Here is a 144179-nt window from a genome sequence, read left to right as displayed (position 1 = left end):
TTTCAAAATTTTTATTTTTGTTGATAAAAGACACTGTGATTTAAAGGTCTAACGCTCTCAAGCAAAAATCGAGGGGACAGGTGCATCCCCCTTTCTCCTAAAAGGAATTTGTTATCATCCTTTATATTGTATTGTGAGGGGGGGGGGTAGGCACAAATTCGTCCGTACCACAAATTACGTCACAACTCACCATTATTTCTTCCAATCACACCCATCAAAATCTATAAAAAATATAACAAAATGTTTGTTAAAAATCACAAGAAAATAAACAAACAAAAAAGATTATTCAAAATAAAAATTTGGGCTGTCAAATGGACATAAGGGAGACGAACTCAGATTATGAGATGGAAAAAAGATAATTTGCAAATATTCACTTAAAAAAAATGTTTTCAGAAAATTATTATTCCTTGAGATTGTTTCTGTGACAAAGGTTAAAAACAAACTGTTTAGATGTACGTGTATAAAGTGATGGTGGGGGTCGAACTAATTAACGAACTTTTGCGTAAATCTGGGAGGGGGAGGGGGGAGAGGGCTTGTTTAAGGAGGGGTATTTAAACCTTTTAAAGAATTGGACATAAGCAACTCTTTTTTTAAAAAAGATACTGAATTACAGTTTGCAATTAAATAAAAACTATTTTTTGTCTGTTCATTCCTCTGAGTTCAGTCATAAAATCTCTAATGTATTTAGATTCTTGTACCTCAAGTAAACTTCTTCCGAGGTCCCAAACCTTCTCTAGAACGCTAACTTTTAGATGGTAGAGTTCATGTCGAGGAAGGTTAAAATGTTCTCCTGTAGGCTGGTTTGTATGGAGATTTCTAATATAATTAATTCTCTCACTCTTTCATCTAAACATCTTGTTGTCTGTCCTATATATTGTAGTTCACACTACTCACATGTAATACATTTGAAAAATATTTGTCTGAGGTATGATTTTCTGATCGAGCAGGTTTTTTTGCATATGAAGATATGCATACATAAAATGTAGTAAATATGTTCAATTATGTAGTTCAATTATCTAAATTTTGCAGAAACTTATTGCCTCAATTTTAATATTTTGTCCAAACAGTTCAAAATTAGTGAACGTGTGTAGTAATATCAAAATTTAGCAACATTTTCTGTCTTCCAATATTGTAAATTTGAACTAAAAACTAAATTATGAAATTTTTCCATTTGCCATATCATACCAAACATTAAATTCAGGTAAAACTGATTTTCACTGTAAAATTCAGTTCAAGCTTAAATTACTAGTGTTGTTGACAAATTAGAAAATGTCATACATAAAATAAAATTCAAGCTAAAATTACTCGATTTTATACCAAATTTTTTATGCAAGGGGGCAGGCCCCCCCGCCTTATTAACTATGTTTCACTCAGTGCTCCTGGGCCCATACTATGCAATACTATATTTAAGGCAGAAGACTTCAAATTACCTTGGCATCGACTTTACAGTCTCATCCTTTGAGAGTGACCCTTAAATATAGCCGATAAAGAAAATACCTTCAAATAATCATATGTTTTACCGAATTTTTCATATTTGTAGATAACACGAATTACCTAAACCCTTATTTCACATTTCAGTTGTAAAATATTTTATTTTATCAATATCAGCTTAATTTTTTTATAATATTTTATTTCATAAATATCAACTGTGTGTAATTTTTCCGCTGAAAAATTTTGCCCATTTTCTATTCCCTACCTAAAGGGCATAAAATAAATGAGAAGAGATGAGATTTATTTTTCCCAGGGGGGCTTTCTCAAATTCAGCCATGGAGGATTCAAAGTATCTGTATAGTTGGCAGCAATATCCATAAATTCAACTATGGAGGATTCAAAGTATCTGTATAGTTGGCAGCAATATCCATAAATTCAACCATGGAGGATTCAAAGTATCTGTATAGGAGGCAGCAATATCCATAAATTCAACCATGGAGGATTCAAAGTATCTGTATAGGATCAGCAATATCCTTAAATTCAACCATAGAGGATTCAAAGTATCTGAACAGGAGGCAGCAATATCCTTACATTCAACCATAGAGGATTCAAAGTATCTGTATAGTTGGCAGCAATATCCTTAAATTCAACCATGGAGGATTCAAAGTATCTGTATAGTTGGCAGCAATATCCTTACATTCAACCATGGAGGATTCAAAGTATCTGTAGTAGGCAGCAATATCCTTAAACTCATGGTAAGGGAGGATTCAAAGTATCTGCAAATTCATCCATGGAGGATTCAAAGTATCTGTATAGTTGGCAGCAATATCCTTAAATTCATCCATAGAGGATTCAAAGTATCTGTATAGTTACCAGTATCTGTAAAGGAGGAAGCAATATCCTTAAATTCAATCATAGAGAATTTGGAGGATTAATAGAAGGCATAAATATTGTAAATTTTAACTTTGGAGAATTTGTACTCCTTTAAATGAATTGAAGTTTGAAGAAACAAAGAAGGAAAGGATTAGAATTGAACATTAAGTAAGTAAAACGGCAATTTTTCCACTTTAATAATCAGAAAATGGTTTTACGATTTTAAAGGTATCGCTGAGGATCGAAACTGACCCTTTTTAAATATAGGGTAACTTGAAATAGTTTTAGAGTTCAACAGTTTTTTCCCCCAGAATTCTTATTAATATCTGAATTGAATTTAATTTTTCATTAAATGTTGTCTCGACAGAAGTTTTAACAAGAAGATTACGGGGAATAGGTTCTTGTTAACAAAGTTAGGAAATCGGAAATATTTGAAATACAGATAGAAACTTATGAAACTATTTTGCACATTTTTTTTTTAACTAATTAATTCATTCTGAAAACTTTAAGTTACCATAAGGAAAAGTCAAATGTTTAACAAATTACTGGTTCGACTTGGTTACATTGTAGCTCCTCTGTTTTAGTTTTACGCCCAAAGGAATTGAGTCTTTGCCACAAACTCTGATTTTCTAATCACTATATCTTTGGAACCAAATGGTGTTGACCTTAGATATTTCAAACTATGAATTCTGTTAAATCAAATAATCAGAGTTTGAAATGTCAAAGGTGTACAACATCGGGTTCTAAAGATATTGGGGTTTAATTATTTGATTTTGTTAGAAAAACTCAATTCCATTGAAAAAAGCTAATTTTTTGGCCTGTAAGCCATTCAAAACTTTTTATTTTTTTTCTCGATAAATCTTCCAGGAAAAGTGATTATTTATCACATGTAAGTTTATAATCTAACATTTAAAAACTAAATGATGGTAAACAAAATGCCTAAAAACTATGTTTAGCTACTGCTTGTATAAAAGTATGTTTAGATAGTAGATACCCTCTACTGCATGTATAAAAGTATGTTTAGATAGTAGATACCCTCTACTGCTTGTATAAAAGTATGTTTAGATACCCTCTACTGCTTGTATAAGAAGTATATTTTTAGAATAATAAAAAGAAAGATAAAAGTAAACCCTGGTAGATTTACGTAGAGGATTTATACAATATGTTGGAATATAACAATAATAAATCAGACTTGGAACAGGATACATCTCAAGTTTAGAATAAAAACATGAAAACATGTGTCATGAAACGTAATGATTACACAGATGAAATAATAATTTTTATTCAATTTTGATGGAATTTATCACACCCTGCTATTAAAATTTCAAATTTCATACTTAATTTTTCTCATGTAGGGTGATAAAAATATTTAATCACCCTACAACAAGGTGATAAAGTAACTTTATCGACCTGATTTAAAATAAATTGAGTAAACTTGAATAAAATTATATATTTTATTGAAATGGGTATCGCACTTAATAATATACCCATTCAATGAGATAAATATTTTATTATTAATCTAAATGAACAGGACCATATTTAGGGATGTATAATGTATATATGTTTACTAAAGGTATGGGGGACAGGGTTTTTGTTCTGACATTAGCCTTTTTGCATGGAGGGTCACTTGAAATTACTCTTACAGTCCAATTAAGAGATAGTCCCTAGCCCCTTCTCGTTTTTTGCCAAACCTCTCAAATTTTGATGAAACGTTTAAGTAAAGCTAGGTTAAAAAATTGCACTTATGAAGTAAGAGGTCTATATGTGCAGCCCCTAAAAATAGATTGATCATAAAAAATGTAAATATCTGCATACTTTACTTCTACCATTTTTTTTTCTTTTGGAAAGTTGCCACTTGGGAAAATATCCTTCGGAAAGTACATAACATCCCCCATTCTCCCAATATTTTCTAGGTTAAATGAATAAATAACTTTTAATTCGTTTTTGTGAAATATTCAATCCCAACTCTTGTCCTTGGCCACTAGCAAAAAATCCAAGGATGTCTATTGTTTAAAAGTTATTACCGAAGGTCTCTACTTTTCTTTACTTTTCGTAAAGTTCTAAAAAGTAAGTAAACTACGACTGTACAACGTTTCGATAGCAAACAGCAATTTTTTTAATTAACAAAAATTTCCGGTAACTAACAGAAAAAGTTTGCATTTTCAAATCAATGGTTTATTTGCATGATGATGACCTACATAAACACATATTTCTGAATTTTAGCTTTTTCATTGAAAGTTTAAATCCAAATCTATTAAGTACAAGTTGACAACGCTCGTTAATGAACTAAACAACTGTTAACAGCGGTAAAAACAGTTAATGATAACGATAAGTTCATTAAAGCAAAGTTTGTAATCAACCCTCCATGCAAAAATGTTTTGTTTTTTGAAAATTCATTATTTTCATTTACTATTTCTCTGCATTTCTTGCTTTTAAGAAAAGTTGAAGAAATTATCAGAATTGGACACTTTTCGCGTCAGAAAAATTACGTCTTCTTACCTGGACGGGAAGTTTGAATGCTGCCAGCCCCAAGGTACTAATTCAAGATAAGTTTTTTCAGGGGAGTAGGCATTTTTTTTGTACTGCAGTGCACTGTCTTTTGGCGGAAAAGTAAACACAATACTGATGTCACAGCCTAACATGGAATCCATTTTCGCATAAAAATCAATGAAATATTCTGGTCATAGGAAACTATTATGTGAATTATCAAAATTGTCAAAATTAAATGCTTTTATCGTCCTCGGATACCAGACGAACACTGATGCATCTATTCTTGTTTACAAATTCCGCCCAGAGAGAACTGCTTTCAATATGTACACAGACTATACGCGACCGCAATTAACTTTCTTTGCATTAATGCCTTGGCCAGCACTACAGCGTACAGTGTACACCCATGTATTTATTTACAATTCTCATTCGCTTATAATGGGCCAACTAATTAAGAAAACATATTATGGTTAGGCGGGTTCAAACTACACAGTAAAGTGTGATTGTCGTCCTTAGTTGTTGAATACAAATATGAAAATATAAAATATGAAACAATAGAAAATATTTGTAACAGCTCAAAAATAGATTTATATTTAAAATTTTGAGTTGATTGATAAAAATAGATGGTAAAAATAGATTTACGAGATTTAACGGTTTATAAAATGGTTCCATCCAAGGGTGTAATGCAAGGAAATTAATTACAGTTGCGGACACTCTGCGTACATATCGAAACCAGTTCTCTTTGGGCGGAATTTGTAAATAATAATAGATGCATCATTGTTTGTTTAATATCCGAGGGGGTTAAATGCATAAAATTTTGATAATTTTGATAATTCACATAATATTTTCCTATGACCAGAATATTTCATTGATTTTTTTATGTGAAAGATGGATCCAATGTCAGGATTCGACATCCGTCTTGTGTTTACATTACCACCCCGAGACAGTACACTGCAGTACAAAAGATGCGTACACCTCTGAAATAACTTTCCTTGCATTGCAACCTTGGTTCCAGCAATGATTATCATCAATGTCTTTCCTATCTATATTTTTTCATTTGAAAATTGGCGATTGGTTGATGAAGGTTTTTTAAACCATTGTACCATATATAACGAGGGATATATCAACGGCAGTCACTTAAAACTACGGCTGAAGTCCGGTAAAGGAGGGAAAGATCTTATCTTTTCACTTTTATCTTAAAAAAAGAAACAATAAAAAATAATTAGTCATTGTAACTCTTTAATCATAAAAAGGCCTGCAACTTTCCAAATTACAAATATCTTACCAATTTTTTAACCCTACATAATCTTTTCGTAAATTGAAAAAAATTCCTTTTAACAATTCGGTATTACGGAAAAAATAATAGGGTTTCTGTTTTTAATTAAAAAGAGGCGAATTCAAAAAAAAGAGTAACAATGACACATCGTACACAATTATAAAACAAAATACCATTTAGTTTTTTAAAATCTTTATTTTGTAGAACATTAGATAATTATTATTTTGTAATATATATATATGTTATAAATTTTAAACTTATTTTAATTGAAAATTTAAATTTGTCTAATACGATATAAATACTATTATCTTTTTCAACTAGTAAAATTCTTTTGTTTTATTTTAGGATAAAAAATAAATTGTTGGGATTTAACTTAAATTATTCAATTTATTTCTTTTGCATTTTTCCAATCCAAAACAAAGAGAATAGAAAATATATTAGAGTGGAATTTTCTAGAAAAAAGTGTAAAACGGCCATTTTGTTTTACTGTTTCCATACTGCAGGTGTACTTCACATATTTGTGCTATATAACCTTTCTTTTGGGCCCTGGAACATCATTTTATAGAATTCTAAAATTGATATTAAAAGAAAACCAAATTATGAAATAGGCTGGTTTCATAATTGACCAATGATCATTTCACATAGAATCTTTGCCTTTCACTTTACAAACGATGATTTTCCGTTATAACTATAAATCAAATGATGTTTTTTATTCACCTAATTCATTTTATAAGGTTTATTTTACAGCTTTAAAAAATTCGAAATTGAAATGGATAGTTTAGGGATCATACTGTATTAATGTACTCTACTGCATATAATTTGTGAACATTTACATGAATTGTACACTTTGAACTCCCTTTCAGGCTATAAGGGACTGACAAAATTCATACCGAGGGATTACTAAATTCCCCTCTAATATATATTCTATTCTCTTTGTATATAAAAGTTCAAAAAGCATGGTTTTTGCTTTGATATAAGTTCTTTCGTTAAACATGAGATTAACAAATTTGAAGTTTTCCAAAATGATTTATGAGAAATACCACTCGCACATTTTAATACTGTCTGATAAAATGTTTTGCGCATTTTTAAAGTGCGCGACTGCTGACGTATTCTGAAGTGCCATCTTTATTAGAAGAGTTTCATACCCGAGTCACAATGGTACCCTTGAAACTGTAATTAACAAAGAGGACGATATCATATTTTATCAAATTCTGATTCTTGGGGCTGCATTATAATTCAACAAGTACTTTTATTAAAGGCCCCAAAACATCAATTTTCAATAAAAAGGGATATCTCCATAATGGAGTTGAGTTTTTGACACAAACTCTGATTTTCTAATCTCTATATCTTTGTAACCCAATGTCGTAAACCTTAGATATTTCAAACTATTAATACTTGAAGATAAAATAATCTAAGTTTGAAATATCAAAGGTTTGCACCATTAGGTTGCAAAGATATTGGGATCAGAAGATTTGAGTTTGTGGCAAAAACTCAATTCCTTTATCTTTGAAAATTTCAGATTACAGTTGTAAATCGGATATATAACTGTTAAATGGAGAATCACTCCAAACTACGCCGACAATCCGAGTTTATTTAACCCCTGAGACGAGATTTTAAAAGATTAAACCCGACTGAAACCCGTTCTTTGCGTCTGCTTAGACCCAAGTAAAGCTCAAGTCAAGACCCGGGTTTTAGATGGCCTTGATTTTGGTAAGAACCAACCATCTTGGTTTTTTCTCTCTTTAAGGCTCGAGTCTTCAGTAGCTGATGAAATTTCGTCAAATCTTTTATATTTGTGGAGGATGAAGAAGCCCTATGGTTTCTTTTCGTTTAATTCTTTTTAAAATTGGAAGAATTTAATTAAATCTTAATTGATTCTTGACAATTTAAAAATTCTTCGAGGTCAAATCCCTTGTGTTGAGTGTTATTAATCTTACATGGTTGATCTCGATATCCAATGTGGGGACATTTTGAAATTAAGGATCAATGGTTGATCTCAAAATCCAAGTTATCCCTGCAGGTTATGGCCACCATGAGATGTGTAAAAGATTAAGATCAATGCTTGATCCTGAGATTCACAACACAAAGTTCCGTCCTAAGATTAACAAATATTCGCCTAATACACTATTTAGATATACGTTAGATAAAATATATCCTACAACATATTTGTAACTTTAAGGTGCTTTTTCATACATGTTATATATTTGGACAAAAGATCACTTTTCTAAATTTATTTTTAAAGGGACTGACGTTGAAATTATTCGATTCACGACGGTGCCCTTAAGTCTGATATTTTGTGAAAGATGTTAAATTCTTAATCAGCTTTTAAGGGTACCCTTGTAAATCAGACATGTCGCTCACACGAGGATTTTAAAATAACGTTTACATTCCCTTTAACTGCTAATTAATTGACTAAAAGTTTGATAACACTGATAAAATCAAGGTAATAATGCAAAGGAAGTTAGTTGCGGTCGTGTATACTCTGCGTACATATTGAAACAAGTTCACTAATGGCAGAATATGTAAACAAGAATAGATGCATCAGTGTTCGTCTAGTATCCAAGGACGATAAAAGCGTTTGATTTTGCCCATTTTGATAATTTACATAATAGTTTCCTATGGCCAGAATATTTCATTGATTTTTTTATGTGAAAATGGATTCCATGTCAGACTGTGACATCCGTCTTGTGTTTACTTTTCCGCCCAAAGACAGTACACTGCAGTACAAAAAAATACGTACTCCTCTGAAAAAAACTTTCCTTGCATTAGCACCTTGGATAAAATTCAACATTTGTACATTTTAATTTTTATTTTGCCTCTGACACGGCAAACTAAAAGTTTTCATTTTGCCTCTCTGACGGCAAACTAACTGTTTTATTTTGCCTCTGACATACAAAAACGCTTAGCATTAAGTTTATGAACCATATGTTCGAAGTGGCCACCATCAACTTTGAAGCCTGCCATATTAAAAGATGATGAATGTGTCCTGATCTTGGGAAAAAGCAAAATTTGAGACTTTAGAGCTCTTGTCTCCAGATACAGTTGTGAAATAATGATTTTTATACATAATTTAAAATGTTCTTTAGTAATGGATAGGAAAATACATGTTAATCAAAGTCAACCTTTGTGGCAGTTTGATCATACTGTTGATAGATAGTAGGATAGATAGATAGATAGCTATAGATAGATAAATACATAGATAAATAGATAAATATATATATACTAGAAATTCAAGGCGCTTCGCGCCCTTCTTTCTAGCCTTAGAGGGCGCTTCGCGCCCATCTTCTAAATTAGTTGTGAACATGTTCTCTTTGTGTACATCGTAAAACAAAACAAAAATAATTCGCGGATTTTTACAAAAAAAATTCGCGGATTTTCGAAATTTTTAAAAATTTAATGACGATCGAATTTTGATAGAGACAAATATTTGAAATTTTGATTTTTCATAAACCTTCCCTGGGGTCCCTAGATGTCCCACAAAAAATTTGGGCCCGATCGGTTCAGTCGTTTTGACGTTTATTGGATACAAACAAACAAACAAACAGACAAACAGACAAACAGACAAGCCAAATTTATATATATAGATATATATATATATATAGTTACTAGATATATCTATAAAGCAATAATCAGAACAGCTTCTCAGTTTTTATATTTATTAATACAAATTGTTTCAGATCTCTTGATCCTCATCAGTCAATAAACATAGATAGATAGATAGATAGATAGATAGATAGATAGATAGATAGATAGATAGATAGATAGATAGATAGATAGATAGATAGGTAGATAGAGATAGATAGATAGATACCCATTTAGATAGAAGATAATCCCCGCTGAGATGTTTTGGCAGAGAAACTCAAAGAATCCGCACAAATATTGCAAAAAGAATTAGTAAAAAGTGTGTTTTAGGCCAGCTAGCTGTCATTCAAGCTTTGTAATAGTTCCAGGGATCCAGTACATTGTACACTGAACACTGTACACTGAACATTGTATATTGTACAATGTACACTTTATATATACACTACAATGCTTACCTTAAACTTTTTCTTGTTTTGGTGCTAGATCTTCTCTTCCTGCACTCTCCTCGCAGCAGTGTTGGGGTTGACGGTCTAGGTTAATTAATACATTAATATATTATAAATAAAAACTATTTTCAATTTATTCTAAAGTTTAAATTTGTTATTATGATAGTATAATAAAGAAGCGATTTTTCTTTAAGAGTGAGTGCATTGAATTTAGCATTTAGTGAGTGTAGAGTTTTATGATTGTAGTGTTTTATGAGTAGCGTTTTATGAGTGTAGCGTTTTATGAGTGTAGCGTTTTATGATTGTAGTGTTTTATGAGTGCAGCGTTTTATGAGTGTAGCGTTGTATGGGTGTAGCGTTTTATGAGTGTAGCGTTTTATGAGTGTAGTCTTGAGTGTAGCTTTTTATGCGTGTAGCGTTTTATGAGTGTAGCGTTTTATGATTGTAGTGTTTTATGAGTGTAGTGTTTTATGAGTGTAGCGTTTTATGAGTGCACCGTTTTATCTGGTAGTGTTTTATGAGTGTAGCGTTTATGATTGTAGTGTTTTATGATGTTAGCGTTTATGAGTGTAGTGTTTTATGAGTTAGTTTCGTTATATAAGTTGTGTTTTCTGAGTGTGGCGTTTATATGTGTGTAGCGTTTTATGAGTGTAGCGTTTTTCTAAGTACACCAAACACAAACTTAGCATATATAAAAAATAATTTGATCAATAAAGGTTTTCTGAGCCCGAAATTTAAAAAATTAAGAAAATAAGACTTCGGTCTGAGCTTTTATCTAGACTAATTTAAGACTCGAGCTTTCCGTGTTAAGTTGCATCTAGTTTTGCACAAAAGTGGTGCTTATTAAACCGGTTTAGTATCGTATTTGGTGGATTTTCATGGTTGGGATCGGAAGATTCGATAGATTTTATTAGAAAAGACTCAACACTGAGACTAATTCTCCAAGAAATCAGACCAAGTTCGGTTTATTTTAAGTCAAGTCTAAGAGATTGCAGCTTTCGATCACGTGACACAAGCTGTAGTCGCCTGATTTATAAATTTGGTCAAGATTGAGTCCTAAACCTGGGTCTAAGGAATTAAGACTCGAGCCAAAGCTTTTAAAATTCTGGATTTGGTGTCCAAAATAAGCAAAAAGCTAAATTAGTTTAAACATAAAAGATTTTATTGATCAATTTTAATCTTGTTATAAAAATGCAAAATTTTTAAGCAAGATATTAAAAAACTTTTCTAAACATATTAAAAAGCAATTGAAGCGAAATTTGTTTAATTTGTAATTTTTTTTTCATACACCTGAAGCTTCTGAATTCCTCATGAGTGCTCTATAGTAGATTAGGATCGGGATCAAGAGAACAAAATATAGAAAACTTAAAAACATTACCAGATTCTCAACCTAAAAATATAAAAATTTTATTTTTCAAATCGTATATAGGCAAAATATAGACTAGTTTTCTTAATTGTAGCAAAATTATTTACTACTGAATTGGGATTTAACTTTAAGTAAATTTTATACGATAAATACATATATATCATGAACGATACAATAAACTCGATATTTTTGTTTTAAAAATCTGTACTGATGTTTTTTTAGAATTGGGATTCAAGAAAAGAAAATACAGAATGCATAAAAATATGACTAGGTTCTCTACTTGACAAAATTCAAGGCTTGTAATATGGGCTTACAGCTAGGGTTGTTAATCGTTTTTAAAAACGATCAAAAAAATAATTGTTTTTCGTTTCGATTTCATTTTTCCTAAAAACGATCGTTTCGTTTTATGAAAAACGATAGTTTTTTAAAACGAACCACTTTTCACTTTCAAAAATCGTTTAAAAAAACGAAATAGGATCATTTTTTAAAACGATCGGCTGTTAAGAAAGATATTTTTTCTCTCAAAACGATCGTTTATTGAAATTTCAATTTTTTCAGGAAGATAAGGTTATGAATGTTGTCATGGTTATTTATCGAGACAAATAACCTGAATGTTTTCCGACCAAAAAAATGTATTTTCTCTTAAAAAGGTCGTTAACAAAGAGGCGTCGTCAAAACCATCGATTTTAAAAACAATCCTTTCTAAAAACGACCGTTTTTAAAAAAACTAAAAACTATCGTTTTTAAAAACTATCTTTTTTTTAAACGATAGTTTTTTTTTAAAACGAACAACGCTTGTTTTTGAAAAACAATCGTTTCGGTTTTCGTTTTTTCTTTGTTGCTTTCAAAACGAAACGATCGGTTTGAAAAAAGTGGAAACGATTCTTTCCCACTTACACTTGATCCATTATTCTGCCAGATCTAATTAGTCCAAGTTTGAAGTATTATAGTTTAAAGCAAACAGTTTAACAAATTCGACCCTCGAAGATCTTTTTAAAATTGATCAATTTAATAGAAAAATCTTAATTTTTTCATATTTGTGAATCGAGAATGGTACTTTTTTAATGAAGGGTTACTTGAAATTACAACCACAGACTTGTTTAAAGAACTGTAAGCGTAATTTCAATTGACCCTCCATGCAAAGTTAGTAATGCTCGATTTACAACAGTACCCTTGAAAGCTTTGTCTTAAATAGATCACACACCTCTGTCCCTTTAGTAAAAGTAAGTTCAATCTATATGAAGCATAAATTCTGACCGCGTCAACCTTGTTGCACCGACTAGTCCTGTCCATAGAGTTAGGTACGGTACAAACTGGGACCGAGGAGGTTGACCCGGCTCGAAAATTCAAATGTACTACGGCTGTTGATTTTAATTTGATGTTTCTCTGCGAAAGTGACTTGCGGATTTCTTGCATGCTGATGCAAATGAGAAATTCACAGAAATAAACACTTCTCAAGTCAGAAAAACGACAATATCTTCAACATTTTTCATCAGTTAAAGGTTTCAAGTGTAAAGTAGAAAACTGCAGGGAGAGCTAGTCCCTTGAAGCTACGGTAACAGTCCCTTTAAGTAAAGATCTAAGTCTCTGACATATGGCTAAAGAGCAGAATTGCAATGGCTCTCTTAAAAGTAAAGTTTAACAACTATAATAAGGTTCTTTTCTACTTCACAGCCTAATAAAATGATTTACAAGGAGAATGAGTAACATACAGTATTTTTAGAAAGTTTGCCGGAATTTTTTTTTCATTTCATATTTTCTTTCTTTAATTAATTATAATTAATTGGTATAATTATAACCAAAAGGTCTTTTTCGAAGCATTCCTAGACAAAAAATTTACTTTTATATATTTGTAATTTTTTCTTAAGTATGTTGTAGAGTAATAAAAGAATCGATAAGAAAATATTTTTTTACCATTTAACTAACCTAGAAATGATAATTATTTCATTGTATTTTAGGAAAATTTATATTTTCATTCTCTAAAAACTATTTAGTGTTCTCTACGTTTGGATAATATAGAATAAAAAAAGATAAATTTGAACAATTTTAATCGAAAGTTTTCACTCTGTTTATTTCCCTTCATTTAGAGTTAGGAGTAGGCATCGGTCTGTAATCCATTTTTAACAAATCTAGGTTTTTTACATAAAACCTACTTTCAGCTTTGAAATGGATAAACCACCCAGATTTTTATGGGGCCTTAGAAAAAAAGCTATGAACGTCAAAGAACGGATCACGATGTTTGAAATCTTACATGTGTTCAATAATAACTCCACTTTTTTAGGAACTGTTTGAATTTCTATTATTCAATGGAATAAATTAACTGTTCTCATACTTGCAAGCAAAGTCAAAAATAAAAGGGCTATATAGTTACAAAGGTGTACTAGTAATGTTGTTTACATTATACTTTCTTGCTAGACTGCAAATTAGACAGATGGAGATAAGGTCAAATTTATGCGATATTTGTGGTGCGGCTTTATGATCTCGTAGCTTCTCTTGTTTCGATTTTACGTTGAATTTATCTGGTTACTCACAAAACTTACAAAACTTTTTTGTTTTTCTCTTTAATAATAGAAATTATGATTTAAACGATTTCGATCTTATGCACAAGCAGCCGTAGTACATTTGAATTTCCGAGCCGGGTCAACCTTTCCGGTCCCAGTTTGTACCGTATCGCCCGGACATTGGGTGAATAAAGCAGACATTCAATAGGACTAGGCGGTGCAACTAGGTTGACGCGGTCCGACTTTAGGTTGAATTTACTTTTACTAAACTTTTACTTTTACTTTTACTAAAGGTGCGTGTATGTGCAATTTACATTATTTTGGCGTGTTCTTCTTTTTTAGTAAATGGATGCCCATCCCTACTAGAGTGGTATCCGTGTATAAAATCATTAATAAATGATCTACACTTCTCATGATAGATCCCATTACCCAGTAAATATATGAATACCTAATGATATAGAATAAATGAGGAATCATTAATAAACAATATTTAAGAATATTCCTTTAGTTTCATATCTTTTATAAACACACTTTCAGGGGGCACTTTACTGTGAACTACTTTTCCTCCGAAACATATAATATAACAGAACTTTTTTACAATAAAGTAAACTAAGTTTTTAAAACACTTCACGGCCTTTTTTCTTCACTTTTTATCTTTTTTCTTCATACAATATTAAACAATAAACACAAATTGTTCTGTTCTCTATAGTTTAAGAAATCTTTTTCTTTTTAAAGGGAGTGATCGGCAATGTCTAGTAGATAAACTGAGAATGTAGACTTGCGGAGAAATTTGTATGACTCATTTGAGACATTTAAAACGTTTTAATGATGTATAATTACTGCACTTGAGGGCAAAGTCGACTTTCAAAATCATCCATTTGAGTGGTTTAGAGAATCAATTTTTTTTAAACTCAGGAAACATTTTTACCGACTTTATGTGCCGAGGGCGAAATTGGCGAGTAAATAATTCTGGACTTTTTATGTTCACAATCGATTTGTCGTAGAAAAAATGTTTCAAGGAATTATTAAATAACGACGACAAAAAAGATCGCAAAAATTCTGCATTAAACGAATTAGTTGTTTAGAAACAGGTTGAGAAGATAAAAATTAACTCTTATCATCGAAAATAAGTATTCTTATTCAGTTTTTAGTTTCTGTAATTTCTCATTGTTCACAAACATTTTCTGAAGATTTTCTAGAATTTTCATTGAAAAGACGACATTTGAAGAATTTGTAGAAATCTTTCAACAAATTTGAAGACGAAATTCAATAAAATGATGAAAAAGAATTACTTGATTCTAAAATGGATTTATTAACAAATTTCTACTGAGAAATGTGTTCCTAAACATCAAATTAGTTTATTGTAGAATTTTGATACATTTTTTGTTGTCTTTATTTAATAATTTTTTAAAAAATTAATTCCCAAAACGTATCCACCCAAATGAATGATTTTGAACGTCGACTTTGCACTCAAACTTAGTAATTATACATCATTAAAACATTCAAAATGTCTTAAATGAATCCTACAAAATTTCTCCACATTCTCAGTTCAACTGCCATACATTGCCAGTCACTCCCTTTAAGCCAATTTTATTAAACGATTTCTTGGGCCATTTGAGGTCCTGTCCCTTATCGATCGGATGCAAACACACAAGCCATAGGTCTGCTTAAGATGGAGATCAATGCTTGATTTCAGGATTCACAATTCGCAGATTTCAGATTCCTTATAAAAATATAAAATTCTCCCAATATTTTCCACTTGTTTGAATCTACCCTCGTATCCATCCATCTTGAAAACTTGAGTTTTCCAATATAAACTTGAAGAAAGAAATCAAGATTTATGAAAGAAATGATTGTTCTGAAAACATGTTTTCAACAACTGTAAATCCGCAATTGACGATAAAAGCAAGATGGCGTCGACACGTGGTAAATATGATCAACTTTATGAAGAATATATAAAGTATACACAAGTGTAAGAGCCAACAATACAAATATAAAAGATCATAAAGTAAGAATTTGGCAAGAACATTTAACTCAGAGATTATGGGAATTATTAATAACATAAACCTATATGACTGTTGTACAGCCCTTCATGTGTTATGTGCTATTATATGGATTAAAGTTGTATACATCTAGAACAGTTGTACATTAAATTGTACACTTTTTTATTATATACTGGGTTTTCAAGTGCATAACTTACGCACATTATACTTCTTTATTATACTTCATATTATACCATTATTATAAGCTGGTTGTTCAAGTTTACATAGCTCTTGTACATAATACCTCTTCATAAAACGCTGGTTGTTCAAGTTGTACATAGCTCGTGTACATTATACCTCTTTATTGTATGCTGGTTGCTCTAGTTGTACATAACTCCTACACATCTTACCTCTTCATTATACGCTGGTTGTTCAAGCTGTACATAGCTGGTGTACGCTGACCAGCTCCAGTACAGTACAAGAACTGACATGGATCCTGTGATATAAATGACCAGCCAGGTTTTAGACTCAGCATACCCTCCATAGATTAGGCTTACAGTAGAACAGAACATTACCAGTCCCAGACTTATGTCCAAATATCTAAAATGCACAATTACAATAAAATATATAACTATAACAGCATTAATCTTAATACAAATAATTTATTTGTTTTACTGTCCTGTGTAGTGTTGATTATGGTCGATTCAAATTCGAACCCGACCGACCCCTGGTGACTGCTTTATTAACGCGCGGCAACAACCCTATCCTATGTCGGCCCAGTTTCAACTTTGATGGCGCGGCCAGATTATTTAGTGCCTGGCCGGCTTATCATAGGTCTATTTGACCTACCCCACTAGCTTGGTTTAGTGTGATATGTCTAGCTGTAATATGTATACTGTAAAACTAGCTCTATAGCTGCCTATAGGTTAACCTTGTTGACCTACCCCATTAGGTTAGTTTAGTGTGATATGTCTAGCTGTAATATTATACTGTAAAACTAGCTCTATAGCTGCCTATAGGTTAACCTTGTTGACCTACCCCACTAGGTTAGTTTAATGTGATATGTCTAGCTGTAATATTATACTGTAAAACTAGCTCTATAGCTGCCTATAGGTTAACCTTGTTGACCTACCCCACTAGCTTAGTTTAGTGTGATATGTCTAGCTGTAATTAATATTATACTGTAAAACTAGCTCTATAGCTGCCTACAGGTTGACCTTGTTGACCTACCCCACTAGCTTAGTTTAGTGTTATATGTCTAGCTGTAATATGTATACTGTAAAACTAGCTCTATAGCTGCCTACAGGTTAACCTTGTTGGCAAATGTCAAAATCTATTTTATCAATGTCGGGAACTTAAATGTTAATATTAAAGGGACTGTTAAGGTAAAATTTAAGGGGGGTATAGGCTAAACCCTAGACATTTTATGAGTTGATCGCGACCAATATTAATTCTATCTGATGTCCCTGTCTCGAGAAATTAAAATAAAAGTGTAATTAGAGATCATATTAAGTAAATACAAAATAAATCTGAAAATTACGATAACCCAGAGGTGTCTAGATATTTTAGGCACGCTCCTATTGTAATTTAAAAGTTATAATTTTTCATTTTAGGTTTCCTTTAAAATTATACTATATGTACTTTTGACGACGATTTTTTTTGGCTACTAGGAGTCACTGCTCTCGATGTTTCAGGGATTTTACTTGGCAGAGACACCTAGCGGGAAAAAATCGTGAAAGTTTAAAGGAACTAATATTGGTTGTGATTTACTTCTATATATGTATATATATACCCCCTGTCATTTTACCTTTAGTTGCTAAAATTTGAGTTTGTTTTTAATCTTCCTGACAGAACAATCTCAAGGACTGACGAGGGTCAACCCAGACCGAAATATACTTTCAATAAATGTGGAACTAACATTTACTTTTTTTCACTCTACAGAGGTTTGGTCCATCAACATCACCGAATTTTAAAGTTGCTAAAAATTGTTGCTAAAAGAACCAACATATCCTACACAAGCTGCAGTTTGATTCAACAAATATCAAAATTTGAACTTTCTGGTATATTAGGATATACATATATATATATGCATTATGTATATTAGGATATATATATAAGTTTAAAAGTCAAATAACAAAGTTTCATATTTGCAAAGCTAGAAAACGGCCAAAACCTTCTAAACTTTTTTTTAATCTCAAATTTAAACCGGGGGGGGGGGGGGGNNNGAGGTCAATACTGTCTATTTTCTACCTCTGAAGTTGGAGGTCAATACTGTCTATTTTCTACCTCTGAAGTTGGAGGTCAATACTGTCTATTTTCTATCTCTGAAGTTGGAGGTCAATACTGTCTATTTATTACGTCTGAAGTTGTAGGTCAATACTGTCTATTTTCTACCTCTGAAGTTGGAGGTCAATACTGTCTGTCTCCCCGAGGACGTAAAAGTGGAAGATGACCCAGAGGAATGAGAGGATGGAACCGAGACCACCAAACACCAGACAGTACAGCTTTAAACACCATCTAAACAGAAACAAAAACATTTAGAACAGTTTTCTTTGCAGCAAAATAAAATTTCCGAATTCCCATATCTTTGCAACCCAATTGTGTAAATCTAACTGAGAAATATAAAAGGGCTACACCATCAGGTTCCTTAGGAAAAGTGTACTTTCCTAAAATATTAGTCTATATTGCCAAAACTGATTTTTACCATTTATAAATTCCCAAATTGAAAGTTTTTATGAAAGGAGAACTTTCTAACTCTGTCAATTAAGGCTTAACTTGAAAGGATGTCTCTTGTAAAAGTAAGGATCAAATTGAATTTAAAAAAATTTCTAAATTCTTGTTACTTCATTAAAAGAAATTTTGTAGTATATATTGTTTTTTTAAATCATGATGAAAAGTAAAAAATTAAAATTGATTAAAAAAATCCAGTTTTTTCAGATCAGTGATGAAGCGATAAAGCGATAAAGGGACTGTAAGCGTAATTTCACGTGCAAAGACGACAATGCCCGATTCACAAACCAGACAAAAACTATTACCTTTCAAAAGTGTGTACGTTGATAATCAATTTATACTTGAACAGACTAAGGTTTAAAGGGTAACGTAATCTTTCCATGGAAGCTCACTTAAAATTACGCTTACAGTCCCTTTAATCCATTAAAACTGAAAAGAAAAACAGTCTAAATTTTAAGTAAAAACAATAAAATTCTAGATAAGTATATTGAATTTCTAACTAAAGAGCCGGAAACAAATCGATGTCTAAACAAATCTTACCAAATAAATGCATTAAAGAAAAAATAGGAAAATATTTTTAAACAAAAATTTAAATCTGTACAATTTTAAAAAGTTTTGACTTTTAGGGGCGTTTCGACCCCTAACTAATTTTCGCGGATATTCATAATGAAACTGATGCATATTCAAAAATAATTGTTGACATTTTTTCATGGAAAAATGTTTTGATTTTATTAAGATTCAGAGCTTTGGTTAAATTCAGTACAATAAGATTTCGATTTCAGAGAAATTCACGAGAATTTCTCGTTCTCGAAATAATGTTTCTAAAATTTGTAACTTAATTCTGAAAATCTTTGCCACAAAAGCTCTGTTTTTCCCTGTATCGTTGAACCCTGATGCTGTATCCCTTTTTTTATATCAAACTATGATTTATCTTAGATCAAATAATCTAGTTTGAAATATCTAAGGTTTACACAATCAGGTTGAAAAGAAATACAGAATAGAAAAAAAGAGTTTGTGGCAAAGACTCAATTTCTTTCCGGAGTCCTAATCACAAGAATCAAAATCAAGAGAAATTCCCAAGAAATTCTCCGAATTGAGTCATTTAAAGTTTAAGTTCTTGAAGAATTTCCCAACTTTTCTATGTTTGGTTAAATTCACTCCACCGGGTTTCATTATCAAATTGTTTCATGAATAAAATAACATTTTTTTTCTTTTAGTGGAAGTTTTTACGGGAAATTTATACATTTTTTATAAAGTTTTAAGCTGGAAAACAATTTTAAAGATTAAAGATAAATAAAAAAACAATAACTAAAATAATATTAATAACGCAGACAAACAAAATCTAAGATTAAAACTGCCTCAGGCATTTTTCCTTTCTTATTTTAAGTTCAAGCTCGAATAGAATATTCGGTCTGTTCCCATCTAATTTAAAAGGACTGTAAATGTTTTTCAAGTAATCACCCATTTATGGCATAGAGATTTGAAAATGGTAAAGAATCATTTTTTACAAATATTTAAATGCTTTTCAAGCATTTGAAAAATTAGATCGGTATATTTAAAAATCAAAAAGATGTCAGACGGAGGTATACCGAACCGTCGTAAACCATACCACTCCTTTTTTATCAGAGGGTCACTTTAAAAAAAAAGCCTACAGTCCCTTTAAGCAAGTTTATGTATTAAATTAAACTAGATAAATCTATTTTCCAGTTTAGAATCAATAAAACGGTGGACATAGGGCATACTTCATATATATGGATATAACGAGGGATGCACATTAAACTGAAGTAAATTTGACGTAACATTGAAATTTTACATGTTTTCATGTATAACTTCTCTTATTCAAGAACTTATTAAGAACTGATTAAAGGAATTGAATCTTTGCCATAAACTCTGATTTTTAAATCCCTATATCTAAACAACCCAATGTTGTAGACCTTAGATATTTCAAACTATGACTTCTGTTATATCAAACAATCAAAGTTTGAAATATCAAAGGTTTACATAATTTGGTTTTAGATATATAGGTATTAGAAAATTGGGATTTGTTGCAACGACTCAATTCCTTTCTATATCATATAACTGGATGAATAATTGTTTACATACTTGAGCAAAAAAAAATAACGTAGAGAAATGTTTATTTTAATTTTAAGCTATTTCAAAGAAATTATAGACTGTCATATCCGATATACAACTTGTAAAATTGATTATTTATGATTATGGATTCTATAGAAAGTGAATTGCTCATATCTGCCTATTGGAACAAATAAAGGAAATCTAACAATTTTCAAACCATAGAAAACACGATTTTTCAAATTATTATTCAAATAAAGAGCTAATATCGTTGTGATTGTGATTATTTCCATGCGATTTTTAGTCTATATGAAATATTTTAGATGATAAAAAACTTGTTATTCTAAAAAATGTATGATAAAGGGTCAGATTGTTAAAATAATTATGATCTTTAATATTTTCTTCTCTTCTCTTAATTAAGCTTTTAATATTTCAATTAGGCCAAATAGCAATTAAATGTAAAACATGAAATCATAAGAATTTAGATTTTTCACTAACAGCTTATAATCCTAAGAAAATAAATTTTTTTTAAATTTTTTTTTATCCCCGTTTTTGATTTTATAATTCCTTTATATGTTTCCTGCAGTAGTATTGCCGACACTGTTTTTGAAAATCCACAATTGTAAAAAAACCATTTTTACTTGATCAGACAAAACTTTTAAAGTTATCGTCGTGAATCGGCCGGGCATTGACATTTTTGCATAAAGGCTCATTTGAAATTACGCTTACAGTCCCTTTAAAATATAAACAACAAAAATCTATTTTCGGTTTTTTACTAACCATGTGTTAGATTTTAATTAGTGAAGATTAATGAAAAAAGGCTACAGTAAATCTCAGTCTGTCGATCAGGATTTTATATGTCGACACAGAACTAAATTAATTCAATCTTGTCACAGATTCATTTATAATATTATTTTCTAAAATTAAACTTTAAAATTAATAAAATTGAAGATAATAAAGACGTAATTTAGGTTGACTCTCCATGGCGGGTCGGATTCACAACGGTGCCCTTAAAGCTTTTAAGCTTTTGTCTGATCATCTAAGAAATTTTCTCAATTTATAGATTCTGAAATAGAATTGGTAAAATTAAGACTATTTTATGTTTAATAAAAATGTAAAACAGCTTGCTTGGTTGTAAACAATTACAATTGTTTCTGCAGATAGTTTACATAAGCAGTCAATTTTATCAGACAACAGTTTAAAAATCGGACATGCGACTAAACGCATAGGGTTCTGAAATTACGCCTGTAACAATACCTTTAGCCCACAAAACATTGGATGTATGTGATGACATTACTGATATGATTTTGTGACATCGTAGCGCATCTAGTTTTAGTGAGATAAGAACAGTTATCTGGGTACATATTAGAAATTTAAAACATTTTTTCTTCTCAATAGCACTTTAATAAAGGTATTGTTATGATGAAAAACATGAAAAAGCATGACGTACAAATAAATATTTTACCTGAAGGAAGAAACACTTGGACATCGTATTCTCAATTCTATTCTATCCTGCTCTGTGTCCGGGGTATAATGTTTCCTTTTAAACAAAATAATTCAGTTTATATCCCAGCTATACAGTGTCCGGGGATAATGTTTCCTTTTAACCAAAATAATTCAGTTTTTATCCCAGCTATACAGTGTCCGGGGTATAATGTTTCCTTTTTAACAAAAATAATTAAGTTTATATCCCAGCTATACAGTGTCCGGGGATAATGTTCCCTTTTTAGCCAAAATAGTTCAGTTTTTATCCCAGCTATACAGTGTCCGGGGTCTAATGTTCCCTTTTTAACCAAAATAATTCAGTTTTTATCCCAGCTATACAGTGTCCGGGGTATAATGTTTCCTTTTTAACAAAAATAATTAAGTTTGCATCCTCTACGGTAAGACCCTTAAAAATGTGGAATGGAAAACGATATTTATTCTGAAGTTATTATTGTAAATAGTACAATGAACATGACATACACCATTTTAAGAAGTTGATTTAACGCTACTGGAAAAATTATTTGATTTTTAACAACAAATACACATTAAATTGTCGTCTTCTTGTATCATAACTTAATGGGCCCCACTGTATCAACAACCAACTAAAAGCTGTTCAGAAATTGATTTATGAACCTATAACTGATTTTAAATTTGTCTGCTCTATATAGAGCATTAGTTAAAATAGTTTAAAATGATTTTTAGATCCAACTTTGATATTTTGATTTGAAAATGAGTTAAAATATATATCATTTTTTGGTGCGATCATTCTAATGCGACAGCTTTCGCATAAAGTATTAAAGTTTTTAATGAAAACTAAATTTAGAATCTTTTGTTAAAAACGACAAAAATAATAGGATACATTCAATCTTTTAATCGTGAAAAAAATGTTGTGAAAACTTTTTATTTCTATAAAAATTGTAAATTTATTTTCTTGTTTATCGAAAATTCAATCAAGAAAATTTAGTTTTCCTGTGACAAGCAATTCAATTTGCTATTCATATATTCTAGATGTAGTAGATCCATACTTATCCTTTCTCAACAAAATATTTGGGATTTGTTTACCGTGCATTGTTAGAAAGAACCTCTAACATTATGATCTAAATATCGAAGTATAAGCAAAACAATTAGACATTATTAACATTTAATTCGATACTGGCTTGAGAACCCAGCTTTAATCTGGAAACTAGCTTTGAAACACAACGTTGCATTGCCTGGAAAATAGCCATGGGAACTTAACTTTAAGCTGGAAAATAGTCTGTGAACCCAGCTTTAACCTGGAAAATAGCCCGGGAACCCAGCTTTGCCTAAAACTTTTGCCTGGAAACTTGCTTGGGAACCCGCTTTGCCTGGAAACTTGCTTGGGAACCCAGCTTTGCCTGAAGACAAGCTTGAGAACCCAGCTTTGCGTGGAAACTAGCTTGAGAATCAAGCTTTGCCTAAAAACTAGCTTGGGAACCCAGCTTTGCCTGAAGACTAGCTTGGGAACCCAATTTGCTTAAAAACTAGCTTTGGAACCCAGCTTTGTCTGAAGACTAGCTTGGTAACCCAACTTTTCCTGAAAACTAGCTTGGGAACCCAGCTTTGGCTAAAAACTTGCTTGGAAACCCAGTTTTGCCTAGAAGCTAAACTTTCCATATAAAAGTCAATCAACTGAACTAAGCTAAGAACATTCCGTTTATTGACTATGATCCCCAATTCCCAATTAAAATTTGATCGGTCGAGGGGTTCAAGAGCTATGATCGAAGACTACTAATTTATAGAAAAAGAGGATAAAGGAACACTCGCCACAATTTTCTAATTTTTATCTTTGCAACCTGATGTTGTAAATCTTTGATATTTCAAACTGTAGAATTATTTAGAACTTACAAATTTAAGTTTATAATATCACACCATCAGATTACAAAGATATTAAGATTAGAAAAATAATTTCTGTTGCGAGAGTTAAGATCCTTAACATTCTGTTAGAAATTTTAAACAAAATGCTTTTGGTACAGTTCGATGTTACGGAAAAAAATTTAGACTTTCCAAACAAATGGATTCTGCAATTTTAAATGTGATGAAGTGCATTGGCTTAGATATATTAAACCCCCCCTGGATACAAAATTCTGCAGCTACCCCCTTATCAGACTAGGTGTTAAACATCATCATAAATCTTTGCAACAGCTCAGCTCAGGCAGAAAATTCAGAATCGACAAACAATCTGAATCATTTTTTTCTTTTTTAACAATTTCTTTTCTTTATTTAAAAAGAAATATTGCAAAATTTCATACACAAGAATTTCATGAAAAAATGTTGTTCTAAAGAAGACAAGGCTAGTCACACTTTTTAACTCACCCTGTATCTTTTGCAAAATATGCTTTTAAAATATCAATGTTTACACCGTCAGAGCTAAGAAACATCTTGTATTTTGGATATCGAGATCAATCTGCAGATTAGTTTAATCTTTTTTCGATATTCCGTACCTAGTTAAAGAGAACTTTGATCAGCGAAGGATTAAGAAAAATGAAGAAACCCGAAAAATTGATTGAAATATTGTGTTTACTCCGTGTTTGAAACAAACAATGTTTATAAACAAATCGTTGAAAATAAAGAACACAGTTAATTATGAACATTAAATAAAGTACAACTCCTTACTGGGTATGATGGGCATGACCATCACAGGATATTGAAAAGGAATTAAAGTAAAGTTTCAGAAAAATCAATAAAATAAAAATTTCGCGAATTTCGTTTGCAAAAATTTCGTTTGAAACCCTAAGAGGATTAATCTGTAGATTTGCATAAGAAGACATCAATGTTCGATCTCGAGATTCACAACTTCAAGACAGTTTCAGAAAAATGATTTTTTAATTAAAATTAATAAAAATATTGTAAACAAATAGAAGCACTTCTGTCATGTTTGAGAAAATTATTAAATATTGCTGTGTATGGATGTAAATGCAAAATGTGCAGGAATAAAAAAGATTAAATTAATCTCCTAGATCCATTGTATAGCTTGCTAAATGCTAGAATAGGAAATAATAAAAATTTCCCAGTTTCTCACAGGGTTCAAATATTAATCAGAAAATATTGTAAAGACGACAATAAGTAGAAATGCACGAAATTTTATAAAAAAAATGGTTCTCAAAGGGTTCAAGCGTAAATCTGAAAAGGGTGTAAAGACGACATAAATTGGAAATGCATGCAGTGGAAACCCAAATCAAAATGTGTTTGCTTCCCATTACATGTTCAAAGTGGGACCAATGGAAATTAAATTGAATAATTTATGAGAGATATTACTGGACTCTTGCAGCATAAAATGAAAAAGATATTGATACTGACAGTTGATTCCAAATTCTATTCGAGTGTAAATCCCCCCCCCCCTTATTTTTCGCCAACACTCCCTTTAAAGAACATAACTTTTCTACAGTTGAGAAGTAGCACTCTATAGATACTTTTAAGGGAGATTAGAATGTATTTCAAGCAGAATCAATTAAATAAGATTTCAGGAAAGAATAAAAAGTCTTGAAACAAAAACAATATTGGAGTCAAATCAGGGGGGTTGGATCTTAACTACCTCTTCGTGTGGATTAGCCTGAGTGTACATTTAGTATAAATAATATGTACTATATACTTGACTAAAATCCGCAATTCACCAAAGTCCTTGGGGAGTTTTTAAAGCTTAATTTGAATTGTCATTTTTTCCCGTGAAAAAAATATAACTCAGAGTCAGATGCAGTAGAGTCTTTTAAGTATAAAATAGTCTGTAAAATCGTACAATGATTAGAATAAAAAAGGACTTGGGTTAGAAATTTAGTTTTCGTAAAAAAACCTTCGAAATAATTGTCAGTGCACAACTCTTGCACTTTTTCACAAGACTTTGCAAAGCCAAAAGTTAGGACTTTCTCACATGTAATTTTACATGAGTTGACCGGGTTTAAACATCTTCAAAATCGTTTTTTTAAGAATTAAAAATGTAATTTTAGCAGGTTTTCTACAACTCTAAAAAATGATGAATTATTTATTCCTTTGTCTGGTGAAGTCTGTGTTGTACGGTGGTGGAGGACTGTACCGTAGTTCTTCACATTCTCCCTCAGTGTACTGCAGTATGTACAATTCTAACACTAATGCTAACCCAGCGTTCTGCAAAATTTGAGCTTTTTGGCCATATACCCAAGGATGTAAGGCAAGGAAAGTCATGTCAGAAGTGTACACATCTTTAGTACTGCAGTGTACTGTCTCTGGGATCTAATGTAAACACAAGACGGATGTCGAAGCCTGACATGGGATCCATCATTCACATAAAAAATCAATGAAATATTCTGGTCATAGGAAATTATTATGTGAATTATCAAAATTATCAAAATTTAATGCTTTTAACCTCCTTGGATACTAAACGAACACTGATGCATCTATTATTGTTTACAAATTCCGCCCAGAGAGAACTGGTTTCAATATGTACACAGAGTGCACACAACCGCAATTAACTTTCCTTGCCTTACATTCTTGCATATACCTAAACATTATTTTCTTTTCTGCGTTAATATATTTTAATTGTAATATTATGGACTAGATGAGGTGCACGGTGTTGCCCAGGTTACTCATAGTTAGTTTCGACGTTTTCATGTGCTTAGTCTTAAATAATGGTTTTAGCTGAAGTGCACAGCGTTGCCCGTGGAATTTTTAAAAAATCCCAAAATGTTTAGCCTATGATACCCCGGGGGTACCCAAGGGCTTCTTTAAAAAAATTCAGCCAATTTAGTCCAGCCGTTTGGCCTGCTGTCGGCATACAGTGAACAAATAAACAAGCGAAGATCTTCATTATATAGATTAAACATTATAGAGTTTATAGAGTTTATAGTTAATATTAATCAACCTTGCTTGTTAGAGATAAATCTGATTTAAAGGGACTGCCGGCGTATATTTCAAGTGACTCTTTATATATATTACTTCTAAAACTTTTTATTTTTTTCTATTTAAAGAAATTGAGTCTTTACTGCAGACTAAAATTTTATTCATCTCATATATCTTTGCGACCTAACGGTTTTTAAAATTTCAAACTTAGATCATTTAATCTAACAGAATTCATAGTTTGAAAAAATAGAGGGATTAGAAAATCAGAGTTTGTGGCAAAGACTCAAATTCTTTATTATTTCACCGGAAAAATGTTGGCGAAGAAAATTAATAATTTATCTCATTTCAAAATAGAAAAACAACTAAATCTTTTTATATATTTCTATTGTTACCGAAACTAAGTCTTAAAGGGCAACGTTGTGATTTGGGATTAACTTTTTAAGTTACGCGTACAGTCCCTTTAAAATTAATCACCCTTGGTTGTTTGAGTTTAATCTGATTTAATCTATTAGTTTAAAATTGTATTCCTGAGCCATCATTTCTCTAGTTCTCTTCGCTTCCAAGCCTAGCTCCAGGCAGCCATCAAACTGTACAACTGGGCGTTATTCAAGTTACAAAAAAAATAACTTTTTGTAAATTTTGTAAATTGTAAGTTTTTCAAATATTTAGTTTTTATTGCCAAATTAATCTAGACAAAAGGTTTTTTTTTTCACAATAAAATTGTTAAAACTGTTGATGGAAAAGCACAATACAAAGGCTCGTCAAATAAAAAAAAAATAATTTCAAAATTGAAAAATTTTAAATGTTAATTCAGATCATATATTCTAAACTATTCTGAGAGATTACGGTGCTTAAAATTTGTTTTCATCTATTTTAGAGCACCATGAAAACTAAACAGAAATTATAATTTCTAAATGTGGACCCAATTTTGTCATCTGTAAATGCATGTAGCTAAAAAAATTTTATTTTTTTTTTCAATCACAGATTTAGATTAAAACGAAATTTTTGAAAATTTAAAAAAAAGAAATTGAGTCTTTGTAAACCTTTTATCTTGGGTTGCAAAGATAAATATATTAAAAAAGCAGAGTTGGTGGCGCGCAAACACTCAATTCTTTTGCAAAATTGAAATTAAAATCCCTGTTTAAAACTAAAATGTAAGCAAAAAAATAAATTTAAAAATAAGAATGTGTCCAGCCCTACCTACCTCCTTCTGATCTATACTCCGGGTGTACCCTGAACCTGACAGTTATCTCGGACAGATGATATGTTTCTCAGGGTACTCGGGAACACACAAGGGAGGATATTTTCTCTTTATCAAAGTTCTCCAGGTCCTCGTAACATCACCTTTGTCCTGACATCACTAGGAAAGTTGTCAGACCAGCAAAAACTTAACTTTTTCTCTAAATATTGTTTTCATTTTATCCTCTCAAGGTTGCAAGAAAATGTTGATTACCAATGTTTCTTGTTTTTACATCTTGGCTTTTCACTTGTTCAAGTCTCATGGTTTTATTTTTCTGAAAAAAGTTAATGTTTATAAAACACATTTTCTAAAGCAGTTGCCATCATATTGTGTATTTTGTCATTCAAGGATGTTAAGCTTAAAGTAATAATAAAATTTTTTGCAAAATAAGCAATACAAAAAATGTTCTTGGATATTTGGATAAAATACATATGACACAGTGATCCAAGTTTGCAATCTTAACGCGAAAATCGATGAGAATCTTGTTTATTTCTAAATTTAAAAACAAGTTCAAAATGACATTACATAATGTACATGCATTACAAGAAAGTGTAAGGGGGTTAGGAATGTACAATTATCTCAGATTTTATCAAAAATCCATCAAACTAAGCGTAGTATAAGCCTTTCATATATCAATATTCAAAACGTAAAGTCTAACGAAAATATTTTTTATTTTAGTTTGAAAATCTACTAATATAAAATCAGCAAAAGTTGGTGTGGTAACTATACTAGAAAATCTACTAATATAAAATTTGCAAATGTTGGTGTGGTGACTATACTAGAAAATCTACCAATATAAAATCTGCAAATGTTGGTGTGGTGACTATACTAGAAAATCTACCAATATAAAATCTACAAATGTTGGTGTGGTGACTATACTAGAAAATCTACCAATATAAAACCTGCAAATGTTGGTGTGGTGACTATACTAGAAAATGTAAAATCCAGTAAAAATCTGTTTTATATTATTTGACTGAAAATAAAATAAAAATGTCAGATCAGAGAAGAAACAATATTAAACCGAGATTGAAAACAAATACTTTCTAAATTCAATTGAATTCAGAAAACCAAGAAGCAAGTTTATTTACAAAAAAAGATCTGTACGCAAATAGGACTTTTTTTTGTAGATTGAAAATTCAAAATCTTTATAAGAAAATTCTCGAAATGATTTAGAAAATAATCTGAGAAACTGGTTTAAAAATAGAACATTTCTACAAAAACAGTTTGTATTTTTTTTTAAATGTTGAAAAAAGATTAGTTTATAAAAACAATTAAATGTTATTTCTTTTTCTTTATCTTCTTGTCTAACCATATCTTCTCATCAATATAGTAATTGATATCCGTATCCCGCTGTAGTACATTCCTTATATTCCCTTTACTAAAGTAAATTGATATCCGTATCCCGCTGTAGTACATTCCTTATATTCCCTTTACTAAAGTAAATTGATATCCGTATCCCGCTGTAGTACATTCCTTATATTCCCTTTACTAAAGTAAATTGATATCCGTATCCCGCTGTAGTACATTCCTTATATTCCCTTTACTAAAGTAAATTGATATCCGTATCCCGCTGTAGTACATTCCTTATATTCCCTTTACTAAAGTAAATTGATATCCGTATCCCGCTGTAGTACATTCCTTATATTCCCTTTACTAAAGTAAATTGATATCCGTATCCCGCNCCCCCCCCACCTCCACAAATACACACACATACACAGGATCTACCACGTCAAACTAACATATGTATCCATTATCAACTCCTCTTAGTATAGATCTACTGAAAAGAAAAAAACGTTTTAAATTTCTGGATTATTTGCTTTGCTAATATTTGCACTTAAAATAGAAATCAGAAGAGTTACGACGTCACAAAGTCGAATTTTTACTATATTTTGTGTAGATATGTAAATTAAAAATCTATCCAAGGAAAGACTTTGAAAGCAAAAATTCCTTTTATAAACTTATCTCAAATTTCTAGTTCTAAAGAAAAATGTAAATTCTTTTACGCGAACCTGAGAATTGTATACATTTTCTTTTACTTTCTACCGTTTCTATCATTCTATATATATATCATATAGATCGTATTTTATATTCGATAGAGTCTAAGCCTAAATCAATGCCCGATTCACAACAGTATCCTTAAAACCTTTATCTGATCAATATTGTGGCCAAGACGATGCAAGGATTTTAAGTCCTTTGGCTCCAAAAAAATGATGAATTATTTTTAAAGTTGCCTATATCTCAGCGTCGTACTAGGCTATCAGGGCGCTTTGCACCCATCTTCTAGTTCTACTTTTAATTGTTGCTTCGCGCCCATCTTCTATTTCAACTTTTTTTCTAACCTTTTTTAACAATTTATATTTTAATTTTAGATAGGATTTTTATAAATTACAAACTTGTTCAATATTATTTAAATACTTGTTCAACTTTAAATTGTTGCTGAATCTTTCAATATTTTCGTGGCTTTTTAAAATTTTATAAAAATCAAAAATTTTTGGAAAATTAACTTTCGTAATTCAGAGAATCCATAAAGTCCTTCCCAGGGGTCATTTGAGGTCCCAGACCAAATTTGGGTCGGATCCCTTCAGCCGTTTTGGGTTCTATTGGATACAAACAAACAGACAGACAAGGAAAGTATATATATAACACACTGTTCCATAACCTAGGTTAATATGTAAATGGTTAGTGAGCATGATATCATTAATTAGATGCAATCCTATAAACATATATACATATATATCCTCCCTTCTTTCTTTTTATCAATATATATATATATACATATATATATCCTTCCCCCTTTCTTTTCATCAATATATATAGACATATATATCCTCCCCTCTTTCTTTACATCAATATACATATACATATATCCCCCTCTTTCTTTACATCAATATATAGATACATATATCCTCCCCTCTTTCTTTACATCAATATACATATACATATATCCTCTCCTCTTTCTTTACATCAATATACATATACATATATCCTCCCCCCTTTCTTTACATCAATATATATATATACATATATCCTTCCCCCTTTCTTTTCTACAATCTACATATACATATACCCCCTCCCCTCTTTCTTTTCATCAATATATATACATATATCCTCCCCCCTTTCTTTTCTACAATATACATACATATATGTAGATTGTAGAAGTATATAAAATGTAAAGGGTCAGAAAAAACAGAGAGGAATTTTTTAAAGATTTTTTCAGAAATATTGGCACTTATAATTTTCTAAAAATGTTCAAGTAAAAAACTTCTATCCGCCCCTCTAGTAAAAGGACTGTATTCGCATAATTTCAAGTAACCCTATATGCAAAGATGACAATGTGCTGTTCACTTTAGTACCTTTTGTGTGTATATTATCTTATATTTATAGTCATCGTCGTGTCAATTCGATATATATATATATATATATATATATATATATACATATATATATATGTATAGTAAGATTATGAATAGTTTTTTATATTATTAAAAGCATATACTGGTCTGAAGATTAGGCTGCATGGTATCCCTTCTATTTTATTATAAATTATGTATGTACATTATATACAGGGTGTCGCTCTTAACATAATAGTTAAGATGCGACTTAAAGATCGTTTTCGATCTATATTATGAGACAATTTGTAACAATCATCCTTCATAAGTTTTTCTACCCTTTTAAAATGTATAAGTCGGTGTAGGTCAAATTAAAATATGTTTCAATTATAGATTGAAATCACAGAAGAACTATTGAGAAGAAAAACAGATTTTGATTTTCTAAGAAGCATCCAACCATAGTACATTTTCGTGCCGGGTCAACCTTTCCGGTCCGAGTTTGTACTGTACCTAGCTCTATGGACAGGACTAGCCGGTGCAACTTTATGCTTCATATAGGTTAAATTTACTTTTACTAAAGGGGCAGAGGTGCGCGATCCATATAAATTTGGTTCTCTCATCAAAAATAGTGAAGTTATTAGTTCGCAAAGTAATACCAGTAATGTCTAATAAATTTAACCTTCTCTTGCGATTATAAAAAAATACGAAATGTCGTCTCTCAACTTTCATGTTTTGTGGGACACCCTGTAATTATGTATTCGATATCATTATGTAACAGTAATTATTCTCATTGTTTTATAAAGTATTTTGTTTGATAAACTGGACGACAAAACATAAATAAATCAATCAAAAATAATGGTAGAAAGCTTTAAACTTATTTCAATCTTTTTATTTCATTGTAAAATTTAAAATTCTTCGGGTTTTTCGGATTTTTGATTTTCGGCCTTTTCACATAAAAAAATTTATAAAAAAAAATTGGCCCAGATCGGTTGTGTGCTATGGATAGAAAAATCAACAAACAAGCCGTATATATATATATTTATAAAAGAAACTATTCATATTATTATCAATAGCATACAATGGTCTCAGAAAAAGGATTATTCCCTGCTATTATTATTTTCACAAAGAGTTCTATTCGATATTATTATAGTATTTTATAATCTTTATATTGTTTTTGTTTCCTACCTTTTCTTTGTTTCTTAGAAATTAGATTTCATTAATTGGAGAACATACATATAATTAAAGGAATTTGTGAATTTGTTAACACCCATATCTTTACAACTTTGATCTAATAGAGTTTATAGATTATAGTTTATAGATGTCACTTAAAATTGTATTCAATTTTACAAGATTTAAGCCGGCGATCAATTGAACCCGGTTTTTGACCGATTTAAGCCGCGGCTCAAATTCATTAAATTCGGACACAGGTTTTTAATCAAATTAAATGAAAGATTTCAGTTTGTTTTGAAATAAAATTTATATAGTGTGCACAAAAGTTATTTTAATCAGACCATGTTAAACGATTTTTTTTTTGGGGGGGGGACGGGCATCCCCGGAACTAGCCCCGTTTACATTTATTCTGTGTAATATAAACCGTATCCCGATTAAAGGGGTGTTAGAGGGTCCCCCCCCCCATGATCTTTCCCTTCGAGTTGAGACAGGGAAGTGCCATGCATGTCCCTAGTCCAACCTCTCAAGGAAAGGTCATTAAAAAAATTCTTTAACTTAAAGGTTCAAGTGCTAGAGAAGTTTTAAAAAAAGGTTTAACAAGTTCGTTGGAATTTTGACAAATATTGATACGTGAGACAAGAGCTTTTCAAATATGTACATTTTAAACTGTAACATAGTTTTTAAAAAAGTAATTGATTATTTTTGATTTTTTAGAACACCGACAGTCAAAACACCTACAATTTCAGTATAAAAACAGCCAAACACTTAGAAACCTGGTAAATGTATGTGAAACAATCTTTTTTGTTTGTTTATTTTCTTGGGTTTTTTAAAAACATTTTTTATTATCGATTTTGATGGTTATTATATCGTTAGAAATGATGAGGGTCAACCCAGGCCGAAATATATTTTCAATAAAATGTGGAACTATCATATACTTTATTCACTCTATAGAGGCTTATTCCATCATCAACACCAAATTTTAAATGTGGTAAATGTACAAATTGTTTTTTTTTTATATTCCTTTTTAGTTTTCTATAGCATCTATTCCGACAAATCAATTTCTACTTTAAAAAGATGAAAAGATCTGTGTGAAAGAAAGAATTCTTAGATTAAATTGTTTGGGAAAGAAAGGAAAAGTTTATATAAGACCCCCTCTCTGGTCTGCCCTCCCCCTCTCTAGTTTCCATGGTTAGGAGATTCAAACTTTTTTCATCTCATAACTTCACCTTCGCACCCCATAACTTTATCCGGAATTAGAGACCAACATTTCAGTCTATCGTTATTTTCAAAATTAGAAAACAAAAATAAAAATATTCATTTCTACGGCATCAAATGCGTTGCACCAAAGGTTATCAAAATGTCAAAATTAACGAAATTTCGGAAAATCAAATTAGAACTGAAATTCCAGTCTCAATTTATTTAAAGTAAAATGGAATTTTCTTAAATCTAAAGTTTCTCCTCCAGGTTCTGAAACCATTGGTTTTATCTTTACACTTTACTGTTTTACTAACTTTCTTTAGTATTAAAGGGACTGTCAACGTAACTAACTGTTATTAGTATTAAAGGGACTGTCAACGTAACTATCTTTCTTCGATAATAAAGGGACTGTCAACGTAACTAGCTTACTTTAGTATTAAAGGGACTGTCAACGTAACTAGCTTACTTTAGTATTAAAGGGACTGTCAACGTAACTAACTGTCTTTAGTATTAAAGGGACTGTCAACGTAACTAACTGTCTTTAGTATTAAAGGGACTGTCAACGTAACTAACTGTCTTTAGTATTAAAGGGACTGTAAACATTATATCAAGTTACCTTTCATTTTAGAGTGGTGTACGTATTTACGATTTAAACTTTTATAGAAACAATGTATTAAATACCCTACTCCATGAGGGCATCTGAAACCCGTATCTATCCAGGCACAATTCTTTAGCTATCAATGTCAACACGGACACAACCTCAACTATCAATGTCAAAAAGGACACAAGCTTTTAATCAATACCAAACCAAAGGGCATGATCTCAGCTGGTATGTTTCAATGAGGACCAGCTCAACGTCAACAGAGACACAAGCTCTTAATCTAGTAATGCCAAACCAATTGACACGATCTCTTACGCTATTGATATCAATCGGAAGCTCGTAACTATCAATGCCAAATCAACTGGCACGATCCTCAACCTGTTTATCAAAACAGGGAACGATCACTCTCTCGGAGTAAACAGTACCCGGAGTCTCTATATCAACTGAGATTATTTTTAGATGTTAGATCAAAGTTAGGTCTTAACAGCGTAATTATAAGGTATGCACTGATATATATAACGTAGTTTAACAATCACAATATGGGTTTGAAGGAGTTATTTATCTGCGTATCTAGATTGGGGTTAATTGCAATACATGATTTACGTATTTACTAATGAGCACATTTAGCTATATGAACAATGTACAACGTAATTTACTATGGGGCCTTTGTATTTATTACAACAATACTGCTGATGTAGTCGTTTTTATTCCTTAAATCTCTCTGTCACTAAAATCCGCAATTCAGTTTGAAAGAGAAATCACAAAAGAAAACTATCAGTTTTCTGACATAAAAGCAAGACTATCTTCGTCTTAATCTGGTACCCAACTCTAGAAAAGTTTAAGCTTACTTGAAATCACATCTATATATTTAAAGCCGGTATTCATTGATAAAATCATATAAATCAGAAATAATGTACTTTTACTTTTCCTTTTAGAAGTTTAGAAAATGATTCAGAAACTACTGGATTCAGTTAAAAGCTAGAGCTAAATCGCTATGAGAGCTTACAATCCAATAATGGCAGAGAAGATGTTGTCATAAAAAATGATTAATCTTTGGATAAACTTATTTTTGTAGCATATTCAGCCCACGTCTACAACAAATAGATAGATAAGAAAAACCATTGAAAATGTATCTTACCTATTAATATATTTGATAAGAATAACACATATATCTTAATATAAAGGAAGATGTTTATAAAATTGTAGATACTTTGAAAAGAAACGTCATAGATAAATAAATCTATTGGAAACGTGGAGTGCTAAAACGAGACAATAACACGCACTCAGTAAAAGTAAATTCAACCTATATGAAGCATAAAGTCAGACCGCGTCAACCTTGTTGCACCGGCTAGTCCTGTTTTTAGAGCTAGGTACAGTACAAACTGGGACTGGAAAGGTTGACCCGGCTTGGAAATTCAAATGTACTACGGCTGCCTCTGAAAAGGGTAAAATAAAATGGAAAAACTATCTGAAAGTAATATTATTTTTATCAGATATTCTTTAAAAGATATTATATTTTTAAATAGCTAAAACAACGCTTGGTTTAATCCTTATAAGAAAAAACTTTATAACAATATATTAAAACCTCTGATTTGGTCTTTGTTCAAAAATTGGAAGAAAATTGGGTCAATTCATTTCTTGTCCCTACTCTTTGTATAATTACTGTAGTGTTCTCCACACAACCATCAATTGTTCCCTAACTATTGCAAACAGACCGAGTTTAAAATAAAAAACAATTTACACCTTTTTATAGCTCTGGATGTGAATATTTTAAGACAAAACGCCTTTTTAAGGAACAGATTGTCCGCAAAGTTTTATTAGCATGTTTTGAAAGGAGATACATAAATTCTGCTTCAAAACCTAAAGCAATTATTACACAGACCCATTTTAAAAAATACTAAATTTCAAGGAAAAATAACAAGGAGATCATTTTAATTGTGCTTAGATGTTTGAAGGGTTATAAATCTGACATTTAATTTTTTATATAGAGGATCACTTAGTAGTGTTGACAGTCCCTTTAAGTAGTGTTGACAGCCCCTTTAAGTAGTGTTGACAGTCCCTTTAAGTAGTGTTGATAGTCCCTTTAAATAGTGTTGATTGTCCCTTTAAGTAGTGTTGACAGTCCCTTTAAGTAGTGTTGATAGTCCCTCTAAGTAGTGTTGATAGTCCCTTTAAGTAGTGTTGATAGACCCTTTCAGTAGTGTTGATTGTCCCTTTAAGTAGTGTTGATAGTCCCTTTAAGTAGTTTTGATAGTCCCTTTAAGTAGTGTTGATAGTCCCTTTAAGTAGTGTTGATTGTCCCTTTAAGTAGTGTTGATAGTCCCTTTAAGTAGAGTTAATAGTCCCTTTAAGTAGTGTTAATAGTCCCTTTAAGTAGTGTTGATAGTCCCTTTAAGTAGTGTTGAAAGTCCCTTTAAGTAGTTGTTAATTGTCCCTTTAAGTAGTGTTGATAGTCCCTTTAAGTAGTGTTGATTTCCCTTTAAGTAGTGTTGATAGTCCCTTTAAGTAGTGTTGATAGTCCCTTTCAGGATTATTTGCAAATATGCACGATGCTACATTCTCCACACCCAGGAATAGTATGCATCAATTATTGAGACCGGGCCAACTTTAAACTGTAGCCAGGAATAGTATGCATCAATTATTGAGACCGGGCCGACTTTAAACCGCAGCCAGGAATAGTATGCATCAATTATTAAGACCGGGCCAACTTTAAACTGTAGCCAGGAATAATATGCATCAATTATTAGACTGGGCCAACTTTAAACTGTAGCCAGGAATAGTATGCATCAACTTTAACTTTAATTGATCCTTAATTTTAAAGTATCCACATTGGATATTTAGATATCAAGCGTTCCATTTATTTGTGGAAAACCATTTGTATTTTTTGAATCCCTGGCTGTGAAGATTTCAAGTTTATCTTAGTTTAGATGGTTTGATGGAGTATTTGGATAAAAAGAAGGAATCTGAAGCGTATGCGATTAAGTGCTTTCCTGAATTACTTATCATAATTATTTTTAGTAAAATGTTGGAGGATTGATAATTTGTGCATCACGGTCAATATAAGAAAGAAAAAATGACAAAATTTAATTATTGATTATGATGTGATAAAAGTCCTCTTTGGTCAATCAAACTCAAATTTTATTTAGTCCAAAATGAATTTATACATTTATATTCTCATTCCTGAAGGTTAGGGGTGAGAACCTTTCGAAAGGATAGTTTATCTTTTAATTTTCTGATTTTAAACCAACAATTTAGAAAATCAATTTTTCGCATTTTTTGTTTGATATTTTCCAAATTCCGTAAATTATCTCGAAACGTGCTGGATTTTTTACTCAGGAAATTTGTTTAAAACACGATAAAATATATTGGAATATCTCAAAACGTGCTAAATTATCAACACGGTGGAATATCTCAAAACGTGCTAGATTATCAACCAGACGGAATATATCAAAACGTGCTACATTATCAACCCGACTGAATATCTCAAAACGTGCTATATTAACTCTGCAATGAAATATCTCACAGTGAAACCCTTAATAACGAATACATCGAAAGAATTCATCAAATGTCGTATTCTTTACTTTCTGATAATGGAATGTTGCGGATATTTAGTTTTTTAATTAAATGATTTTATGGAACTCTTTAAACTGTTCCTGCATATTCATGGCTATTAATTTATTTTCACAAATACCGAAATTAACGTAATATAGTATAAAACACAATCAAAAATTGTCAAGACGACATTTGATAAATTCTTCCGATGTATTCGTTATTAAGGGTTTCACTGTACAATGTGCTAGATTATCAACCCGTTAAAATATTTTAGATTTGCTATGTTTATCAACCCACAGAAATAACTTTAAGTGTGCTATAGAATAACTATCCAGTATTTAAAATATTTCAAAACGTGCGTGAACCCAGTGGAATATCTCAAACGTTCTACAATATTAACGCAGTGAAAAATCTTAAAATGTTCTAGCTAATCAATCCAGTAAAATACACTAAAACGTCCCCAGGAAAAACGTGCTATAATGTCAACCCGATAAAATCTCTCATAACATGCTAGATTAGCAACGCACTAAAATATCTTTAAACGTACTAGAATATCTCGAGACGTTTTGGAATATTGATCAGTGAAATATCTTTAAACGTTCTAGAATATCACCTACTTGATTATCTTTAAACGTTCTAGAATATCAACCTAATAAATTATCTTAAAACGTTCTAGAATATCAACCTAGTAAATTATCTTGAAACGTTCTAGAATATCAACCCAGTAAATTATCTTGAAACGTTCTAGAATATCAACCCAGTAAATTATCTTGAAACGTGCTGAACTTATTACAAAGCCCGCTTGAATATTTTGAAACGTGCAAGACTTTAAATTAGTAACCTGCTAGAATATCTCAAAACGTGCCAAATTACTGACCATGTAAAATATCTTTAAATGTGGCAAATTGTCCACAAAGTAAAATATCTCAAAACGTAAAAGAATATCTACTAAGTAAATTCTCTCAAAACGTGCCGTGTTATCATTAAAAAATAATAAACCTGAAAAAAGTTTGCAGGGTTGTTTAACCAACCCTGTTTTACTGGAAAACTTTATGAATTCGAAACATTTTAGCAAAACTTTATCTCAAGAGTTTGTAATTTCAGCCCAAAATACAATAACTAAGTTTAAGCGCTGGAAAATAGTACAATTCTGAAATGAATACAACCTTTTTCTCGGTTTTTCTATTTCCATTTCACAGAAAAGGTAAATAACGGTAGTTTGAATCGAGGACGGATACGGTTGGATATGTGTCTGGCAGAGAAGGTTTTCTAGAACTGATCCAAACCTCCAGTATTCTTCAATCCTCCTCCTTCTCCAACCTTACACCGGCCCTTGGATCCGTCCTGGTCCTTATGCATACAGGGATACAGGGATATAGGGATACAGTGATACATTGATACAGGAATATAGGGATATAGGGATACAGGGATACAGGGATACAGGGATATAGGGATACAGGGATACAGGGAACAGGGATACAGGGATACAGGGATACAGGGATATACGGATACAGGGATACAGGGATACAGGGATACAGGGATACAGGGATTTAGGGATTTAGGGATACAGGGATACAGGAATACAGGGAGATAGGGATACAGGGATATGGGGATACAGGGATACAGGGATACAGGGATACAGAGATACAGGGATACAGAGATATAGGGATACAGGGATACAGGGATACAGGGATACAGGGATACAGGGATACAGGGATACAGGGATACAGGGATACAGGGATGCAGGGATACAGGGATATAGGGATATAGGGATACAGGGATACAGGAATACAGGGATACAGGAATACAGGTATACAGGGATACAGGGATACAGGGATATAGGGATATAGATATAGGGATATAGGGATACAGGGATACAGGAAAACAGGGATACAGGAATACAGGTTTATAGGGATACAGGGATACAAGGATACAGTGATACAGGAATACAGGGATACACGGAAGCAGAGATTCAGGGATACATGGATACAAAGAAACAAGGAAACAGGGATACAGGGAAACAGGGATACAGAGATACATGATAATGCTTTTAATGCAAAGCTGAAACAAATTTTAACCAAATCTTGCATTGGATAAATAAACTTTGTTGGCAGAAAAGGATCAAAACCAAAAGTAAGTAAGATTGCAAGTTTGAGCAGGTTAAACTTAAAATGTGTAAAATATATATAACAGTTGTAAAAAAACTTTGCAAGAAATAGATTCTAAATATTATAAAAACTCTGTTCGTCACAAAATCTTTGAGAAAAGTCTAAAAGCTGTTTAGCTGAAAAGCAAGGATATTAAATACATGTTTTTCCCAGCTCTTTATCCCTAGATCTAGGGGTGGACTTTGATGATAAAATATCTTTTGGAAAATTAATAGAAATTCTGTTAATCAACGGAAAATTCTGTTAATAACTGGAAAATTCTGTTAATAACTGGAAAATTCTGTTAATAAACGGAAAATTCTGTTAATACACGGAAAATTCTGTTAGTAAACGGAAAATTCTGTTAATAAACGGAAAATTCTGTTAATAAACGGAAAAATCTGTTAATAAACGGAAAATTCTGTTAGTAAGCGGAAAATTCTGTTAATAAACGGAAAATTCTGTTAGTAAACGGAAAATTCTGTTATTAAAAGGAAAATTCTGTTAATAAACGGAAAATTCTGTTAGTAAACGAAAAATTCTGCTAAAAAAGAAAATATTAGTAATCAGGCAAGCCCAACCTTAACGGAGGGTCACTTGAATTAACGTCTGGACGTTTTTAAAAACTAAGAGAAAATTCTGTTAAGTAAAAGAAAAGAACTGTCAAGTTATCATTTAAAAACGATACCTTGATTACCGTTAACGTGAACGAAGGAAGGTTGGTAAAGAGCTTAGTGCCGGAAAATAAATTGTATGGCGTCAAACCTTATAGAAATCCAACGTATAGAAACAGCTACGTATAGCAACATGGCGTATTTTCCGAGAGAATTTTTTTTTATATTTTTGAGAATTAAACGATTTGAAAAACATTATAGCTTATCATTATCATTATCATAATTTCTATTTTTTAACATACCCTAGACATTAAAGGAGCAAAATAGTTTAATATGTACATTTGTACTGCTCTCTATTGTGTTTAAGGTCCCCCAGATTTTATTATGTACTGACAACATAAATGAATGATTATATGGTTATACATAAATTTGCATGTTACTATTACTGTTAAAAAATATTTTACAAAAATTCTATCTACAGTTCTATTTTTAGAGAGAAAAAAATTTCTCAAAAGTAAAAAAAAAGTTCTCCAGTAATGCAAATATGATTTCATAAAATTCCGTTTTACCATTTAAATAAAAGGATTTTATGAAAATTATATCTACTTTACACTGATTATTTAATTTCTCCAAAATATAAAAAATGTTCTCCCGGAAAATACCCCATGTTTGACGCCAAATTGTATAATCCGTAGATAAACTTTTGAAGATTTAGCTCTCACATCGAGTTCTCCAATAGCACCGAGTCAGACTACGCTAAGGTTGGCCTTTAATTGGAAAGGTATCCGGCTAGAATTGTATATTTACAGGGACTGTAAGCTAAATTTCAAGTGACCCTCTAGCAAATAGGGCAATGCCTGATTTACAACGGTACCCTTGAAACGTGTGCGTTTGTTGAGTACTGAGATATTTGTGATTAAACTTATCGACACCTGCTTTTATTCAGCTGCAAATTCAAGAGTGAACTGTGTTAGTTCAGTCATTTTAAAAAGTCAACGAGAAAGGAAGCCGGCAAAACCTGGAATCAAAAGTTTTAGTTATAAACATGACCATCATGCCCACCCCTACCTGTATCATCGGCCTCACAGCCAAACCTGCCCCATAGAGAAGATTGATATTGTTGTACACAGCTTTATATTTTATCCTATTATATACTTAATATTCTTACCAAGTAGAAAGTATTCGGAAAAATAGAAAAATATTAACTCTCTCTTACCACTAGCTCTCCTACCCTATACCATTAAATTACAATGGCTGTCACTGCAATAAAAAGCCCGATTCGCAAATGAACCCTTAAAACCTTTATCTGGTTAACAGAGTGGAAAAGATACTGAAAAGAGATTAATTGTGTCACTTTCTTTATTAACCTCTTATGCAAATCCACAAGTTACTTTTTTGATAACCGCAAATGTAAAACAATCTATTTTCAATTAGAAAACAAGGATATCTCCATTAGTTTTACTCAGGCTCAGACAGTGAAGGTGGACTCAAAGTGAATAAATACTAAAGTGGACCAAACTCACAGTTGGATGACGACATTTTATGTTAGAAGTGCCAGGGAAAATCAATGAATTGATTAAGCGACTAAATAGTATTTACATATAAACTACATAGAAACGTACAAAAATTTTTGATTTTAAATCGTGAAAATTTCGAAGTTCTATCTGAAGACGACATTTACATGGGTCTTTAGTCTATTTTTTCTAGTCTTTACTTTCCAAATGAAATCTTTTCATGAAATTATTTCCAAACCAAATATGGCCCAACCTGTCGTCGTTTCCTTAGTCTGTTCCACTTTAGTATTTATTCACTTTGAGGTGGACTAGGGTACAACTGTGAATCCTTGTAATGTAATTGTGTACAGTCCAGAGATAAGGGAGTTACAGAGATCGAATAACACCTATAACATGCGATATTTTCCACAGCATGTTCTATTGTGTACAATTACCGTAAACGACCAATCAGGAGACATCTGTATTCAGGGATATTTATGGATCCTTTGAATAGGAAATGCAAAATCTTTAAAAATAGAAAATATTCATAATCGTTATGTTTTATGTTTAAAATTGGAGTATTTCTTTAAAAGTTGTAAAATTAACCCCTAAATGCAACAACTGGCCGTGAGATGTCAGTCAAAAAACCGTAGCATGGCGTGCCGTGACACTATAGGCCTGCTCAGCCTTTCCAGGTAGAGTGTATGAGCAGTCTGTGTAGTCTGTAGTACAGTCCTTACAAAGGGACTGTAAGCGTAATTTCAAGTATCCCTCATATGTATTTGCATCATGATCATGATGCAAAGATGGCAATGCCCGATTTACAACGGTACATTTCAAAGCTTTGTCTGAGTATGAATTAGATATCCATGTTTTTTTTTCTCTTTAAACTGCAGTTTATTTTTAATTTGCGGTTTCTCTTCGAAATGCGAATAGGAAGAGATGGAGAAAAGTCAGAATCAAACACTTTTTGAACCAGAAAACCGCCAAATCTTTTAAAATTCTGATTGAATTGAGGTTTCAATGGTACCTTTGTTAATCGAGCATTGCATGTAGAATCACTTTAAATGACGCAAATAGTCCGTTAAAAAACGGGGCAACGTGTTTGATTGCATAAAAATGTAATGCAACTTAACATTTATATAATTTTCTAAATAAGGATGCTTTTCTGCCCCTCGCAACCCCTGCTTTTAGAAATATCCTAGTTGCGCCCTAATATATAATAGCATGAATATTGCTTATACTAATTTTCTGAAATTAGAATAATTAAAACTTTTTAAAAACAAGCTAAACTTAATCTTGGAAGTTTTTTACCATATATTTTAACATTTCCAGTCCAAGAATGGTTTTCGGAAAATATTTAGAGAAAGGAATTAAATCTTTGCCACAAACCCTGATTTTCTAATTCCAATATCTTTGGTACCCAATGTCGTAGACCTTAGCTATTTAAAACAATTAATTCTTTTAGATTGAATAATCTAATTTTTATATTAAATACTTTTAAAGAATAATGATGATGCTATATCCCTCAATTAAAGCTATCCCTGCAAATTATGGCCATCACGGGATATCGAAAAAGAATATTAAATTAATCTTGTAGTTTGCATAATATGGAGATCAATTTTACAAAAGTTTAAAATGGAATTTTAATGCTTCTGAACAACACTGTAACATTTCAGAAAATTTTACAAAAACTGAAATCCAAGAATTAGGAAAAATGATAAATCTAGTATTCTTGAATTCATTAAGTTATTTTAGAAATGTTGCCAACTTTACTCAGATTTCTATAGATTCAATCTGTAACTTCCTAGATATCGTTCCAAAAATAAAAATTTTGGAAATTATAATTTTAAAAGTTTATTAAGCAGGTAACAGTAGATTGATAGATACACACAAAATAAAGACGATTTAGAAGAAAGATGACGGGGCAAACACGTGCAAACTGCGCTCGTACGTATTGTCTCCCTCGTCGGATAGAAATGCTCCGACTGAAAATGTTCTAAACAAAATTAATGATTATTATTTTTTTCGAGGTTTAAGATAACAAAAACTAAAATATAACATTAAAGGTAGATTTTTTTCACAACATTTTCATACCCTAGTTAAAAGAAGGGGATAGGGTTTGTTTACATTTTTCTGTGGCTCTAGAACTACAGTTATAACCAGAAAACTCTGAAATAGAATAGAAAGACTAGACTGAGTCCATGTCTTTAAATAGTCCAATGAGCATGGGACTCAGGTTTAGCTTAGGTTTAACTTAATAAGTAATTTTATAAATAAAAATGTTTGCTTTATAACAATATCAAATATACTTAAGTATTTCTATTTTGTCAACTTCCTATTCCACAGTTTCTGGTTTCACTGCAGTTGTATTGCAAACAATAACACAACCATTGTACATTTGAATATCCAGGCTGGGTCAACCTTCGCGGTCTTGTTTAGGACAGCCCCGCAGGGTCAGACGGTCTGACTTTAGGCTGCTTCTATTTGAATTTACATTCACTAAAGCAGTAAAGGATCGTGATCTTTGTTATTGTTTACAATCAATGCTGTCCTTTTGTGTCACTGTAAAATGTAAACAAACCCTACACACGTCTCCATAATAGTTCTACTCTTATTAACTCCAACCGACTGCGGTACAAAAAATAACTTGGAATTTTTTATTAGAAATTCTTGTCTCACCTTGCTCTGTCTTCTTCTATAGAAACTTCTGTTGTTGTTGATACTGTAGAAGCTGTTGATGTTGTTGTTGTTTTTGTTGTTGTTGGTTGGAAGCGTCTGAAGGTTGAAGTATTGATGTATTTCTCTTCAGCTCTTGACTCTTGTAGACGATCTTGTGTTGCTGTGGGAAACAATTCAATGGGAATCCTAAAAAATTGATAACTTGTAAAAATATCTTTAAATGTTTTTCCTAAACTCAATTTGACCCTTCAAACTACAAAAACGTATACATGTTCCCCTGCAGGTAGATAACTTTTGAAGGTAGATAACTTTTGAAGGTAGATAACTTTTAAAGGTAGATAACTTTTGAAGGTAGATAACTTTTGAAGGTAGATAACTTTTAAAGGTAGATAACTTTTGAAGGCTTGGCTAAATCAAATCATGAATCCATAATTGTAGGTGAGTAAGTAAGTAACTTAAACCCAAAATCCAAATCATTTCCAATTACTGATAGCGCTGATTGAAGGATTCATAACTTTAATTGGATAATGAGATAGATAGAAAGATAGATGTTACCGCCATACTATTTTTAATGGTTCAGAATAGACAACAAACACATGACTAAACCCTCATTGGATCAGGCGCTAATGGACTCGGCATACAGAAGTGATCCTTGAAACCTTTATCTGATCAATGATGTGAAAGATATTATCGTTTAGTGTATACAAAATTATGGATATTAATATCTAATTCATGCTTCATCTGACAAAGCTTTGACGGGTAATATTGTGAATCGGGCAATGCCATCTTGGCACGGGTCGTCACTTAGAATTACGCTGACAGTCCTGTCAAACAAATGTTTTTGTTTACAAGATGTCCAAGCTCTAGTACGCTGAAAGTCCTGTCAAACAAGTGTTTTGTTTACAACATGTCCAAGCTCTATTACGCTGACAGTCCTGTCAAACAAATGTTTTGTTTACAAGATGTCCAAGCTCTATTACGCTGACAGTCCTGTCAAACAAATGTTTTGTTTACAAGATGTCCAAGCTCTATTACGCTGACAGTCCTGTCAAACAAGTGTTTTTGTTTACAACATGTCCAAGCTCTATTACATGGTAAAACTAAAATGATTAATTGCGAGGGAAAACATTAATCATAGTATTTTTATTTTCTGGAAGCTGAAGCCATAGAATGAAAAATCTTTTTCTTTTTATAAAATAGTTATACTTTGATTTATAGCTGAAATATAATAAAATATCTTCCTAGAAGGGACCACGCACGTAATTTTAAATGGATTTTAACTTTTCTGTTTTGTAACGGTTTTAATCACACTGTAACTTAATTAATTGAACCATAGCTTTTTCATCATTATATTCATGTTCATGTTCGTGTTCATGTTTATGTTTAAGTTTATGTTTAAGTTTATGTTTATGTTTATGTTTATGTTTATGTTTATGTTTATGTTTATGTTTATGTTTATGTTTATGTTTATGTTGTTCATGTTCATGTTCATGTTCATGTTCATGTTCATGTTCATGTTCATGTTCATGTTCATGTGCATGTTCATGTTCGTGTTCATGTTCATGTTCATGTTCATGTTCATGTTCATCTAAAGAAATTTTTCTGTGTCGAGTTTTCAAAAATAATTGTAAATATTATTATGTTTATGTTTCCACTAAAGAACACCAAAATCATTTCATTAACCTTTTTTACAATAAAGATTTTATAGTTAGTTTTATTTTATACTTTCTATTTTACAACAGCAGTAAAATGAGATGATATTGCAGAATATAGATTTCCGTTTATTTTGAGAAATAATTGTTAATTTTTTTCTTTTAATATTTAAAGATGGTTCATTTAGACTGAAAAATACTTTTTACTGTCGATCCGGGTTTTCTGGCTGCCTGGAGACTGATTTTTACAAGGTTATAATGCAAGGAAAGTTAATTGCAGTTGCAATTGAAATTAAAACCAGTTCTCTCTGAGCGGAATTTGTAAACAAGAATAGATGCATCAGTGTTCGTATAGTATCCGAGGAGGATAAAAGCATTTAGTTTAGATAATTTTGATAATTCACATAATAGTTTCCTATGACCAGAATATTTCATTGATTTTTTATTTGAAAGATGGATCCCATGTCATGCTTCGACATCCGTCTTGTGTTTACATTATCAACTGCAGTAGAAAAGATGCTTAAAACTCTGAGATAACTTTCCTAGCATTTTAACCTTGGATTTTACAAAATCGCTAAAAATCCGCTGCAGAAACTTTTCAGTGCACCATCAACAATAATGTTCTACATTTATTTTGTTTTGTGCCAGCTGCAAAACTTCAAATTTATGTGTATATTTCAAAAAAATACTTTTCATTTTTTAAATATGTTTTTACTAAAGCAGTAAAGCGAGATGATACGGTAGAATACGCATGTTCTTTTAATATATATTTATTTTTTATTATTATTAATATCCAAAGTTAGTTAATCCGAACCGACAAATATTGGAAAATTATTTACGATAAAAAATGGATCCACATTTTTTTTATTTTTATGTTCCCGTCCCAAAAGTTGAAAACTATTTTATTCAACTTTAAAAACTAGAATTTTATTTGTTTTTATATTTGTTTTAAAGTGCACAGTAAAATGAGATGAGACGGCAGAATACAGATTTGTGTTTATTGGAGAAACGTCAATAAATGATCTCCTTTTCTCACACTCTACAATACAGGGAAGGAGTCAGAATTCTTTCGTTTAAAGAGACTGTTCGCGTTTTTTAGAGTGATTTCTGATACAAAATATTTACGTTCCATTTCCGCTCTGGTAACTAACTAATTGCTGTTTTTCTGTACTTACCATATTATAACTTTTCAGATGTAAAATAGGTGTCTAATGATCGATTTAACTAACGTTCATTTAGACTAATGATCATATAAAAGGACTGTAGTTCAAATCAGCAGGAATTATTAATTCAATTGAATTAATCTTTAAATGTAAAAATATTTATCCAAAATATATTTGTAAATATTTTTGACACCAAATTATATGTTATAATCTAAATATTATATAGTTCTGTCAGGTGACGACAAGATCTCGGTTAAGCGCTTCGTCTGTAGATCGCCACGGCAATATAGTTTATTCGTTTTATGCACATATTTTCACTTTTCAAAATTTGCAGACATTTTCACATATATCAAATTTTGCAGATATTTTCACATATCAAATTTTGCAAATATTTTCACAAATAAAATTTTGCTGATGTTTTCACATATCAAATTTTGCAGATATTTTCACATATCAAATTTTAAATGTGACAGAAGAAATATGCAAAAAAAAACGACCCAAAAGATATTGCAACGTTTTTTAGAAAAGCAAAAGACAGTTTTAAAGTCTTATTATATTTTATTATTTATTATTATTTTTTCAGCAATCTAAAACGATTCACAACACAGCGTAGGGGCCATGCGCCATATTAATTAATATTTTTTCAATTCCTTAATTTGAAAATTATGAATTTCATGTTTCAGTTCATATCCACTGATTTTCAAATGGTCTGAAACCAGTAATTGAACAACTGAGTTTAGTGCAATTGATCTTTAGTTAATGAGCTACATAATCCAATCGATAGTATCGTAAAAAAACAGAGAATTATACCTTGAAAATTGAAAGGTTGAAAAGTGTTGAAAAGGGTTGAAAAATGTTGAAAAATATTGAAAAATGTTGAAAAATGTTGAAAAATGTTGAAAAATGTTGAAAAATGTATACCTATGTCCTGTTTCTAGAGCTATCCTATCTGGAAAGATTGGTTGGTTTTCAGGGGAAATATTCCCCAGCAATAAAAGACTCCCCAGGGGGATTTCATCTTCAACCTCATAATCCTGCAAAAATACAAAATATTAGATCAAAAGAGATTATTGAAATCTTTTTGCACTTTTTTCATCTCTAGCCAATGTTTCTATAAAGAAATACGTTGTAAAACAGAATTAGCCAAACATCCGACACAAAGGTTTCGCCATTTACAACTAAATTTACAACTTGGTTAAAGCTCTCTGAAGGTTGGCCAGATACTCTAAACGAACCAATAGTTTATTTTTAGCAAACACTATCTTTTATAAAAATAGAATTGAATAATCCTGGATAAGACCTCTCACAGCCAGCTGACTTCCAAGAGTCAACCTAGGTTTCACAAAAAAAATTAAATCATTTAACATCTTTTATAAGATTTGAACTTTTTGTTAGTTTGAACTTTACACCTTAAAGGTAAGTTGTTACATCTGTTTTTTTTCTTCAAAATATCATTTTGTGCTGTATGATTATGTTTTTTGTGTGTGTGTATGCGAGGGAGGGAAGGCTAGCCACAAATATTCTACATCCGAATCAAATGTAACCAAATTATTGAAAAATGGTTCTAATTTTGAGGATTCGGCACTCATAAAGTTTCGATGGTGGTTCAGACAAGAGAATATGGCTCGGACGAAAAATTCTTGTTGTTTGCCCTTCCTCCCTTGTGAGAAGATGTCTCCTCCACCTGTTTATTTCTCTCATCAACATTGATGAAATTAGTTTCTTCATCTACAGTATCCAGAATACGGTCCAGTAAAGCAGCCCTAGATAGATATAGAACCATCGAGGATTGGATTAGAGGAAAGGGAGAAGGAGGAGTGTCCCGGCCCCCCCCCCTTCAAAATTTCTCCTTTCTCCATACAAAACATATTTTTCGAATAAAAGTTTTAATCGCTTTATAAACAACAGCTTAATTTTGAAATTGCGAATATTTTGATCGATGACATGAACAGAATCAAAAGTATGTTTTACAACTTTTTAGAATCTGTATCTTTTAAAATTCACCAATTTAAACCAAAAATCCGCAAAACTTTGTGAACAGCTAAAATTAGGCAACTTTCCGATTTAAAAGCTAACATTGTTAATGTTAATAGATAAAGGGGCACGAGGCAACATAATAGCTAACATTGTTAATAGATAAAGGGGCGCCAGGCGACCTAAAAGCTAATATTGTTAATAGATAAAGGGGCACCAGGCGACCTACAAGTCTAAAAAGCTTTAAAAGTGACTGGTAACGTGATTTAAAATACATTTACCTTATATTGTCTTCTAAGATGATTTTTTAAATTAATGCTAAATCGTCAGACTTGGTTTTTAATTATGGAAAACTCGATTTACCAATCCCATCTTAAGGTTCACCTTTTTAGGTCCTTCCCCCCCCCCCCCCCTCTAAAGTCATTGAAAAAGTTAGACCGTTTTCAAGTGTTGTACTTTCATTGATAACATGGAAACCTAGCCAATCATGAAATACAGTACGGAATTTGGGCCGGGTCGGTAAGAATTTCGTAAAGTATTTCAGTAGATTAGTGGGTTTTCAATACCGAGGAAGGGAAGGCAACCCCCACCTTTTTCGTTCGACCACAAATAACGTTGCAAACTCAATTCTTGGCATTGCGCTTACCATTATTTCTTATTATCACACCCTTTTTTTGTCCGGCATTGTTTACGCAGTAGAAACACCTGGACGAAGATAAGGTGTGGTAGGAAGAAATAATGGTAGGTGTGGTTGTAATGTCATTTGTGGTGTGGATGAAAAAATGGTGTGGTGTGCCTTTCCTCGCTTCCATACCTAGATTGAGGAGCAGCGTAGATTGTTGTTAACAGACCGAAAACAGCGAAGATACTGACACTTTCAAACATCTTTATTTTTCGTTTTTGTTTTATTTTACACTTTACTCTACTTGTTGTTGTTGTTGTTGTTATTGTTGTTGTTGTTGTTGCTGTTGATGTTGTCCACTGCAACTAGTTTTTGATAAAACCACTTTGCCTAAAATAAATAATTTTTTAAAAAATAAATTGATGAAGTTTTTTAATGTAAATATTTAATTATTATTAACACATGAAAATTTAGGGACTGAAACTTTGCCAGATTAAAAAATGTGATTTAGAAATATCTTTTTATGGTACTCCTCACACAAAGTTGAAGCTTTAATAACCTTAAAAACCACAATCTGAAGATTTTTTTAGTGTTCCGGTCGAAAGTGATTGTAAAGTGTGAGAAAAAAATAAGTCTAAAAAGCTGGATCCAATTAGCATCATTTTTAAAAACTCCTTGATAAATGTAATTCATCTTGAGGGACATTTTTTTAAGGAGATGCAAAGCGGTCTGAATTCTAGTTAACAAAATGAAATATCTATGTGGTATGAATATGGTGTTTAAGGTGTGTTCTGATCTGAGTTTTAAATATAATATTTAAAATCTGGAATGGTTCGACATCTAAAGGAAGAATTCAGGATCAAAGATCAAATTTAGAATCATGATAGGAGAAGGGACGAACAGATATTTATACAGTCAGGGCCCCACAGATGATTTAGAATCATGATAGGAGAAGGGACGAACAGATATTTATACAGTCAGGGCCCCACAGATGATTTAGAATCATGATAGGAGAAGGGACGAACAGATATTTATACAGTCAGGGCCCCACAGATGATTTAGAATCATGATAGGAGAAGGGACGAACAGATATTTATACATTCAGGGCCCCACAGATGATTTTCAAACACTAACTATGTTAGAAATGGTACAGGGTGTCTCAATAAACATGGGAATTCAGTGAATTCATCTTTTAAAATAATTCTTTGATTTAGTATAGCGATACCTACTGCAAGAAAGCTGTTATCCGTAAAATTTTTGTCTGCTATGTTTACAAGTTGTTTGTTTATGTTTTGACTGCTTTGTTGTACTTAGTAAAACAAGAAAATTACAGTTTACAAACAGGGTAAACTTGTCCGTCTTCACTGTTCATCTTGCAGAGACATTATAGTATAAACTTAATAGAAACTCATGTATAAAGAACTGAATAAAGGCAACTTTACAAAGAGAAACTCAATATAACAAGCCAGATGGAATCGATTAAAGCACTAACTTTGCACAGACATTTATTTTACATTATTATTAAAATACAAACTGAGGATCAACCGAAGTCAATCCTGGAATCATAGATGGAGCTAATTCTCCTCTCGGAGCTACTGGAGCTGTGATCGACCGCTCTCTTCTCCTCCTTCATCAAGACTAACCCTTTTCTCGGGGACAAAATGGACGTTCAGATTGCTTTCTCTTCCGACGAAAGCACCGTTATCCGTGTTCCCCTGATAAGGATTCCCAGGATTTGAACCTTGCTACCCTGGAAATTTCCTCTGGCCGTTGATCCCAGCTCCGGTAGTAACGGGTTAAATACAATCAATACTATTTGTTTGTCCAGTTACTCAACTCATGATACAATCTAGCTTGGGTTGAATGAACTAGCTGGGTGGGTTTACAATAGGCACATCTTTACAACCATTTAGCGTTTTCATAAAATAAACTCCAGCAGACATATATTAATAATATTATGGCTTTTGAAATTGGGTACTACAATGCTAATTCATAACAAAGACGATATTGAATTCGTCACTGAATTCCCATGTTTTTTGGGACACCCTGTATATTATGTTACTTCATATACTGTCCCATGGGGAAACAAAGTAACCTAACATCCTGTTCTGGCAAGTTTTCTTTTAAAAATACATATATGATAATTTAAAGATTATTTTTTTAGATTTCCCCGATCAATTTGGTGAAGAAATATCCTTTGCTTCGCTCTGGTGGATGGTTGAAAAATCAAATAGATCTTTGAGAAAAAAATTGTTATTTTTAACAAAAAAGGTTAACGCTCTATGTTAAAAAATGGTAGAGTGAGACTCATAAAACAGTGGCTTAAATTTTATTTTAATTTCAATTTGAGTTTTATTTCATTTGAATTTCACGACGGGTCTCTTTAAATTACGCGAACAGACCCTTTAAAACGTTTTCAGTCTATGGTAATCCTGGCTTTATAGAAACGTTTTCCTTGTTCGTGAAACAAGAAAAAAATAATCGCAGAGAAAAAAAAATAAAAATGAATTACTGGAATTGCTTGAATTGGATTGCGTAAACGTGACTCTACGACGCATTAGATAATGCTATAATGCGTCGCAGACTAAAAAATACAAAAGATCACTTTTGGTAGTAATGTTTCTTCTCTTAGTTGTATTTTTATGGATGTCATAGATGTCATAGATGTTGAGGTTCTTTTATATGATAATTCTAGCGATTATATCAATACAATGAAGACGATTTTTTAAAAAGTTTTGATTGTTTACAAGCTTTTCTCTAGTTTACAAGTAAACAATAAGAAGCTTTTTCAATTGACAGCTTGTCTCTTTCTATCAATCCATGCTGTTAAATGCTTGATACAAAACAAAATTGAAATCGAAAATTGTTCTCGCTTAGTTTGCGTTGAAAAAACAACTATCTCAAATTCAAGTTGAGGTTTTTACCAATAAGGTTAAACACTTTAAATTAATTAACTTTTAAAGGTTAAATTACTTCAAGAGGAATCAAATTCCTTTATCTTAAGGTTTTATTCTGGTTTTTATTTATATTTTATCCTTTATTGTTTTATACTTTTAATTGGTTAATTTTTCAATTTTTATATTGTTCTGAATAGGTCAAGAATAAAATAAATGATAAAATTAACAAACAGCTATGATTATCACTAAACAGAGGATTATATGTATACAAAGAGAATAGAATATATATTGGAGTGGAACTTAGTCAATCCCTCGGTATGAATTTTGTCAGTCACTTTCAGCCTGAATTATATGCAGTAGAGTATACTACTACAGTATGTTCCCTAGACTATCCATTTCAATTTCCATTTTTTAAAGCTGTTAAATAAACTTTATAAAATGAATTAGGTGAATAAAAACATCATTTGATTTATAGTTATAACGGAAATCATCGTTTGTAAAGTGAAAGGCATAGAGTCTATGTGAAATAATCATTGGTCAATTATACAAGCAGCCTATTTCATGATTTGGTTTTCTTTTAATATTAATTTTAGATTTTCTATAAAATGATGTTCCAGGGCCCAAAAGGTTAGATAGCACAAATATGTAAAGTACACCTGCAGTATGGAAACAGTACAACAAAATGGCCGTTTTACACTTTTTTCTAGTAAATTCCACTCTAATATATATTCTATTCTCTTTGTATGTATATATTGTATAAAAATGGCCGCTTTTCTTTCCGTCAAAATTCGCAATTTCATCTTATCATCTCAAAATAGTGCTTAAAGGACTGCATGTCGACAATTAGATTGTAAATGCCCATTTGAATTTTTCTGTCTTGAAGAGAGATAAATTCTGTCAATTTTCTTTATTGCCTGTGGAGCCAACCCGGAGAAGCATTCGGTCTCTTTTACTTGAAATTAAACGTGTTTTTGTCGATAATTCAATAATCTTTAAACTTACGGATTTGTTTATTTTATACTTTTTCATTCAAAACATATATGCCAACAAAATATCTATTTATGTCATTGTAATGGGTATTATTAAGTGCTGTGATTTTTAATTCTTCTAGTTTGTTTTCGATCAAAATAATAATCCTGGCAAAAACTTTTTTGCACGCATGATACCCATTTCAATAAAATATAAAACATTTTATTCAGTTTTACTCAAATTATTTAAAAGCAGGTCGATAAAATTACCTCATCACCCTGTTGTAGGGTGATTAAGTAACTTTATCACCCTACAATGAGACAAATTAGGTATGAAATTTGAAATTTTAATAGCAGGGTGAAAAAGTTACTTTTTCGCCCTGTTTTAAGGCGGTAAAGTCACTTAATCACCCTACAACGGGAAATATTAGGTGTGATAAATTCCATCAAAATTGAATAGACGTATTTTTGAAAAAATGCTAAAAATATTATGTATAAGGGGTGAAATTGTAATCGAAAGTCACGCTTTCTGAAATACTGACAGAACCGTTAAATCCACCTGGAGCATAAGTAGGAACCTTAAAAGAAAATTAACTAATTTCAGGAAAATAGTAACAGGGATATCTTCACCATTTTATGGGGTACCGATGTGAATTTTAATGAATGATCAAATGCAAAAATATTCAATATAAAACAGAAAATAATGGATAAGGGAGCTCTTAATAAACATTTTAATATAAATTGTTTAATAAATGCTTAGTTTCGAAGATTGCTAAAGACTGAATTCAGAAAACTCTCGCTAGTTGTCTTAAGCATGTAATAAACAAAAAATAATTTAACCCCAAATTCATAAATGATGTGAAGGCCATTAAGCTAAAAAGGCTTCTAGATATCTTGGGCTCATTTCTCCAGATATTTAAAGGGACTGTACTGTACTGTACTGTACTGTACTGTACTGTACTGTACTGTAATGTACTGTACTGTACTGTACTGTACTGTACTGTACTGTACTGTACTGTACTGTACTGTACTGTACTGTACTGTACTGTACTGTAATGTACTGTACTGTACTGTACTGTACTGTATCGAACTGTACTGCTCATTTCTCCAGATCTTTAATGGGAAATTACAAAATTTCTAGTGACTCTCCATGCTCGAAGATGAAAATGTCTGATTCATAACGGTACCCTTAAAACCTTCATTTGATCAATAATGTGGCAGATATTTTCTAATTTAAACATTTTTTAATTTAAACATTTTTTAATTCTTATAATTCCTATATGTTTTCCTACAGGTAAAGATAAACCACAATTAAAATAATCATTTTTTAAAATTATAAACATAGATATCTAATTCATACTTGATCGACAAAGCTTTTAAAGGTACTGCTGTGAATTGGACTTTGCTATCTTTGCTTGGAGGGTCAATTGAAAATACGCTTACAGTCCCTTTAACACATTTCTTGTCAACATCAGTAAAGAAACCGTTAAAAAAACTCTTTGGAAGCTTTAAAAGATTATCCAATATTCAGTCCCTGCATTCAGCTGCAAGTGAAGAATAGGGAAAGAGGGAAATAAAATACTAATCAAATATTCGATAGTTTACGATATTTGTAAATTTTTCAGATATTGAAGAAGAAAAGAAGAAAAGAATAAGAAGAAGAAGAACAAGAGGAACAAGAACAAGAAGAAGAACAAGAACAAGAAGAAGAACAAGAGGAACAAGAAGAAGATGAACAAGAACAAGAACAAGAAGAACAAGAAAAACAAGAAGAATAAGAACAAGAAGAATAAGAAGAACAAGAACAAGAAGAACAAAAAGAACAAGAACTAGAGGAACAAGAAAAAGAAGAAGAAGGAGAAGAACAACAACAACAACAACAACAACAAGAACAAGAAGAACAAGAAGATCAAGAAGAACAAGAAGAACAAGAACAATAACAAGAACAAGAATAACAGCAAGAACAACAAAAATAACAAGAAAAACTAGAAGTTCAAGAAAAAGAAGTAAAAGAAGTAAAAAAAGAACAAGAAGAACAAGAATGAGTGAATGAAAGGATGAAAGGATGAATAAATAGATGAATGAATGAATGAATGAATGTCACCTGGAGGAAGAATAAATCTCAACTGAACACTAAACCAGATTCTACAAAGATTCACACCAAACCATTATAGATAGATAGATAGATAGATAGATAGATAGATAGATAGATAGATAGATAGATAGATAGATAGATAGATGGATAGATAGATAGATAGATAGATAGATAGATAGATAGATAGATAGATAGATAGATAGATAGATAGATAGATAGATAGATAGATAGATAGATAGATAGATGTATAGTCAGACAGAACAAATCTTGAAATGATAGATAGATAGAGTGACCTATACGGTGTTGCATTCCGCCTTTACGCATTTATAAACTTCACCCGTACGCATTTAAAAATTATGTAAAAATGTCTTTGTCTACGATTAAACTGTTAAATTTACTGTATATTTGTCTATCTGTCTATCTGTCTATCTGTCTATCTGTCTATCTGTCTATCTGTCTATCTGTCTATATGTCTAAATGTCTATATGTCTATATATGTCTATATGTCTATCTGTCTGTCTGTATATAGGTCTTTATGTCTATCTGTCTATCTGTCTATCTGTATATATATCTAAATGTCTATATGTCTATATATGTCTATATTTCTATCAGTCTATCTTTCTATATGTCTATATGTCTATATCTATATGTCTATATGTCTATATGTCTATATGTATATATGTATATCTGTCTATCTGTATATATATCTATATGTCTATATGTCTATATATCTATTTGTCTAAATGTCTATCTGTCTATCTGTCTATCTGTCTATTTGTCTATCTGTATATATTTCTATATGTAGTATGTCTATATTTCTATCCGTCTATCTGTCTATGTGTTTATCTGTATATCTGTTTATCTGTTTATCTGTCGATCTGTCTATCTGTTTATCTGTTTATCTGTCGATCTGTCGATCTGTCTATCTGTCTATCTGTCTATATGTCTATATTTCTATCTGTCTATATGTCTATCTGTCTATCTTTTTATCTGTCTATCTGTCTATCTGCCTAATCTCGCCTCCCTATATTTGAAATGGTCCTATTATTCCATTATTTAAGTTAAAAGTTTTAATAAAACCATTTTCTATGTAAATTCAATTATATAGTTCCACAACCCAGCTTTGTCTTTCTATTTACTGGGGGTTTCAGAAAAAAGGATGAATATGGTTTTTGAAACCTTTTTATGCAATTAAAAGTAATCATTTCGAGAAAAACCCATAATTCTCACAAACATTGACCCTCTTTAAACTAAAAAAATGTACAGTCCAAACTTCCGACTTTCAGAATCAAAAGCCCTCAAAAAAACGACAATTTTTGTCTGGGGCACCCTGTACAGTTATCGGGGGCACCCTGTACAGTTTTCTATTTATTTATTTTATTGCCCGGGATGTTTAGAATATTGATTTTCTTCAATTTTATTGTTTAAAGGAACTGCAGACGTAACTTTACTTGGCCCTTTTTCTGTAGAGTGGCATACCAGATTAACAACGGTACCTTAATCGGATATACATTGACAGAGATATTGTCGTTTTTCTATCTTAAAAAGTGTAAACTTCATTGTCTCTACTGCATAACCCTTCAAGCATATAGATAGAAAATTTCGATTGAAAACAAGAAATTTCAGAAAGGAAATTTTAAAAAAAATTCATCATTTTTATTAAAAAAAATGTAATATATCTTGTAAGAAATGTTGAAACGATTCACAACTTTTATATCTGAAATATTACCGAGATTCTCCTCAAAATTCTATTTTTTTTAATTCCTCGGGAAACGCCAGGCCCTTTAGTTAATATGACTGCTAACTATGAAAGAAAACTTGGACCCGATCTATAAATCAATAAAATATTTCTGCAAAAATTCTCTTTCCATTTTAAATACCCGAAACTTGAAGCTGTCAGTCCCACTCTGGTCGTATAATTCCGCGAAATCATTGAAAAAGTGTCAAAACTGTAAAGTAGTCGATCCCCTGTCAATTGAATTTTCCAGTATTTCCCTAGTTTTCTCCAGTTGTCCAGTTTAAAGGGACTGTAAACGTGATTTCATGTGACCCTCCATAATCCATTTAAAGATTGGCATATTCGATTCAAAACGCTACCCGCACAACGCTACCCGCATAACGCTACCCGCATAACGCTACTCGCAAAACGCTACCCGCATTACGCTACCCGCATACCGCTACTCGCAAAACAATACCCGCATAACGCTACCATCATAACGTTTTCCGCAAAAGCTTTGTCCCATCAAGAGTGAGTGAGTTATCTATAGTATGTCTTCTTAAAATGGAAATCCACTTAAAATTACGTGGACAGTACCTTTAATACTAGCCGGGATTGAATTATCAGTTCCCGGGAGGAAATTCTATTAAGTTTTTATTTCCCGCCTGGGACCAGGGTCAAAATATTTATGATGATTACAGGGAACAACACTTTTCTAGGATAGAAATATATATAGAATAATAGGATGGGGAGGATGGGGGGGGGGGAGGTGATGGGTCCTTGTACCAAGGGGAGGGAAGATGGAAGATTTCTATGTGAAGGAGTAGATGAAAGGTGAGGTAAACTCTAGTTTATTTCAAGTACAGGGCCGACTATTAAGCAGCTCTATGTATAAATATACAGACTATACAAGGCAAAACTGGACGGTACACCAAATGGATCGTTTCCTTCTAGCCAAATTTATGTGTTGGGGGGAGGGGGTTGTCAAAAAGAATTGAGAAGATCGAAAAGATGGATAAAATGATTTTTGAAACACACGAATGAAAAAGGAGTGTAACTTTGTAAGTAAGAAAAAAAGAAATAAGAAAAAAGAATACACATTAAAGAAAGATAAGATTAAACCAAATTAAGGAAAATGGAAATAATAAATAAAGAAAGATTGATTGAAATGAAAAAAAGAGCAACAAAGGGTTAAACTGTTAAAGGTTTAAGAATAAAGAAAAAAGAAAAAAGAAAAAAGAAAAAGAAAAAGCATCTCCTGGTTCTGAAGCTAGGGATTGAATGATGCAAGGATTGCCAGAATGTCATTGTCATTCTTAGATGGATCACTTACACACACTTATCTACATACATACACACATACATCCAACACTCACAAACACAAACATAAACGTACATCTTAATCGAGGGAGGGGGTGCTTGACCGCCGTTTCTAACTTTAAGCCGCAGAATTTACAAAACGACCTCTCTGTGCGTTGTCAAACACTACCTTTAGATCTTGTTTCACGAGGCTCGGAGATCATTCAGGACAATTTCTACGGTTTGAAAGTGAAAAGTGGGACTCATGGCAGCCTAGCGCTCCCTTCCTCGATCACCTTTGTTATATAATATACCTATCCTTGTAAAAAGTTTGTAAGAAACTAGATTTATCTTATAATAAATCTTCTCAAGTTTACTCAGCTAGTGTCTCAATACCAAAACAAGGAAACCATAAACTTTATCTTACATATAAAGCAGGGCGCATCGTATTTGTATGTTTGGAAAAATTTTGAAAACAAAAAATGAACGAAATATGATTATATATGCATTTTTTAAAAGCCTTAGACCCAGCCAATTCAAATATGCAAAAACAATTGCAAAAAATTCAAAATAAAGTGGGAATAAGAGAAAAACTGAAAATGAGCAAATTCACTTTAAAAGCATCAGTAAGCTAGAGTGTGCGTGTGTAATAGCGAACTCGTTTGCAAAGCTGCAGTGCAACAGGCTTTCTCATGCCAGACCAGCTCCATTTCTCTTCCCTTTATTCTTATTCCCTGAATTAAACACAAGTATATTGTAGATAGAAATATATGAACTATTTATATCTATATAATAATACAATTAAACAGATAAGGTATATATAGAGATATATAAAGAACCATCTATATAATAATACAATTAAACACATGAAGTATATAGAAAGATATATAAAGAACCATCCATATAATAATACAATTAAACACATGAAGTATATAGAAAGATATATAAAGAACCATCTATATAATAATACAATTAAATACATGAAGTATATAGAAAGATATATTAAGAACCATCTATATAATAATACAATTAAACACATGAAGTATATAGAAAGAAAGAAAGAACCATCCATATAATAATACAATTAAACACATGAAGTATATAGAAAGAAAGAAAGAACCATCTATATAATGAACCAATTTGGCAACCCAACATAATAAAATTAATCAGTCAGGCTAATCATACCAATTAGATACAGATACAAATGAACGAAAATAAAGAAGTATGCTTTTGCAAAAATTTATTGTTCTTCGCTATTATTTAATTTCTTTCTTAAAGAGATTGTTTACGGAGTTCAAGATACTCTTCATGCAACGATGGCGCGGCAATGTTGGATTTAAAATGATCCCCTTTAAACCTTTGACTTATCATGGAGGCCAGAGATCTCTGTGCAATTATTTGTTAAAAACTGTTTGAATTGCGAGTTTGGGAAGAAATTATCATCATTGGAATACTATTGGAGACCCCAGATTTTTGTTATAGACCACCATATTTTCATTGGAGACCCAATATTTTCATTTGAGACCCACAGATTTTAATTGGAGACCCCATATTTTCGTTGGAGACCCCCATATTTTCATTGGAGACCCCAAGTTTTTCATTGCAGATCTCAGATTTTCGTTGGAGATCCTCATATTTTCGTTAAAGGCCCCCGATTCTCGTTGGAGACCCCCATATCCCCATATTTTCATTGGAGACTCAAGATTTTCGTTGGAAATCCAAATATCTTCGTTGGTGACCCCCGATTCTCGTTATAGACCACCATATTTTCGTTGGAGACCCCGATTCTCGTTGGAGACCCCCATATTTTCATTGCAGACCCCATATTTTCGTTAGAGACCACCATATTTTCATTAGAGACCCCAAGTTATTCATTGGAGAGCCCAGATTTTTGTTGGAGATCCTCATTTTTTCGTTGGAGCCCCCTGATTTTCGTGAGATCTCCATATCTTTGTTGGTGACCCCGGTTTTCGTTGGAGACCACCATATTTTCGTTGGAGACCCCCATATTTTCATTGCAGACCCCCATATTTTTATTGAAAACCCTAAATTCTCGTTGGATATATTCATTGGAGATCCCATATTTTCGTTAAAGACCCCATATTCTTTTCACGTATTTGCGCGCTAAAAGAAGTCACAAAGTCACGCTAGTAATGATGCATTTTACCTTCTCCTTCTGACTAGTTCACAATACTCCATCTACACAGTTACATGTGTAATTGACCCTCCATTTACACAGTTACATGTGTAATTGACCCTTCATTCACACAGTTACATGTGTAAGTGACCCTCCATTTACACAGTTACATGTGTAAGTCCGAATCACAACATGCAGCACAGTACATTACTGTACAACACAGTACATTATGAGAAATAATTATTGAGTTGTCTATGTGTTTTTTTTTTTTGAAAATTCATATGTTTTAACTTCGGTTCCTCTAGGTTGCGGATTTACACAGCAGACAGAGGGAACTTGTCAAAATTAGTGTTCCATTACTGAAAGGGGGGGGCCCGGGGGGGTCATTTTTCTTGATGTCACATTTAATAATTCCCACAGGGCTGGTTTTTTTACAATAGAATCTTTCTGATTTTTTTTTTTCTGGAGACGAATGTGGAAGGATTTTAAAGCTAAAGTACAATCCCTTTTTTTGCTTTGTTTTTGTATAACAAGAGAACTGACCAGGGTATTATTCTAGGGTCTGATAGATAGATATATAGATAGAGAGATGTAAATATATATCTAAAGGTATTATTCTACTGGGCAAATAACACAATATTATACAAAGAAGAAAACAAAATGTTAATAATCAGTAAAACAAGATATATATATAGATAGATAAATAGATAGTTAGATAGTTAGATAGATAGATAAATAGATAGATAGATAAATAGATAAATAGATAGATAGATAAATAGATAGATAGATAAATAGATAGATAGATAGATAGAAAGATAGATAGATAGATAGATAGATAGATAGATAGATAGATAGATAGATAGATAGGATTTCTGTTTGGATGATGATATTGTATTTTGTATCAAGAAAGTTGTGGATTCTGTTAAATTCTTTCATTGTTTCTGATGCAAACCCCTCTTGCTTGTCTGTTTGTAACCGATAAACGTCAAAACGGCTGAACCGATCGGGCCAAATTTTTTGAGGGACCTTAGGAATTATGGGTGCTCAGAATCCAAAAAAATTATATCCAAAAACGGTTGATTTTCGTAAAATTTTGAAGGAAAACAAATTGTAAATCAGCCAACAAAAATTTATTTTTTCGATCAAATGCTGAAAGATTGAGCTACAATTAAAAGTTGAAATAGAAAATGGCGCAAAGCGCCCTGATTAGCCCAGTCAAATAATTTCCTTCTTATTTAAAGGTTTGTGAATGTGTATTTAGGAAAAGATACATATTTTATGCAGAAAGTATCCTCGGAGTAAAGATGGGCGTTGACTATTCAGTTATTAAAGAGTGAACCGCCATACAATTGAAGATATTGTCGTTTTTCTAGGTTTAAAGGGTCCGTAATTGTAAGAGACCCGATTCACATCGGTATCCTTAAAACCTTTATCTGATCAATAATGTGGAAAATAAAAACTATACAGATTGGAAATGGTACTATTTTGCTAAATTACTTGTATGACTTTGGGACTTCGGGGCTCCTGTAGTTTTATGCACAAGTATGAGACATGCAGAATTATTCGGATATATTCAAGACATTTAATCTTCTTCAATTACAAGCTCTGCAATAAGGACCTATGATTTCAACCATACATACAATTTACTTTAGTTTAAAGGGACTGTACGCGTAATTTGAAGTGACCCTCTATTAAAAAGATGGCAATGCCCGATTTACAACGGTAACCTTGAAACCATAATCTAACCTAAATGTGAATAATTAGAATAAACAGAAATTAGAAGAAACAGTTTTAAATAAACAAAACATGGATATCTATTATCTATTATCTATGTACTTGATCAGGCAAAGATTTAAGGACTACCGTTCCAAATCAGGCAATCCCGTCTTTGCATGAAGGAGCACTCGAAACTTCGCTTACAGTACCTTTAATGTAATCCCTATCTCTAGTTTTCAGTATATATTATAGATTCTATAGAGACCTGATCCCCATCTCTAGTTTTCAGTATATATTATAGATTCTAGAGACCTAAACCTGCCAACAGAATATATTTGATAAAGGCTTCCATGCAACGATCCAAATATATCTTATTCTATTAGACATATCTTAAATATATCTTATTTCTTTAGATTAATCTTAAGTCTATCTTATTTTTTTAGATACATCTTGGATTTATCGTATTCTATTAGGTATATCTTATATCGTACAGTGAAACCCTTAATAACGAATACATCGAAAGAATTTATCTAATGTCGTATTCTTCACTTTCTAATAATGGAATGTTACAGATATTTGGTTTTGTAATTAAATGATTATATGGAACTCTTCCCGCACTGTTCCCGCATATTCATGGCTATTTATTTATTTTCGCAAATACTGAAATTTACGTAATATAGTAGTATAAAACTCAATGAAAAATTTTCTCGTCCGAGCCCCCTCGAAATTCTCGTCCTCTCAATATAATTTTTTTAAGTGTCTAATCCTTCCAGATAAAACTATTTTTTTTAATAATCAAGCCACGTTAGGGCATAAATGAAATATTAAATTTTTGTAAATAAAAAAAAGTTTCAATTGAATTAAAGATTTCAAGTTTAATGTCTTTAAAAATGTTCACCTTTTTTACGCGCATTTTCAGATATTCCTGATGTAGAATGCCGCAAATAATTCCAAGTTTATAGAACTTCAACCTTTTTTGTTAACTTTAGTGAGAACCATAGAATTTTTCCGGGTGGTTCCATGGGGAAAATTATAGGCGGAGGTATGCCGAATATTTTGCTATTTATTTTATATCACGAAGGTTAGCCATTACGGAGGCAGAGGAGATTTAAGTTTTACCTAAATAAAGTTTGCCATCATTCTCATGGGTTTGAAGATTCCAACATGATATAATCATTGCAATACTTTACTACTTTCATATTTTATGCCCTATTTTATGCCAGATTTTTGAAAAATAGTTTTATCTTTAAGAATTGGAAACTATTTTACACAAAATAATCAAAGGACGAGGATTCCGAGGTGGCTCGGACGAGAAAATGAGGTGAATGTGGCTCGGACGAGAAATTGTTGTGGCTGGCCTTCCTTCCCTCGTTTCACTGTATTCTATTAGATATATATCTTAAACCTATCTTATTCTATAAGATATATCTTAAGTCTATCTTTTTCTTACAGATTTATCTTAAATATATCTTATTCTTTTAGACATATCTTAAATATATCTTATTCTATTAAACATATCTTAAATCTATCTATATACATCTTAAATATATCTTATTCTATTAGACATATCTTTAATATATCTAATTACTATATATATATCTTAAATATCTCTTATTCTATTAAACATATTTTAAATCTATCTTAGACTGTTGTATACATCTTAATTCTATTTTATTCTATTACATGCATATCTTAAATATATCTTATTCTATTAGACATATCTTAAATCTATCTTTTTCTATTAGATTAATCTTAAATATATCTTATTCTATCTTTTTCTATTAGACATATATTAAATCTGTCTTTTTCCCTTAGCTGTATCCTAAATATATCTTTTTCTTTTAGACATGTCTTAAATATATCTTATTGTGGTATTGTATGCTTGTTAGTATGTTAGTTTTTCTTTAATCTTTACCAGTGAAATGAACACTCCAGTATGCCGTGTCCATTAGCGCCTGATCCAATAAGGGTTTAGCCATGTGTTTGGAGTCTATTCTGAACCAATAGAAATTGCATGGCGGTAACGTCTATCTTTCTATCTAGCTCATTATCCGATTCAAGATAAATCCTTATATCGGCGCTATAACAGTAAATGGAGATATTTTCTTCTACTGAAACCATGGTGTGAAATAGTAAACATAATTTCATTTTTAAAAGCGTTGACTGTTAAAAGAAGAATGTAGAGAATGTACAAAAGACAGGGAATTTGAACACACATATATGGCGTTTGACAAATTTTTAAACTTGGATTTTTGTTTTAATGGTGAAAATTACAGGTAACAAAGTTGGAAATGAACTGAGTTCACAATGCTTTGTCTTGAGCAACATGCAATTTATGTAAAACTTACACCTAGGATTATTAGCTTTGTTTTTTCTATAAACTTTTAAAAAACTTGCCACATTTTAAAACTTAGGAATTTTTTATTATTTAAGCTTCTTCAATGAAGCCTCATAGAGGAATAATTAGGCAGAAAAAACGTAAAGCAAATGTTCAGTTTAAACAATTTTGGACTTTGTAAAACCTCAAATTTTTTGGAAATTATACGCCGTTAACGATTTCAGGAACCGTTGATGCTGTAATAAACCGTTAACGGCTATGCTGTTGACGATTTTTTAAATCGTTGATATTGTAATAAACCGTTAATACTGTACTAAACAGTTAACGATTTTTTTGTCGCTTCGCGCCGTTAATAACGTATTAACGGTACATTAATAATGTATTAATGTACCGTTAACGGCTGGAGCCGTTAACATTTTTTTCCGTTAACGCCGTTAATGAAATTTAAATCGTTACCTAACGGTAATTTAAAAAAACGGAAAATGTTGTTAACGAAACGAGCATTACGTTCTTACCTTTAAAATTAACGGCTAACTGAAATTCGTATTAATTTTTAATGTTTGGAAGTTAACGAAATGGCTAGAAAAAGTTGGAACGTACATTATTTTTTAGACATATCTTAAATCTATCTTATTCTTTTACAAAATATCTTAAATCAATCTTATTCTTTTACAACTATCTTAAATCTATCTTATTCTTTTACAACTATCTTAAATATATCTTATTCTTTTACAAATATCTTAAATCTATCTTATTCTTTTACAAATATCATCATTGTATTAAATTTCATATAGAAATCTTCTAAATCTTTCTTTTTTATTCGTTTGAATTTATTCATAAGATTCCTTTTTTCAAATCAAAAGTATAATAAAAGAACAATTATTACAGTCGATAACCAAAAACCGTTCTTATACCTAATCATAAAATTGAAATCTATACAATTATGAATTTAGCACGTTTTCATAGATGATTTACAATTACAAGAAACCAATGTCGACTATACATAATCAAGAGAAAAAGACACGCAGTCCATGTTGTAGTTAGGTATGTAAAAGACATGCAGTCCATGTTGTAGCTTGGTATGTAAAAGACATGCAGTCCATGCTGTAGCTAGGTATATAAAAGACATGCAGTCCATGCTGTAGCTTGGTATATAAAAGACACGCAGTCCATGGTGTAGCTAGGTATGTAAAAGACATGCAATCCATGCTGTAGCTAGGTATGTACAAGATATGCAGTCCATGCTGTAGCTAGGTATATAAAAGACATGCAGTCCATGCTGTAGCTAGGTATGTAAAAGACATGGAGTCCATGCTGTAGCTAGGTATGTAAAAGACATGCAGTCCATGCTGTAGCTAGGTATGTAAAAGACATGCAGTTCATGCTGTAGCTAGGTATGTAAAAGACACGCAGTCCATGCTGTAGCTAGGTATATACAAGACATGCAGTCCATGCTGTAGCTAGGTATGTACAAGACATGCAGTCCATGCTGTAGCTAGGTATGTACAAGACATGCAGTCCATGCTGTAGCTAGGTATGTACAAGACATGCAGTCCATGCTGTAGCTAGGTATGTACAAGACATGCAGTCCATGCTGTAGCTAGGTATGTAAAAGACATGCAGTCAATGCTGTAGCTAGGTATGTAAAAGACATGGAGTCCATGCTGTAGCTAGGTATATAAAAGACATGCAGTCCATGCAGTAGCTAGGTATGTACAAGACATGCAGTCCATGCTGTAGCTAGGTATGTAAAAGACATGCAGTCCATGCTGAAGCTAGGTATGTAAAAATCTGTAAACTTACCGAAGTTAAACGTAAAGTTAGATTTAATCTTTAAACCTTCTTCTGATCAAATATGACGTAGTTATCCATTCTTTCACAATTGATTATTTGTATTTCTCTTTAAAAGTGACTTGCGGATTTATACATCAAGAGAAAAAGAATAAATATGTCAGAATTCAATACTTTTCTAGATAAAAACACCGCAATATCTTCCTCATTGTTTCTCAGATTACTGTTTATCGAACAAGCCCATTTATAAATATAGGGTCACATTGAATTACGTTTTCAGTCCCTTTAAAGTTAAAGTTGTGGAACAGAGAGCCCGGAGGAAAATTATTGGGTCCATTTATCACCTTTTCTAGACTTTTCTATACTTCTTCCTTCTTTTATGTTCATGAATACAAACTTTTTCTTGCTTTTGCGTTTTTATCACTTTTCATACTACCTCAAGAAATACTATTAAATGTGCAATCAGTTCGATATTTTGATTATCAAATTCAGAAATAGATTGGGAATTTGAATGTTAAAATAGTTCGATATTTTGAATTTCAGGCCCAAATAATTTAATAATTCGATTTCATGCACAAATAATTAAATATTTCGAATTTATTTTTAATCAGCTTGTTCTAAATTTTAAATTTTAAATGCAGAGTTCGTTATTTCGAATGTCATTAACAATCAGATCAATACTTCGAACGGCATGTATAAATATTTTAATATTTCGAATTTTCCTTACAAAAAGTTTGATCTTTCGGATAAATTTACAAACAGTACAAAATTTCGAATGTAATGTAGAGTTCGATATTTTTAATGTCTTTAAGAATCAGCTGGATATTTCGAATATCATTAACAATCTCACTCCTGTATGTTGAGTCCATTAGCGCCTGATCCAATCAGGGTTCAGTCATGTGCTTGTTGTCTATTCTGAACCAATAGAAATAGTATGGCGGTAACATCTATCTTTCTATCTATCTCATTATCAAATTAGAGTTATGAATCCTTTAATCAGCGCTATCAGTAAGTGGAAATATTTACCTCTACTGAAACTATGGTAAAAGGGGGGTATTAATATTCAAGTAGTCATGAAGTGAAGCGCCAATATATAAGAAAACAAAATAGTTAAAAACAATTAACTAAAGCGATGTAGGTAAACTGCTACTACAGTGTCCACAGGTTCGGGTTTCCTGTGCTTTTCTATATCCAGATCCACAAGGTTGGGTTTCCTTGAGTCCTTGTGATCTTTGTTGTATTCCGGAGCTTCACAATGCCATCGGTCCACAGGTTCGGGGTTCCTGTGCTTTTCTATATCCAGATCCACAAGGTTGGGTTTCCTTGAGTCCTTGTGATCTTTGTTGTATTCCGGAGCTTCAAAATGCCATTGGTCCACAGGTTCGGGGTTCCTGTGCTTTCCAATATCCAGATCCACAAGGTTGGGTTTCCTTGAGTCCTTGTGATCTTTGTTGTATTCCGGAGCTTCACAATGCCATCGGTCCACAGGTTCGGGTTTCCTGTGAGTCTGCGCTCCTTGTTGACCCCATGGCTAGGAGCTTATCTGAAGTGTCTATTCCTGAGATTGACTCCTTCTCAGGACTCAGATCGTCCATCATAACTTAACATTATGGGGATTTGGAGTTGTAATTTCTCCATCCTCTCTTGGAGAGGGCCGGTCCCGAACTGATTTGTATCCTAGTCAAAATCTCCGTCCTGGAGATTTTAACTGAGGACACGCAAATCTGCCCCTTTGGTAAAAGTAAATTCAACCTATATGAAGCATAAAGTTTGCCCGCGGCAACCTTGTTGCATCGGCTAGTCCTGTCCATTGAAATTGAGCGGGTTAGATATTTTAAAGAAAGTTTAGTTTCCTAACAAAACTGGGTTTCCAAGCTAGTATATACATAATATTGCAGTTATATCGTCTTCCTATTCCATAGTATTATGATGGATCCTATACCTGTAAGAATATTGTTAAACTATCTGTGTTAAACAAAACAAAAGACCAAGAATAACATGTTTACAGCTCATTCCAATCAAGACACAAGGAAAACTTCATCAAAACTTACAAGATAAGGTTTGTGATATCATAGCTCCTCTAGGATTTTACGGCTAAGCATAGAGAAGATGCATGTTATAGATTTATAACTTTGGTTTCAATCTTTGTTTAGAAAGAGGAGTTATGATTTAAAGCAAATGTAAGATTTCAACCTAACGTTAAATTTACTTTATAAGTATAATGTAGAGCGTAGGCACGGGCAGCTGTAGTATTACATTTGAATTTCCAAGCCGGGTCAACCTTTCCGTTCCCAGTTTGTACTATACCTGGATCTATTGACAGGACTAGCCGGTGCAACAAGGTTGACGCGGTCAGACTTTATGCTTCATATAGGTTGAATTTACTTTTACTAAAGGAGCAGAGGTGTGTGTAGGCGTCATTTGAAGTGACTCTCCATTTGCGGAGTTTCCCACTGGATCCCTGGACCCCTGGACACCTGGAACCACATGGACCTTAAACCCCTGGATCCATGGACCCTGAACCCCTGGATCCCTGGATCCCTGGACCCCCTGGACACCTGGAACCCCTGGACCCTGGACCCCTGGGTCCCCGGACCCCTGGACACCAGTATAATCTAAACATAACTTTATCATCTAATTTAACTTACATAACTAATCTAAACATCTGAGGGAGGAGAGCGGCTCAAAATCTGAAATGTAGAAACTGGAAAATAATTAATGTAAAACAATCTAAAACGCGCTCAACGGGGCTATCATCGTACAATTCTAATTGACCTTTCAGTAAATTACAGGCATGCCCGATTGATAACGGTACCCTTTGGACCTTTATCTGATCAATAACGTGAAAGATATTTTATTCTCTTGAAAACTGTTTTATTCTCACGAATATCATCATATTATTTTTGTAACATTTTTAGTAAACTTTTGCAAACTTGTACTTTTACTCCTATTTTTGCCATGTTAAATTCCATTTTTCCAATATGTACAAGGGAAATGCAGGCCCCAGTGAATTCAAAAGATTAAATGTTTAACCATGCATTTACTTGTGAAAATTAAACATTGTTTAATATTTCCCTCTGTTTTTGCTATGTTAAATTGCGCTATACCAATCTGTACGAGAGGAGGGGGGTGGTCTCTGTTGCCTAAAAAGTAATTACGAATTCACGATTCCCAATCCCAGTGTTAAATATTAAATTATTTCTATCGAAATATAAAATTTTATACAGATTGAATCACAGAATCATAGAAAATTGGCAAAATTGTAACAAAGAAAATTCGCAATTTTCAGTCCTGTTCTAATTTAAAGGAAAAGTTGTTTTTCAATGGTTCTTCAAGTTTCAACTGAACAACGTATATTTTTTAACTTTTGAATATACTAAGAAGAAAGAAACTAGAGAATTCATTGTATATTATTAATATTTAACACTGCAGGATTGGGAATCGTGAATTCATAACTACTTTTTATGCAACAGAGACCACCCCCCTCGGCCCTCCTCTCGTACAGATTGTTTTTTTTGCTTTTCTAAACTTTTGCTTTTGAGAGAAAAAAAGAGTTCGCGGATTTTTTTTGGACCATTAGAATACCAAAAAAAAATTAAAATTTTCAAAAAGTATTGAAAAACACCATACAGAAGAGTTGCACAGAAAAAGGTACACTTTTGCACCAGGCGCCGTAAATCACACATTTTTTTTGACTCACCCTGTATATATTTATTATTCGATGCATAAATATTACCTTGGGTACCCAAAGGACTTTCATAAGAATATAGTGGTGTACCAAAGTCAGGAATTTGGTTGCACTGAGATTACCATAAAAAAAAGATTCAAAATGCTGGAGATGTCATCACTTTACATACCGTACAACAACACCTACAGTATGAGTCTGGAACAGCAGTCACAGAACAATAATTTACCCATTACAGCAATCAGGACACATAATATTGATACAAGAAATATTTTTATATGAATTTATATATTTGGCACTAAAATGATTTTTCAAAGAATTTCTATTTGTTAAAGCTTTCAGATCTTGGGTTAAGGAATTCCATTTGCTAGGTAAAATGAAGGATGGAAGATTGCGCAGGGACGATTTTTTGCAAATCTGTAAAGCAATGTTATTTGTTCTCAGAGAATTGGACTTTTTAAACATACTTTCAAAGCAGGAGGGAAGTTTATCGTGAAAAAAAGAATGCATAAACAACTTGCAGTTTAAGTCAAACAAATCAAATCGTTAAACTTCAGGATATTTAATTTCTTAAATATTGGAATAGTGTGGGAATTTGCTTTTTGTTATTTCGTATACATTTTTTCTGGCAATTAATTAACCCTTTAAGTTTTGATGGTTGAACCCCCCCCCCCAGGCTAATAACCCAAACTCAATATGTGGTCAAACAACCCAATAGAAAACCAGGAATTTGATTGATATCAACAACTAGTCCAGATTTTCTTTATAAGTGTGAAGATTGGATCGTTAGAAGAATATTGGGTTAAATTCTCCAAGATTGGAGATCAAACTATGCGATATAGCTAATAGTTGGCACGTTTTCATTCAGATCAAAGCAGTATGCGCGGGGTTGACTTTTAGAGTATTATCAACTCCTGCCAGGACAGAAGACACAATTAGACATATGGTTAACTCTATATCAAAAGAGACACCAAAGATTACTCAAAATACAGAGCGTTCCATATCATATTAGATTATCTCCAATCTTTAACACCAAAATAAACCCTTAATACTCGAAAAACTTATCATATTCCGAAGAAGGTTCTTATTAAAGCCTTATGTTATTTTTCAAAATGATTCATACTAATGAAATTTTCTAATTAGTCCCGAAAATCGTAATTTAGACCCGTTCTCGGTTTAATATGATGTGGGACACCCTGTCGTATTCAAGAATTTGATAACTATAGTGTACTGTATAATAAATAATGAAAAGTACTCAGCATTGCTACTTGCTAGTCCCCATTGTGCCATTAGTATTTAAGTTGATCGATCCACTAAGGGCCAGAGCGCCATTATAAGGATTTAAAGATAGATAGATAGAAAGTCAGACAGGTACAATAAAATCTTCATGAACCGACCCGATTTCCCTAACCAAATATTTCTTAATACCGAATGTAAGCAAACCCCATCTGTTAAGCGTTATCTTTACCACTCAGTCATATTACTGTGTTGTAGAATTTAATCACCTATTCTATGTTACCCATTGGAATGGAACAATTTACAAGTTACACCTTGGTTGATGTTACAGAATTATAGCCAGCTGAGGTTAACAAAATTATAAATATTGTAAATTTTGTAAAAGTTGTTTAACCTATAATAGACCTTTCATTTAAATAAATATTGTTTAAGTTAAAAGTTTCAATATCTAAATCATATATTCACAAATCTCAGCAGAGAAGTTTTCTCTGTTGGAATTTAAAAACTGAATATAGAGCAAATATGCAGTTATATAATAAAAGCTGTAGAGCAAATGTAGTGATCTAAAAAGGCGTGGAGCAAATGTTGTTATCTAAATGATGTAGAGCAAATTTAGTGAACTTAAAGCTGTAAACAAATGTAGTAATTTAAAAGGTGTAGAGCAAATGTAGTAGTCTAATAAAAGGTGCAGAGCAAATGTAGTAATCTAATAAAAGGTGTAGAGCAAATGTAGTAGTCTAATATTGTAGAGCAAATACATTGATCTAAAAGTTGTAGAGCAAATACATTGATCTAAAAGGTGTAGAGCAAATACATTGATCTAAAAGGTGAAGAGCAAATGCATTGATCTAAAAGTTGTAGAACAAATGCATTGATCTAAAAGGTGAAGAGCAAATACATTTATCTAAAAGGTGTAGAGCAAATGAATTGATCTAAAAGGTGTAGAGCAAATGTATTGATCTTAAAGATGAAGAGCAAATACATTGATCTAAAAGGTGAAGAGCAAACACTCTGATCTAAAGGGTGTAGAGCAAATGCCTTGAGCTAAAAGGTGTAAAGCAAATGGTAATCTCATAAAAATGTTAGGCTTAGATTTTCTTTCCTTTTTATTGTTGGAAAATTCTTATTAATTTACAAGGTTTTAGAAATGATGAAATTAAATTAATCTCTGAAATGGTGGATTCTAAACTGTTTTGTATTAAAACTGTGTTATCTAAACGAGAATTAGGAGATTAGAGGTTTAAACCCCCTCATTCACACATTTAACACAATACAGGGTGTCTCAGAATACATGTCCAAAAAACATGGAAATATTTAGATTTTTTTAAATTTAGAAACGCTTGCATTAAGGGATTGTAATGGAAAAATTAAAGGGGGTATAGGCAGTATCATTGCACGTGTCAGATCTCTTCACATAATACGGACAATTCAATTATATTATCAATTATATATGTTTTAAAAATTAAAAATTATTAAATTTAAATAATAATAGGAGTAAACCTAAGTTTTTCAGGCTCCTCTGGGATATCGTTGTTTTCAGATTGGTTGCGTATTTGCTGAATATAATCTGTTTAATCCTACGATTTTTATACAAAACTTTATATACATACATTTTCGTATAAATTTGACTCAGTTTTATATCAATTTTGATACAGGAACATCAAATAGAACTCTTATGGGCCTCGTTCAACTCCTTAAATAATTAGGTTTCAGCCTACACCCCCTTTCATTGTTTTGACATTCCCTAAAATTTCTTACCAAATTTCTAAGAACAACTCGTAATCGTTTAAGATCCAAAAATTAGTAGATCACATTATGAAAAGCTTAGCATTCATAGCAAATGTTCCCGCCTTTGACTTCCGATTGTCAAAGACGATTTTAAGGGGATAGCTTTTGTTTATATCCCTGCATTGTACAGTTAACTACAGTGAAACCCATAATAACGAATACATCGGAAGAATATATCAAATGTCGTCTTGACAATTTTTCAATGAGTTTTATACTACAGGGTGTCCCAAAAAACATGGGAATTCAGTGACGAATTCGATATCGTCTTTTCAAATAATTCTTTGATTTAGTATAGTGATACCTACTGAGAAAGCTGTAATCTGTAAGAGTTTCGTCTGCTATGTTTACATTTTGTTTGTTTATGTTTTGACTGCATACGGTTGTACTTAGTAAAACAAGAAATATACAAAGTATAGTATACAAAGTATACAAACAAAGTAAACTTGTCCGTCTTCACTGTTCATCTTGCGGAGACATTATAGACACATCTTTGCAGTCTTTTACCCTTTTCATTAAATAAACTCTAGCAGACATAATAATATTATGGCTTTTGAAATTAGGTATTACAATGCTAATTCATAACAAAGACGATATCGAATTCGTCACTGAATTCCCATGTTTTTTGGGACACCCTGTATTTTACGTAAATATCAGTATTTTCGAAAATAAATAAATAGCCACGAATATGCGGGAACGGGTTTGAAGAGTTCCATATAATCATTTAATTAAAAAAACTAAATATCTGCAACATTCCATTATCAGAAAGTGAAGAATACGACATTTGATGAATTATTTCGATGTATTCGTTATTAAGGGTTTCACTGTATTTTTAGAGACTATTGCTAAGAAACCCCACCTATAAGGTTCAGTAATAACCAGAATATTAAAATGTCACTCGATAATTTGAGTCTAAAGGTCGTCTTTCGATTCCAGAATTTTCCAGAAAATAATTAGTATTTATATAAATTATAGAATACTGCGTTAGGTCGATAAACTTGTAGTTTCGTTTCCCCCAGGTCGATAAACTTGTAGTTCCGTTTCCCCCAGGTCGAAAAACTCGTAGTTCTGTCTCCCCCAGGTCGGATCTAAACCAAGTTTAAAGTTTTGTTTAGTTTATATCTCTTTGATTAAATTTATCTAGAGAACTATTTTATCGGAAACTCTAGTTTTAAAACTTTACATCCAATGAAAGGGACTGTAAGCATGATTTTGTGGAACCCTCTATGCAAAGATGGCAATGTCCGATTTACAACGGTGCCCTTACAACCTTAATCTGATCAAAATGTGGAAGATAATGTCGTTTCTCCGACTTGAGAAGTGTTTATTGATTCTTTGAGTTTCTCCATTGCTTCTTATAAGCTAGGAATGCGCCTGTCACTTTCGCAGAGAAACCGCAAATGAAAATAAAAGAAACAAGACATTGATGTCTAATTTGTTCTATATCAGCCAAAGCTGTCGATCATTGCTATCTTTGCATGCAGGGTCACTTGAAATTACACTTACAGTCCCTTTAACAACTTGATCAGGACTTACTCCGTTCCTTATTGTCTTAAACTTATCCTTGATCTTAACCCATTCTAATTTCTTAATCCTCGACCTGTTCTTCTTCCAAAGTTAAATCTAAACATATTCTGAACCATCCACTTCTATTTAATCTCGAACTAATTCTTAATCTATGGGTAAACCTGAGTCCAATTCTTAATCTATGGGTAAACCTGAGTCCAATTCTTAATCTATGGGTAAACCTGAGTCCAATTCTTAATCTATGGGTAAACCTGATTCCAATTCTTAATCTATCGGTAAACCTGAGTCCAAAAGTAAAAAACGAAAATTTTCTACTTAAATGTTAAGTTTCAGCTTTAATGCCTCTCGTGACTTTGAATGAAATATGTCTCTCACCGAAATCGACGAGTTAACATTATTTTCTATCAATTTAATATGATTAGCTATGCGAACTGATGCAGCTTTTTCGTATTCACAAACCCCAAGTTTTTTAATCTAATAAGAGTCTGTGCTTAAGCTTAATTCAACCTAGAATTAATCATTTTTCAGAACTTTTCAGCTATTACTTCAACTTCGCGCATTCTTGAGTTTTAGATTCTGTTCCTGATCTGAAACCCATTTTTAATCCATAACCTTACTTGATTCTGAATATTAGACGTATTTCAATTCAAACTCTGACACCTAATCTGAATCTGAACCTTTTTAAAATCTTTAATCGATATAAATCCAATAATTAATCAACCTCGTCTTAATCTTATTTTTAATTAATTTCTAACATGTTTCTAATACAGGGTGTCCCAATAAACGTGGGAATTCAGTGACGAATTCGATATCGTCTTTTTAAATAATTCTTTGATTTAGTATAGTGATACCTACTGAGAAAGCTGTAACCTGTAAGATTTTCGTCTGCTATGTTCATATTTTGTTTGGTTATGTTTTGACTGCATACGGTTGTACTTAGTAAAACAAGAAAATTGCCGTATACTAACAGAGTAAACTTAACCGTCTTCACTGTTCATCTTGCGGAGACATTATAGACACATCTTTACAGTCTTTTACTCTTTTCATAAAATAAACTCTAGCAGACATAATAATATTATGGGTTTTGAAATTAGGTATTACAATGCTAATTCATAACTAAGACGATATCGAATTCGTCACTGAATTCCCATGTTTTTTGGGACACCCTGTACTAAACTAATCACGTAGATTCAGAGGTTGAAGGAATATCCCCCCCCCCCCTCCAATTTAAAAACATATAAAAATAGAAACCTCCTAACCTAACCTCCTCTCTTAAAGGACTGCCAATTCGTAATTTCAAGTGACCCTCCACTTAAAGAGCAGAATCCCCTATTTACAACCTTTATCTGATCAATTTAATATGGAACGTGTTTTGTTTAGCTAAAAGTGTTTAATTTTGACAATTCCTATATTTTTTTCTTGCAGCAAAATGCGCAGGTCTATTATTAACAGGATATCAACGCTTGTAAATTTTAAATACTAATTATTCTTAATAGTGGATTCTTTACAGAAATGACTAACGCATTTCTTATGCGATCTTTTGCAACAATTAGAAACACTGACTCGCCCTTTTCCCCTACGTAAAGGTTCTGATCCGAGAGCGAGAGAAGACCACGCCATTTATTCGTCCGCACCTCAAATGACGTCACAACTCACCATTACTTTTTTACGTGTCTCAATTTTCGAATATAAAATTTTAAGTACTTATAAAGGAATTAAAACATTGATTGATTGATTGATAATCGTTTATTTCTATATACCTTGTTACTGGTATCTTAAATCTAAGGAATTAAAACAATACCAGACAAGATTATGTTGAGTTTTGACGTCATCTGTGGTCGTACGAAAAAAATGGTGTGACGTACCTTCCCTCTAACGTTCTGACCTCTTAATTTGAGCTGATTAAACAAATTAAACTAATACCATTTATTAACTGGTTAAACGATACAAAAATTACAAGTACATGACAAAAATTAAAAAACTTTCAAAATATTTAGCTAAAAAATTTTATTTGACTTTCTCTTTTCGTGACAGAGGATTAACTTGCTCAAATCATAAAAATTATATGAACATTAATTTGATATAAACCGTAGTACAATATAATGCCAACATTTTTGTCGATATGAGAAATAAACCTATCCTAACAAATTCAGATCTAAAGTAAATTTTTCAAAAAGGGCATAAACTAATTTTTAAAAGATTTTATTGCATTCATTTTTAGCAAATTTATCTAAATATATTTGGTTCAGAATTTATTTAAAACTGACGATACAGAGAGTCCCAAAAAAAACATGAAAATTCAAGAAATGACAACCTCAAAATAATCTTTAACCAGTGCAACATAATTTTCTCTGTTATCAAACTTTGGACCAAATAATAAAAATAAACACTCATTTCTACTAGATTTTGCAAAATTTGGTAAAGAACAATATTTTTTTTCTTCGATTTTTAATTAAAAATCGAACATTTTGTAAGATACGAAGGAGGTAGACCATATTTAAAAAAAACTTAGAATCCGTTCCATTTTGATGCTGACTCGAAATTTAAAATCAATTTAAATTTGTCACTAAAATACAGTGTTTTTGGGACTTCTGATACCTTTGTGCATGTAAAGAATTAGGTTTTAAATAAAAAAATTAAATTTGTGCAACATTGACTTCTCAATTAGGCCTTCAAAAGACAAGGTTCTATTTCCCTTTCTAAACTGTAATCGAGTTTTAGAGAAAACAATTTCAAGATGCAGATGTAATTTATACAGGGTCATCCATGTGTTATTTCATGTAAAAAATTTCGAAACAAATCAGTAATTAACAATTTTTGAACCAAAAAAAACTAAAAGTTTTATGCATTAAAATGTGGATCACTCTGTATATTTACATTCTTACATTAATATCATTTTGCCAACAGATTCACGAGTTGATGCGGGGAGATAAAACTAGTTTTAAACTCTGGATACTGAACTTAAGCTCGGTTTGATCGGCATTAATACTCGACTCAAGATGGTAACAAGATAAAGACTTGGTGACAAATCTCTTAAAATTCAGCACTCTCAATTTTTTACGAAAATTCGCGGTAATTCCCACACTTCCCGCAAACTGTCACAACTCAGTCTTTCTATTTACGTTTTCAGGAAATCCTTCAGCAGACTGGTTCTAAATAGGATTGGAGTTAAAACACGGAATTGTGAAACATAAGAAGAGGGTGACCCTAAACGGGGGAAACTATAAAGACGACCTGAAACTCTTGAAATATAACGAATTTAGAGTCTTCTGCCTTAAGAGCGAGCAGTCTTTGAATGGCTTCTGTATTGATTTTGCAAAGAAAGAAACATGTATATACAATCACAGGCAATCGCGAATATAAGAAAAGGTACAGTACAAATTCCGTAGAATCGTCTCTGAAGTCTCATCCTTTGTGGGTAACCCTAGAGCTGTGACGTAATCAAACAGCTTAATAACTAGGCTTGTGTGAAAAATAATAAAGATTGTAAACAAAGCTTACAGGTTAGGAGTGTAGTAATTCAACAGTCGTCGTGGTATCTATCAAAATGAAGACATCTTTTGAGGTTTACCAAAATAAAATGGAAAACATAGAAAAGCTGTCAATCACAATCAATCTCTTGGTTTACTTGTAAGCTTGTAAATTAAAAAAATTTGTTAGAAAAACAGATAAGTCGTCTTCATTGATTGATATAAACGCCGACAACTGTATATAAACTGAACTGTGACTTTAATTTTATGCAAGCAAATATATTTGTTTTTAAAAAAAATAACTCGATTTAAAAAAAATAGATTTTATTAAAACCTACCTTCGCTTTTCTGCAATATCCATTTGGTTTTCTAAATCTCCTCTGAACAATTAATTTATTAATTAATTTATCAAAAATACTAATTAAACATTAAAGAATTAATTAACTTGTTTGAAATTTTCAACAGAAGCGAATAATTGGGAGAAGTAAAGGGACAGTTCTCTTTCTATATTTAGAGGTTAATTTTCCGAAAATGAGATTTCAATTCGCAGGATTAATTTGTAAATATAAAATATAGATACCATGGTCAGGGGGTACGAGAACATTTGTGTAGCGGGGTGGGTGCACATTTTTTTCTTGTGCCCCCCCCCCCCTAAAATCCCATTTTTTGAAAAAAATATTAATACCTTTTTTAACTATGTAAACTTTTCTTAATAAATATCTATATTTTCTATTTCTTAGTAGTTTAAGCTGTTTAACCCCATTTTATCAACGAATTTTTGTTCGTATTTTTAAATTTTGAAAAGTTGCCAAATTTCAAACTGTCAAGTACAGTCTCTCCATGTAAACTCAGAAACATTTCAATTAAATTTAATTCTTTTGTTGGAAACTTACTTTAGAATCAATTGCACTTGTAGAAGAAGTTATAAACTAAAGGAATGGAGAAGGGGGATGCTTGAAAAGATAGCATAAATCAACCGACAGGAATATATTCAGTCATTTTTTTTCGTATTAAATAAAACAATTTTCTCTTTAGATTGAAAAACTAGTATTACTGCTTAAACTCCCGGCGGGATAATGAACTGGCTAGACCCTGAACCCCAAAAAGAAGAAACCACTTTATCTTCCTTGTTCAAAACTTCTGTGGTCTCTATGTAGCAGGGATACAAAATATAATTATTTACCTGTCCGTGGTCTCGGCATGTTCTATTTTCCAACTGAGATTCTCAATCTCGGCTTCTAGCTGGGCTTGCTGGTACTCAAACTAATAATAATAATTTCAGATAAAAATAAATAAAAAAACACCATGGCCAAATTAAAAGAATTTGAGCCCCGTCTCAAATTTGAGAAACAATCAAACATATTAGGAAAAAGATATAGATTAGATACAATATATCGGCCTGATCGGTTACAATATTTCGGCCTGATCGGATACAATATTTCGGCCTGATCGGATACAATATTTCGGCCTGATCGGATACAATATTTCGGCCTGATCGGATACAACATTTCGGCCTGATCGGATACAATATTTCGGCCTGATCGGATACAACATTTCGGCCTGATCGGATACAACATTTCGGACTGATCGGATTCAATATTTCGGCCTGATCGGATACAATATTTCGGCCGGATCGGATTCAATATTTCGGCCTGATCGGATACAACATTTCGGACTGATCGGATACAATATTTCGGCCTGATCGGATTCAATATTTCGGCCTGATCGGATACAATATTTCGGCCGGATCGGATACAATATTTCGGCCTGATTGGATACAATATTTCGGCCTGATCGGATACAACTGTGACATTTTTTTTTAGGAAAACCATGGATAGTGGGTACCCTGGGTGTGACATAGGCTAAACAAATTCGATTTTATTTTCTTTCAAAATCATAATTTGAAAAATAATTTTAAACTCCATGGGCACCGTAATAAAAATACATTTAGTTCAGATAAAATAAATATTTACCAGTTCCTTGGAAGAGCTGGGGTCCATGTAGTACGCGTACGGATATGTGTACTGGAGAGTGTACCTGAACAAACAGAGGTCGCAATTTTTGGATTTTAAATATTTTCATTTAACGCGCTTAATGGATTAATTTCCCTGCTGTCGGACACAGCCGGCCATTCAATAAAATTAAATCTTGAAAAATCTATCTTTAAAAAATCCTTCAAATGTACACCATGAATATTGAGTTACGCCTTTTGACTAAGTTATAACCAAACCAAAAGTTTTAGTCTCTATACAGCGAGTACCAGAAAACTCAGGAATAGTAAGACGACTTTTAGACTCAAACTATGACATTTGATAGTACAATGAACATGAGACACGGCAATTGTGCAGTGTCGATAGGCCCAATTAACTTGAAACGTGATTTGACAAGTTACTAGTAAACTTTTTTTCTGAAATAAACTGAAGTATTGCTATAATGTCGTCTTCCTATTCCAATGTTCTGGTTCTTGCTGTATGTGAATAAATATTTCACAACGCAGTAGGAAATCTGAAGATCTGATGCATGGGAAATTAAATATTTGTTTGTTGAATAAAAATCATCAAAATTGAGGGAAAACACTCACTAGTCCCCCCCCCCACATTATTTCATAGTTCTCTTACCTACACTTAGCTAGTAGACTAGCTGCATCTATCAAATACTGCCAATCTATCCAGGTTCCACAGCTACTCATCACTTTCTCCTAAATTTTTTTTTTAAATGCACTTTCACTATGTAACCAGAGGTAGGACCTTAATAATTCACTAATCCGTATGTTTAATAATTCGACGACTTAAACCAATCCTTCTGTGATATTTCTGAAGGTATGATTAATAAAAAGCCAATGAAAAATCGGCTCTCTACCAATGAGAGATCAAGAAAATACGCTTCAGCTGTTTTTCATTGATTATTATTAAGTACTTAATCGGTTTAAACTAAAAGTTTCCACTAAGCATAACGAGTCATATGCTGAAATAACTATTTGAAACAGAAGTGCAAAACCGGGGGTTACAAGTTGAGAATTGGCTGTTTTTTCAATTGAGCCTTTTTTATTTTTATTTTATTTTTCACTAAAATAGTCTAGTTTTTAAAGGGAGTGACCGGCAATGTATGGTGGTTAAACTGTAAATGCAGTATTGTTGACAATTTTTTAGGATTCACTTGAGACATATGGAACTATTCAACGACGTATATTTACTGAGTTTGAGCACAAAGTCGACGTTCAAAATCATGAATTTGGGTGAGTACTTTTTCAGAATCGTTTTTTAAAACTATTGCATAACGACGACAAAAAATATAAACAAATTTCTAAAGTAAACTAATTAGTTATTTAGGAACAGGTTGAGAAAATAAAAATTATCTCTTATCATCAAAAATAATCTTACTCAATTATTAGTTTCTATAATCTCTCATTATTCACAAAGATTTTCTGCAGATTTTCTGGAATTTTTTTTGAAAAGACGACATTTGAAGAATTTGTAGAAATCTGCGAACAAATTTATAGAAAATAAGAAAGTCAATATAATGATGTAAACGAAATAATTGATTCTCGTTGATTTATTGGCAAATTTCTTTTAAGAAATATGTTCATAAAAATCTAATTAGTTTACTATGAATTTTTACAATATTTTTTGTCGTCGTTATTAAATAATTTAAATAATTTTGAACGTCGACTTTGCACTCAAACTCATTGATTATACATCGTGGAAACGTTTCATATGTCTCAAATGAATCCTAAAAAATGTTCTACTATAATGCATACTCAGTTCAACCCCCATACATTGCCGGTCACTCCCTTTATTGGGTCATTACTCATTATCTTAGATGAAATTTGCCGGTCACTCCCTTTAATGGGTCAGATGAGATAGTCAATGTAATTTTAAGCAATTGACTATTAAAAATATGCATTTTTATACAGAATTTTTGTTTTTGTATTTTTATTAACCATTAAAAAGTTTTCAATATTATTACCGTTATAATATTTTTAATTTTATCGAGTGTGACAGCCTCCAGTTTCATACTTCGAGAATGGTTCTCCCACTGAAATATAATGTTAACTTCAAATGCATGCATTTTAATTACGATCCGGATTAGCAACATTTTGACTCCTGGAATCGAGAATCCGGATCCGGATTTAATGGTAATATATCAAATAAAATACTTTTGTAGGATAATATTGGATAATGAGAGGTTATAAAAACCTTAGAGCCCTGTAAAGATTAAAGGTTTTAATGGAAGTAACCCAAAACTTGGCAAAAATAATTAATTCAATGTTTATTTTTTTATAAAATCCGCAAGATGCGCGAAACCTGATATTTAGTCAAATCCGTTTTTAAAAACATGATTCTAACAGTGGAAGAGAGGATAGCATGGTTAGTTAGTTTTCTGACATAATTCAGCAAAACACAGTTTGCAAGCCCTCAAGGCCACGGGTATTTACAGAAAAGATTTTATATTCTATCTGGGAAATTGGGGGGACTGCTTGTTTACTTAGCCAAGGTTATTTATCATGAAGATTCTACAAAAAAAAACTAAAATAATATTCTTTAATAATCACTTTTATTATTATTATTATTAATACAGTTTTGCCAAAAATCCGACAACTATTTTAGTATTTTTTTTGTTATTACATTTTGGCTTTACGGCTTACAAGAGATCCTTCTCCAGTAAAAAGTTCAATTAAATGATTACTTTCAAGAATTATCTTTTTGTACATTTAACAAATAACAATATCAAATTTCGCAGATTTTCCTGTTTTTTTGTTTTGTTGAATTAAAAAAAATAGATTTTTTGTGCTTTATAGAAACACGCTAATTTACCAACCATTAAAAGTATATACAAAAAAATCAAAAAAAAATATGGAAATAGACATATTTTTGAAAATTTTGCTTATTTACCTTAAAGAGAAAAAAACTTACCCTTTCGAAATAATGAAGATATTTCTTGAGCGCCTCCCTGGCTTGCGCATGCGCAGACTCATGTGCAATGTTTGGATTGTCCTTATACCTAAACAAATAATTTATTGATTTAAGGGACTATAAGCATATAATGGGGGGGGTCTTCAGATCCTATCTTATCTTATCTTATATAAGCATAATTTCAGGTGATCCTCCATGCAGAGATGGCAATGCCCGATTTAGAAAATATATATTATACAAGGTAAATAAAAACCTGGTGATAGCGTTGTTATACAAAAAAATTGCTTCCCGAATTTTTTACTTTTTTTGAAAAATTATGATTTTAACATTTACATATTTTTTAGCCTACAACATGAACCCAGGGGGCGGGCATAACTCTCCTAATTTTGCCTGGCTAGGTTTATACTGTACAGTGAATTTCTATGAAAATAACAATAATCCCAAGATCCAGGAGTGTATATTTTTAAGAATGACCCCCCACAAGGAGGGGTGGGGGTGTGTGTGATTATTTTTGATGAATTGAAAATATTTAAAATTTGGCATCAATAGGCAATTTTTATCAATCATTTGAAACTTTTTTACCCAAAAATGAATCATTTTCTTCTATTTCATAATTCAGCGATAAAACCTTTTTTCTCGACAAACCTCTAGGAAATAGACCATTTTAAAATAGGAGGCGGGGGAGGGAAGTTCCCCCTAAAATATACACCCCTGTCAAGATCTGAAGGTAGAGTGGAGCCGACAGGCCAAAACTTCTTGTGTGAAGAAGTTTTCCAAAGGTTATATTACAACAAATCGTAAATATAATCTATTTTATTTTCAGAGAAATTTACTACAGGGTTGAACCGTGTTTCTAAATATCATTGATGGTCAAAGGAGGGAGGATATTTGTTAAGATAAGTTAATTCTGTTAGTTTCATGTTCCATATGGCTGCAATATATAGCTGCATAAATGCTGTGTTTCTTTTCTTGTATAATCACCCCCCCCCCCCTCTTTGAAAATCATTTCCCCCCAGAAGTTAGATAAGTGTGCGCGGGGCGGAGTGCCGTTCTTCTTTATGATGAATTGGGGAAAAAAATGATTTTTTGTTGGGACAACGTATCAAAAAGAATAATTTTGATGTCACAATTAAAATTCCCCAGCAAGGAGGGGGGTAATTCCTAAAATTATACACCCCCTGCCAATTTATATTGGGTCTTACTATATTTTACCTTGAGCACTCGTAATACTCTGAGCCATGTGTTCTCCAGTCTCCCATACACATCCAACAAAACTCATGTTTACAGTGGGAGCACTGCATGTGGTTACATCCTCCATTCTTCTCTATACAGATATTACACTTCGGACAGTCCTAGAATATACAGATATTACACTTCGGACAGTCCTAGAATATACAGATATTACACTTCGGACAGTCCTAGAATATACAGATATTACACTTCGGACAGTCCTAGAATATACAGATATTACACTTCGGACAGTCCTAGAATATACAGATATTACACTTCGGACAGTCCTAGAATATACAGATATTACACTTCGGACAGTCCTAGAATATACAGATATTACACTTCGGACAGTCCTAGAATATACAGATATTACACTGCAGTCCTAGAATATACAGATATTACACTGCAGTCCTAGAATATACAGATATTACACTGCAGTCCTAGAATATACAGATATTACACTGCAGTCCTAGAATATACAGATATTTCACGTAATTTTACCCATCTCCTGTACCTTAGTATTTGCTGATATATAATTGGCCGTCTCGCTATCGTCGGCACACTTTGTCAACCATCTCTTTATAGTCTCACAATCAGTCGGGGCATGGTAACTATATCCGCACTTGAAACAGAACCTAAACACAATACAAAATATATCGATCAATCAATCAATTAATCACTCAATCTATCATAGCCCCATAGCCCTGTTTTCATGAATCAGTCTAAAAGCTCTGGTTCGCCAGAAAGGCCTTTGAGCGCCTTTTCCCGGAATGGCCCCTAAGCCCCATATTCTAGAAAACTAAGCCCTAAAAGTACCTGGATTTACAGAATGTACAAACTGTATTCTTGGAAACACACTCAGCAGCCTTTATCACGATTGGACAATTAGGACCAGGGCAGAACCGGAGATTGGGGTGACATCTGGAAATTTAACATATTTTGGTGATTTGATCGAAGAGACAGCAGTAATTCAATCGATAATGCAATAAACCAATCCAATCAATTAATAATACAACCAACCGCCTACACCACCAACAGCTATTAACAAATCAATCATTAATCAAGCAAAGCAATCTTTAAAAAAACAATCAATCAATCAACCAACCAACCAATCAATCACCTGACATAGTCCAGAAAAGAAAGATGTTTATATCTCTCAGCTAGACCAGGTTTACTCATGTTACTGAGCACCTAGATAAATAAAAATACGCTTAAACTCCCTCAAAATTATTAAAACATTTAAAAAAATAAAAAAAAAAACAATGTAAGAGAGAAAGATAGAAAAAATAAAAAGATATATATATAATACACTAAATAAATTTACAAAAACTTGTACATCAAATTCAAATATTGTAAAAAAAACTCCTAAAAAGAAACAATTTCTTATTTTGAAAAATGAACTAAAAGAAAATTTTTTTTTATTGACTTAAAAATATCTTTGTCTGAACATTTTCTGAGGAATTTAAACATCTGGCAGATTGAAAACAGATTCTGTACGATTTTTCGGAATCAAATTTAGTTGAAAAAAAATTCTTTTAATTTTTAAATATATTTTTTTTTTTACCAGATCTTCATCAACTAGAATATCACAGCCCGGAGACATACAACTCATCGTAGTAGACACTCCCTAAACAAAAGAAACTGAAAGCATAATTTCAAAGCCGATTCACAACAGTAGTCTTTGAACTCTCGACTGATCAAAGTTTTCGGACTTATCGTTATTGATCTACAGAACCCAATGCCCCTCCACGACCCTGGGGGGGGGGCATGGGGAACATAAGCTTACCTGATTTATTTGTATTTCAAAATGCATCTGCCAGCAGAATTTACAAAATTTGTGACCACATTCCTAAAACATTTATTTTGTTAAATCCTAAAACTCTATTAATCAATCAACTTAACTTATATTCATACCATTATTCTTAAAAGCATTTTTAAGGCAAGTTAGGGTTAGTTTTAAAGAAAAATATATAAACATTAAAAAGTTTTTCTCAATCCCCCCCCCACACTTCCTACCTTTGGAGATGCAAAGTCTGTATCTATGAGTGTGCTGGCACACACTCCGCAGTATATTTGTGTCGAGGAGGTGGAGGTGGAGGTAGAGGGGGACAAAGATGTTCTAGCAGGGGAATACTGAAATAATAAACTTTTTAATGAGATTCTCCACGTTTTTATGATTAACACTTTTTTCGAAATTCTTTATAAACGGAGCAAGTTTTAAAAACTAATGAGAAAACATAAAAATCCAATTTCAGACTCCTGTGACCTCTGGGAATTGAGTTAATGAATCCTAACGCTCCGGCTTTGACTTCCATGGAGTGGCTGACATGATAAAGAATAACCAGGAAGTTACTTTGCCGATACAATTTAAAACTTGTAGTAAAAATAAGGAAAATCTTTCTACAATTGGTTTTTCATTTCTTTAATCCGCATGGTTGTGTTTAAAGAAAATCCACAAGGAAAATAATATCATTTTTGCTTTAACAAAGCTTTTTAAAAAAAGTATAAATCATTCAAGAAGTTGTAAAAAATTTATCTCTCTTATAATGTACTAGAATGTTCAATGCTTTAATAAGAAACAGGAGATTTAGTCCCCTAAAAAGTATTCAAAACCTACTTCCGTAACTCATCTAATGTAATATATATGTAGTATCAATTATGTAACACAATTGTAAACATGTAAGAAACGGAAAATATAAATATTTAGCCCCCTCAGCTTAGACCATTCACGGTGGACTAAGCCAGTGGGGTCGGTGAAATAGGCCTAGGATTAGGCCGAGTACTGTAAAAAGTCTGAACGGGCCATAGGAGTTGTCCTAGTTAGCCCTCCGACGGGACTATGCCAAGAAAATTGACCCCTGTCGTATGTTAGTCTGGTTAGGGCGACGTACTGTACCAGAGGATCGGGTCAGTACACGCTGTATCTGGCAGGCCGGTACAAACTGGGCAGGTCCTGTTCGAATTCAAATTTACTACGACCCAAAGTATTACTTCGTTTAAAACAATCTATCAAAATGCCCCTCAAAACCGATTAAGAAAAAATTACCTTGCTAATAATTTCAGGAATATTCCATTTACAGGTGTGAAGAATCTGTTTTGCTCGTGCTAAAATAAAAAATTGGTAAAAAGAAGCTTTACTTTATTTGATGTAGTCCAATAATTAAACCATTTCTACATCTATATAATAAAACAACACATTCGTATATATATATGTTGCCTATAGCCGGCCAAACGGCTGGACTGATTGGGCTGAATTTTTTTGTGGCCAATCATGGGAAGCCGGGGAGTGTCTTAGGCTAAAAAAAATAATGTTATGTTTTAAACAAGAAAGGAAAATCACCCAAATGGAGGATATCAATATTCTAGTTAATAATATTAGGTTATTCACAGAAAAAAATCATTATAATAATCAGATATATGATCTTTAAAGAAAAGTAATTCTTTTTTTTACGATTATAAAGTTTTAATGCCAATAATAATCTATATCTCTTCCTCTTCAAACTTTTATCAACGAAAAAACATACTAACAAAGTATTATGCATAAATGTTTGAAACGTACAAATAAATATATAGAAAATAAGTAATCGGCTAATTCAATTTCGGTAATTGAATATGGGCCTTTTAAATTGATTCAAAAATGAACTTAAAGAATGAAAAAACTTTTTAACAAGTGACTTAACGTCATAATTGTGCATTAATAGCATACTTATTACCGCTAGCTCCGAAAATCTTAAGATTCACTAGATATCATCTGGATATTTAGAAATAGAGTATAGCCTATAGCTCCGCAAATCCTGAGATTTACTGGGTGTAATAACTGGATATCATATTGAAACTTAGAATTAGAGTATATAGGTTGGATTGGATTGAAGCTGTACAGGATCAGATCAAACTGTAGATTCAGTTTTTGGAGAATTAGCAGCTAGTGTTTCGTTCTTACTTTTGGCAGAGCTATCCTTGATCTTGTAATCACTCGAAAGTATTCCACGACAGACTTTCCTATCTTCAACCTTAGATGATCACTTAGGTGTAGCATATCACTGGGTCTTCTCTCTCTCCACGAGCCTAACCTGTGATCGACGACAGGACCGGTGATCTTAGGATGTCTGGATGGTTGTCATACAATCTTTCTAATCTTGGTGGTGATATCAACGAGTGTATCAATGAAGTTCTTCTGAAGTTTTCTGTTATCAGCATTGAAGGCAACTAGCTTAGGTGGAAAAGGAAAAGTTGTGGCAGCAAAGCTGCTCCAGAAGGCGTTATTGTCCCCAAAAAATATATTGCTTACTGTACTGCTAAAATCTATTATGTCTAATAATAGATTTATATAATCTATATAATAAAGCTTTTCGCTTATATATAGTTGTATATATGTTAGCTATAGCTGGCCAAACGGTTGGACCGAATGGGCTGACACTTTTTAAGAGAACCCTTGAGTACCCCGGGGGTAACATAGGCTAAAAAAATCCGAGTTTTTCTTGCAAAAATTCAAATTCTTTCTTCAAAATTTGATTTAAAAAGATTCCCTAGGTAACGCTTGGTACTTCAACTAGTAGATTATAAATAAAGATTGCAGAGTAAAGGTCAAGACAAATAATAGAAGCCACGAAGAAAAATAAAATGAAATAAAAAAAATCTCCTACCGTGTGAGACGCCTAGAGTAGATTTAACACGCTCTATGGACTCGTTAAATATCTTTTCTACATTTAACACCGTTAAACATTCGTAGCTGAAGTATTCAGGGTCGTCGTTGTTGTTAAACTAAAAAAGAAACAGTAATAAAATCTACGAAAACTGATTGAAAACCGATTTTACTTTTTGTTTGATAACTAGAAAACTGTACAATAGGAAGACAACATTAAACTTAAAGCAGTGTATTTGATGAACTGTAAGCTTTCCTGGTGACTAGTAAGTTATCAAATCACTTTTTAAGTGAAATGGGTCTGTTTACACTGCAACAACTATTTAAACTATTTAAAATCATAGCTGAAGTCAAAAGTCGTCTTCCTATTCCAGAGCTTTCTGATTATCACTGTAGATAAAATGTAACTCATGCTGCTTTAAAACGTAATTTCTGAGGGGAGGGGGGAGAGAAGAGTTGGGAATATAAATTAGACTTTCATGTTTTTGTTTCCTCTTCAAGATGCTTGGTTTTACAATATAAACCAAATATTGCTAAAAAAAACTCACTACTTCTACAAGACCTGTTCCAAAAAAACCCTCAGTGAAACAAATCGACCAATCAATCAATCAATCAATCAGGCAATCAATCAATCAATCAATCAATCAATCAATCAATCAATCAATCAATCAANATTGACCAATCAATTGACCAATCAATTGACCAATCAATTGATCAATCAATCAACCAATCAATCAACCAACCAATCAACTATCCAACCAATCATTTACCAAACTAACCTGTGATGCTCTCCCCTCCTCGTCGTCATTAAATGAATAATATTCCGCATATCCTCCATCCTCTGATCCGTCCTCGGACCCGGTCCAGTCCTGATCCTCCAGCTGCTGGTCAGATCCTCCACCACTAGATTCTAGAACAAAGACAGGAATTAGTAATAACGAAAAGTAAAAAATATCCTTTTCGCGGATTTTTTTCCAGTTCAACACGATTATTTAAGGTTTTTCAAAACCTCTATAAGTTAAGCCACAATAGGTATACGACATTGACGTTTATTAACTTATATAAACTGAAATATGATAAAATTAACTATGGTATCTTCTTCCATATGATTCATTTCTACTCAACCAAACGCGGTGTTTAGAAATTTCAAGAAATCATCCAAAAATAATTTTAAGGTCCAATGTGAAAACCACGACAGAATACCATCCTAAACTGCCGATATATGTATTTAAAAAAAATGGGAATGAGTTTTTAACTAGTAATCTACCTCTAGTCTCTACCTTTACTCTACCTTTACATTACTCTTTTACACTAAACATACAAGTTAAGGGCTTCTGCCCATCATACTATTATGTTAAATTGTAACTTGAATGTTACTTAAATCTTCTTAATTATAGTGATGAATAATTACTTGGTTTGTTTGAATACATCGTATATTATTCTTGGGGGTACGTATACGATTTTTGGACCCCCCCCCCTTCTATCAATTTTGTAACTGACCTTTAATCAATTTTATACATGGATAACACATGGATATAATTGATCATGTGGCCGCAGCTCCCGGCCCCCTAGCATGTCCTAGCCGCAGCGCTCGGCCCCATACCCTGCCCTAGCCGCAGCGCTCGGCCCAGGAATTGTCTTAACCTAACCTGACCTAAAATAATAAAAAATCAATAATAATATTTTTGTTGAAAAATGAAAAATAAAAGATCATGTACAAAATTGATAGGACGGACCCTTAAAATGTTACGGTTTCGATGTAAAATCTTAAAATAAATAAATAATTATTACCTCCTGTATCACTCATAATTCTGGAACAATCTTGATTATAACTTAATCAGATTTACAACAAATATCTTTCCTTATTTTCTCATTGTTCTGAACTGAAATAAATAAAATATTCTTCAGTTTGACATAATATTAAAAAATTGACTATTTTTAAATACACTTAAGGATTTTAGTTTTCTTGTTTAGATTATCCAAACCAAACCCGAGTAAAGACACAGAAACAGTTGGGGATGGATTCAATCGTCTTCGGTTTTAACAGTTAGGGACCAGACAGACAAAAAGTAATTAATTTAAGATGTTAAGTACTTTTCCAAAGGCCGTTTCCCAAGTTGGAACTTCCCAAATTTGCAAAACCCAATCGGCAACTTCCCAAATATGTTCTAGCCTTTGCGCTTGGCCCTAATTGCAGCAGTCAGCGCCTCAAAAGGCCGAACCTAACTTACCTAACCAATGGGAAATTTCCAGTTGGGAAATACACATTTTTGGAAGTTATCACTTGTGAAAATGCCCTTGGTAAAATGCCTCTGGGAAGTTGCCCTTGAGACAATGCCCTTGGGAAAGTACTTAAAACATTAAGTTTGATCAAACTAGGGACTGCATAATCAAAATATTTCACAAATTGTATACAAAATACAATGATTTAATTGAAGTAAAGGCAAAATTCTGAGTAGTCATCTCTCAGTCGACAGCACCTGAAATAAGTTAAGTTAGTAACTTAAGTAACTTCAAAAAAAAGAAGTCCTTCAATTATAACTATTAATTACTACTTAACCGGGAGATTAAGGGAGGATAATTAAATTGAGGGGAAAATCACTTAGCCAAGGGCCTCCTCGACCTTTTTGGGGTTCTAAACCTCACGAGCGTAGCATTAGTAAGAAATAAGAGAATTAAAATCATAATTGAGAGTTCTAATAATTTCATTATTATTTTATCCCCCACGATTGGTTATTTCGTTGAACAGGAGATTAAATAAGTTTCACTCGACAGTTGAAAAGCTCGAAATGGGCATAACGATTGCCTGGTTCGTTGGTAAACATTAAAAGGTAAGGTTGAGGTTATTAAAAAATTTGATTTGTTTATTATAGTTAAAAAGTTAGGCTTCTTTTGAATTAATGTCATAATCATAAACATTCTATAGGGGAAGACGAACAGTTAATAAAAATAAATAATAATAATTTTGTTTGGCAAAGAGATCAAGAAAACCTATAGAACTTTCATTTTGCGGTACAAAAAAATACTCGATCTTTGAGGAGTGTCTTAAAGTCATTTTTAACTTCATAAATCGCTGACACTTTTCCCTATGGCATTGAGAACAAATAAATTAAGAAAACCCGACCTGGGACGAAATTTAATGAAATGTGGATATAAGTCACTTTGAACTACCTACCGACTGTTCAACCTCTGAATCAATAATTTAAAGTTAATAATTCCAGAGGATTTTAATCAGTGAATCGGCAGTATGTAGTTCTAAAAAGTTACCTGGTCGCTTGGGTCTCAAGAAGTTCTAGATTATCTGGATAATGATAATTAATTCCAAAGTTTTACTGGAGCATTATCCCAACCCAGACAAATCTGTCCCAAGAGGACCGGAAAATCTATTGTGGTGTCCCCAGAAGTTCAGAAGAATTACTCATAAATTCCGCAGAGGAATTATCAGGATTTGAGTTTCTTTCTGGTGATTTGAAAAGTTGCTGCAAAAAATCGAGTTCCAGTTCAAATCCGTCAACAATTGGATTCGCTGCTGCACCTTCTTCAGTTCTCTGTTATAAATAAATTTTTTATTTGTTTATAACTATATTTATCTTTATTATTTTGCTTTACCTGGATATTACTTGGGCCTTTAATCTGTAAGATAGCTTTATCATCCAATCCTTGGAGCTGTTTCAAGGAAACATCAGAAACTGGAGGAACTTAAATATACTGAGTTGACTTAAAACCTTCAAATTTATGATAACACCCCAAACAAAAAATATTTAATAATATTTTTCTCTATAAATTGTATAACGCTTAAATACACCTGAATTCTCCTCTACAGACGATTGGAGCATAGGACACTTATTCATATTTTCTTTATTAGAAACATCATTCTGTTGAACATTTGAAGATTTCTTTACAGAAATACTATTTATGGCAGTTTCTTCTAAAAGTGCTTGATCATCATGCGCGTCTGCACCAGGTTGGCTGAAATCATCTTTAGTAGTAGAAAGTTCGTCAATAGTAGCTTTGTCAGGGTGCACTTGGCTATTACTGACATCACTAGCAACATTTATTAAAGCCAGTTGTTGAGCATTTTCCTTATTTGCATTTCCTTGGTGATTTTTGTTTTCCTGACAATCTTGAGATGGTTTTTGGTGCTCTAGAATTTGAGTTTCTTCTTTGATCTGCAGTTTCTTTTTTTGGTCTGTTCTCTCAAGATTTAGTTTGCAATTATTCAATATTTCCTCAATAAAGTCAGAGTCAGCATTATCCAGCTGAATTCCATCCGAGACTTCTACATGAGTTTTAGAAAAAGATGGGTCATTCTCCCTGATATCATCTTTGACACTTTGCCCTTTCATCTTCTCCTTTTTGATGTCTCTAGTGTCAAGAAGTCCCTTGATATTCTCAGGAAGCTCCAAGATATCAGTGCTACTTACAGTTTCAAGAATACCATATCCAACTTTTACATTAGACGTTTCACGGACCCCAGCTTGATCACCATGCTGATCAATAGAAGAAATACCATGTGTAGGAAGTTGCTGAGCTGTAGTCTCCTCCGTTATCTCCCGGTTTTCTATCTCATCTAATAACTCGGGCGGAGTAACCTAATAGCATTACTTCTAAAATTCTGAAAATTTAGATTTTTTTGTCAAATTGTAAAATAAACACTAACCTGGGAGCTTCCTTCCTTCTTACCACTGGCAGATGATTTGAGATAAGTTGACCCTAAACATGAAATAAAAATAACATCTAATAAAATTTCTATAGTTTCAAAAGTAATTTCTTCAGTTTCGAAATTTTGTTTTAAGTGGGGAAAACCAACTGTGGTTTTAACAATAGTTAGAAAATGTGAAAAATTAATGTTAGTAAATTTATATATTAAAACTGTGATGACAAGTAAACACCCAATCATAAACAACTATTGGAGAACAAAAAGAGAAAATCAAAGTAAAATGTAATAGAAGATGTGAATGTAAAATACATTAAATATACAGTGAAACCCTTAATAACGAATACATCGAAAGAATTCATCAAATGTCGTATTCTTCATATTCTGATAATGGAATGTTGCAGATATTTAGTGTTTTAATTAAATGATTATATGGAAGTGGAAAAATTTAAAACTGTTCCCGCATATTCATAACTATTTAGTTTTTTTCGCAAATACTAAAATTTACGTAATATAGTATAAAACTCATTGAAAATTGTCAAGACGACATTTGATAAATTCTTCCGATGTATTCGTTATTAAGGGTTTCACGAGGGGAGGAAGGCCAACCACATCAATCTCTAGTCCGAACCACATTCTCATCATTTTCTCGTCCGAACCACATCGAAATCCTCGTCCTTTCAATATTATTTTTTTTAAGTGTCCGATCCTTGAAAATAAATACATTTTTTTAAAAATATGGCGACGTTAGGGCATAAATGAAATATCAAATTTTCCCAATTAAATTTTAGATTTGTGTAAAAATGAAAATGCTCCATAAACGATGTTCTACAAAAAAACGTCTGTAAAGAGCCCTTTCTTTCGCGGAAAATGCCGCAAAACATTCTCAAACTCGATGTAAACAACTTTTTGTAATATTTCAGCTGAATTTGGGTTAGAGATATGACTTAAAATTTTTATATGATTAAATACTGTTTGAATTCATAGGGTTGTGACCAATTAATTGTAGAAAATGATTTGAATAATATAAATTGAACATTATTTTTTCTATAATTTTAAGCATGCGGCAGGCAGTAGTGATTTCTTAGGGGGACAACAAATCTACCTTATTTGTAAATAAATCAGAAATCAATGATTATTTTGTATGGGTTGAAATGGAAAGATTAAAGACCATGTTCACGCGAATTCTTTGGTATAAATTTTTATTTGTGAAAGTTATCCAATTTGGAGGCAGAAGAGATTCAATTTTTAACCTAAATAATGTTTGACATCATTCTCGTGGATTTGAAGATTCCAACATCTCAAAATCCTTTGAAAACTTTATTCTAGTCATGTTTTATGCCCTAACGTCGCCATATTTTTAAAAAATGTATTTATTTTCAAGAATCGGACACTTAAAAAAAATAATATTGAAAGGACGAGGATTTCGATGTGGTTCAGACGAGAAAATGATGAGAATGTGGTTCGGACTAGAGATTGATGTGGTTGGCCTTCCTCCCCTCGTTTCACTGTATAAAAGGTATACCAAGTGTTCTGGAAAATCCCATTAAAGTGAAAACCTTCCAAATAGTGTGTATTTAAATAAGGGAATAAACCAAAGGAAAGGGAGAAAACAAAGTAAGGAAAAAAAGTATTATAAATATATTTAAAAGCTTACATTAGGATTTTCTGAAAGAATAAGGGGTGTTAGCATCCTTCATTCTGAAGAGACACCAAAGACAAAAAATGGTTTAAGTACAAAATAAGACCAAAGTTTATTCAATTAATAATTAAAAGTTAAGCAGAAAAAGAAAAAGAGGTGTTTTGAAAAAAAATTTCTACATTCCACAACTCATAACACCAATGATGGGAAAGACAAGGAACTACTTGTCATAAACAAAAAACAAGATCAAGGGAGCATTAAAGAAATAAAAGAAAAAAGTAGATTATGAGGTTACAATAAAATCACAGATTTATAAAATGTACGGAAGTAATCTTGGAAAATCACAACAAAGTGGAAACCATCCAGAGAAAATTGTGATTAAAAAGAGTTAAAAAAAGGAAAATGGAGAAATAGATAAAAACCAAAGCACGTGTAAAACGCTAACATAAGGGATCAGAAATGAAAAAAAAGTAAGAAGATAAACTATAAATTTTAAAGCAGGAAAAAATTAAAGGAAAATACAAGAACTTCAAAAGTATGATCTGATTGGATGAAATACCTGAACTCAAATATTACATTAACGAAATCGACATACTTTTCTTTCTGTAATTGCCTTGAGATGAGACTTTTTTTTAAGTCTTGTGATCAGGCAAAGCTTGAGATAATAAAATTAACTGAGGGAAATTTAAATACTAGGCTACCCACAAATGTTGAGACTATAGAGAAGAGTGCACAGAATTTATTTAGACTTAATTTTTACATTCAAGGTTTTCGTATTTTTATTCTCTCCTAAATTTCTTTTCAAAATTATCCAAAAGACCCTTCGAAGACTATTTCCAAATTGACTGGCCAAATTTGTCGTATTTAACGAATTTATGGTCTTCATTAAAGTCTCATCCTTTGTGGGTAACCCTTTAATTTATCAAACATCAATGGATTAGTGCTCTATGAAGGGTAAAACAATAGGAGGGTTTCAACAGATGTAAACCTAGACCCCCTTTCATTTTTCGCGGACACTTCCTTTAAAAGTACACACACCTTGCTTAGATTTAGAGAGGGATTTAAAATATGTATAGCAGTTACCACACAGATCTGTGCTTGATCTTTTCCTGAAAATAATAAACAAACTTTCTAAACGAGTAAAAAAATATCTATTGTGGTTTAATGGTTTAATTACTGTATTACTGTAAAAGTTCCATTTTTTTCTTTTTTCACCCCCCCCCACACACAAAAAAAAATTTATTTGTGCATAGAAATTGTTGAGTAAATATCAAGTAACAACCCTCCATTTAAAGAACTATAACACCACATCTGAACAATTAAAATGGAAAATCTTCATTGCAGGTTCTCCGTAAAAGTTACTTACTTCTTAATGCAGCAGAGTCAAGAAAGAAAATAAATATCTTCCTCATTAGCAAAGTGAATAAATAAATAAATAAATAAATAAATAAATAAATAAATAAATAAATAGAGTTAATTATGATAAAAATCCAAGGATTATCATTCATATAAAACAAGAGTATACATTTTAAATTTGTCATATTGGTAAAAGCATATATATGTTCATCTATTATTATTCAGTAATCTCTGGATATAAACTATAGAGGATTTCCTTAACCTCTCCGTCCTGGCTTGAACAACTGTGAACAGATTCTGTTCTCTAAGGTTATGGTTGTGGAGAGGAATATTTATCGGAATATTTAAATGGAGGCCAACCTTAAATTAAGTTAACAGCCCCATGTCCAAAATTACCTGTGTGAAAACCAGGAGGAACATTTTGTGACTTTACAGTTCCAACATTTTCTAGTTCGTCGGCCGCCACCGCTTGATGACTTATCTGAATTGGTTCATCTTTATGATAATAAGTTGTAATCTCTGTTGGTGTTTATGTCCGATCATAACTCATGAACCTCTTGACCAATTTTCCTCAAATTCTTTATTGGAGAACTTGGAGAAGCACGGAAATGTTTTTTAGCTTGTTTTAGAGAAATTAAGTACAGTGGATCAACTTTTATAGTCAACGGCGGGAGTAACTATGAAAACCCTGTGAATGGCAACGTTGGGTTCTCAAGCTAGTGAGTAATAAAAAACATTGAAATTGCGGAAAAAAAATTGGTAGGGAGTCCTTTTTTTATTTTGAATAGAATTCTTCTCAAAGTATTTCAATCCTCATACATCTTAAACAACTTGTCTCCCAATTGGGTAAAGTTTTATTTCTTAATATGTTTTAATATAATCAGTTGTAATTATTTTTTAAAATGTATTTACTTACCTTTAGAGAGTTTTAAAGCTCTGGTCTTCCTGAAATATAAAGGGTGAGTAAAAAAAAGTGTGATTAGCGGCTCCTGATGCAAAGTTGTACTTTTTTGTGCAAATCTCCTGTATGGTGTTTTTTCAATATTTTTTGGAAATTTTTAATTTTTTGGGGTACTCATACGGCCCGAAAAAAAGTCCGCGAACCTTATTTCTCTCAAAATCAAAATTTCAGAAAATCAAACATGTGTATATATATTATTTTTATCAAATTCTAAAATTTTATAAATATTGCATGACAGAATCACAGAAAATTTGCAAAACTGTTCGCAATTTTCAGTTCTGGTCTAGTTCTGTGATTCTGTGATTTATTATTTATAAAATTTTAGAATTTGATAGAAATAATATATATACACATTTTTGGCTTTTCGAAACTTTTGATTTTGAGAGAAAAAAGGTTCGGGGACTTATTTTAGGGCAAAAATTTAAATTTCCAAAAAATATTGAAAAAACACCATACAGGAGAGTTGCACAAAAAAGGCACAACTTTGGACCAGACGCCGCTAATCACACTTTTTTTGACTCACCCTGTACATTTTCAAAATATCATTTTTAACAAAAAAGTTAACAAAAAAAAGTTTCAACTTTTTCGATTATTTTGCCTTAAGAATTAATTATGTCACTTTTTAATTTTAAACTTAATTCAAAGTCGACATTACTAACTTGTTCATTGCACCTTCGTTGGGGAAATTAATAATAAAAATTGTGGTAAATTCATGTTTTTGATACTTTTCTCAAAAAAGGTCTTAAAATTTTGAGAAATAAAAAATATTTTACAGGTAAAAAACTATATTTGATGTTGACCTTTGAACCGTATCTGCATCATCACACTATGTTAGAAACAATTTGAAACAAAATTGCAGTAAACAAATCTTTCTTCAATTAAATGAGGGTTTTCCAACAAAGTTTAAAAATAAATAATGTACACTAATTCTTTACTAATGTATATTGTATAGGCCAAGAACTACACCGAAAGCATACTGAACATTTGATTATTAAACTGGGTTTTATCAAAAATCATTAAAACGTGTAATTCAATCTAACTGAGCAACAGGTAGAAAACATATCATCCATTTTGGGGTTTATTAACAATTTATTCCAACATGCTGATTTTTTCAAGAAAAATAAATGCATTTAAGGAAAAAGAACAAAGATAAACCAAGAACTGGATATTTCAAGTCAAAGTATATTTATTGAAGCTTATTATTGGGCATACTAAGCTTCAATAAATATATTTGGTTAATTTGCTTATTTGTTTTTATACCAAAAAAATAAGGCCCAAAACTAAAGATGGAACTTAGTAAAATATGTGTTCAATATATATTATGAACTTACTCTTCAGAGTTGTGAGAAGATAGCGAGATACTGGATGCAGGGAGAACTTTTCCACATGCTGAACACTTACTCTTCACACTGGGATAAGTAATTCATTTAAAGGAACTTATTCTACAGCAAATGTCCAGACCCCCCCTCCCGCCCCACTCAAAAAAAATGAACTAGGTTTTCTATGAAAAATGAGTAAAAAATTTTTTTTGATCTAAATGAATATGTTGGTTTTGAGCATTGAGCAATAAAGGCGGTTACCAGAAAATAAAGGAAGGCAGAGGATGTATATTTTCTTGAAATATAAATGATTTTTTCCCGTTTTTTTCCCCGTTCAATTCGGGAAAAAAATGATTTTAGGGGAAAATAATAAAATTCTGAAAAGAAATATTTATAAGAACTAAACAAACTTGCAATCTTCAAAAAACATAGAATTTGTGGCGGCTATGAAAGTCGTCTTTCCTTGAAGAACTTCTCGCGGCAAGGAGAAGAATAGGGGAGTTTCTAGAAGCCACGAGATATATATATTTTTCTAACTTTGTAACTTTATATTTAAAATATAGTTAGTCGTTATCTAAATCCTCGTCTTATGCTATCCGCCAAATTGGTGACCCCGGACTAGTGAATACGTTTCTTTATAAGTCCAAAGTTAAACAACCCACCGCGTTGTATTTTTCCACCTAAAACTCAGTGTTTTGAGTTAGTGTCCTGTTTTGCTCGCTAGTATTATTTTCGGCTGAAAAGTGAACCAGCCTCCCTGTTTTCTCCACAGGCTATCACAGTAAGCGAAAACCTAGCTCAACAGTGCTTTCTTTTTCAGCGTCACGATGCCTGGAGATCCAGCTTTGAGCACAGGCGCGTCAAGCCAGTTGGATTCCTCTCCCAGCCAGCTCTATGCAGTTGCTCTGAAACTGCCTGTTTTCTGGCCTGACAGCTGCGAATCCTGGTTCATCAACGCTGAGTCCCAGTTCCACCTTTGGTGTTAGACAGACAGGACAAATTCTTCCGCATCCAGATTGGTTCAAAACAGGACGTAGTTTCTGTAGATCGTCTTAAACCTGTTTTCAGCGATACTCCGGTGACTCCCGCGGTTCCTCCGCCTCGAGGAAGACCCAGACTAAAGCCCAAATCCTTTCCTTCAGTTCCTCCGCCTTCTTCCGCCATCAAGTTACTATAACTAAAAGTATATAGCCAATAGGACTCTTTAAAATATACAATATAAAGGTAGGAAGCTTGAAAAGCACTTACCCTTCCCCAGTTTTAGGATCAACAGCATCCTCCTCATCACTTTCTAAACATTATACAGACTGTAAGCGTAATTTCAAGTGCCTTTTTACAATGGTACCATTGAAACCTTATAATCTGATCAAAAAATTGGAAGATATTATTATTATTATTATTATTAAAGGACAACCCATAATTCAATGAAATAGGGGTCGGCGCTCCTAGCCGCAGAAACGTATCCATGGGCTGACCGAACTGGTCACCCTAGGGAGAAGACTTATACTAGGTGGTCTGCAGAAGACAGCTCCTTTTCAGGAGACTCTCTAAAAACCAGGCGGCCTGCCCAAGACATCTCCATTTCTGGAGACTCTCTGAAAAGTCTTAGAAATCACAAATGCAAATTAGCAATTTAAAGTAAAGTTCATACTTGATCAGTCAAGGCTTTAAAGGGTACCATTGCAAATCGGGCATTGTCATCTTAGCATAAAAGGGCAAATTACAATAAATTACAAAAAGAAGAAGATTATAATCAGATAAATAGGTGCAAACTTTGCGCTGAAAAGCACCTTGTAAGAAATTATGTAATAATTTACCAATAATGTAGACAATTTTCCCTCCTTCTTTGATACAATCATCGCACAATCCTTCCTAAAAATAGCTGTATTTAAAATCTTTTTATTGATGTTTTGAGTTAAAAAATGTCGCACCTGGCAAGCACTAGAATTCGTCTGTTCTACTGGTGTCTTAGAAAGGCCATTTATCCCAACAACTGAGACCTAGAGATGAATTTTTAATGTCTTAAAGAGACTGTCCACATTTGAAGACCTACAAGCATACATGCTATTTAAGAATTTTTATTTTCAATCGAGGTTCTCTCTTAAAATGACTTGGGGTTTAATGCAGTTAAGACAATATAGAAATTTGAGATAATTGTTATAAGAAAAATTACAATAACTTTCATCATTGTAAATCGAATAAAATTGTGAAACATGCATGTAACACCTTAAATTGTGGGTCACTTGAAATTAGGGCGACAGTCTTTTAAAAGCTTTTGAATGTAAAATGAAGAAAAAGGAAATTAATTTTACCTAAAATTTAACTTTAACAAAATCATGCGTTCTATGAACAAAACAGGGGAAAATGTTTCCTAAATTTTCTTGTTNTGTTAGGAATGTTTGTATAGGTAAGCTGAATTAGGAGGAAAAGACAGATATTTAGAGGAAATTAATAAATTTGGTTGAATTCAATTGTAATTTTTTCTTGAAAATATATACCCCTGGAACAAACAAAAAGGACCTTGAGTGCCTCTGAATTGGCTGGATTTGGCCAAGCCTTGAGGTTCAGCATAGTGTTACCACCAAGGTTACTGCTGACAGTGGTGGAAGAAGCAACCTGCTTCCTTGCTGCGTCAGAATAATTCTAGAATAATTAAGGATTTTAACAGGATAACTGATAACTATGGATAATGTCAAATAAGGGGTAAAAATTTTCTCCGAGAAAATGTTTCCTCTCCCTTTCATAAAAATTATATTTTGTTTTTCTTCTGCTTTATTGGGAAATGTATTACCTGGTTATATTTTGGTATTTGAATCTTTGGAACTGGTCTGTTCTGATTATAATTTTTTAATGCTTGCTGATATGCCTTAAAAAATTGATGCTTTAAGAAAAATATGAACCATATAACGTTATGTATACTACATTGATTAGGACTGTAAGGTAGAAATATTTAAAAATTTGATATTAAAAAATCAACCTAATTAATTTAAATTAAATGATTGATTGATTGACTAATTTCTTTAATGGCATGTTTTTATTCTTGAAAATATATTTTTGTTGGGAAACTGTTCAACTAACTTTAATAACATTAATTTTTCATTTTCCCATAAATCTCAATCCAATAAATAAATCCACCTGTCAAAATCTATACCCTTACGTAAAAGTTAACCATTACACACTACGAGTAAGATAAGTCATTAATACAATTCTTTTAGCTCTTACAAGCAATAAACTTTTTTAACATATTTTATGAATTTATACATTCAAAAAAATGAAATAAAAAACAAAAAGTCAATTATGTGAAAATTCCTTTTTTGCTATAAAAAAATCTTCATCGAGGTGTGAAAAATAAAAAAGATGAAAAACACTTCTACTGAGTGAATTAATTTATACCAGTACCTGACAATAAAGAATAGGATCCTGATAAACAGGGAAAGGTATAAGGGCTCCTGGCTCCATCATCTAATCAAAACTATTTTTAACCCTTTTATCTTGGTTTGCAGTGGTATAACAAGTTTATCAGAAAGAAATGTTCTTGTTAATCAGAAATGTTCAAGCCTTTTTAAAGATGTTCTTTTATTAATTTCAGTTTACAAATAGGTTGCTAAATTTACGAAGGAACATTACACTGGTCCCAAACTAAGCCTCAAATGAATCAGAGCTGAAAACTATATAATTGTGTACATCAAGATCAATGCTTGATCTCCTCTTTTTGTTAAATCTTATTTATTTTGACTGTAAGTTTGTTTCCTGGAAACTATCTAAAAGTCAACCAATCAGACTCAGAGTGTTGATTGTAGAAATACGACCAGTCAATCAGCTGCCAAGAAATTAGCACAATTTAATGAAAACTCTCATTGGTCCGAATCCAATATGAATATCCAAACAGAGGGAAAACAAGCTTATCAAGCAGAATTCAGAAGTGTCCACAGTAGATATTCAGCGCCACCCCACTCAGAGATCCTATATCTAGGTTCTCATCGTTGCTGTTCTTTTATCCTCCTCTCTCTTCACCTCCAGGATGGCACTGCTAGTCTTTATACTATTGTGATCTTTGTCTTGTCTATGTTCTTTCATCTCTTTTAAGTCTTATCTCTAGCGGTGTTCTTGTTCCAGATATATACCAAGAAGAAGATCCTAAGGCCTTCCTGTGTTACTATCATATTATCTTCTGGATCCTGGTTCCCCTGGATCCTCGTACTCTCTCTCTTTTTCTCCTGTGGCTCGTCCTGCGCGTCCTCAAGCTCCTCCTGCTAGAGCTAGACCAGGCGGCTCCTCTCCTCCTTGCTTCCTGTGTTCCTATCCTAGAAGCGGCCAGGCAACCTTTGCCTGGACTGAACTAGGAGGACTCTCTTGACCGAAGCCGATACCACAGGTGTGTCACTTGCGCAGATTAAGCAATGGGTATTAATGGGTAATTAATTTTTAAGTTTTTAACACAGAGCATACATTTATTAAGGTTCTCTTGGACCAAGTACTTGTATTAATTCTAACATGCTTAATTTACTGCTGTGCAAATATACTTTAGTACTCCCTCACCTCCTCCTTACCTTTTTCCTGATTTATCATCATTCTTATGTTTAAAATGTACAATGTACGTTGTTTTTATCTGCAATTCTCATTTGTTTTTAGTGGGCCAACCAATTAAACTACATAGTAAATTGTGAATTTTTTTATTTGTATTATCTCGTGCTTTGTAGTTGAATAAAAATATGAAAAATATGAAATGAATTGTTTTTTAACGTTTGTTCTTTATTTGATTACAACTATTTTATACATCACAAAAATGCACCTGGAAGGGGGAATAGTGTTTGTATGTTGGATAACTTGCCAGATTTCCATATTTAAAAACAGGATCTGCTAAAAAATAAATATTTTACCACCTTTTGACCAGCATCAACAACCAATGATTCCCCTAACAGAAGGACGTTCACTGTCATTAAGTTAATTAACCTCTCTTGAGACAATTAAGTAAAATAACAACCCACTCTGCAAAGTTTTGGTAAAAATTCACGCATTTGCATCTCAAAAGATATTAAAACAACTAATTTTTAGAGAAATTAAAAATTATACTTAACCACGGGTTCCCTTGACCAATTTTGCCTACTAAACACCCAGAGCGCAGCAGCTAAATTGGTCTTGTGAACCCTTGGTAAAGTAAAATTCCATTAACTTTCCTGTAAAGTATTTGTAAATAATTAGTATATAAAATCATCAGTTTGTTATATTTTAAAGCTTTCTAACAAAACAGTACCATTTTGAACAGGGCCAGGCTGAATTGGTGGATCTTTGGAAAATGTTGGCTTTAGTCCATTTTGAAGTTGAATCCCTCGAGTAGGTGGTACATTCGATGCCCAGGGTAGGAGGCTTGGGATCCCTGCTTTAGGGTCAACTTTCTTTGAGTTCATGGTAACCTGGCTAACTGATGTACTATTAGAAGGTACTGATCTGAAACATTAAATACAAGCTGATATTCTTACAAAAATTAGAACAAGAGAAAATAAATTTGAACCTTGAAATGGACAGATTTTTTTCTGCACTACTTCTTAGAAGACTGAGATGAGGGTTATAACCTAGTAATCAAGAGTATGCATCTTCCATCAAATGTTGTAATCATTGATATTTCTTTAAATCAAGAAAATCAAAACTTTGTTTAGCAGTACTTAGAATCCAGTACAAAATTTTATTTCCATGGATTCAAATCTACAAAAAAAAATTTTTTTTAAATGTTTTGAATATTTCAAACACTTTTGTGATTAACGTCAGAATGAAGAGTCACATTTTCCTTTCGGTAGAATCCTTAAGTATCCATTTGCTTGTCTGCTTCGCTCTCGCAGCTGCTTCAATCTTTTGCTTAACCTCTGTTTCAACTGAGTGTCCTTCAATTACAAATAATATTACTGTTTTCGGAATGTAAAAAAATGTATTATATTCATATACTTTAAGTCCAATTAAGTCGACATGCTTCCTTCTGTAGATTAATGATCAATAATTATAAAACTTACCTGAATTACATGTCCTTGGTTTAGCATGGTGATCTGAATAGAATGTTTTTATCAGCCTTTGTTGGGTGCTGTATATCAAATATTAATATGACTCATTTTACCTTTAATTCATTCAGTTTTGGTGTTATGCTTTTGCTTGGCATGCCATAGGTACGCTTCACTAAAAACGAATAGAACTAAAGGGACTGTAAGCGTAATTTAAAGTGACCCTTCATGCAAAGATGTTTTCCAGAACTAAAAAGTGTTTAATTCTGATAATTTTTCCAAGGCTTCTTTTGTGCAAGAAATCCACCAATTAATTTCACAGAGAACCACAACTTGAAAATTAACAGTTTAAAGAAACAAAAACATGGATATCTAATTAACCTTGATCAGACGAGGTTTTTGCAAATCGGGCATTGCCATCTTAGCATGGAGGGTCATTTGAAATTAAGCTTTTAGCCCCTTTAAAACTAGTGTTCAAAAACATTTGATCTTTAAAATCTTAAAACCTGTGCTGCATCTTTTTGAAGCAGCATTGGTAGCTGTAGCAGGCAGGTTGATAGAGTTAGTTACCAGGGATCCTCTTTAAAACATAACAATACTTATATTAATTGTTGAGAGTTATTTTCCTGCAAACCAAGGCAAAAAAGTAAAATTTTAGCTTAGTGCAAATAGATTGTTAAGTACAATAGATGGCAACGTACAGCTGTATTCTTGCATAACAAGTTTCAACTCAGTATTGTGTCCGACAAAATTATTAATAATAGTTGATAGTTTTAGAATAAAGAGCTTTTATTATAGTTAAAAAATAGCAATTTTATGTGTTATTTATTTTTCTGTTTTTACACTTTTATTTAAACTTGAAAATCATGTCAAATAATGTGAGAAAATTTAGTTTTCTTTGTTATATTTGACACTTGTGACGTCGTGTATAAATGATCCATTTCTCTGTTGCCACCTATTGTACTTGATAATCTATTTGGTTTAGTGGGCATTGAAACTAGATGGAATTTGTTTCCAAAATTGCAAAACAATACTTAATGTTGGGCAGAGTTCAGTTTAAATTTGTGCAAATGGATTATCTTCAAATTTAAATCAGATTAAATTTAATGAATAAAAAATACACCAATGAAGTGATTCCATAACAAAACAAGATTTGATACAAATCTTCCTACATTTACCAACATGTTTGTAAACAGTAATGGATTTACATCAAAGTACTTTGTTTATCCCTAATTGGAGTATTTTGTTGGACAATAGGAGGCCTGACTGAAATCAAAGAGGTTGCATTTGGAAGTGGTGTATGCTTTATCACAGAACTACAAATAATTTAAAGTTAAGGTTTGGTGGATAGGTATTAAGGGTAAAGGGTTTGTTTAGATTCTACTGTGGCATATTAGGATTAAATAATGTAAACAAAAATATTTGACAAATTTCTTCAGCACTTCCATCCTTTCTTACTCTGAAATACCTAGATTTTTTACAATTTTTTCAATGTCTTAAGACAACATTAGTTCCTGAGCTGTTCTATTATGTCACAGTAAAACATTATCAAGCCCCATCACCATATCCTTGGTTATAATTTCATTGTAGGTCAATAAGCTCCCAAAATCCCATAAATATTAATTTGAACAAATTTATATCGAAGGTCATTTAAAAGATTCTATATTAAAGTTAACTTTTAATTATTCCTGGACATAGGTGCAGAATTCGACCTGCTGTAGACCTTGGCACACTTGATCACCTCGCTATGAGTCTTTGAGCCTTGATTAAGCTGGTTCCCAAAACGAGGGTCAACTCGAACCAGGCTTTGAATATTTTTCCCTTTAGGAAATATTTCAAAATTTAGTAAGTATGCTGCCAAAATGTTTCACCCTTTATCTACAGGACAGTGTTTTTCTGTTTTAATTTAAAAAAAAAATTAAGCCATTTTTATGCTTTTCTTGGTTGTAAAGGTTTATAAATTCCACGATAAAAAGCTTTAGGACTCTTAAACAGAGTTAAATAATAAATTTTTATTCAAAATTTTACAAAACATTTTTCCTAGTTTTGGAATTTGGAAAGCTTTTGGAACCTCCTCTGTTTCAGTAGGGTCAAGACTTCTTTCATAAGCTGGAACTGCCTTTACAACGCATGAAAAAATATTTCAACTAAATAAGGCAGAGGGTTGCCGGGAGGGGTGGTTACCTGATAACATTTGTGTTATCAGGGAGTTGTAATATATAGATAGATAGATATCACCCGGAATAATGTTAATTGATTGATTGATGACTTCAAATTTTCTTTGCCCTTAGAAATAGTTTGCGACATTCAACATTGGAAACCTGATTTTAGCAAAAATAATTTACGAAAAATTAATCACAAAATAATCTTAGCCCTGCATTTCCAAAAAGTGGTCTGCCTTTTTTGTGCTTACATAAATACCGGAGATATGAAAACTTTTGTTCAGAATGAGAGATTTTCATGGTTTTATTTAATAAGTTAAAATTTTAACAAAATACTTAATATCTCTGCTATTTTAGAGAGCAAAAAAATGGCATATCACATTTTGGATATGTTAGGATTAGGACTATTTTTTTATCAAAAATTTTGCGAAAATCAGGTTATCTGTAATGAATGTCGAAAGATAATTCTAAGGTCAAAGACAGCTATGAAAATATCAATCAGTTTATACTATTCCAGGTTATTTAGAATATCACTTAAAGTGAATAGTATGAATTTTAATAAACTAGCCTTAGAGGGCGCTTCGCATCCATCTTCTAAATTAGTTGTGAACATGTTCTCTTTGTGTACATCGTAAAACAAAACAAAAATAATTTGCGGATTTTCACATCCAAAATTTTCAAAAATTTAATGAAGATCGAATTTTGATGGAGACAAATATTTGAAATTTTGATCATTCATAAACCTTCCCTGTGGTCATGTGAGGTCCCACAAAAAATTTGGGCCCGATCGGTTCAGCCGATTTGACGTTTATTTGATACAAACAAACAAACAAACAAACACCAAAACAGACAAACAGACAGACAAGCCAAATTTATATATAGAAGTGAAAAAAGTAAAAGATTCGGTGCAAAATGTATCAGTGTTATTGGGTCTAATATTTTTCAAATATACAGACTATGTCTGGACATTTATATCCTTACCCTTTAAAATTAAGATTATAGAATTTTCTGTACTCACTTTAACTTCTATATTGTCAAAGACACAATTCTGCTCTTTATTGGATGAATAAAAGCAATTTAAAAAAGACAAGAGTTTTGTCCAAACTGATTGAGTTACTGCACATCTGCAATCCTTCTTTTTTACAAAATTATGTATTACCTTGCACAGAGTGAAGAATTTTAGACGATTTCTATTGAATTGATGAAACCCTTCACCAGATATATATTTTAAATGTCAAGTGCCAAAATTATTTACAGTTTTCCAAATCTACCGCTCTTATAATTTATGGTCTAATTTTAAGGATTTCCTGATAATTTTTTAAAGGATTTTTATTGTTTTGCTTTGTTACATTTTCTAAAATTCATAATGTAGCAAACATTTAAGTTCATTAATTCCATTTGAATGGATAATCAAAGTCCTAAAACAGTGAATCAATACATTTTTTTTGATGGGTTTACTTAAAATTCGAATGTCAAACTCTTACCTTAAATACTGCAGTCCCATCAAATCTAAACAAGATTAAAATTCTTTTCATTTAAAATACAATTACAATAGATGGGGAACGTAGAATTTGTACAGTCACAGTAAAGCTGTTTTCTTACGTCACTAGTGTCTATTCAGTTTTTGTGTCCGACAAAAGTATTAATAAGTGATAATAAAGTGCTTTTCTTAAAGTAAAATAAGTACAATTTTGTGTTCTTTATTTTCCGTTTTTACACTTTTTTATTTGATCTTGGAAAACATGTCAACTAATGGGAAAAAATGTTGTGTTCCTTGTTTTATTTAACACTTCTCACGTCATGTATAGTTAGTCCATTTCTCTGTTGTCACCTTTTGTAATTGATAATCTATTTGGTAGTTTATACAATACACTTAATTTACCGTTTCTTTTGACCGCCCTCATTATTGTTAGTGTCAATTGAAGGCTCAGTGGTCTTTGGTGCATCATTACACTCCTCTTTTCTCAGATCACTGTTTATCTTAATTAAGAGTAGAAATGCAACAATAGAAATGCTTAAGCTAGATACAAGGTGTCTTTTGAAATATGACAGTTGAAAGACTTAAAGGTCGTCTTTAGTCTTGAAAACAACTTTGCGACATTAATTTATCAAACTACATTTAACATGTATGATTATTGAAACAAAATTTGGTATGCCCTTTGTTTGCTTTCAAATTTCAATATTTCTGGAAATATTCAGAATTTAGTTCAGATATCAATTTATTAAATAAAACTAAAATTGTTCAATCTAAACAAAAATCTTTATATCTCCAGTAATTTACAAAAGCACAGCAGACCACGTTACAATTTTACTCCTTATATTTGGTTGACAAATGAATGTCGCAAATTATTATTTGAAGATGCCCTTCAAGTCCCCTTTTAACTGTCATGTTTTTTTGGACACTCTTTAGAGTAATGACTATTTTTTAAAGCCCCAAAAATATTGTGACTCTGTTAAAGAATTTTATCACTGATAACTATATAAAGATGATTGAACTTCTTCTCTTATGAACTCTTGGCCAAATTACTTCGTGCTAATAATTAATTCCCACCTCTAGTATCAGTAATAAGTTTTTAAGCCACATTTAATTTGGCCTTTGATAAATCTCTACCTGCTGTTGCTCTTGCTTATCCTTCCGCGTATCAATTTCATCAAATATTTCATCCAACAAACTAAAGCAAAACTAAAAAACTGCAAAAAATGTTCTTAAGAGAAATATTTTAGTTAGTTTAAATGAATTTTAAGGTTTATGCTTTAGATTCCTGATTGGGTCTTCATTTCTTTCAGCCTTAATAATATACAAAAATTTATCACTTTGGCAAAAATTTCAAATCAAGATTTTTAGCGTCATCTGAAATTTCCCTTATTTTTTTTTATCTAAAATGGCACGGGGTATGTTTCAACGCCAGTCAGGCTCGTCATTCAACAAAAATCTGAATTTGAGTTTATCTAATAACTATATTTTTGAATATTTTCCTGATTGCAGAAAAGGTCTGGATCGTTTCCAAAAAGGGACTAAAAAAATAGGACTATAATTATTATCATCTTGATAACTTTATTTTAATTTAAGCTAAAAGGGCCAATGTCAGTGAGAAGTAGACAGAGGATAGGGTCTAATTTAGCTGTCTTTTTCTTAAGAATGTAATAAAACATAATTATAAAAAAAGGAACTTTGTAGCTGTGCACAATTCAATTTTAGGATCATATTGAATACTGATAAAAAATGTATTTTTTAGTCATTGTATTAGATAAAATTAAAATTCAATTTTCTTTCTTCAAAGATCAAAAACAACCATCTAAGCTTCTGTCTACTGTAATGTGTTATAAGACACCCTTATCTTGAAGTAATTGTCTGGAACGTTTAAAACAATAAAAAGTGGCAGAGCCACAACAAAGGTAATCAATATTTACCATTCCACTCCCCCATATGCGCATAGGATTAGTTTTGAATATCAAATGAACTTTTTGAAAAGACAATTTTTTTTAAAAGTTGAATTTGCTGAATGGAAACCAGTTAACAAAAAAAATTGAATTCAAACATTTCCCTAATTTAAGCGAAAAAAATTATTTCTTAAAAAAGCAGCTATTTGGACTATATCAATTATTTTTTAAAATATCGAAATAAAACAAAAGGACAGTATTAACCGGCTCCAGGAGCACCAATATCGAAATTTTATAAAGATTTGTATACTTTTATCATGACTTTTATGGATATTTAAAATGCTTTTATAATTATTGTGGTCACAGAAAAGACCTGAGCCTAAATTTGGTAAAAAAAATTTTTTTTAACCATATCCCAAATTCTTTCCTTAACAAGATCATCTGAAGATTCTTCTTGAAAACCAAGAAAATTAACAGATTCAGACTAAAATGATTACAACTGATGCATTTCCTCAATAAGTTAACATAAAATTATTAAATTAAAAAAATAAAATGATCATCTATAGCTGATTTTGGTTGAAATCTTGTCTTGCATTAAAAAAAATATATACTTAAATATTCAAATATCAAAAGATAAAATTATTAGTATAAGGATGTGAAAATTGTCTTGCAAAATCAAGAATGATTTTGATATTCTTTTTGTAAGTTTTATGTTATGATATTTAGTAAGTAATGATTTCAAATTAAAATACCCCTGAGAAAGTGTGGAACTTAAAAATCATGAACCCCTCTAATCTGAAAAATAAGTGTAATTACATTTTACAAGAATGTGTCAACAATTGCATTCCTTTTATCAAGTTGTTTTCCAATGAAGAAAACCAAAAAATAAATTAATGAAAGTGTTGATAATAATGATTTAAAAATTGCTTAATGATCAGTCATAATGTGTGCGTCCCTTCCAGGTCTCTGCAGAACAAATGACCTGCCCATTACCCTGAGAACATTGCTGTGCAGAATCTAAATTAAACTATTGAAAGAAGATGAACTAATAATAATACTAGTTGCAGTCAACCCTTAATGCATATTGATTAGGCGTGAGCACCCTTGAAGTTACGAATTAACTCAGTTATGAGCGATGTGTGAATTAAGACGCGGGAGTCAATCACATAACGATATGTCCTGGGTCCTTCTGTTAACTTTGTTGCGAATCTTAAGATCAAGCAAAGATCTCCATATTGTGTACTAGATATTTATATTTGTGGTGTAATTTAATTCCACTTCAATATCTCATGTCTGGTCATACCCCGCACAGATAACTTTAATTTAGGGATCAAACATTTCTAGTTTAAAAGTGCTCACATCAGATATCAAAATCAAGCATTCAAGATTAATGGTAGTCCACCCAAAAATTCCAACCTCAGTAGGTATAAACAACATTTAGAAAGAATAATTTACAGTAGTACAGTATAATTTAACATTAAGGGCATGAATTTTTTATCCCTTGATTTTGAAACACACCACTATAGTGCTTAGGATCCATTTAATTCTGTAGTGCCACTATAGTGCTTAATTTTAAAGAAGAACCTGATCCTGGATCCGCACTATGAAAAAATGGACCCGGATCCAGGTCTTGATCATTTCTTTCACATTTACTGATTTTTTTAATATAGCAGAATTGTCAAATTGTTTTTTTCTTTTTTTCGCTTATTTTTATGCTAAAAATTGATGAGATCAGGAATTTTTTGTAGTCTCTCTTTCATTAATAGTTCAGATTTGGGTTTTGAGTGTAAAACAAGGTTTTTTTTTCAGTTTTTGGTTGATATTTTGCCCCTTAGATCCGGATCCAAGAAGCCAAAATCTTGCGGATCCTAAGCACTGTTACTTACAATTCAAATTAAATCTTTAGTTTTACATCCTACTCACCTTGGTAATACGAGAAGTTGTCTTCCAAAACACTGAACAATTAAATTCTTCATATTTACTTCAAAATTATTTACATTTACTATAATGTCTAGCATTTAGAAATATAGAAAAAAGATGTTTGCCAAAAGCACTCAAAGTCCAATTGTCCACAAAGAAAAATAAGTGGACTACTGCTTCTTAAGATTAATGGAAATAAATGGAAAATTTATATTGATTATCAAAGATGTCATATTTATTTCTTCATTGCAAAGAGGATGATATTTTAGGGATATTATTGAAGCAAAGAATTGAGATTTTGATTTTGTACATTGTGCAACTTACAAAACATTATTAAGTATATCATTGCATTTAAAGGAACTCTAAGCGTATTTTCAAGTGACATATTTATTCATTGTTTCTTATAAACGAAAAATGCGCAACTCACCTCTGCACAGATGAAAATAAACAGTTAAAAAAACATGTCTATCCAATTCATACTTGATCAATGTCAATCGTACATTTCTCTTTGTGCATGCAGGGTCACTTGAAATTACGCTTACAGTCCCTTTAGTTATAAAATCAATGAACTAATTTCCTGTTTATGTGAGGATTAACACAGTTGTCCTCAAGAAACTGATCCAATCCATGCTGAAAACTATCAGAAAACTCTATATTCTAATCAATTCACACAATCAGCTTATCTATACATATAAAGTTGTAATCTCTGATGTTCTGTTTGGATGTCCGATCATAACTCCGGAACATCTAGACCAACTTGCCTCAAATTTTGACTGGGGAACTCGTGAGAACCAAAGGAGGTATGTTCTTAAATTGGTTTGGGATTATAAGCTTAGTAAATCAATTTTGATAGGGAAATTTTAGTTTCCCAGAAAAATGGACTAAGTGCGGGTTAACGGCGCTCGTTACTATGAGTAACCTGGGGAAGCTAGATTACAAGCCAGTCCTAAATAAATGGCCAACAATTTGATTAGGGAAAAGGTAATTATTAAGTTTAAGGATGAATGTCAAACTTTAACCTTAAGATAATAAGTTGGACATAGTTAAAAAAAATATTTTTTAATCATTCAGGGAGGTTTGGCTTTCAGGATTCCCCGCAAGCTTAAAAGAATAAAAGTGTAGTTTGTTATCATATCGGATCAGTAACATTTTGCCTAGTATTCATTCACCTATTTCTCATTCAATGAGTACACATTCGCCTAGTACTTTTTAACTTACAGGGGGGTTTTGGCTTTCAGGATGCCCCGCAAGCTTAAAAGAATTAAAGTGTAGTTTGTACCAGTAATCATATCAAGCTTAAGATGAGGTCGTATTAGTGTCATTTGTTTACATTCCACCTTTTAGTTTTATACCATTTTATTTCTTTCTTTACCCATCTCTTCTAACTAGGCTTCCAATGTGCTTCGCTATTTTTTCTAGTAACAACTTAAGCTATTGTTTTAAGCTGTTGCTTTTCAAGCCACAATTTTATCAGTGTGCTCTGCAATATTTTGCGATTTTTTGTTGTTTAAATTGATGAATTAAAAAAATATTTTTGTTAATATTTTCCCTGGCAAAATGTTGCCATTTTGAACGCCAATAACCCATGCCTGGGGTCATGTAGGCTACCAAAAGTTGTTTAGACTGGACAAGTCAAATTTATAAATAGTTTTTAAAAAGCAAACACAGCTTGTAGTTAACACAATGTGCACATTTAATAGCGAAGGCTTTGCTTTGTTTTTATTTTCTGTCCGAGTCGACACATTTGTATTATAGAAAACTTGTGGATAAAACATTAAAAACAGAGTAAAATTTGTAAACTTGTAAACTGTAAGTCAGAAAACCCAGAATATAAAAAAAAACGGATACAAAGGGGATGGTGGAGTTGGCACATTTGATGTAGGGGGGGGGGGGGGCACTGCCTTCATTTTTGGTTCAAATCTTTCAATTTTTTGGAATTAGTGATCGAAATTCCTAAAATAAAATAAAATTGAATTTTAATGATCTCTAGTGACCTCTAATGACCTAAATTAAAATGTTTAAACTATGGCTTTATGCATATCAATTAAAAGCTAGGAACCCCAAGAATACAGTAGCAGCAACTAATTATTATATTTATATATCTTTATATTTATTTATATTTATATAATTATCATATATATAGATATTCTTATTTCCTGGCAGACTGTTGTTGGAGTCAAAGAAAGACTGGCAGGAAACTAAATAAAGGAATTGACTCTTTGCCACAAACTAAAATTTTCTAATCCATATATCTTTGAAACCTGATAAAAAAACCTTAGATATTTCAAACTAAGTTTATTTGATCAGAACAGAACAGAATTTAAAGTTTGAAATATCTAAGGTCTATGAAACTAGGTTGCAAAACTATTGAGATTAGAAAATCAGAGTTTGTGTCAAAGACTCAAATAAATCAAATCAAATAAAATCAGAATTTTAGGGACATCCTTCTAACCAGTGTTTCGGATCCATATCATTTTGATTCGGATCCGGATCCGGATCCGCATCCGTGATGATGGATCCGGATCCGAGGTAACTTTTGATTCTGTGAATCGGATTTTCCCTATTAAATGTTATGCAAGGTTATAATTTATAAAATGTCGTCATTAATTTACTATTATATAAATGTAAACATTAAATTATTTAAGATAATTTTGAAAAATTTTCGTCATGTAAAATGTAAATAATACATTTTACGAACCATTTTGATTTATTTATTCCATGGTTTTGGTTAATTTTTGGCGCTACCCGGATCCATATCAACGTTTCCTGATACGGATCCGGATCCGGATCCGACCAAATGATACGGATCCGACCGGATCCGGATCCGAAACACTGCCTCTAACCACAGCAATTAAAAAAATTGTCAAAATTGGAGATTCCCTAAAAACCTTAGATTTTGGGGAATTCTCCAAATGCCTGAGAATATGGGGAATTCCCCAAATGCCTGGGAATCTGGGGAAACCTTAATTTGGTCTAAAATGTATAAGATAAAGTCGTTTTTCTGACTTAAAAAGTGTTAATTTATGTGAACATTCACCATAACAGAGATCCCGCAAAAGAAATTTGTCAGTTTGAAGAAACGAAAATATCAGCATCTAATTCATCAGATAAAGCTTTTACGGGTAGTTGTAAATCGGCATTGCCATCTTTACATGAAAGATCACTAAAAATTTCGCTTGCAGTCCCAATTTTTAGGTACTTTCAAGTACCTTACCTGATGATTCCTGGTGTGTAAGTATATCAGAAAAGAGATCATCATTGCTCATATCTTGATTCTATCTGAAACCTCAACAAATTTAAGATTTAAGATACATTAAAAAATGACATATCGAATGTGAAACGTCTTCATAACAGCCTATGTCTCCCATACCAAGTTGTTTTCAACGCTAAATTTGTGTGTCTTTGATTTAAAGATTTAAATGCTTACTGCACACTGGACATTACACAGTATCCAGCAGCGAGAAAAAAAATTTCAAAATAACTTTTCCAGAGGTACAAAATTTATCTGAATTACATGGTATTTTTTCTGTTCCAAAAAGTGCCATTCAAGGGTCATGTTAAATGAGCGTTTTTTCGATATTAAGTAATAAAATCAAATATTAGGAAATCATTCGGTAAACCTTGAACAGTTATTAATTCTCGTCATATCATTCGGATTTAGTAAAGTAAATAAGGTTACTTTGCACTGATAATAGGGAACACAATCAGGGTTTTAAAGAGTTATTTCTTAAAGAAGTCTCTATTTGCTGGCATTTGTGAAGTGCGTTCAGTTTGTTGATCTCGGGCTGTTTTTTATTGTCAAATTTCAAGAAAAGAAATATTTTTTGGTTATCAGANTTTTTTTGTTTAAAATCTTCCAACTTTTGGCTGCACGCCTAAATTGTGTTTTATCTTTTAGATTTCTTAAATTTCAAATAAAAATGCCCTTTATGAAAATTTAGAATTCTCAAATTTACAAATCTTGAGATTTAGAAAAAGACAGATTTTTTCTTCATATTTTCCCCCTAAATTCATATTTTTCAATTTCAAGAAAAGTTAATTTTTCAGTTCCAGAATTTTTTTTTTGGGAATCAGTTTTAACCAAAAAATCAAAAAAAACGCCTTAATATCTTAAAACATTTCAGTACAGGAAGAAAAATTAAAGATCTTAGTTTTACTTAATACTTCAGATTTACGCTTTAAACAAATATATTTTTGTTCCTTTTTTTGCCATAGATACCAACATTTTTCTAGAAGAAATTATATTTTTGAAGCTATGCCAATGTGTTCATGACATAAGAAAAAAGTTAATTATCTACATTTTCTTAAGGAAATGTACTTTTCAGGCAATTAAAAATAAATTAAAATAATAATTGGAAATCTTACAGACAGGTGCAGAAATATGACGTTATGATTGCTATCTCGACAATTATCGTAATTGAGATTTTTAGCACAAATTTTACTAAGATAAATGTTCATAATAGAAATGACAAGTACAAAATTCTGAAAGGAATAAAATATAATAGATTCATCATCAGAAAGACCCAGAATTAACTAATTTTTTACAATTCATTTTTAAATTAAAAATTTTTAACAAAATTTTAATAGAAATAACTTATGATTAATTAGACGACTTTCAAGTTGAATTTTTCAAATTTTTCAAAAATAAAACAAGACATTCGTGTATTTGTTCCCTTTGGCCGGCCAAACGGCTGAACCGAATGGGCTGAACATATTTTCCATCTACTCCGGACTTCCCCGGGGGTGACAAAGCCTAAAAAAATTGAAACGTTTTCCTTTAAAATAAGTTTTTTTAAATTCCAAGGGCGCTTGAGTTTGTGATTAATAAAATTAATAAAACGACGGGCAACGCCGGGCACTCGAGTTTGTGAATAATAAAACTAATAAAACGATAATCACAAAATAGCCCTAGTCTTGCCAATTCCAAAATGTGATCTACCTTCATTGTGTGTTTAACTGTTAATTAATTTCGGGTCTTTCTGGATATGACTGTGGTTGGTTATGAATTCTGGGGTAGCTGGCTTGTATTCGTCTATGGAAGATTTCTAGAAGATCGTAAATACATGAATTCTTTAACATAAGATACAAACAATTGATTGAAGAATAAGAAGGGTATCACAAAATGGGGAGATAGGGGGCGGTCAGGGTACTTTAAAAACGTTATTCTCTTAAAAAAAAAATGGGATGAGATGAATTGAAATTATTGTTGTTAAAACTTTTTTGAAAAAGCTTGTTTTGTTAACATTTAAAGTTTGTCTGGAAGACAAAATTAAGTTTCTGAAATTATAAGAGAAAATAAAATAATTATTCGGTAATTTTCTTGAAGGAATTTAGGGTTTTACATTTATTTATTTGATCAGAAAGTGAACTGAAACATACCAACTCATGGTTTTCTTGCTTATATAATAACTATTCTAAAACGAAATTAGTTTAAACTTTGTGACATAATCTACAAGTGTTTTTTTTTGGGAGAAATAACATAAAGAATAATAAACTCTTAAAGGTGACTTAACATAAAACTGTGACAAAACTTGAGTCTCTGTATCACAATAAAAATAAGAAAACTTATAACATAATCACGACTTTTAAAATCACTCCAAGAGAAAAAAAATTGAAAAAGCCTCAAAAAAACGTTTAAACTTCTCAGTCCAACTCATGGACTTGAGGTTTAATAAAATACAGCAACAAGCTATGGGCCTGAGCCATGAGATTAAGTATAGTTCAAACATTTGAAATTTTGAACACAAATTATTAAACAATTGTTACAATGGTCTACTAGCGTACACTGTTCTAGTGTACACAGTGTTCACGGTACTAGTGTACACAGTGTACACTGTACTAGTGTACAGTGTACACTGTACAGACAATCAAATAAAGGAAATTGGAAGATTTTTAATTATTATAAAATGTTGAAAATATTTTAAATTAGCGTGGGAAATCTAGAGAATACCTCTTCAAATTTTGGAGGGGGGGGGGGGTGGTCATAAATTTGATTGGCTAATCTTTATAAAACACATCGACAGAATGAATTCCATTTTTTCATATAATGATCGTACCATGGACTTCATTTTTCTATATAAAGGGAGTGTACTTGAAATTTGAAAGGGATCACTGAAGCAATTTATGATTTAACCTTAAACTAAGTTTTTATTTTTGTTTTGATCCTACTTAAGTTGAGTATTCAAGATTTTTTTAAAACGTTTCTTAATTTAAATCTAAAAAGATTTCATTGTCGATAGACTAGAGTAGGAAAAGAATTAAATAATAAAACTAAATACATTTTTTTTATAATTCGTCTTGTTATTCATTTCAAATTTCAAGAACACTCGCTTGAATACGACCCTTTTAGGGTCGTTTAGGGGAAAAGATTGGTTAGTCCTCGTCGATCCTAGAGGAGGCCCTAGAAGGGCCGGAGTGGGAACACTAGTCAGAGTAAAGGACAATAGGAAAGTCCACATTTAGACACGGAACGCGGTACTTCACCTCACCCTAGAACAAAATCAAGCAATCACTTCCTCCATTTGTAGAATTAATCACTTCCTTCATTTTTAGAATTCTTAGAATTAATTGGTAGAAAATTGATGAATTCTTAAGAATTATGGAAAATAAATGCATTCTCGGAAAACCCAATTAATTTTTATGGAAAATAAATGCATTCTCTGAAAACCCAATTAATTTGTATGGAAAATAAATGCATTCTCGGAAAACCCAATTAATTTTTTATGCATTCTCGAAAAAAAAAAAAAATTTAGGGAAAATAAATGCTTTCTCGGAAAAACAATTAATTTTTAGGGAAAAATGAACAAATTATTCGGGAAATCCCATTAATATTTTGTGAAAATAAATCAGTTCTCAGAAGTAGAAACAATATTTACGGAAAACAAATCAAAATCTAGGAAAAACCATTAGATTTTTGTGGAAAAAAGTGAGCTGGGAAACGTTTTAAAAACACTCATCACCTGGGGCCGAAGATTTTTATCTATTCTGCGCATTCTTCGTTTTCCACCACGCTTCCTTTATACACATCAGCAGTTATACAAGGGACGGTCAACGTAGTTTCAAGTCACCCTCCATGCAAAAGATGACAATGTCCGTTTCACATGTCAATGTCCGGTAAACTTGAAACCTTAATCTGGTAAAAACGTGGAAGATATCGTTATTTTCCATGACGCGAAAAGTGAGAATTTCTGCATTGATTCTTATTAGTAAGAAATGCGCAAGTCACTTTTGCAGAGAAAACGCAAATGAAAATGAAAAGATTATAGAAACAAAAACATACATTTATAATTCATACTTTACCAGACAAAGTTTTTAATCCTTGTAAATCGGGCGTTGCCATATTTACATGGAGGGACACTTGAAGTTACGTTTATAGATCAATAGAAGGCTGGGTTCCCCCATAGATAAATAAATAAACATAGATAGCTTATGCACGCAAAATCACCAAGAATTGTACAGTCCGCGAACTCATACTTCTAGGGGTCAAAGTGTACTTCAATGATAAGCGGGATGGTTTGGTGTTTTAATGGATTTCATTATTATTAAACCACTCAGGAGTGAATTTCATTTTGAGAATATCATATTGACGAGAACTAACTTAAATTTCTCTCAACAGAACTCATGTACACCACAAGTACTCAATGACATAATAACAGCCAATATCCACAACCGACCTAGTTAATCTATATAATAGGAATATCTTTAAAGCATCTCTGTAGATTTATATCTTTCAAGATGAAAAATGTCGTCTTATGCGCAATCTATCTTTATCTATGGGGTTCCCCTGATAGTGTTTCATAATGAAACCACATCATCGAATTTTTATCATTATTATTGATGTATATAATCATTGTGAAAGAGTTTTTATTTGTTAATATTTATTTATTTGTCTTATTTTTCAGATTATTCCTGAACAATTGTAAAAAATATTTTTGGCATTAAAAAGGAAAACCATAATTGCATGAAAAACTGTCTTTTGACGTTACGTTAAATTAATGGAAATACATTTTCATAATCAAGGACAACTTAAATAAATAAATAAATAAATAAAACAGTCACCCATCAGTCCGAAATAAAAACTAAATAATTAAAAGATGTCAGATGTTCGGTTAATGTAAAAATATAAAAATCCATTTATAAAACTGATGAGCACCTTGCTGCCACTTCTTCATAGAACTCATGTGCAAGATCTCCATCTTCATCGAAGTACATTGACCTTAAACATTTCAGTACATTGACCTTAAACATTTCACTACATTACTACATACACCTAAAAATTACAGTACATTGACCTTAAACATTTCAGTACATTACTACATACACCAAAACATTACAGTGCATTGACCTTAAACATTTCAGTACATCTAAATTCAGAACATAGATCTAAACATTTCAGTTCATTGATCTAAACATTGCGGTACATTGATCTGAACATTTTAGTTCTTAGACCTGAACATTTCAGTCCATAGATCTAAACATTTCAGTCCATAGATCTAAACATTTTACTACATAGATCTGTTTCAGTACATTGATCTAAACAGTTCAGTACATAGCGCTAAATATTTGAGTACATTTTTATAAACTTTGTAGAAAATTGATCTAAACTTTACAGTACATTAATCTAAACATTTCAGTACATAGATCTAAACATTTCATGTCCTTAGATCTAAACATTTTACTACATAGATCTGTTTCAGTACATTGATCTAAACAGTTCAGTACATAGCGCTAAATATTTGATTACATTTTTATAAACTTTTTAGGACATTGATCTAAACTTTACAGTACATTAATCTAAACATTTCAGTACATAGATCTAAACATTTCACTACATAGATCTAAGCATTTCAGTTCATTGATCTAAATATTTCAGCACATTGATCTAAATATTTCAGTACATTTATATAAACTTTTTAGATTGATCTAAACTTTACAGTACATTTATCTAAACATTTCAGTATATAGACTTAAACATTTCAGTATATAGATCTAAACATTTCAGCACATATATTTAAACATTTCAGTACATAGACCTAAACATTACAGTTTGTTCTTGCTTTTCTAGTTATTGTTATTGATCTTTTGTGTTTATTATTTTTTTATATTGTCCTATTGTTATTGTCATTGTTCTGTTTATTACCCTCCCATGAAGTTTTACAAAATTAGAAATAGAGATAACAAAAAAAAACCAAGCTTTGGTACCAGCCTTATATTGGGCCTTTTGAAAGTTTGATGTTTTTCCTTATTCCATTCCGTTTATCTTTGATTTGAATGTTTTTGTTAATTATTTGCTTTTTTGCTTTTGTTATTGTCATCAATTTGTAGATATTGTTTTTATTTTTTGTTTGTTATTATTATATATTTTTTTTAATTCTTCGTATATTTTATCGTTTTTTGGTTTGTTAGTGTTCTCTTTCTTTTTGTCATGGTCATTGTTATGGTTATTGTTTTTTTTTTCTTACCCTTGCCGTGAATAAACAAACGGAGTTCCTCCCTTGAAGCTGGCAACTACCCGGTCAGCATCCTAAAATTAAACATTCACCCATAATACCATGCAGGGAAAAATCGAAGATAAATTTAAATTGTATCAATCTCCAGAATAATTTAATCTTTTATTAAATTCAACCAATCAGGGGGGCGTCTGGAGAACCCCGAACAACCAATCAGAAGCCGAGAAATTTTGACGCGCAATCAATTATGAGAACTTTTATTGGTCGGAACAAAGTGGAGATATCCAAAAAGAGAGAAAAAGAGCAGAGCTGGGAACTTCTGAATGGTGGATATCTGGATTAATGCTTGATCCACTCTTTTTCTTAATCTCGAGATTAAATAATGCTTGTTCTTCACTTGTTAGTAATCTTCAGATTAATTAACCGATCGGGTTTAATGATATCCCATTCTAAAGTTTTCAGCTCAGATTAACGAGAAAGTGTTCACAGTGGATATTAAGCTTAAGCGATCGAGATTAAAGGTATCCAATTTTAAATTTTTCAGCTCTGTCTGCATATGATGGAGATCAAAACTTGATTCCGATATTCACAACATAAAGTTCTGAATTGAGATAGATCCTGTAATACTTCCATTGTTATCTAGGATATTCGTTAAGTAACCGTATAGTCAATTGCGCCAAATTTATTAATAGTGATGTAATTAATATGGTAGTAAACCTCATATTTGTAAACCTGAACATATATATTACGTAGTACATTATCAGTACCCTAACTACGTTCGTAAACTAGAATATTCTGTATTCTCTGTACCCAATAATAGAAATGAATCTTTAACATAAGAGTTGACTTTTATTACCTCGAAATTGAATTCCTCCGAAGGTGAACCATGGTATGTGAAACTACTTGATAATTTGTTTACTAGCCTAGAACCAGTTTGCCCCATCCTAGAACACAATAAAATCTTTAATTAATGTCGAAACGATATCTACAGTTTCGTAATTATATCATGTCTAACATATAAGATCTATGTACAAAATTGGCTAAATACCTGGGAATAAAGTTGTATCACATGTATCTGATTGCGAAGACCTGTACACTTTCTCAGAAAGTCTTCCAACATCGATCAGAACATATTGTTTACCTAAAAACCAAATTTAAGTAAATGACAAATGGACAACTTCGTGAAATAGAAGTTTTAATTGTAACTTTTATAAAATTTACAGGACTGTAATAACAAATATCAGGGGAAATTATAGTGATATTCTGGCGTATTTAGGTTAAGTAACGTACTGTACTAATCGTACTTTTTTTTCTCAAATCGTATTCGTAGAACAAACTGGAAAGGCTAGCTGCGCATTAAAGAATAATTTGACGCCGCGGTGCGTTCTTTTGTATTTTGTACTACAGTTGGGGAAGCTTACTAAAACAAAAATTAAATTAAAAATAATGTTTTTTTAAATACACATATTTTTTATGAGCATATAAAATGTAAAAATTATTTTCTTAATATAATTTTTCTCTTGTACTTTGTCAATTAAGCGCAATATAAATATAAATGCCGCGCTGCTAATCGACATTCATCAATAACAAAAATAAAACCACAACTTTTTATCAAATTTATGTTCCATGCAAATGTAAAGATATCTTTTTGTACATTGCGTTTGATTCATCCCTCCTCCCCATTTAAAGATTTTTTTATAAAATTGAAAATTAAAAGTCTTTTTATATACAGTGACCATTTTGTTTAAATTGTTAATTATTAAATTATAATTAATTTAATTTCACTTTAATTTTCAGAAACTTCAATCTGTAGATTGTGTGGAAACCTAATTAACAATGTGTTTTTTGTGAATTCTGCTCAGTTTGAAATTAGAATTTTAATCTTGATAGACCAGATAAAAACACAAAATGGAAGCAAAATCTTTAACCTTATTGGTAAATTGTGCTCTATGACAGACCTGCTTTTTGTATTAAAATTATGCATTAGAAATCCTTTTATTAGTCTGAAAACTGTCTTTCTTAATTGTGGTTTCTCTGTGAAACTTTCGTAATTCTTGCTTCAGAAATAACTGATAAATATTTAGAGTTAAACACTTTTAAGGTCAGAAAAGCTACGTTATCTATTACAATATTGATCAGATTTAGGTTTTAAGAATATCTTTATGAAACGGGCAAGATCATCTTTAAATGGAACAATTCCAGGAAATTATATAACTTGAATATCAACTTTATAAGTGACTTGGCTCTATCTTAAGTTATAACTTGATTCTAACAGTCGTCTTCCTTATCTACAGCTTATGGGTTCGGCTGTATATAGGGGAAAGGGGGGGAGTGAAATGATTTTTCAAGATAATGTATCCCTGGGTGAAATTTTACCAACTAAATAGAGAAAATCTTACAGACGGGAAGGAGAAGACATTTTTGAAAGATAACTTTTAATCCATTAACTCGTTAAACTTAATATTTCTTACATCTTAGGTTATGTTCCTTGCAATAACCCGGTGTTCTTTACGCAGAAACATAAAGGTATATATTTTTTATATTTGTAAAAATTACAATTTTTATTTAAATTTAATTAAGGAAAAAATGACTGCTGCCCTTAATTCAGATGTTCGGAATCATGGATCTGAAAGGTAGTTTTTACCCTTACCTAATACCTAATTCATCTTAGATCTTTGTTTACATAAAAGTGTACTGCAATGTCTGTAATCTGTATGGAATGAAAACAAACTCAGTGGTAGTGATCAAGAAATACATAGACCAGGAACCGCCATATCTCATGCGTCAAGTCTGTGTACTGCAGTGGGAGGAGATCAATACAAAGAATTCAGGGGCAGCGCATTATTTTTGAGGGAAAAGCGCCCAAGGGGTGGAATAAGAATATATTATTAATTGTATTTTCCATATCGACCAGAAAGCCAAAAATTATAAGTATTCGCTCTAACCTGATATATTAACTTGCTTTTTGTTGGACTATAATATCACATCAGAGCTGTAGTTCTTTCCCTCCAACTTCTGTGGGGGCACTGGGTTTGTTTACATTCCTCCCACAGTGTAAAGTAAATAATTGCGTATATCTGGATTGGGCGTTCCTGTTTATAGTTCCTTGGTAGTGATAAGGCCGAGTTTTGTATATATTTTGTCCAGAAACTGTGGTTCACTTATTTTGGAAACAAAGATATGTTGGTTCATGTTGTATCTTTACCCTAAAGAGCCCTAGTGATGAGAACCAGTATTTTAAAAAGGATAGTAGACGTAATTTCAAGTGATTAGCCATTTTTAGTGTGGAATGTCCGATTCACAATGGCATTTCTAAAATAACTGTATGATTGAAAATAGATGAGATATTCCTATCTAGTTTCTCTACAAAGATGACATGCTGATTTTTGATTTGTCAGAATATAAAAGCAACGATATATTTCCCATTTAGGATCAAATAAGTTTTAAATAGTACCATTTTCAATCAGACATGCCACTTTTGAAATGGAAAGTCACTTTAAAGATATTCTTTTTATATTGAAGTACGAGTCGGCAAATAGAAATTATTTTAGAATTACTAAATTTTAATAATTATTATTTTTTGATCTAATAAGCTTTTTTTAGAGAAGGACACAGTTTGGAAGTAATGAATTTAGAACTCGAATCAGGGAAATTATGTTCATTTAACTGCAATTGTATTTGTAATTAGATTCATGTATGTAACCAGCATATTCAGTAATATTCAAATTTGAAAAATTTATTTTTATTTCTAACTGGAAAAATATAAAATCATTGAAATTTTAGATTGTTTGGAATAAAATATATATTTTTTTTTTGAAATTTCTAAGACTGTCTTAATATTTATTTATACAACCTTTATCATTTTTATGGGTCTCTAAAAAAATGTAAAAATGAAAATGTAGAAATACTTCCTTTTAAAAACTTAATTTCTCGTGACAGAAAATCCTTCTTTAAATTGTTCACTCCCTGAAGAAGAAAGGAAAACATTTCTGTGGAGGTAATTTTTTAATTTATCTAAACACGCTTTGATAAGATGGGGGGCATGGGGGGGCCTCGAAAAAAAGTAGTTTTTAAAGGGACTGTCATTAAAACTCAAAGTGTTCCTTCCTTTAAAGAGTTACATACACACTATATTGTTTAAAACAGTCCCTTATAAACCTATTTTTTTCTTTAAACCTATTAAAATGAGAATTATTTTGTAACATATGTGTACTACTTTATCCCGCTGGAGGTCATTGATTGATTGATTGGACATGTAATATTAATCTATATATGTACTTTGCTTGTCTGTTTGGGTGTTTGTTTGTGTCCAATGAACGTCAAAACGGCTGAACCGTTCGGGTCCAAATTTTGTGTGGGACTTTACATGTCCCCAGGGAAGGTTTGCAGATGATCAAAATTTCAAAAATTTGCCTCCAAAAAAATTCGATTTTTATTAAATGTTGAAGTTCTACGACTTTTTTTTAATAAAATCCGCAACTTTTTTGTTTTTGTTTTAAAATATATGCTGCATGTTGATGCACTGCGCTCTGAAGGCGGTCCGGGGGTTCCATGTCGGGTTCCTTTTCAGATCTTTCATTATTTCTAATAGAAGATAAACGCCTTGTATCGATAAAAAGCAATAAAAGTATCCGACGTTAATCCCTCACATATAATATAGCTATACAATAAACAATAAGAGAAACAAGTTTAAATCTCATTTCTAATTTTCAAAAATAAAGCTTAATTTAATGAACTGTTTACGTATTTTCAAGTGACCCTCCATTTACAGAGTTTTATATACGGTTTCAGAACAACGAGAATGGTATACTTGTTTATCTGTCTTGTAAAGAGATAAATTCTGTTAATGTTCATCATTGTTTCTACTACTTATGTCCTGTAATCGAGCTGTTCGTGACAAATCTTAATAAAAAATGATCAATTTTCATATGAAAAAGAGCTCCGATTAAGCTTAATGGTTTTATCGCATGTATTTTTTCAAACGGACGGGTCGTGTTGAATTATGTCGATTGTCCCTTTAATCAAACTCTTTTTCTAGGATTGGGACCTCTCCCCCTTCCTATTTCTTTGGTACAATCCATGTACCGTACACGAGGGTCTGGAAATATCTTTCTAAAAATACACTGGAAGCATTTACGGTAGGTGTGCAAGTTAAAGGGTTTACCAACAAAGGATGAGACGTCATGGTTCCCTGCAAAATGTCGGTTCGTTTCATTTAAAGAGTTTCAGATCGTCATTCAAGTGTGGATATACCTGATTTTCTGGAAATAATTATTGGCTTTTTTTTGCTAATTTGGAGAAAAAAGATAAATTGACAGCGAAAGGGAAAAATTGGACATCAAAAGGATAATTTGACAGCGAAAAGGAAAAATTGGACAGCGAAAGGGAAAAATTGGACAGCAAAAGGGAAAAATTGGACAGCAAAAGGGAAAAATTGGACATCAAAGGGGAAAAAATCGGACCGCTAAAGGGAAAAATTGGACAGCAAAAGGCAAAAATTGGACAGCGAAAGGGAAAAATTGGACAGCAAAAGGGAAAAATTGGACTGCAAAAGCCAAAATTGGACAGCAAAAGGGAAAAATTGTACTTCAAAAGGGAAAAATCGGACAGCAAAAGGGATAAATTGGACAGCAAAATGCCAGTTTTTTTCAGCCTTATTTATATTTTTTACCCAAAAATGTTATAAATGTTTCCCTACACATAATTTATTTTCCCCAGTTCATCCATTAAAGCCATACAAAAAAACAAAACATACCTTACTCCTGCATCCGAAATCGGGATCGATTTTTTTTTCAAGAGCGTATATAGGATCCGGATCTGTATCCGCATCAAGATGAAAAAGAATTCTATTTTGTAAAGTATGTTTGAAGTAAATATTTTTTTCTTCTATTTTTGTTAATTTTTTTTATTTTTTAGAAATCCGGGAAGGTATATTTTGAGCTGGATTTAACCAATCCCTACACAATCAGTGCTCTTACTTCATGCCAACTCCTTCCAAAGGGACTTAATCTTTCCCAGGTATATGTTTTCTATAAAAAACATCTAAACACAATTTTCTTGATATTCTTCACTACTGTTAGGAAGTTTGGTGCAGGAATAAAATATGTTTTTTATTTTATCGTTTAACTCTTAATTTTTTTAAGATATTTTTTTAAAGGTCAGAGCTTGCATATTTAAATATATTTTTTATTCTTCAAAATAATTATCAATTATCTCCTTCTTCTTAACAACTTTATTCAATACTAAAAAGAACAAATTAACAATAGTATATATCATTTGCAAAAAAGTGGAGAGAAAAATTCTCTCCTTACAACTTCGTATCTATTGCTGTAATGAGCTGCTTTTCGCAATTATCTATCATTGCAATCTTTGCTCTGTTTTGCTGGTTGTCAGGGTCTAAGAACCCAGCTACCCCCCCCCTTCTCATTGATTCCTTTTGAAAATTTTTGATTCACAATTTTTCAAATTATATTGACTGTTAAAGGTGTTGCCTCCTGGAGTGTACAGTAGGCTGGAGTCCCATCTATCCTGGGTCCGCGGACAGGGACAAAATTTGATAATAAATAAAAAAAGCAAGAAGTAGTTGAACTACGTAGACTACGTTGAACCAAATAGATTACCAAGTACAATAGGTGGCAACAGAGAATTGGATCAATTATACACGACGTCACAAGTGTCTAATATAACAAGGAAAACAAATTGACAATTGACATGTTTTCCAATATTAAATAAAAAAGTGTAAAAACAGAAAATAAAGAACACATAAAATTGCACTTATTTTACTGTAAATAAGCACTTTATTCTAAAATTATCACTATTATCAATAATTTTGTCGGACACACAAACTGAGTTGACGTCAGAATACAGCTGTACTGGGAGTGTACAAATTTTACATTGCCATCTATTGTACTAGAAACTATTTGCGTTGAACCAACTGTCAAAAACTTTTTTTTGCATCAAAAAGTGGTTCCGTTAACGGTACAGGGCTATTAATTTATTTATTGATTGAAGAAGGCTATGCGGCACTTATTTGGCAATCTAATTTTAGCAATATTTTGTTAAGAAAAAAAATCACAAAATATCCTAGACCCAAGTCATGGCATTATTTGCTTCCAAACTTAGTGTTAACTATTTCTAAGGTAAAAGACGAGTGCCCAGTCTTCAATCAATAATTAAACTATTCCTGTTTATTTAGCAAAGTAGTTCAACTTCTTCCCGATATTCATAAAATTTTGTCCTAGATGAAGAACTGGGTTACAGAGGACCAAGAGGGTCGGGGACTGTACTCAGATTATCTATTCAATACTATAACAGGTAGGGGAGGGGAGAGAAGCGGAAGATTGGGATGGAAAAGGAAGAGAAGGAAAGGGAAAGAGACAGGGAAAGGGACAGGGGAAAGGAAAAGGAAAGGGAAGAAAATGGAAAAAAGAGAAGAAAGTGAAGGGAAGGGGAAGAAAAATGAAACGGAAAGGGCAGGGAAAGGAAGTAAAGGGAAAGGAGAAGAAAGGAAGACAAGGAAAAGGTAAGGGGAAGGCTTGAAAGAGAAAGGGAAGTGCGGGGGGGGGGAGTAGGGGTTGAGGTAGGAAAAAGAAAGACAAGGAAAGGGAGGGGTGCTTGACGGATGTTTTCGGGTTTTTCGGTTTGATAAATTCATAATATTCTTTTATTTACTAAAATATATATTTAAATAATTTCCAGGTAATTGGGAACGTAAACGTCCTATCTGGGCAATGTTGATGGTGAACGGCTTAACGCCAAGTGAGATAGCATCACGTGGATTCCCCGTCCTTGACCTGTACCTTGCCCAGCTAGCTGACCAACTCAAGAAATTGGTAAGGATGGTGACCTTCTTTAAGGGGTGGGGGGGGGAAGGGGACGCTGTAAAGAGTGCCAGAAAGAAATAGTTTAACTATCCATACCGTATACAATACCAATATAAGTTAATAAGGTACAGTTTGGAATCGAACATGCCGCCCTTTAAATGAAGAGAATTTGTAAATATCGAATATTGTTTAGAAAGGAGCTGTAGAAAGAGTTGAAGAACAATGTGTTCCACTTAACGGACTAACATACGGACAGGTAAACACACAATCAAATATATTACAGTTTGATAGATAGATAGATAGATATTACAGTTTAATAGATAGATATTACAGTTTGATAGATAGATAGAGTTTCATCAATTCAATAATTTTGTCAAGTAAAAAGGTTTTGGAAATTGTTTGTTCAGAAATGTTTTGGAAAAGCCGGTTCTTCATTTATTTCGGGTTTAGCGTGTAGAAAGTAGGACTTCATACCTACTAGCATGATTTAATTTCACTTCATTCCAAATTGTGCTGAGTAATGAGCAAGTTTGAAAAAGATCTGTTTTATTATTATTATTATTATTATTATTATTATTATTATTATTTAGGGTTTTTAATGAATTTTTATTATTTAGGTTATTTTCTCTTTGAATAAAACCCTTCAACATCATGAAGATATAAGGTAATTATTTTCTTTACCAAGTTTTTTTCTTGTTTGTTTATTGATATTGGTATTGGTATTGGTATTGTTGTTTTTGTAGTTGTTATCGTCATTATCATTATTATCCTTGATAATGATAATGAGCATTATCATCATTATCATCATTATTATCATTATCATCATTATCATCATTATCATCATTATCATCATTATCATCATTATCATCATTATCGTCATTATAATCTTTATCGTCATTATCGTCATTATCCTCATTATCGTAACTATCGTCATTATCGTCATTTTCATCATTATTATCATTATTATCATTAGCATCATTATCATCATTAGCATCTTTATCATCATTATTATCATCTTTATCATCATCATCATCATTATCATCATCATAATTATCATCATTATCATCAGTATCATCAGTATTATCATTATCATCAGTATCTTCATCATCATTATCATCATTATCATCATTATCCTCATTATCATCATTATCTAGAAGTGGTAGATCAATGCCCCAGTATACTACAGATGATCTGATAAACAGCTATAGATGTGGCAATATGGACTCAGTCTTCAATTCTGCGCAGGTTTCAAGGAAAATTAGTTAAAGGGAGTGGTCCTTGTTATTAGGTTGTTACCTATTTACTATAGAATTAAATAGATAGTAAAATTAATACTAAAGTTTGAACAAGAAAACTCTGAAATAAGAAGATAACTTAAGTTATGAATCTCAATAGTCCAAAGAGCATGATACACAGCAATTGTGCACTGTAAACAAACCAATTTAGCTTAATAATTGATTTATCAGGTGTTTTTTTTCTTCTTTGAAACAACATTAAATAAACTTTCGTATTGTTATATTGTCTTTTCTTTATTCCACAGTTTTCTGGTTCTCACTGCATCTGATATTTCTTTTTGATGAAAAATCTAAAATGTCTGAAATTGAGTGAATTAACCCCTAAACTTTGTCGGCTATCCGCTCAACTGTACTAATTGAATCTGGGGATAAAAGTTGATTGGGCAGGGGGGGGGGTAATATTTTTAAAGAAAATATATTATTTGTGCCCCTGATTTTTTTTTGGTAAAGAAATTGATTTTTAGTAAGAAGTTTCTTTAAAAAATTATGGTTCGCAAATGATGATTCTAAATCCTTCAAAATATATTTACCCCTGAAATTTTGTTAAGGTTCCTGTGTTAAGCTCTAGTACTCAGCTATCAAGAGAAGAAGAAAATATTTCTGAAGAAATTAACAAATATTTCAAAGAACATTTACTGTACAGGTAAGTTTTCTACTTGCTTTCAAGGGAGATATTCGCCAGTCGTCGTCGTATAAATCAATAAAATAAAGACGACTTTTGATTCAAGGGAGATATTCGCCAGTCGTCGTCGTATAAATCAATAAAATAAAGACGACTTTTGATTTTCATGTTTGACTTTCAAGGGAGATATTCGCCAGTCGTCGTCGTATAAATCAATAAAATAAAGACGACTTTTGATTTTCATGTTTGACTTTCAAGGGAGATATTCGCCAGTCGTCGTCGTATAAATCAATAAAATAAAGACGACTTTTGATTTTCATTTTTGACTTCTACCAAGCTTTTAAACAGCATGGATACATAAACATGGAAACAAAGAGAATTTGTCAATTAACAGCTTCTCTTTGTTTACTTGTAAACTTGTAATTTGATAAAAGCTTGTTAAACATCTAAAATAGAAAATCCGTTTAAAATTCAGTGATGGTGATGGACCAAACCTCTGTAGAGTAAAAAAGTAGATGTTAGTTCCACATTTATTGAAAATATATTTCGGTCTGGGTTGACCCTCGTCAGTTCTAACGATATAATAACCATCAAAATCGATAAAAAAAAATAAAAAATGTAAAAATCACAAGAAGATAAACAAACAAAAAGATTATTCAAAATAAAAATTTGGGCTGTCAAATGGACATAAGGGAAAAGAACTCAGATTATGAGATGGAAAAAAGATAATTTGCAAATATTCACTTTCTAAAAAAATGTTTTAAGACAATTATTATTCCTTGAGATTGTTTCTTCACAAAGATTAAAAACAAACTGTGTAGATGTGTGAATATAGAGTTTGGGTGGGGGTCGATCTAATTAACGAACTTTTGCGTGAGTCAGGGGAGGGGGAGGGGGGGGGAACGGCTTGTTTAAGGAGGGGTATTTAAACCTTTTAAAGAATTGGACATAAAAAACTCTTTTTTTAAAAAAAATCCGTTTTCTTTGTAGTTAAATAAACGCAGACCACTGTAGGTGAACTGAATCTGCAGTATTAAAGAGAAAAATTTTAGGAGTCGTTTCACACCTTTTAAATAATTCCACCTTTCGAGATATGTTAAAGAACTAAGTTAATCCATTGGATATTTATTAGTTTTTTTCTGAAGAGATTAAGCCAAGCAAAAGTTCCACTATCGCTCGTTTTGATTAATCCTCTACCAATGAAGATATTTTATCTTCAGTCTAATTCCATTTTGCAAAATTGTGCCAGAAACTACGTTTTTGAAATGCAAAAAGCTTTAAGTTTTTAGTCTTTATGGAGTGAATGTTAAAAAGTATAAATGAGTTATTAAAACTTGATTTTATAACGATTTATTTTATTTTAATTGTTCTAGGCGAAACCGTAGAATGGGATCTAGGGTTGTAGGTAAGTTATTACAATTAAGATTTGATAAAAAGAAAATGGCATGACATTGCCTCTGTCTCAAAAAGTACAGGACTTTTTACAAAGCTGATCTTTTCAGAAATTTTTCTAAATTTCAGAAGTTTATTATAAATGTAAATTGTTCAGAATTATTGCTGAACAACCCTGGAGACTCGTTTTTCTTTGTGTTCGGGGCCGGACATTTTGTCGGAAACCACTCAGTGCTGGATGTGGTTAGAAATGCAGGTAAATTAAAGTAGGGTCAGTTGACAACAGAACTAGCTAAATATTCGTGTGTTTAAGTTGTATCAAAATATACTTTTGACCTCATTCTTGAATTAGTAAAACTATTTATAGCACTGTTATTTTGGTTCGCAGTGTTATAAAGTTTTTGGACACAAATTTTCTCTTTATCGAGAACCTTCGAGATAAAGAGAAAATTTAAGTTTAAAAACTTTATAGCACGTCGTGCCAAAATAATAGTGTTATATGTTATTTTATGAAACGTTTGTGTACTTATCTTATTTCAATGGCTATTTCTAGATCAAATAAGCTTTGAAAAAAAGCAGAAGTAAAAAAAGTTAAGTTGATTATTTTGGAAATATCCTAAATTTTTCGAGAAAATCCTGGGACCAATCAAAACTTTATAGCACACGTGCTATAATGTACAGCTAATTTAACTTTATAGCACGAGGATATATACTTAATAGCACGTTCATTATGAAATTCACCATGAAGAGAGTAAGAATGATAAAGTACACAAAAGTTTCATAAAATTCATTTCCTAANTGTAGACCAAATCCTAACAGCATGATTTTAATTGCCAAGTCTACATTCTAATCAAAATCCATAAAACAACGTGTAATAATAATGATGATAACAATGATCGATTAAGATTCCCTTCGTGGAACCCCCAGACCGCCATCGTAGTAATTGACTGTGCCTAATACCAGTTATTCTATCTAGGGATGATTTTGTACAGGGTGGGTAACCTTGGCGCTTATCTTATGTAACATAAATTTCTAAATTGAATATATAACATGTAATTAGATAAGAATATCCTGAAAATGAAAAAACGTAAATTTCAGGCTTATCACCAAGAAAGTGACTCCTTTTAATAACATTTACTTAACTTGTTATACTTACTTTCATCAATATTTAAACTTTACAGCTTTAACTCTCTGTAAAGTGTAAAATAAAAATACTAAAAGACATGTGACGGCATACCCCGGTTAGATCAGGGAGCTATTGGACAATCTCTGGATTCTTGATTTGATTTGATTTAGTATTGATTTATTAGATAGGATGAAGGTCAAATGAAAATCGATGCAAAAGAAGATATTTTTTATTGATTTTGCTACAATTTAAGATGAATATTTCACAATTTACTTACTCACTGTTCAGGATTTACTGTAGAAGAAGTAAAAGCAGAAGATGATCTAAGTAAATGGAGATCTCATGGAATCAAAGAAGGTAAGTAAGGATAAAATTAAAATACCCTTTTTTGTCTGTACATATGTTTCAAAAATAATATTTCTCTAGTTACAGTTCAGATGGTATTTCAGGGTTTTGAATTTAGACAGTTTTTCAATACTGGTTTAGTGCAGCTTCTTATGTTTTGGAAATGGTTGATAGAAGCTTCTTCAGTTTTGGAAATGGTTGATAGAAGCTCCTTCAGTTTTGGAAATGGTTGATAGAAAGTCCGTTATTCTCATATTTGATTTCATTCTCATGGAGTCAAAGACGGTCAAGGGAATAATAATGAATAAAAAATGTTGCCAATAATGATTCTCATGTTACGGTTCAGACGGTACATGAAATTGAATGAACAATCTCTTAAATAAACTCAAATTTGTTTAATCCAAAAAATCTTTGCACCCAGATAAGATATTTCAAACTTTAATAATTTGATCCAACAGAATTCTTAGTTTGACATATCTAAGGCCTACGTCATTGGGTTGCAAAGATATAGGGATTAGAAAATCAGAGTTTTTGGCAACGACTCACATCCTTTATCTCTAGATGTTCCTAAGCCTCGGAACGGAGTGGTGGTTGGAACCTTCGAGGATTTATCTCAAGAGGAGAAAACACGAGCCTTTCTTCAGCTTCTTGAATACAAACTAAAAGTAGAAAAGGTAAACTGTTGTTAAAGAGACTGTAAGCGTAATTTCTAGTGACCCTCCATGCAACGATGACAATGCCCAATTTACAACAGTGTCCTTATTACCTTATTTTGATAAAAAATGTTTTTTTGACTTGGAAAAGATTCTATTTCTTAGTTTCTTTATTTCTTCTTTAAAGCAAGAAATGCGCAAGTCAATTTCGCAGAGAAACCGCCTATTTCATTGAATGATGGGTTTTCCTTTATTAATAATAATAATAATGAAAAAATCATATTTAAATCTAATTCATACTTGATCATACAAAGCTTTTAAGAGTACTGTTGTGAATCGGGCATTGCCATCTCTGCATGGAGGGTTACTTGAAATTACGCTTACAGCTGCTTTAATAGTTTCCAAAATCACTATTGATCAGGCAGAAATTAAAGCTAGAATACACGCATAAAGTAGGGTAAAAAAGATTTATTCTCTACAAAATTAACCAAAATTTAATAGTTTCCGAAATTACTCATTCCAAGCAAAAATTAAAGCTGAATATACGCTTAAAGTAGGGTAATAAGGGTTTTTTTTTATTTTCTAAAATTATCCTTTTTAGAAAAAATATTTATCTAAAGAAATTAAAATTCATCTTTAGTCTTAAAGAGACTGTAGACGCAATTTCAAGTGACTCCCATTAATTGAGCTGAGGGCCAGGTCTGATCTCAACGGTACCCTCAATCCCTTTATCTTTTGAGAAATAAAGTATTACTATTTTGTCGTATCTCAATTAAAGGGACTTGCGAATTATGATGTAAACCGATTAAGGATATTTTTAGAAAAGATACAAAGGATGACAACCTTCTCATTTTTACTAAGATTACCAATAAATGGGTATCGGTGTGAATCGGGTACGTCCAAATTTTAATGGAAGGTGCTTGAAATTTCAACACTAGTCCCTTTCAGGAGAGCGAGGATAATGATAAGAAGGATGATCGATTTCACGAACTCTGGCAAAAGCTTCCAACCCCGCAGGTCAACACTAACAGGTTGGATTTTATTGTTTAAAGAAACCGTTTATTTATTATTTATTATTCATGCTTTATGGATTTAGAATTAAAAGCTGAAATAAGCATTAAAAATCTTTTTTTTGACTAATTAGAAATTTTGAAAAGTTGTTTCACAAAATCCTCGAAATTTACCAAAACCATTTTTGCTGGGACAGTTTAAATAATGAAAGTGAAATAAAAAAAATTTATTTATCTAATTATTTAAATGATATTTTTTCTGCTTAAAGGGAGTGACCCTGTAGACATGGTAGTTAAGCTGACAGTGTGTGTTTTAGAATTCATTTGAGACATATTAGACAAATTTTTACGCTATACAATTTTTCAGAAAAAGCGAAAATTCGATCTTTAAAACTAATTTTGGTGACAGCCTAGTGCCTGCCCTGCAGGTTGTGACGCGCGTCGCGCGCACGTCTCCCACGACACCACTTAAATAATTTCTCAACAACACTGCATTCTCAGCTTAACTACCATGTCTACGCGGTCATTCCCTTTAACAACTTTGCTTAGAAAATTAGATGTAGTAAAAAAACTGAGTGTGTTAGAACAAATCCGATTTGTTTATATATCAAAGTTGTGATCTCTGTTTGTTCGTCCGATCATAACTCAGGAACCCCTGAACCGATTTGACTCACATTTTGATTGTCGAACTCTGGAGTATCACTGCAATGGTCTTAGCTTGAATTTAAGATTATAAGTTGAGTGGCCCACTTTTACAGGGGAAGATCATAGATCGTAATTTTCGACAAAGCACAACGCTGGGTTCCGAAGCTAGTTAATATTGTATAAATATATATATTTTAGTGATACAGAGGATGTTAAAGCAGTCCGAGAATCCATAAAGGTATAAAATAAAATCTATAAAATAAAATATAAAAATTAAAAATCAATTTATTATTTTGTAATGGAATGTGATTGTTCCAACTAAGGGGTATCACCCCCTTCCCTCCCCGACCTGCAATTTACGGCAAAAATTCAATTGCGGCAGTTTGCTCTCCAGGAGTACCAGGAGCAGGAGCGCTTCCGAAACGTTTCTTTTTGTAGAAATCGAATACTTTGCTCTTTTGGAACATTTTTTTTTTTAAATGAAGAGTCTCTTTTTGGAATAAATGTCTGTTTAGGTTTGGTATGGATTATCTGGATCGTCTTCCACCTTCCCTTCTCTTCATCTTCTAACTTTTTTTCTTCTTCTTCTCCCTCTTACAAGATGATAATTCACGGATTTCAAATCTCAAGGATTATTATGGATTATTTTCTTTAGTAGTAATTATTATTTTTGAGTATGATTGTTTACCAAAAACATCAAAAGTAATGCTTTTTTCAAAAAATCTTCTGTTGAATTTTCATTTTTAATGATAATGTTTAATTTCTCATGATAATGTTTAAGAATTTTTGATTATTTTCATTGACTGTTTTTTGAAATTTTATTGGTTACTACTTTCAGTATTATTATTTTTAATGACTATTTGCATTTAATTAATGTTGTAATTAATTATTGTAATTACAGCAAAAAGAAGGTAAAATTGATGAGAAAATACTTATCGCTGTTTTCTCAATTTTGTTAGTGCTTAGGATCCGGATCCGTCAGATAAGCAACATCTCTGGATCTGGAACAGCAAAAACATGCGGAGCCACGGTTTCGGTTCAAGAGGCAAAATATTAACAAAATGTAAAATAACTAATTGCTCTCATGACACAAGAAAAATGACCTTTTGGATCCGGTTCCATTTTTGTTCAGGGCGGATCCAAGATCAAGATTTAAAGCACCGCAATTTTGAAAGCATTTTTCAGATAATTTAAAAAAAACATTTTTTTAATCCAACTGAAACTTTTTTACAAAATCTTCTTGAAAGTTTTTTATTAATAGATTTAAGGTTTTTCTTTAAAAAATAATTCACGGTATTTTCTCTTATTGATGAAACATGCGAGACAATGTGCTTTCGAAGTACTGTAAATGAAAAATATGAAATCTTAATCTCCAAAAATTGATATTTGCCAAATACCTCTAAATGCTCATTTTGCCGCAAATATTGCATGATTTGCCAATTATATTGTTTGATCTGATGCCAATATTGTATGATTTACCAACTTGATTTGTCGCCAATTTTCGCAGAATTTGTCGCAAATATTGTATTGCATAATTTGCGGCTAGTTTATTGTATTATTTCATATTGTAACACAAAATTGTCATTTTTAGATCTGCTGCAATTAATTTCTCATATTAAGATTTGATCTGAAATTATTTTGACTCAATTATTCTGTTCGCGTTAGATTATCATTTTCATACCAATGTCCATACCACCACCATCAAATTCCGCCTGTGTTTGTGCATTTCTAATTCTCTAATCAAGATCTGATTTTGAAACTTTTTTATCAATTTTCACTAACTCTATTTTCTCATCTAAGTCTAAATAGAACTTTTTGCATAACTATTAAAGATTAAGGAATTTGATATGATTGATTCTGATCTTTTCTAACAGTACTAAAGACTGTCTTAAAAACGCGTTCGTAAGCTATGAATATACAATATACGTAAGTAAAATTGTCGATTGTGGTTATATAGTTGCTATAGTTAGTATATTGTGCTTCCAAAGAAACATTTTGTAAACTTATAGATAATTCTCAGGGGTATTTATTTTCTTGAATTCTTTCTCCTGTCCCCTCCCAAAATTTCATTTTTTGTGTGCTAAATTTGTGATTCAATTTTTAGAAACTATGAAAATAAGACTTGTATTTCAAATTTCCCCCAAAGACTTCTAAAAATTATGCTTTTTAAGGGGGGGGGGAGATTCTTATATGCCCCTGAATTAATCTGAATCGTTCTGATCGTATGTATTCAATAATGATCTCTTAAGCATTATTTTGAACATTTTTAGTAATTTAAGAAAACAGTTTATCTTTAATACAGGGTTATGCACAAAGGATTAGACTGTAAAGACGACCTAAAATTCATGATACTAAGGTTAAATTAAGCCTTGTTCCTTGCATTTAAACTTAAGGCTTAATTAGTGATTTGGAAAAAAGGAAACAAGTTTACAGTTGCAGGGAATCTTAAATATAAAGAAAATGAACAGTTTAAATTCTGTACAGTCGTCTTATCTTCTGTGGTTAACCCTGTACTTGTATGAATATTGTAGGAAATGTTGACATTGTAAATTTGTAATAGTAGTTTGATTAAAAATCAAAACATTTAGAGAAATTTATTTACTTTCCAGTTATTGTTATATTTTTACTATAATATTTAGATTAAATTACACCTTGCATTTTTTATCTTTCAGATTTTATAATGAAGAAAATAATAAGATCTGAGAGCTACGGAGAAAAAGGGTGAATAGTCATGATTGCATTATTTTTTTATTTCTATGTTAGAAAACATTTCCATGCATTCTTTTTTTTTAAATTGTTAATTTCTCGTCTTTCAAGATCTGAGAGCTATGAAGGAAAGGGGTGATTAGTCATGATTTTTTTTATCCTAATGGTAGAGAATATTTTCATGAATTCTGAACATAAACTAACATAAACTTGTGTTAACCCAGAGTATTAGGTTGGCTTCTGATTGGTTCTGATTCGACAAGTGCTCTCTCTGGATACGCAGACGAATTAGCGGAGACAACGCCCAGATTTAAAGACTAATTGTAAATATATACCTCTTCTAAATAACCCGGAATAATATTAGTTGATTAATTAATTAAATGGAAATGTCTCATTCTGAGCGAAATAGTTATATTTTACGGTATTTATGAAAAAAAATGGCAGACAACATTTTGGAAATGGCAGGACTAGGGTAATTCTGTGATTATTGATTCATAAATAATATTGCTAAAATCATTTTCCATTGCCACAAACTATTTTTAAGGTCAAAGACGACTTTGAAGTCATCAGTAAATATGTATTATTCCAGGTTTATTCATGAGAGGATAATTAATAATTATAACTATTAATAATTTTGACTAAACAAATAATTCCAGAAATTTTAAATGTACAAATTTAATAGATTTTGCGCAATATACAATTTCTGGCTTCACATAAGAACTATGTCTAAGTCTGTTTTTCCTAATACCAAGTCTACCTAAAACTCGAATCTTTACTAAAGCCGGGGTTTACTCGTGTTTAAAATGTTAAAGGCTGTCATATCATAGTTCAAACTGTATTTGATCTTTGTCGAGGTTGAACATAATCTTATGATTATAATAAACACTTCTAGGAGAACTATTATATATTTATTAAATAAATCTGTAGGAAATCTACCAACATGAGTAGGAAGACGACATTAAGGCAATCATGTGTGTATTTTTTGTTGTTAAAGATCAAATAAACCGCACAGTGCACAATTGTTGTGTTTCATCATTTCATTTTTATTGGGACTATTTAAATCAAAACTTGAGTCAACAGTCGTCTTCCTTTTTCACAGATGTATTGGTTTTATTGTAGTCATGTAGTAAGTTAAGGGCGGGAGGCATTTATGAGGTTTTAGTCCTCAGGAAGGCATGACATTGTGTTTTGTTATCACGACATCTTAGACAAAACAATTAGATATAATATTATAACTATAAAACTAGATAAAAAGGGAGTAGAAGTATAAATATCAAGAATAATAAATTATCAATATTTAAAATGTATTCAGTACTTTTCAGTTGCTTGTGCGACGTGAGGGGATTTATTGGTATCTTAAAATAACTTTGGAGACGAATGTTTTAAATTTATTTATTTATTTTGCCCGCATATTAATTCTCATTTTTGTCAAATCATTTAGTTTACCATTGAGAAAAGTTAGTCAAGGCCTAGGATAAAATTACATTATCTGGTAGTCACTTCAATTTTGGAGTGTGGGTGTAGGACGTCCCTAAAAGAATGATTTGATTTGATTTGATTTGATTTGATTTGGCATATATGGTCGTCATACTAAAGGCTCAACCTTTTTTGGGTAACCCTGGTCAATGCAATTCAAATGGTTGTTTTTGTTTTAACAACGGTATATCCTGGCTTTAATATTCGTCTAGGATAAATGATGGACATTTCCTTGTTTTTAATCTTAAAATTGATTACTATCATTTGAAGTCTCCTTAAATGCGATTATTGGATTTAACCAGCAGAGGCAAGGAAGCTAATTGACAAAATTAATCTTTATTATTATTAAAAGTATTTAAAGGTTTGCAGTTGGGACATACAACTCATAAAGAGGCACTTAATACATGGTTACATACTAATGATGAGACTGTGAAGACGACCTGAAACTCTTCAAATATGACAATTCCAAGTTTAAATGTAGTCTTCTGCCTTGAATGTGGTCTTCAAATAGCTTCTTCAATGATTGGGGAAAGAAAAAAGAAGTTTTTAGTAGCAGGGAATAATGAATATCAGGAAACAGCAGGGAATAATGAATATCAGGAAACAGCAGGGAATAATGAATATCAGGAAACGTCAGTGAATAATGAATATCAGGAAACAGCAGGGAATAATGAATATCAGGAAACAGCAGGGAATAATGAATATCAGGAAACAGTAGGGAATAAAGAATATCAGAAAACAGCAGGGAATAATGAATATCAGGAAATAGCAAGGAATAATGAATATCAGGAAACAAAACAGCATAAATTCCGTGCAGTCATCACTGAAGTCTCATTCTTTGTTTGTAACTCTGTAGAAAATGCAAAAATTGAATTTTTAGTTTTTATTTTCTAAAATATAGTGATAGCCAGAAAACTGTAGAATAGGAAGACAACAGTAAGGCAATATTTAAGTGCATTTGATGTTGTTACAAACGTATAACTTTACTACAGTCATATTCAGAAAGACCTGGAATTAATTAACAGTTAATCATTCTAATTTACATATATATATATATATATATATATATATATATCTGGCAATTTTAAATGATTAAAAAAGGCAGACCACATTTTGGTAAGTGCAGGTCCAGGGCTATTTTGTGATTATCGTTTTTTCAAGCATATTGGTAAGATTGGTATAATTGTAAAGTTGTAAAATCGTAAAATTGTAAATTAATTCCGGGTCTTTCTGATTAGAACTTTACTTAGTTACTAAATCACGTATTAAATGAAATGGATCTGCACATTGTTGTTCCTTGGACTATTGAAAGTCACAACTTTAAAAGTCGATTTCTTATTCCAAAGTTTTCTGGTTATTACTGTATTATAGTTAAAATGTGGGGGTGATGTATTGCATGGGTGGTTAAATGGTTAGGTGTTGAGGTTATTCATGGTTCCATGATATTTGGAGGCTGACACTGCACACACTTCGGCCTCCAAAGTAAATCTTTAAAGATAGTTTAGTAAAGTTTACACAGCTGTTCATTTACAATATAGTACACATTATATTGCACGCTGTACAGTAGTTTATGTACATTAAACACAGTACAATACTTTACTATACTTAAAACTCAGCTATAAAGTATTCTACTATCCAATAAATCACTATATAAAAATACATTCAGCTCAATGAGGACATTAGTCCTTAAAGTATACAGTTCAAATATTAGTACAGATCAGCTGATTTGATTACATGCGTGCTGTACACTGTGTACTATCCGGTACATACGGTGGTAACTAGAATTGGCGTGTTCATTCTTTCTTCAAGTGATAAAAATTACTTCTGATTTTTTTTATGTACCTGATGCAGCCTTGAAAATGTTCAAGGCAAATTTTTAAAGAATTAAAAAAACTAAGCTTTGAATTTTAGTTAAAAGAAAGAACAAAGATGACATTTATTTCACTGTTTTCTTTTAATTATTTACATTTATTGGCAGATTGCTTGAAAACATCTGATTTTAAAGCTCAGCTCTGGCGTTTTGTACATCTGTATTTGTAGCATTTCAGATTTCAATTTTATTAAATAACATCAAAATTAACGAAATCTGAACGAACGTCTTCATATCTCGCGTAATATTGGAAATGGCAGGACTAAGGGTATTTTGGCATAACTATCTCTAGGATTTTACTTCTAAATTAGGTTGACAAATAAGTGCAGTATATAGATAATAAATGAAATTCTACGTTCAATTCGTCTTTCTACTGTCATGTTTCATGGGACACCCTGTCTGCAGGGTGTTCTTAGAAAATAGGAATTTGTAGACGAC

At 31.9% G+C, this 144179-nt stretch overlaps 6 protein-coding genes and 1 long non-coding RNA gene across 8 annotated transcripts; 2 read left to right on the top strand and 5 right to left on the bottom strand.

Annotated features, from left to right (window-relative positions):
- Positions 1–10105: 10105 nt before the first annotated feature.
- On the bottom strand, positions 10106–28595 carry LOC111697100 (uncharacterized). Its single transcript, XM_023466993.1, has 8 exons — positions 28260–28595; positions 27587–27646; positions 26233–26306; positions 22210–22284; positions 18339–18461; positions 16355–16544; positions 11386–11485; positions 10106–10179 (listed from the first exon to the last, which is right to left on the bottom strand). Exons 2-8 carry the CDS (start codon positions 27596–27598, stop codon positions 10106–10108), a joined length of 648 nt encoding a protein of 215 aa, XP_023322761.1. The 5' UTR covers positions 27599–27646; positions 28260–28595.
- Positions 28596–44243: 15648 nt separating this feature from the next.
- Positions 44244–56488, bottom strand: LOC111697117 (uncharacterized). 2 transcript variants are annotated; one of them, XM_023467005.1, is made up of 6 exons: positions 56465–56488; positions 50688–50885; positions 49584–49662; positions 48821–48933; positions 45085–45270; positions 44244–44401 (listed from the first exon to the last, which is right to left on the bottom strand). In XM_023467005.1, exons 2-6 carry the CDS (start codon positions 50756–50758, stop codon positions 44311–44313), a joined length of 540 nt encoding a protein of 179 aa, XP_023322773.1. In that variant the 5' UTR covers positions 50759–50885; positions 56465–56488; the 3' UTR covers positions 44244–44310. The 2 variants fall into 2 exon arrangements, with proteins under 2 accessions (XP_023322773.1, XP_023322774.1); XM_023467006.1 differs by lacking the exons at positions 49584–49662; positions 50688–50885; positions 56465–56488 and adding an exon at positions 49189–49281.
- A 22263-nt stretch (positions 56489–78751) lies between these two features.
- Positions 78752–91981, bottom strand: LOC111697107 (potential E3 ubiquitin-protein ligase ariadne-2). Its single transcript, XM_023466996.1, has 18 exons — positions 91733–91981; positions 90721–90851; positions 89943–90060; positions 88346–88404; positions 87316–87432; positions 87086–87148; positions 86864–86926; positions 86420–86490; positions 86116–86220; positions 85814–85934; positions 85282–85421; positions 84070–84157; positions 83123–83191; positions 81775–81854; positions 81130–81193; positions 80340–80419; positions 79495–79536; positions 78752–78838 (listed from the first exon to the last, which is right to left on the bottom strand). The coding sequence occupies exons 1-18, from the start codon at positions 91746–91748 to the stop codon at positions 78805–78807; spliced, it is 1461 nt and encodes a 486-aa protein (XP_023322764.1). The 5' UTR covers positions 91749–91981; the 3' UTR covers positions 78752–78804.
- Positions 91982–92274: 293 nt separating this feature from the next.
- On the bottom strand, positions 92275–113982 carry LOC111697105 (uncharacterized). The gene is made up of 34 exons (XM_023466995.1): positions 113907–113982; positions 113333–113364; positions 112365–112426; positions 111837–111893; positions 111005–111043; positions 110791–110816; positions 110640–110700; positions 109911–110008; positions 109513–109537; positions 107907–107985; positions 107555–107687; positions 107096–107182; positions 106373–106446; positions 105983–106041; positions 105882–105914; positions 105662–105755; positions 105389–105449; positions 105131–105324; positions 104669–104736; positions 103276–103338; positions 102668–102742; positions 102397–102519; positions 101808–101876; positions 101694–101748; positions 101125–101167; positions 99889–99966; positions 98513–98541; positions 97993–98077; positions 97279–97349; positions 94602–94654; positions 93747–94533; positions 93551–93639; positions 93209–93489; positions 92275–92421 (listed from the first exon to the last, which is right to left on the bottom strand). Exons 11-33 carry the CDS (start codon positions 107560–107562, stop codon positions 93325–93327), a joined length of 2463 nt encoding a protein of 820 aa, XP_023322763.1. The 5' UTR covers positions 107563–107687; positions 107907–107985; positions 109513–109537; positions 109911–110008; positions 110640–110700; positions 110791–110816; positions 111005–111043; positions 111837–111893; positions 112365–112426; positions 113333–113364; positions 113907–113982; the 3' UTR covers positions 92275–92421; positions 93209–93324.
- A 5315-nt stretch (positions 113983–119297) lies between these two features.
- LOC111697115 (tumor suppressor candidate 2) lies at positions 119298–124132 on the bottom strand. Its single transcript, XM_023467003.1, has 7 exons — positions 124083–124132; positions 123827–123919; positions 123635–123722; positions 122791–122852; positions 121482–121544; positions 120289–120343; positions 119298–119818 (listed from the first exon to the last, which is right to left on the bottom strand). The coding sequence occupies exons 3-7, from the start codon at positions 123719–123721 to the stop codon at positions 119753–119755; spliced, it is 333 nt and encodes a 110-aa protein (XP_023322771.1). The 5' UTR covers position 123722; positions 123827–123919; positions 124083–124132; the 3' UTR covers positions 119298–119752.
- A 447-nt stretch (positions 124133–124579) lies between these two features.
- Positions 124580–138453, top strand: LOC111697114 (metalloprotease TIKI1). Its single transcript, XM_023467002.1, has 21 exons — positions 124580–124713; positions 125257–125304; positions 125359–125411; positions 126382–126425; positions 126718–126775; positions 127817–127916; positions 128695–128796; positions 129263–129322; positions 130020–130092; positions 130477–130610; positions 130795–130857; positions 131219–131265; positions 131756–131846; positions 132445–132539; positions 133892–133923; positions 134068–134166; positions 135325–135393; positions 135943–136055; positions 136983–137065; positions 137888–137927; positions 138205–138453. The coding sequence occupies exons 1-21, from the start codon at positions 124687–124689 to the stop codon at positions 138292–138294; spliced, it is 1521 nt and encodes a 506-aa protein (XP_023322770.1). The 5' UTR covers positions 124580–124686; the 3' UTR covers positions 138295–138453.
- A 1906-nt stretch (positions 138454–140359) lies between these two features.
- Positions 140360–141346, top strand: LOC111697113 (uncharacterized). Its single transcript, XR_002764234.1, has 2 exons — positions 140360–140410; positions 140628–141346. It is a non-coding gene; the product is annotated as an uncharacterized LOC111697113 (long non-coding RNA).
- The last annotated feature ends 2833 nt before the right edge of the window (positions 141347–144179 follow it).

Source organism: Eurytemora carolleeae, unplaced genomic scaffold (assembly GCF_000591075.1).
Source record: "Eurytemora carolleeae unplaced genomic scaffold, Eaff_2.0 scaffold201, whole genome shotgun sequence".
In the NCBI taxonomy this organism is placed as follows: domain Eukaryota; kingdom Metazoa; phylum Arthropoda; class Copepoda; order Calanoida; family Temoridae; genus Eurytemora; species Eurytemora carolleeae.
Note: the sequence above shows the minus strand (reverse complement) of the source record. Positions and strands in the feature narration are given on the sequence as shown.

What these genes read in the sequence shown, in the direction of transcription:
- LOC111697105 (XM_023466995.1), bottom strand. An exon ending in AAAAATCTGTCCATTTCAAG is followed by an intron (nt 105,325 to 105,388) that starts GTTCAAATTTAT and finishes TTAATGTTTCAG; the next exon opens with ATCAGTACCTTCTAATAGTA. An exon ending in AAATACCAAAATATAACCAG is followed by an intron (nt 102,520 to 102,667) that starts GTAATACATTTC and finishes TAATTATTCTAG; the next exon opens with AATTATTCTGACGCAGCAAG.
- LOC111697107 (XM_023466996.1), bottom strand. An exon ending in AAATTAAAAATATTATAACG is followed by an intron (nt 81,855 to 83,122) that starts GTAATAATATTG and finishes AAAAAAATTTAG; the next exon opens with GAGAAAGTGATGAGTAGCTG. An exon ending in AGTCTACTAGCTAAGTGTAG is followed by an intron (nt 81,194 to 81,774) that starts GTAAGAGAACTA and finishes CTGTTTGTTCAG; the next exon opens with GTACACTCTCCAGTACACAT.
- LOC111697114 (XM_023467002.1), top strand. Translation starts at nt 124,687, where the DNA reads ATGGAAGCAAAATCTTTAACCTTATTG. An exon ending in CGGAATCATGGATCTGAAAG is followed by an intron (nt 125,412 to 126,381) that starts GTAGTTTTTACC and finishes AGCTTTTTTTAG; the next exon opens with AGAAGGACACAGTTTGGAAG. An exon ending in GAATTTAGAACTCGAATCAG is followed by an intron (nt 126,426 to 126,717) that starts GGAAATTATGTT and finishes TTCTCGTGACAG; the next exon opens with AAAATCCTTCTTTAAATTGT.
- LOC111697115 (XM_023467003.1), bottom strand. Translation starts at nt 123,721, where the DNA reads ATGGGGCAAACTGGTTCTAGGCTAGTAAACAAATTATCAAGTAGTTTC. An exon ending in CGGAGGAATTCAATTTCGAG is followed by an intron (nt 122,853 to 123,634) that starts GTAATAAAAGTC and finishes GTTTAATTTTAG; the next exon opens with GATGCTGACCGGGTAGTTGC. An exon ending in TATGAAGAAGTGGCAGCAAG is followed by an intron (nt 120,344 to 121,481) that starts GTGCTCATCAGT and finishes ATGTGTATAAAG; the next exon opens with GAAGCGTGGTGGAAAACGAA.
- LOC111697117 (XM_023467005.1), bottom strand. Translation starts at nt 50,758, where the DNA reads ATGTTTGAAAGTGTCAGTATCTTCGCTGTTTTCGGTCTGTTAACAACA. An exon ending in TACGCTGCTCCTCAATCTAG is followed by an intron (nt 49,663 to 50,687) that starts GTATGGAAGCGA and finishes ATATCTATCTAG; the next exon opens with GGCTGCTTTACTGGACCGTA. An exon ending in ATAGAAGAAGACAGAGCAAG is followed by an intron (nt 44,402 to 45,084) that starts GTGAGACAAGAA and finishes AATTTTGTTTAG; the next exon opens with AACATTTTCAGTCGGAGCAT.
- LOC111697100 (XM_023466993.1), bottom strand. An exon ending in CCAAGTGTTTCTTCCTTCAG is followed by an intron (nt 18,462 to 22,209) that starts GTAAAATATTTA and finishes GTTTCTGTTTAG; the next exon opens with ATGGTGTTTAAAGCTGTACT. An exon ending in ATTGACCTCCAACTTCAGAG is followed by an intron (nt 16,545 to 18,338) that starts GTAGAAAATAGA and finishes TGTGCATTTTAG; the next exon opens with ATATTTGGACATAAGTCTGG.